Consider the following 144,179-nt stretch of genomic DNA (forward strand, 5'->3'; position numbering starts at 1 on the left):
ATGTTGTTTAGATGTACGTTTTCTTAATATTTTAGGAATTTGTTTTATACCTGTCAACCTCCACGGCTCCATGCCCGTACACACTGTCGTATTTTCCCTTACAAAATACAAAATAATTTTACCCCATATTTTTTTTTTCTAAATGATGAAGATTGGGAAATCCCCAGGCAGCAGATGCATGCGCACAGTAGCATCAAACCGTTTGCATCGAAAAAAACTATACCAAGAAAGAGACTACCGCGGCGAATTTGTTCGTCTTGATTGATTTGCCGTTTCGTGATAGTCGGTGTATACTGGATTGTACCCATATTTGACAAATTTGCGTTTTTCCGTACAGATTTTCTTGTCCGTCGTACACATCTTAATATGCATAATAAACGTACTTAGTACGGCAAAAATGTACAGGTTGACAGAAATGTTGTTTTATGGGTGGAAATACTTACCCTTGTTTCCTATGGGAAAAAAAATTTCGGTACTCAACGAACAACCAGGAACGCATTATGGTTGAGGTCCGAGGTACCACTGTATACATATTTCTATACTCAGTTTGGCGATGTTTCTCATTGACCATTGAAAATGATGACGTGAGGATAAAGTAGCCAGCCTATTGTTGGCGAGAGGAGGTGAGACCAAAGGCTGCCACCCTGGTCATGGAAGGTCAACCGGTGGTAATGCACTGAAATTATGGTGGGAACTTCCTCTCAACTTGAAGAGGAACCTGTGATTGGAGTTAGGTAATTTTCAGTTCCATAAGGTAGGAACTGGGAAGCACTCAAGTCAAGAGTAAATATCCTAAAAAAAGGGAAACTGCTGTGGTATCGTTTTGGCCTTTACAATGGAAACATGCAGAAGCGTCGTCAACATTTGTCCGTGGCCCTACATTGACAGCACCATCTACATTGACCTTTCAAGTCCATCCATCTATCCATCATCTGCACCACTTATCCTAAGTAGGGTCGCGGGGGTGCTGGAGCCCATCCCATCTATCTGGGGGCAGTTGGCAGGGGACACCCTGAACTGGTTGCCAGCCAGTCGCAGGGCACACAGAGACAGATAACTAACTCACTTATTCAGACTTAGGACCAGTCAATTAACATGACATGCATGTTTTTGAAATGTGGGAGAAGGTTCACAGAGGATACCCACGCAAGCATGACCTCAGAACTGTGCCGCGAACGTGCTAACCACTCAGCTCCTGTGCCGGCCTCCTTTCAAGTCATAATTTGAAATTGAGCCTTTAAGCATTTATTCAAATCAGGTAGCAACCATAAAGAAGGTTGTTTTATAGGGGCACTAAAATGGTGCGGTGTGGTCAATTTGAATCTATGTACTTTGTATTCTGCCTTGAGGTTTTTAGTACTTTTTTCGTTGCACTAAAAATAGGGACATCTAGTTGTTAACTGTCAAACAGTGTCCCTTATTGTAATTAAATGAAAAACATCGTAATTATGAAATCGAGAAGGCTTCATTTGTTTGAAAAACTGAAAGCGAATGCGTTTGGTGAAGCCGTGTTGGACCTGCTCAATAACTTGCCATCTGCATCACTAATACAGTACGTGGGTAAATGGTAAATGGTCTGCATTTATATAGCGCTTTTCAAGTCAGTGAAGACCTCCCAAAGCGCTTTACAATGTGCTTCACACTTACCCATTCACACACACTCACACACCAATAGGGTGCCTGTGGAATGCATTAAAAGGGAAAGAGTGTTGAGTTTAGTGCCTCCTAGTGGTAAAAAAAAAAATTCATCAAATAAAAGAAAACGTTGATTTTATAATAATAATAATAATAATAGGGAAAAAATACATGAACTACCGTGCACCCACATTGTGTAAACTTGGATCACCAGATGGCACTGTATTGTCCACTGCAAACAAAAATCAGTGCCAAATGTGCACAGCATAGCAGCAAGATACCAGACAAATATGGCAGCGAATACTAGGTAATAATAATAATAATAATAATAATTTCCTTTGTATTGTCATTCTTTGTAACAATGTACACAGAACGAAATGTCGATACACCTGACCCGTTGTAGCGAGCCGATGCAGCCGCAGCCAACAGAGGGCGCCGCCATTTTTACCAATGTTATAAGTCTTAGGTATGACTCGGCCGAGGCGCGAACCAGCGACCGGTATATGGATAAAAGAAATATCTCAACTTATGAATGTAAATAATAACATTGGTATGATAGTTCATGTATTTTTGCCTATTCAAATCACTGTTGTCTTTTTACTGAATGAAGTTGGGTTTTTTTTACCACTAGGTGGAATTACTGTCATTTTAAGAAAAAGAGGAAGCTTGTGAAAATCCCTGGCTACATGCACACGTCATCCAACATTTTTTTTTCCCTTTCAGCTTTTTGGGGTAAATTCAAATGCTTCCAACCCATATGAAAACAAGTTGACATTTTCTTCAATAAATAAGCTTAATGGAGGGTTGGGTCTCGTAACAAATGAGCCGATTCTGCCTTTATTATGAATACTTTTATTGTTGCTAAGTATTTAACAATGTTCAGTCATGACAATGACTGCAAGAAATACATTCATCATTTTAATATATGTATGTGTCAATCTTATGTCACATAGGAACTGACAATAATTTCCAGGTTATATGTCAACAAATATGAAACCTATACAAACAAGTCATTCTATCAAAAACAAACAGTTTTGTTTACATGACAATGAACTATTGTTTTTTTTTTTTCATTTATCTTTCGAGACCACAGGCAAATGGGTAAACCGAACAATCGTACGGATGCACAAAAGATGTTTTGAATTAACCTTCTTTAATGGTCAAGTGAGTTTCACACAATGAAATTATTTGGATTCAAATGGATCATTAGGGAAGGAAAAATATAGATTTTATGCCAAGATATAAACGTCTGAGATTAAAGATTACCCTGCCAATTTTTCTTCTTTATATATTATCACATCTTTGGAATACGTGACTATTCGACTGAACAAATACCAGGGTGTGGATTATTTGATTTTGTACAAATACAAGAAAATTCAATAATTATCTCACAAATCACGAAAACACCTTTGTTATGACATACCTGGTAATTGTTAGTGTTTTCCCTGTTTTTTTAAATTTCACTATTGTTTTTCGATTATTTCAAATTGTGTACACCGTATTTTAAACTTGTTTTTTGTCAGGCCGATCTCTTATCGCCCATGTTGGCTTTAATCCGGATCGTCTCGGTCTCTGGTAGCAGACAACATCAATGTAGATTCCTAATATTGTAGCAGTATTCTACATAGTCTGTTTTGGTGCAAGTAAATAGGTGCCGCATTGTGTTTATATGGTTTCACTATTGCTTAACAACGGGAACTGCAATAATTAATAAGAGAAGGGGAGCAATAGGCTGAGTTGACAGGTATGTTATGAGATGTGTCGCTTGGAGCGCATCAGGTTGGTTCGGAGCTGAAATAGCGATCCAGTTCCAAAACGAGACCACCCAAAAACTGTATCCTGGTTTGACCGTTAGCATCTTCTCAACACACAGATACACTTTCACTATAAGTTAAAGGTAAGATTGGGCCTAAATAATTCAGACCGACCCGACCCAAGTCGTGGGTAAATAAACCCGAACCCGCTCAAACCCGATGGATTAACTTGCTTCGATAAACGAGCCCGAAATATACCCAAGGCCTAAATTTGCCGCCAAAGTAAACAAGAAGCTTTACTTCGGCCGTGCGTACTTCAGCACTGAACTGTGTGTTTCAACTGAACTATGCAGCTTGGGATTTACTTGGGGCCGAGTCCCTCAAGTCAAATGTGCACTGCAAGTGCAGCGCCTAAATGCACGGTTTGGCGTCAAAGTGTGATGTGCAGCGAACGAAGTGAAACTGAACAAAAATGGCACGTAAAAGAAAATAAAATGTTGCAGATTACAAACTGCAAACAAACCCTGAACTGGTTGCCAGCCAATCGCAGGGCACATGGGGACATACAACTCACTCGCTCATTCACACCTAGGGACAATTTGGACCGGCCAATTCACCTGAAATGCATGTTTTTGGAATGTGGGAGGAACCGGAGTGCCCGGAGGAAACCCACGCAAGCACGGGGAGAACATACACACTCCGCACAGGAAGTCCAGAGCAGGATTTGAACCCACGCAGGAGATTCCCAAGACATCACCGTCCCACACATGCGCTAACCACTGCGCCGCCGTGCTGCCCCGATCCAAATATTAACTTGAGTACAAGTAAGTTCATGCTGTGTAGATCCTCCACGAAGGGGGGCGGGTCCAGGCCCAAGATCTTACCTCTACTATAAGTCATAAAAATGCACCGCAATCATCCAATTTGGAAAATGTAAGACTCGACCCAACCTCATGTGCGTGTATTCAGATGACCAATTGAATCAAATGAATTATTAAAGTCAGAAGTCTACTGGCTCTCAACTACCACAATGAATGTAATCCACCCTACAATCACAAGTTTTTAATCACCACTGAAGAAGGGAAGTTGTGGCGCCCTCTTCTGGACGGTGTCAGGCCTCGTACTGGGCAGAGCGCCTCCGCTGATTCCAGATGTCGTCACGATGTTCCGGGCGACAAAAGAGGCGAGATGAACGCACAAGACGCTCTCGTTGTTCTGCCGACGGAGGCGCACGCAGCGAGGGGCTGGCGTTGCCGTGGGGACTGCTCGATAGCTGACATCCCGCTGATCTGGAAGAACAATCACAAAATTGAAGACATTTACCAACCAAATTACAGCATTTTGACCAGTTTGTGTCAGCGAGGCACAGTCAGATTTCCAGATAAATGAACCTACAGCTTATTCATATTTTGATTGGCTGAGCAAAAAGGGCTATTTAAAAATTGTAGTATATAAAAAAACCTTTGATTTTCTTCTTAAGAAGTTTATTCTCTTTTTAATATTGGACACTGGTAAAACAGATTGCATAGGATCAATGTTCCCTGTAATCCGCAACGGTTCTGAGCGTCCATGCAAAGGTGACCAAATCATTATCAAACATGTCCAAAACTTGAACCAAATTACACTTTGCTGAGTTTCTGGCATTTCTAAATTATTTTTCCCGTTTTAATGAATTGACTAATGTATCTTTGGAAATGGTGTATTGCCTAAAAACGTCAGTTTACATAAGATTTCCATTTTTTAAAAGTATCTTTTGTTCCATAATACTAACATGTTTGATGATTGATTTAGTCATTTGCATAATACCCGGAGATGGCTGGGATGGGCTCCAGCCCCCCCGCGACCCTAATGAGGATAAGCGGTACGGCTGATGAGATGAGGCTGATGAGAACTGTATTTAATCACACCTTTTAGTGGAAGTAAAATGTTGGCAACAAGATTGACTTGATATAGTCGCAAATTATTTGAGTGGAACACAAGACCAAGCAAAGGAACCCCCAAAACCCCTTTTTTTCTGGAATTGTTCTTCATTTTCCCAGTTTTTCTACCTTATTTAGATGCCATTTTTTCTTATTTTGCTTATTTTTCTTAGATTTTACTTATTTTTTCTTGTTTTTCTTTTGGTCTCTATTTTCTTTTTTTCATTTGTTTCTTTCTTTTTTCTGAGCTCGTTGCTTCTGTTCTTGCTTTTTTTTTTCTTATTTTCATCCAGATTTTTACTTATTTTTTTAATTGTTTTCTTCTTATTTTATTGTCTCTAATTTAGGTTTTTTTTCTGAGCTTTTTACTTCTTTTCTCTTTTCCTTTTTTTTCTTTTGTTGCTTTTTCTTAACCCGTACTTATTTTTCATTCAGGTATTTTTTCTGTTTTGCTTTATCCCCCTTTATATTTTGTGTGCATAATGTTACATAACATTTGTGAATACATGGACTAAAGCAACAAAAAGAAATTGAGTCGCTTTGGAGCCGAAAGCTGGCTTTTTGCTAGTGAGCCGAGCTGAAAGAACCGGTTCTCGGTAAACTTTACTCAACTTCGTGCAACTTTGACTTTGACTTCAAAGTACCACATTCAAAACACACCGCCTGTCACGGTTGCCGTGGTGCCCAATTGGCCCGCCCGTCTGTGTCACGGTTGCCATGGTGCCAACAACCCGACCCGTGTGGTGCCAGCTGCTGCTCGTTGAAAGATTGACTTTCCGTTTGTATAAATCCCAGCGCTCTCTTGCTTCAGGGTCTGCCCGTCAAACGAACTTCTGCCCCACAAGACCTGGGTTCTGACTCGATTTTGTTTTCCTGTGGTATCTCCAGTCCGGTATTGTTCCCGTTTATTGTTGTCCTCTTTAATTTCGGGTTCCAGTTTAGTTTCGGTCTGTTTTTGTCCTGTTTATTATTTTCTCCAGTTTTTTGTTCCCGTCTAGTTTATTCTGTTAATTTTTGATATCCTGATCCGTTATCTATCCTGTCTGTCACTTCCTGTCCGGTATCGACCCCATCTGTCCGTTATCAACTCGGGCAATTGGAATCGGTCTCTGGCTTCCGGTGTTTCCACGCCAGACCAGCTACCTAACGTGCATGACTCCCCATTTCCCGTAAAATAAAGGCTTGTGTGAGAATGTCACGCAATTGGGTCCTGTAGCTGTTCTGGTTCTGACGCCGCCAAGGGAACACGTGGTGTTCTATCTGCATGCACTGTAATTTTGGATGAGTTTGCCACTGAATCTGCAAATTCCAGCCCTGATTTTTATACCTTGGATGGATTTTCTTGTTCTCGGATGTGTTCTGGGCAGTGCAAGTATCTTAGAGGGAACATTACATAGGGTGCCAATGTATTTGGACTATTATGCACTGTTTGGATCATTGTCTCTGTCAGCCAATAATGCTGGTGTTTTTTTTTTATTTCTACACCCTTTACGCTGATTTGTTTTTTGTAACCTAGGTGATTTAAAAAAGGAAGTGCTAAAGGGAGGACCTTTTGGAACAGGTTTGAATTTCTTATGAGGGTTGGGTTCTCTCCTTTTCTCCTTGTAGGTTCAAAATCTATTGATGTCTTCTCAACTATAAGCATACCACATAAGTTATAAATTAAGTCTATACACTGCTACTTTTGAATAAAAGCATCAATAATATGTAAGAAAGCCTCCATCATGAAGTCCATTCAAGGAGAAAATAAAATACTAGATGGCTTAACTTTCTGTTAGCTTGCTAATACTATCTCTAGTTCTTTTGTTTGGGCTGAGGTGTGTGCTAAAACAGAATCCTTAGTTTCACTAGCACCATCTACTATGAGACAAGAGTATTAATAGAATCCGACAGCGCTTGTTTTCAGCCAATCAGAACGTGAGGCAGATGACAGTCCGGCCCCTTTTGTATCAAGTCAAGTCATGTTTATTTGTATAGCCCTTAATCACAGAGTCTCAAAGGGCTGCACAGATCAAAGACTTGAAAACTACAGACTATTGTGACACCATCCCCTGATCTAAAACCTACATGAGAGCAAATAATACACATATATTGTCAACATAAAATACAGGTTATTCATATGCTATAGAATAGAAGTGTGTTTTAAGCTATCACAGACAATGCTTGGCATGCTAAAAGCTTAACGATCAACTCAACTTGCAGAGGATGGATGAAAACCAAAACGAGGTTATTTGTTCTACAGTGTTTTATTTCTATTGCCCTATACTTTTGGGTCGGTTAGTTGTCCGTGAGAGAAGTTGGCAAGTTACTGCTGCCGCTTTACTTGCACTTACTCGGAGTACATCACCGCACCCTCGTTAGCATATGACAAAAACAAATACAAGAAAGGTGGTGTTTCGTAATTAAAGTAAAACTTGGATATTCAATTCATGATCAAGTATATCATATGTATAAAGCTCCTGATAAAATTGCCGTATGTTCCTCGCATGGGACTCGAAACAAATGGAAATGACCCCACTCGTTTCATAAATTTGATATACTGTATCAGTCATTGTATATCCTCCTATATAGAATTATCTCTCACAAATCTAAATCCATTTTTATGTTTAGTTGCAGTGTCTGAAACTCATGACAAAAAAGTTACCGGACACAGGGCAGGCAACTTTTCAGAGTTCCATAAAGTTGCCTGCCCCATTTTTCACAACTTAAAACACAATAAGACGACCAAAGTATTAATGATTGATAATCTGAATATATAACAGAACAACACTTTAAAATTAAGTTTATTATAAATCTACTCATAACATTCATTAAATGTATATGACATTGCTGTTTTCCATCTGCCATTAGTATCTACCTGTATTTACTCATATTCATTGATGCGATGTTTGCGTTGTGTCGTCTGCTACAAGCCACGTGAACTCGTCTTTCCACGATGCTTTGAATGTACGTTTACCTGTTGTAGCGTCATACATTTTGTTAGTTTCTTTTGAATCTTTCTTCTGGGGCTGAGGTTTTGGCTTGATTCCTAACTACTTATTAACTTTTCTTGTGTTCTCTGTGCGTCTACTTTGGAAAATGGTATGCAAATGCACGACCTTAAAACGCTCAGGTAAGTCCGGAAGTTATTCGTTGCAGGCTTCTGATTGGCTGCCGAGGATGCAAATTACCAAAGGAACTTAAATTCTGAAATTTCCAAACCAAGAAATGATACGTGTATGCTATAAGGAATAGCGACTAAAGATTCGCCCGCTGTTATTTTGGCCGCCCGATTTATGATACATGGATACCGTAACTATGGTGGGTGTGGCTTAGCGCTCTCTGTCGGATTTACCAATTGCATGCTTCACTCGCCATCTGCTAATTGTATTAATAATATTCATAATATCCTGTGAACATACAGCAAAAAAGAAATGCCCCAAACTGTGAAGTAAAATGCAAAATAACTATATACAAGTATAAATATTTAATACATTTTGAATATTATTTTTCCATAAGGACAGGTGATAACAAAGCCTCACCTGCCTCTCCTAAATGCATGTCACTGGTCACCGCATATAAAGTGATGATTCAATGATTTATTAGTTTATACCCCCCCTTATTATTTATAACTTCTTTCATAATAATTATTTAACGTCTTCTTTATTTAGTTGTAAGTATTTGACCTATTTATTCTTTTTTAATTATTTAGCTCCTGTATTATCTCAGCTGTGTTTTATTTTGTAGCAAAAAAATAGCCTTATACAATATCAGTTCCTGTTAATTTTACATGACTGTATATTTCCATAACTGCACGACCCTCTTTTTGATCTCGCAGATGCTCGAACTTTTAACTTTAGCGAATTTGTCCTAGTTGTCCTGATGAACTGCTGATTGTTGGATTGTGCACTGTTGCAGTCACCTGCTCTTGGTGATTCTTCGAGGTTTGTCACGATTGGTCGCCGGCAACTGCCGCCGCTGAGGAAAAAGAGCGTGCATTGAATTAAGATTGCTGACAGACGGCAAATTGCTGTGAGGGCCGCCATTCGGGTACCTGGTAGTCCTCCAAAAGGGTCTCGGCAAGCGCGATGCGTCTCAGCAGGTTCTCAATGAAGAGCTGGATTCGGACCTTCCCGCTAGTCTCCTGACGAGCTGCTGTATCTAGAAACTTTTGGATGCTCAACACCTGTCTGCCAACACAACCAGGATGAATGCGTTCCAAAAATATTTGATTTGTTACCCGCGTGTGGCAGTCAGTCATAAAATCATAGATCGGGTAACAGTACATTAGATTTTAACCATTTGTTGAAATGATTGTTGAAATATTTCTTACAGTAAATTGCATTGAGGTTCATGTCTGGTGTGGCACAGTCGGATTTTTAAAAATAATTAACCAACGTTATAAAAAATTTGATTGGCAAAAAAAAAACATGTACTGAGGCATATAATTATAGATTTATTGTTTTACCAGGTGGGTTGAAAGTAAAATATTTTATCTTGTAAGTATGTATTAACAATGCCCAACCAAGTTCAAAGAGCCTTTGTTTCCACCACACCTATCTGCTTTTATCTTACTTGTTTGGGGCGGAACAAACCCCCAAAAATAAGAAAAGTTTATTTTAGTACTTCTAAGAAATGCCATGTTATTGCATGTAAATCATGTGTTACCCTGTCACCATCTCCTCGCTTAGTTATGATTGCAGCCTCAAGTTTTCAAATGCCGCACTTCACTTTTAACCTTTACATGTGTCATGATTACTGATGCGAGGCACCTGTGCCCGCTCCTTTGGCGCCAACTGCCTGGGACTCTGATTGGCTCCCTGTCACTATTTAAACCCCCGTCTTTCTGTCACCGGTTGTCAGTCCGTCTGCGAACCTCAGCTTACGCTAGGCAAGCTTTTCGACCCTGACTCACTCCTGTTTTGGCTCCCGTCTGTTTCCCGGCTCCAACTCATTTTCTGATGTCCACCACGTTTTTTGCTCTCCTGTCCCTACTGACCTGTTTTTTCCGCTCCCGACACCGCTCCCCACAGAAGTACCACTTCTGTGTTCAGAGCAACCTGCTCTCCGCGACCAGCGATCACCGGATCGTGTGTGCAATCCTTTCCCTTCTTCCCAATAAAACTGAGAGAACGTACGCAAGTGGGTCCTGTCTCTGTTCTGGTCTTGACAAAATGAAGTATATGTGCTGCTCCTTTTGAGTAGCATTAGCAATAATAGATAACTAATCATGGGAAAAAGGTCCATACTATAAAAAAATATATACTGGACAACTTAATTTGCTGTTAGCTTCCTAATACTATCACTAATTTAATTGTTTGTAGCTGAGGTGTGCACCAAATCAGAACCTTTGGTCTTACTATCGCCCTTTGCCATGAGGCAAGATAATTGCGTGCCTCACTCTGTATCCCCAGATGCTTAGCACAGTAATACATTAGACACTACTCCTTTTGATTTACAGCATAAAAATAAAGATAAATCCCGTGATTAAAAAAGAAATAATGGATTTTCTGTTTCCTTAATAATACGATCACTAATTTAATTATTCGGGGTTATGGTGTGCTCCAAACAGGAATCCTTGTTCTCATTATTACCCACTGCCAAGAGGCAATATAATTATGTGTCCCACTCTGCTTCAACAGAAGCCCAGCACAGTAATACATACAGTAATACTAATTGTATTAATAATATTCAGAATAAACATTTTTAAAAATTCAGCGATTTTGAAAGAGAAAATTCAGATTTTGTGAACCTACTAGAGAAAGAACTTTGAGACTGAATAAATATGACCATTTCATATATTTTTAATTTTCTAAGTCCATGAAAACAGGCGAGGCACAGCCTAGCCAGCCTCCCCGAACTGCACGTCAGATTTCTTAGACTAAAAGTTGTAAGAATATATATATATATATATATATATATATATATATATATGATATTATACCCAGTGATTCCTGCATAGGTTCAAATCCAGCTCCAGACTTCCTGTGCGGAGTTTGTATGTTCTCCCCGTGCTTGCGTGGGTTTCCTCCGGGCACTCCGGTTTCCTCCCACATTCCAAAAACATGCATTTCAGGTGAATTGGCCGGTCCAAATTGTCCCTAGGTGTGAATGAGCGAGTGAGTTGTCTGTCCCCGTGTGCCCTGCGATTGGCTGGCAACCAGTTCAGGGTGTCCCCTGCCCACTGCCCGATGATTGCTGGGATGGGCTCCAGCACCCCCGCGACCCTACTGAGGATAAGCGGTGCAGCTAATGAGATGAGATGAGATACCCAGTGATACCACTTCATACGGAATTAATTTGTTCCAGGATTGTGTCAGTATTTTAAATTGCTCGCGTAACAACTGAATTTTCCTCGTATGAAATCATTGAAAACGTATTTATTCCTGGGTTGCCAACAGCATCCAAGTTAATTCTAAACAGCTATAAAGCAGATCTAACTCGATTCATATTCCTCCACTATAGCTAAGTGGGCCGGCTTTGTGTAGAAAACTCCCGGGCTGTAAAAAGGGCCCATTCTGGCCCTGACTGTATGTATAAGCATTTCTTGATTACCTTTCACGTCGCTCCAGCTCATTTTCAGAGGCGTTGATCTGCTCCTTGAGTGCAGCGATGACCACAACGGCGGCATCCACCTGCCGGCTGAGCGAGCGCTCTTTCTCCGCCACTTCCCGCCTCTCTCGTGACAAATGCTGCGAGTGGGCTCGCTCGCACAGTAGCCGCGTGTCGGCCTGCGCCAGTTCCGTCCTCACCCGTGACAGCCTGTGTTGCAGGACGTCGGCCGTGCCCCACAAAACGCCGCGTCCTGCAGCCAAGGGATGAGCGTGAAATTGTGGGGGCTCACTGATGGTGTGAAAAATTTTGAAGGAGCGTCTTTGGCAGGGGTCAGAAACCTTGTTGCCAAATATTTAGACTTTTTTCTATAGTGGGAGCCACAACATACATTTTAAGACAAAACTCAAGAAATCTGCTAAACCTCATCTCTAGACACAAGCCATTTATTTCTCTGTGTGGCGTTTAATGACTTTGTACAATATATGAAACTATAATCATGTCAGAGCCTGTGTCTCACCAAAAGGAAGGAACTCGGAAGCAATCAGAAAAAAAAACAATATATATATATATATATATATATATATATATATATATATATATATATATATATATATATATATATATATATATACATACACTGGAGCCATATCTCCCTAGTGGGAGGTGGATAGTCTAGAACACATTCACGATTTTGATTCTTTCTAGGAGATTGATATTGAGGAGAGGATTCCCAGCCCCCCTTGCTCAACCCAAATGATGTGTTGCAACATCTAGTTGGGAGTCAGTAGGTGGCCAAAACCCCCTAATGCCGAGCACCAAGCAGGGAGGCAATGGATACCAATGTTTTAAGTGTTAGGTATAACCTGGCCAAGGCTCGAACCAGCAACCTCGCAGGCTCGGCATGGGGAGCAAGGTGGCTTTGTTGCGGTCTTAAGTGCAGTGCAAAAAGCAGAAAAGTCCTCACCAAGCAGATCTGTGTTCCAGTCGGGGTCCATGTGGAGATCCTGGCCCAGTTGTAAACCTCCGTGATGACCTAGTGGCCTGTCCGAATTCAGTTCCTCGTCCGTCTCACTGTCTTTGACGTCCTGGTCCTCGGTCTTGTCATCATGCATTCGCGTTCCCACACTGCGCGTCCTCCTCCTGGAGATCAGGAAGTGCGCGGGGTCCCTGCCATCGCTTAGCGAGCGCCGCATGCCACGAGTCACCAGCAGGGCGGCGTCCTGGGGCGAGCCTGCCGGGAGCTTGCCTGTGATGCTAAAGCCAGCGTACTCTCGAGGATACCCTCCGCGGACATCTGGGCTGCAATAGTTCAGCTGTCGGCAACCGTCATGGAAGGAACTGGAGTCTCCGGAACAAAACTTTTGCTGCATGACTGGCGGCTGCTGGAAGATTGAGAAGTGAGATTAGAGCCTGCTTTTAGATAGATAGATAGATAGATAGATAGATACTTTATTCATCCCCGAAGGGAAATTCTCATTTCCAGCAGCATCCCTGAGCTGAGAACAATACAATAATAAAGCAAAAAGAATACAATACAATACTATTGTACTGGGATTCATACTGTCTTCCCGTTTTAACTATACATAATACATACAGCATAACATGCAAATTGCTTTAAATTGTATTTACATGTTATTTTTACTACTCACTTGATTTTCAAAGTAATGGCAAGTATTTTAGTCATCTTGTTGACATTGTTATACAGTATTAGTGTTTTTGTTACATTGCTACTTTTTTGGTTTGACTCTTTAGATCCTCTTTCTGAATCAGTTGTTTAGTAGAATTTTGTTTTTTGCAGTGTTAAAGTTTTTTTTTTTTTACATTGTATTGTTTACAGTAGTTGCACTACCTGACTTTAGTTTCAAAATAATGTGCTACAGAAGGTATTCTAGTTGTCATGTATGTATATACACACATATATATATATATATATATATATATATATATATATACATATATATATATACATATATATATATATATACATATATATATTGCTCCTTTTTTTGGTTTGAATCATTTGAATTTTATTCTGAAATTGGTGCTTTATGATTATGTTTTATTCTTTTAAAGTTTATGTTATATATTTAATAAAAGATTAAAAAAAATTAGGGCCTAAAGTCTTTATGCTGTGTTTATCGTAATTATAAGTTAATGCCAGATGGGTCAATTAATAAATGATCATGACATTTTAATACCATATTCATTTTGGGATAGAATCGATACTTAAATTCCAAGTATCGCTCACCCCTATGAATCGGACATTCCCTTCCTCTATCACAGAATTTCCAAATCTTGCCGACGTGGGATGTATCAGAGACGGGCAGGAGGAGGAGTACAGGAAATTGATTCAGGACTTTGTCCGATGGAGCGGCGCAAACCACCTGCACCTAAACACCACCAAGACCAGAGAGATGGTGGTGGACTTCAGGAGAACCAGAACTCACCCGGTTCCTGTAACCATCAAGGGACAATGTGTAGAATTTGTCCAGACCTACAAATACCTGGGTGTGCAGCTGGACAACAAACTGGACTGGACTGCCAACACAGAAGCTCTATGTAGGAAAGGGCAAAGCCGACTTTACTTCCTCAGAAGGCTGGCCTCCTTCAACATCTGCAAAAAGCTCCTGAAAATATTCTATGAGACAGTAGTGGCAAGCGCCCTCTTCTATGTGGCAGCGTGTTGGGGAGGCAGCGTCAAGAAGAAGGATACCTCTTGTCTCAATAAACTGGCTAGGAAAGCGAGCTCTGTTGTGGGCAAAGAGCTGGACAGCCTGACAACAGTAGCTGAGAGACGAGCACTGAAAAAGCTGAGGTCAATCATGGACAATCCATCGCATCCACTACACAGCATTATCTCCAGACAGAAGAGCAGTTTCAGCGACAGACTGCTGTCACTGTCTTGTACTACGGACAGACTGAAGAGATCTTTTCTTCCTCATGCCATGAGGCTCTTTAACTCCACCCGGCAGAGTAAAGGCCCACATTAAACCACACCACCTACATTGGATATTACCGAATCTTACTGCAATATGTATTCTGTGTAGCACTATTTAGTTACTCTATATAACACACTACAGTGGGCATTTGCACGTCACACTGGGTATTTGTATATTGCATTCTTTTGGCTTTATTATTGTACTGTTCTCAGCTCAGGGATGCTGCTGGAAATGTGAATTTCCCTTCGGGGATGAATAAAGTATCTATCTATCTATCTATCTATCTATCTATCTAAATCTCTTTAGAGCGAAGAAGACTTTTTTCATTCCAAAAAATCTCAAGGCACACAGCATCGAAAATGTTTGCAACTTAATTCCCGGCACCAGTTTAATTTTTTTAAGGCTAAATTATCATGTTGCCTTGATTAACATTACCTGTGTAGGGATTTTCCTAGCTTTAGTTTTGAAAATCGTTAGGATTGAAACAAATTATTCTTGACTGCAATCAGTAAACTAATTTGCCTCTAGGTGTTGCTGGTGCTCCACTATAAATCTTTTCTTTCTTTGAAGGATGCTAGAATTTCCTACACTAATAGAATTAAATTATGTAATTACTGGAGTTCTTTGAGTTCTGAAATGAATTACTATCTATCTATCTATCTATCTATCTACCTTGGTCATATCCCTCAAGTCTCTGCACCATACAACACAGTCGGCACAATCACACTCTCATACAGTCCCCTCTTAACATTTATACTCATACTCTTGTTGCTCATCACTCTCCTCAGAGCACCCAAAACCTTTCTTCCTTGATTAGCTCTGTGCAATACCTCACACTCCATTCCACCAACTGCAGCCACATCACAACCCAAGTACCTAAAGCTGAAATGAATTACTAATCCCAAGAAAATGGGATCAATGAACGTGGGCAATTGAAATAGCACACACACAATTTATTAACACAGAGAATCAATGATAAAAAAAGGAGGGGGAGGCACCGTAGATTATCGGAGTTTTCGACAGCTGAAAGTAACTAGCACAAAAACAACGATTTCTGCTATAACGCTTGTCAATTTGGGGAGATTCCCTTGAACAGAAAAAACGCTAATTCCCAAGAATAAAGAAACATGGTGTTCAATTTGAAACCGTCCTCTTACTTGCTGTTGCGAAGAGATTTGGTCTTGTGCTCCGGTTGATAACAACGCATGGCACAAGTGCTAAACTCAAAGCCGCAGTGCAGGCCCGCATGGCCATGCCACGCAGCCATCATGCGAGGCAGTAGAAAAGAGAAAGGGCTATCGATCAGTACCTCTTTTTATATTGGCCAGGGACGCTTGAACAGGTCATGACTCTATGGGCGTAGTCTTAGATATCTGATACTCACATTATCGGGTAATGGTTTTGAAGTTGCTAAACTTGTTAGAAAGCCAAAGAAGTGTGAAATTTGCGTGATGTTCTTTACTTGAGAATGCCCCTCCAATCGACATAAATACGTATTGTGAGAACATTGTTTTATTAATACATAGCCTTGGATGTTTTAATTACATTCAAAACTTCATGATTTCAGATTTCATTATGGTACATGGTAAATTGGTACATTCTGGAATTGTCCAAAAGGGGACACAGTCGTTCCATCCATTCCAAAGTTCTGAGTTACTTGGAGGTCAATTTTGTGCTGGGCTTATTTGCTCTACAACAGTAATCCCTTGCTTATCATGAGGTTTATGTTCCAAAAAAGAACTTGTGATAGGTAAAATCCGTGAAGTTGGAACCTTTATTTTTATATTATTGTTATTATTATACATTTAAACACTTTATCACGCATGGAAACAAAATAAGAATAAAGCCCTTTAACAGGCTCAAGCATTTCTTTGACAAATACTGTAAAAAAGTTTTTTAATTTATTCATTTTTTACAAATCACTACCGTACTATCAAAAAATAATAATAGGGGGAGACAGTTTAGCCAATCAAAATGCAGAACACAGTGCACAACGCAAAACCGTGAAGTAGCGAAATCGCAAATGTAAACCACGATACAGCGAGAGATTACTGTATACAGTTTTTCTTATTTGTGTATCTGCCTGTTGAGGTAATACTGTTTAATAGCTTTAGTGAATAAAGTTGCTGTAATTTTGGATTGTGCTATATTTAAACTTGTTTTTCAAGTTATACTTTGTTTTTATCTTGTTTTTTAAAAAAAGTCAAATTAATGTGAGTAGTAGTCGTCATAAAATAAGAATATAATAATTAAAATCAGGAAGAGTTTTTGTCGGGCAACCTTCCTGCCCGAGAGGGTGCCAACTTGGGGGGAGTGGTTGGCTAGCGTCCACCTGCACCTAATTATGTCTTCACACCGGCACTACTTAACTTTTCCAGCTCTGCATATTGGTTGGTCATTTTTAAAGGAGTTGATTTTTTTAATTATTTTTTTTGCAGACGAATCCTAAACAGCTTCTTTGAGCAAAATACGTTATTTAATATATTAGCCTGTACAATTTTATGAGCAGAAAATTTGTATATAAAAAGAAAAAAATGGTAATCTGCTGCCACCTTCTGATTTGGATGAATGTTAAAGTTACTTATATGATCACTGGAAGAAAGCAAAGAAACTGAATAATGGTGTGTTTTTAGCAATGATAAAATTACTCATTTTCCTGTGCAACAGTAGACATGGTCTTGCGGCACACTGGTTAAAAATCCCTGCTGTATTACGCCTGAATCAAATGATCAGTGATCGAGAAGTGGAAGATCTAAGACGAGCTGGCAGTGCTAGAATAGAACACCTCTGTGCTACAAGTCTGCACAATTTCCAAGGCATTGCTCTTCATGTTTTGCTAATACATCAAAAGAGAATACACTACATGGCCTGATAAATTCCAGACAGTCAAATAATAAAAGCCCCAGTGGTTAATATTTGACCATTAGATGGCACTGTAGTGTTTAATGTGAACAAAAACCAGTGCACAGCGTAGGAGCATGTTTCCAACAAACATGGCGGTGACCTTAGGTAGGGATTCCACTATGTAATAGAATATTTTTTTAAAATAACAATTAACATTGGTATGACAGCTCAAGGCAGCGCGGTGGAGCAGTGGTTACCGCGTGTGCATGACAGTTCTGAGGTCATGAGATTGAACATCCTGTGTGGAGTTTGCATGTTCTCCCCGTGCTTGCATGGGTTTCCTCCGGGCACTCCGGTTTCCTCCCACATTCCCAAAAACATGCATGTCAGGTTAATTGGCCAGTCCAAATTGTCCCTAGGTGGGAATGAGCGAGTGAATTGTCCGTCTCTGTGTGCCCTTCGACTGTCTGGCAACCGATTCGGGGTGTCCCCTGCCCACTGCCCGAAGATAGCTGTAATGGGCTCCAGTACCCCCGCGACCCTACTGAGGATAAGCGGTGCAGACAATGGCTGGATGGATGATAGCTCAGGTATTTTTTCTTGGTATTCAAATCAATGTTGTTTTTTTAGTGAAAAAAGTTTTTTGTGCCACTGGGAGGCTCTAAATATTACACACTGTCCCTTTAAATTCAAGGTCCTGCTAAGGTTATTGCAAGACACAAAGAATTCCCTCTTATTCCAACATATACGCGGGCTGTGGAACACTGAGGCTGCATGGTCAGTGATCGACTACTAACTCTGTGTTCTATGTACACAATAATGTGTTCATTTGTACTGGCAATTTTAATCTGACCTTTTCTTATAAAGGAAATGAATTATCGAGGAACACGGAGCTGTGCAGTGCCCAGTTTTTGGAAATTGGAATCTCACCATAGATTTTTTATCACGTGATTGATAAAGTTCAGGTAATTTTATTTCATTTAATTGGTCCCCTATAACCCAGTTACAAAAAAATTAGACCCAATCGTAGAATGCTACAATGTCATCAAACAGATGGCTATCATGTCCTTTTTTGGCTGAATAGAAGGAGATTTGATTTATGCATCCACAAACACTTTTATTTGAATTAGTATCACAAATATTCAACTGATATCATGCAAGGGAAAAAGGCATGCATCCTAAATGTCATTTAACAATACAGCAACAGCTTCGCGTAAACGTGACGTCATAAAATAGATAAATGAATCAAAAAAGGGTCTAAACGACATTCCAGAAAACCGTGCGTAACCGATTATTCTAGTAACAGCTATTACTAACTGGTTCACTAACTCCGATCAGATAATCGCTTATAACGGGGAAAAACTGAGTCGTGCTTACCCTTACCTGCCGCGCACGCGCGCTCGCTCACGTGTCACGACTCGGCGCGTGCCGGCGGAGGTATGAACGCGCTTGAGTCCACGTGATGTCCATCAAGGCGACGGACAACGGTGTGGCGCGATGCTTCCGGCTTTCAAAGTACAAGACTTCCGGTGGGACTCAACTACTGTACGTATTTAAAGGGGGCGGCGGCGTTTGAAAACTCAAGGCTGCAATCGTGACTTTAAGCCAGGCGATGGCGGCAGAGTAACACATGATTTGCGTGCAAGTACTGTACATGTACATGACATTTCTTAGACGCACTCGAAAACTCTTATTTTTTTTCCTTTTTTGGGGGTGTTTGTTCTGCCCCGAACAGGCTTGATAAAAGTAAGATAAAAACAGATATGAGCAATTGAAAATGAAGCACGAGGGCTTCTTGAACTCTGTTGGATATTGTGAACACATACCTATTAGAGATAATATTTAACTTCCAACTTTGTAAGGACAGCTTAAACTACGCGCCCTACCTTAAACTCCTATTTTCAGAAAACCCAACTATTGTACCTCTTTTTATGCTCTGTTATTTGTTGCCTGCCCTGCAGCGGTGAAAGGTACAATTAAATCTAAAAAATTGAGTTTATTCAGTTGGATTTTCCAAGGCAGTGGTTCACAACCTTTTCTATACCAAGGATTGCACACACGATCCGGTGATCGCTGGTCGCGGAGAGCAGGTTGCTCTGAACACAGAAATGGTACTTCTGTGGCGAGCGGTGTCGGGAGCGGAAAAAACAGGTCAGTAGGGACAGGAGAGCAAAAAACGTGGTGGACATCAGAAAATGAGTTGGAGCCGGGAAACAGACGGGAGCCAAAACAGGAGTGAGTCAGGGTCGAAAAGCTTGCCTAGCGTAAGCTGAGGTTCGCAGACGGACTGACAACCGGTGACAGAAAGACAGGGATTTAAATAGTAACAGGGAGCCAATCAGAGTCCGAGGTAGTTGGCGCCAAAGGAGCGGGCACAGGTGCCTCGCATCAGTAATCATGACACATGTAAAGGTTAAAAGTGAAGTGCGGCATTTGAAAACTTGAGGCTGCAATCATAACTAAGCAAGGAGATGGTGACAGGGTAACACATGATTTACATGTAATAAAATGGCATTTCTTAGAAGTGCTAAAATAAACTTTTCATTGTTCATATTTTTGGGGGTTTGTTCCGCCCCAAACAAGTAAGATAAAAGCAGATAGGTGTGGTGGGAACAAAGGCTCTTTGAACTCAGTTGTGCATTGTTAATACATACTTACAAGATAAAATATTTTACTATCAACCCACCAGGTAAAACAATAAATCTATAATTATTTGCCTCAGTACATGTTTTTTTTTTTTGCCAATCAAATTTTTTATAACGTAGGTTAATTATTTTTTTAAATCTGACTGATACACACCAGACATGAACCTAAATGCAATTTACTGTAAGAATTTTTTCAACAATCATTTCAACAAATGGTTAAAATCTAATGTACTGTTACCCGATCTATGATTTTATGACTGACTGCCACACGCGGGTAACAAATCAAATATTTTTGGAACGCATTCATCCTGGTTGTGTTGGCAGACAGGTGCTGAGCATCCAAAAGTTTCTAGATACAGCAGCCCGTCAGGAGACTAGCGGGAAGGTCCGAATCCAGCCCTTCATTGAGAACCTGCTGAGACGCATCGCGCTTGCCGAGACCCTTTTGGAGGACTACCAGGTACCCGAATGGCGGCCCTCACAGCAATTTGCCGTCTGTCAGCAATCTTAATTCAATGCACGCTCTTTTTCCTCAGCGGCGGCAGTTGCCGGCGACCAATCGTGACAAACCTCGAAGAATCACCAAGAGCAGGTGACTGCAACGGTGCACAATCCAACAATCAGCAGTTCATCAGGACAACTAGGACAAATTCGCTAAAGTTAAAAGTTCGAGCATCTGCGAGATCAAAACCAGGGTCGTGCAGTTATGGAAATATAAAGTCATGTAAAATGAACAGGAACTGATATTGTATAAGGTTATTTTTTTGCTACAAAATAAAACACAGCTGAGATAATACAGGAGCTAAATAATTAAAAAAGAATAAATAGGTCAAATACTTACAACTAAATAAAGAAGACGTTAAATAATTATTATGAAAGAAGTTATAAATAATAAGGGGGGTATAAACTAATAAATCATTGAATCATCACTTTATATGCGGTGACCGGTGACATGCATTTAGGAGAGGCAGGTGAGAGCTTGGTTATCACCTGTCCTTATGGAAAAATAATACTCAAAATGTATTAAATATTTATACTTGTATATAGTTATTTTGCATTTGACTTCACAGTTTGGGGCATTTATTTTTGCTGAATGTTCACAGGATATTATAAATATTATTAATACAATTAGCAGATGGCGAGTGAAGCATGCAATTGGTAAATCCGACAGAGAGCGCTAAGCCACACCCACCATAGTTACGGTATCCATGTATCATAAATCGGGCGGCCAAAATAACAGCGAGCGAATCTTTAGTCGCTATTCCTGATAGCATATCCGTATCATTTCTTGGTTTGGAAATTTCTGAATTTAAGTTCGTTTGGTAATTTGCATACTCGGCAGCCAATCAGAAGCCTGCAACGAACAACTTTGTGCTTCCGGACTTTCCTGAGCGTTTTAATGTCGTGCATTTGCATACCATTTTCCAAAGTTTTTTTTTTTTTTTCAGTGTAGAGGCACTGCTCCTCCGCAGTGAGAGGAGACATATGAGGTGGCTCGGAATTGCTTTTTAAATGGAGTAATTGCAGATGTTTTGATCCCTTGCAAAGATTGTGTGGCTAGATTTTTTATTTTAGGAAATTGTTGGGATATTTTTCCGAGGCTCACTCAATTGGCCGTGCGCGTGCGAAGGGAATTCCCTTCCGCGGAGTCCTGCCATGGCCGGGCGTTATGCCAACGGGCGGAGACATAATTGCGTGCGATTCTTATTCAAAGATGTAGGAATGTCAAGACTTGATTTTATGAACAAGTTTCTTGATAAAATTCTGAAGTTTAAAATGGAGGACTTGCATTGCGTCATAAACTTGACTTCTGGCAAGGGCTTTGATGTAAGTTTTGTAACGGCGGCTCTTTATCAAGAGTTTTGGAATCGTTTTGAGGGGGTGAGGCCCCAGTTTTCTGGTTTTATAGTGGAGAAGCTGTCTGATAATGCCAACAAGATAGTTATTGTCAGGATGTTTAATGAAATGGTGAATGCTGAGGACATATGTTTTTTGTTGAGTAGATATTGCTTGATAAAAGGACCGGCTATGAAGGTGAGGGATGAGAAAGGCGTTTGGAATTGTGCCTGGAGGATACCCATCCAGCAATTGCAAGATCCTCAGGGCTTTCAGGGACTGAAACAGCTCCCGTCGACTATATTCCTGGGGGAAAACCGTGGCTTTGTCCACTATCAAGGTCAACCGAAACTCTGTCGCAAATGTGGTGAGCATGGACATCTAGCTGAGGTATGTGATCGAGTTTTTTGTGGAAAGTGCAGGACAATTGGACATTCCTTTGAAGAATGCACCAATAGCAGAAAATGTAATCTCTGTGGAGAAACGAACCACCTCTATAGGAACTGCCAAAAGTCGTTTGCTAACAAGTTGAAAGCTAGGAAGGCAGTTAACAAAGACAACAAAGACAATGAAATGATGTCAGAAGACAATGAAATGATGTCAGAAACCATAGATAATGAAATTAATATATGCAACAAAGACAATGAAATGAAAAAAGACAACAAAAACAATGAAATGACTAAAGTTATGGAAATGCAAAATGAAAATGAACAAGAAATTAATAAATTTATGGAAATACCCAATAAAGATGAACAGAAAATGAATAAAGTTATGGAAATACCTAATGAAGATGAACAAGAAATGCACAAAGAAAATGAACAAGACAAACAAATTGAAAATACACTTCAAACCTCTGTAGGAGAGACCAAAGAATCAAATTTGAGTCAGGAAGGAACTGGAAATTCTAATTCGACTTTTCATCAAATACCTGAATTTGGACAAGACAAACAAATAGAAAAGACAACACATATTAATCAGGAAGGGCCTGGAAGACAGTCCAAAATAACAAAATTTTTTACTACGCCACTACCGGAATTTGAAAAAACAAAAAAATTGAAAAGGTGAACGACTCTCCAAAAACCCCTACAGGCACTGGAAAGAGGGGTAAAAGTAAGACAAAATTGGGGGTGGTGAAAACACCGGAAACAAAGGGAAGAGATTTAGAAGAAAGCCGATTGCCGATAAAAAAGCCCACAAGGGAACTGTATGAAGTTGAGATGGAGGAAGTCGGGGAGGGAAAAAATCTGCCCCTTTGTGGGCAGGGAAGTAAAAGACCCCTTGATAGGTCCTCTGGCTCACCCCCTAACCCAGAAAAAAGGGGAAGACCTGGAACCACCGACAGAGAGTTGGAGGATTCCAGAGTTTTCCCCGGTGAGTCTCCAAATGAAGTACTACTCTTAAGTGATATGTCTGACACAGGTGACACTCTTGATGATCACCAAAGAATGGACTCAGATCCCCCGGTTTTGTCTAACTAGTTTAAATACTTTAACCACAATTATGAACATTACATTCTCTACTATCAATGTGAGAAGTGTGAGATCAAAGATTAAGGCTCACAGTGTTTTATCGTTCTTAAAAACTATCAGAACAGATGTGTTTTTACTACAAGAATGCTGCATCCCCTTTCTAAAAAATTATAAACAGTGGGAAGAGATTTGGCCATATCCTTCATTTTGGAGTGGCTCGAATGAAAACCGTAACGATGGGGTAGCCATTTTAATAAACAACCCTCAACTCATCATAAAGGGGAGTACTGTGATGAGAGAAGGACGCGCAATCTTAGCAAAACTTTCTTATATAGGGAATGATTTTAACCTAATTAACATATACGGCCATGCCGACAGACATCTCAGGTACGAACTTTTAGAGGACATCCAGTCGCATATGCTAGGCCATCAACCACTAATCGTGGGAGGAGATTTTAATTGCATCCTAAGTCGGAAGGATAGAAAGAGGACCGATGAGGAGTTTAAAGTAGATAAAACATCAACTTTATTACAAGACATGTGCCGGACATTTAAACTGGTGGACTGTTTTAAATCCATACATCCAGGAGAAGAGGGCTTCACCTGGTTCAGTAGTGACAATGCCAGAGCCTCTCGAATAGACTACATATTTACAAGGGGTTTAGCACAGAGTGATGCAAGATTAATTCCTGTTTTTTTTTCGGATCACTTGCTATTGTCCTGCTCTCTCTCATTCTCTTCAGGTATGACTGTTGGGAAGGGTTTGTGGAAGTTAAACTGCTCTTTGCTGGAGGATGAGGCTATAGTCACACAATACAGAGAGCTTTACAAAGACTGGCAGACCCTTCAAGACTCGTATGATTCACGAGCAGAATGGTGGGAAGTGACAAAGAAACGAACACAGACCTTTTTTAAAAATGCAGGGAAAAACAAGAAACTTAAAGAGATGAAACGCATGTCGGGTCTACAAAGAAGACTCCAACGCTATTTCATCCTAACAGAAAAGGGGATGGACTTTAATGATGAAATCAAAGAGACCAAACAAGAACTAAACGCTTTGGCGGAAATAAAGAGTAAAGGCATCATAATAAGAAGCAGAGAAAGAGAAATAGAAGAAGGGGAAAAATGTACACGCTACTTTTTAAAAAAAATTATGAGCAAAAATGAGGGGCTTTTTAAACTTCAAAACGAAAACGGGCAAATAACAAAGGAAAGTAGTGAAATAACCAGATTGGTCGAAGACTACTACAAAAAATTATTTGAAAAGAAAGAAACACATGAGAATGAAATGGGGCATGTATTGGATCATATTTCAAGATCAGTGCGTCAAGACCCCTTTTTAACGTCAGACTTTACCCAAGAACAACTGAATGATTGCATAAAAGCTATGAAAAAAGGCAAATCACCTGGGGAGGACGGACTCAACCTCGAATTTTACCGGACTTTTTGGGATATTTTAGCACCAGATCTGATTACGATTTTTAACGAATTTTCCAGTCGAGACAATATGCCAGACAGTTTCAGAATAGGGATAGTTACTCTATTGCACAAAAAAGGAGACAAAATTGACTTAAAAAACTGGCGACCTATAACACTTTTAAATGTGGACTGTAAAATTTTCAGCAAGCTTCTAGCGACACGAATGTCTGTAGTCTTGGGAGACTTGGTTGATCCAGACCAAACCTGTGCCATTGTGGGAAGGAAGATCAACGACAGTCTCATGCTGATCCGTGACACCATTTGTTATGCGAGAGACAGAAACATGCGACTAGCGGTCCTAAACCTAGACTTTGAAAAAGCCTTTGATCGAATCTCGCACCAATACCTCTTCAGGGTATTGCAAAAATGTGGTTTTCCCCAAAAATACATCAAGTGGGTAGGACTGCTATACCGAGACATCTTCAGCAAATTCATGATTAACGGGAATTTATCGGAAGCAATCGAGGTCAACTGCGGTGTACGTCAAGGTTGCCCTATGTCTCCGCTTCTCTATGTTCTTTGCATTGAACCTTTGGCACAAATGTTAAGAAAAGATAGATTTGTCGAAGGGATCAATATCCCAGGAAGTGGGGGACAAATTATCAAGTGTGTTTTGTACATGGATGATTTTAATATTTTATGTACTGACCGCGCATCTGTTGGAAGAGCCCTTGACTTGACTGACCTGTTTGGAAGGGCGTCTGGGTCAAGGCTAAATAGAGAAAAATCACAAGTAAAGTTTTATGGAATGTGGAAAGAGACAGAAAAGGCAGGACTCCCGCTGACGGTATTAAAGACAGACCAGAAAATCCTAGGGATAAAATTCAATGCGGATGGAGGAGGCGAGACCAACTGGGATGACATGACAAGGAAAGTTAAGCAAAGACTTGTTTTTTGGTCACTGAGAAAACTGACAATAGAGGGGAAGGTCCTTATCATCAAAGCGATCATCCTACCAATGCTTTTGTCAATCAGTTTAGTTTTTATGCCCAAAAGAAACGTGCTATTACAACTGGACCGAGCCATCTTTCGCTTTGTCTGGGGATCAAAGTGGGAAAGGATAAAAAGAGATACAATGAAAAAGAAAAAGGAAAAAGGGGGAAAAGGAGTACCTGACCTCCAGCTTTTCCTGGGAAGCAAATATGTCTCTCTCCACTTCCAAAACGCTGTGGGCCCACCCAACAACCCGAAAAGTCAAGCAATGACCCGGTTTTGGATGGGCTCATATTTGCGGAAGCTAAAGCTTGTACCAAACAATCGTTTGATTCCAGTTTCATTTAACTTGCCACCAACACATCTCTTTATTAGGGATTTTTTAAAGAAGTTTGATTTGGAAAAACAAGAATGTCACAATTTACAAAACCACAGGGCCCTTATTGCTATTGTGCAAGAGCGAGCAACAGTAAGCCCTGTGCGGGGGCTTGCGTTTGGCGAACCTACAACGGTTTGGAGAAACGTGAATCATCCTGCCCTCCCAAACAGACTAAGAGACTTGTCATGGATGGTGGCTCATGAAGTTCTCCCAGTCAGAGCCGTAATGCACCACCGAGGTATGTCGGCGACTTCGACGTGCCCTTGACCTGGCTGTGGCGCCCAGGAATCGGTGAGGCACCTTTTTTGTGAGTGCAGCGCTGCCGAGGTCTTGTGGACAATGGCCGACCAACTAGGAAAGTTCCCGGACTTGCCAGCAGGGGAGGTCCCTGATGTACAGTACGTGCTTTACGGGGTGAGTCGGTCGATGAGGTCTCAGAACGACTTTGCCAGGGACTGGCTCACTCTCGCAGCCATCAAGGACGCCATCTGGACCTCCAGAAACCTGTTGGTATGGAGGTGCAGGCAGATCCCCCCCGTGGCTGTGCTACAAATAGCTGCGGATACCATACAATCTGCGAGCGGCGGGGCTAGGACGCAGCCATAAAGAAGACTCGTCTGCACCCACCTAGAGGTGGGAACCGGAACTACACTGTGGGAGTCCCGGCAGCAACGGGAGATATACTGTGGAAGTCCCGGCAGCAACGGCCTGAGAGGACCCACTGTGGGAGTCCCGACAGCAACGGAAGCTACACTGTGGGAGTCCCGGCAGCAACGGCCTGGAGAAGACCCACACAGAGGACTGTAAGAGTGCTGCTTGGGAGGGTGGGATGGCAGAGCTACGCCCTTGCACAATAGTATTGCCTTTTACACGCTGGTTAACTACTGTTAAAAGAAAATAACTCTGAAATTGTTTAATTGATGTCGGTTTTGTTTTTGCTGCTGTTGGTGTCGGTGGATTTTTTCAGACCAAGGACAATCAACTTTGGCCTGGACGGATCTATTGACACTAACAAAGATGTTATATAATGAAATTGTGAATATGCTTGATTGCTATTGAGATTTTCGAGAAAGGTTGTTCAAACCTCACATTGTGTTTGTTGTTAAAATCGTCATATTGGAATATAATATTGTGAATATGCTTGATTGCTGTTGTGTTGGTCATAATTGTTTTCTGTTGTTGGTGATCTATTGACACTAACAAAGATGTCATATAATGAAATTGTGAATATGTTTGATTGCTAATAGGATTTTCGAGAAGGGTTGTTCAAATCCTCACTACAGTATGTGTTTGCTGGTAATAACATCATATTGGAACATAATATTATGAATGTGCTTGATTGCTGTTGTGATTGTCATGATTGTTTTATTTTAATATTAGTGTCAATAAATTTGTTCAAACCAAAAAAATCCAAGGTCATAAAAGATCAAACTATATTTGATCTCTCCTATTGGAATATAATATTGTGAATGTGCTTAATTGCTGTTGAGATTGTCATGATTGTTTTCTGTTATTAGTGTCAATAAATTTGTTCAAACCATTTTCCAAAGTAAGACGCACAGAGTACACAAGAAAAGTGAATAAGTAGTTAGGAATCAAGCCAAAACCTCAGCCCCAGAAGAAAGATTCAAAAGAAACTGACAAAATGTATGACGCTACAACAGGTAAACGTACATTCAAAGCATCGTGGAAAGACGAGTTCACGTGGCTTGTAGCAGACGACACAACGCAAACATCGCATGAATGAATATGAGTAAATACAGGTAGATACTAATGGCAGCTGGAAAACAGCGATGCTATATATATATATATATATATATATATATATATGCATAGATGTTATGAGTAGATTTATAATAAACTTAATTTTAAAGTGTTGTTCTAATTGGACGGTCCAAATTGTCCTTAGGTGTGAATGGGCGAGTGAGTTGTCTGTCCCCGTGTGCCCTGCGATTGGCTGGCAACCAGTTCAGGGTGTCCCCTGCCACTGCCCCATGATTGCTGGGATGGCCTCCAGCACCACCCCCCCCCCAACCCTACTGAGGATAAGCGGTGTAGCTAATGAGATGAGATGTTCTGTTATATATTCAGATTATCAATGATTAATACTTTGTAACCATGTTTTTTTTTTTTTGCGATTCGTCGTCTTATTGTGAAAAATGGGGCAGGCAACTATAGGGAACTCTGAAAAGTTGCCTGCCCTGGTGTCTGGTAACTTTTTGTCATGAGTTTCAGACACTGCAACTACACATAAAAATAGATTTAGATTTGTGAGAGATAATTCTTTATAGAGGATATACAATGACTGATACAGTATATCAAATTTATGAAACGAGTGGGGTCATTTCCATTTGTTTCGAGTCCCTTGCGAGGAACATACGGCAATTTTATCAGGAGCTTTATACATTTGACATACTTGATCATGAATTGAATATCCAAGTTTTACTTTAATTACGAAACACCACCTTTCTTGTATTTGTTTTTGTCATATGCTAACGAGGATGCGGTGATGTACTCTGAGTAAGTGCAAGTAAAGCGGCAGCAGTAACTTGCCAACTTCTCTCACGGACAACTAACCGACCCAAAAGTATAGGGCAATAGAAATAAAACACTGTAGAACAAATAACCTCGTTTTGGTTTTCATCCATCCTCTGCAAGTTGAGTTGATCGTTAAGCTTCTAGCATGCCAAGCATTGTCTGTGAGACCTTAAAACACACTTCTATTCTATAGCATATGAATAACCTGTATTTTATGTTGACAATATATGTGTATTATTTGCTCTCATGTAGGTTTTAGATCAGGGGATGGTGTCACAATAGTCTGTAGTTTTCAAGTCTTTGATCTGTGCAGCCCTTTGAGACTCTGTGATTAAGGGCTATACAAATAAACATGACTTGACTTGATACAAAAGGGGCCGGACTGTCATCTGCCTCACGTTCTGATTGGCTGAAAACAAGCGCTGTCGGATTCTATTAATACTCTTGTCTCATAGTAGATGGTGCTAGTGAAACTAAGGATTCTGTTTTAGCACACACCTCTGCCCAAACAAAAGAACTAGAGGACAGTATTAGCAAGCAAACAGAAAGTTAAGCCATCTAGTATTTTATTTTCTCCTTGAATGGACTTCATGATGGGAGGCTTTCTTATCTATTATTGATGCTTTTATTCAAAAGTAGCAGCGTATAGACTTAATTTATAACTTATGTGATATGCTTATAGTTGAGAAGACATCAATTGATTTTGAATCACCTAGGTTACAAAAAACAAATCAGCGTAAAGGGTGTAGAAATAAAAAAAAAAACACCAGCATTATTGGCCGACAGTGACAGTGATCCAAACAGTGCATAATAGTCCAAATACATTGGCATCCTATGTAATGTTACCTCTAAGATACTTGCACTGCCCAGAACACCTCCGAGAACAAGAAAATCCATCCAAGGTATAAAAATCAGGGCTGGAATTTGCAGATTCAGTGGCAAATTCATCCAAACTTATAGTGAATGCAGATCAAAACACCACGTGTTCCCTTGGCGGTGTCAGAACCAGAACAGATACAGGACCCAATTGCGTGACATTCTCACACAAGCCTTTATTTTACGGGAAATGGGGAGTCATGCACGTTAGGTAGCTGGTCTGGCGTGGAAACACCGGAAGCCAGAGACCGTTTCCAATTGCCCGAGTTGATAACTGACAGATGGGGTCGATACCGGAGAGGAAGTGACAGACAGGATAGATAACGGATCAGGATATCGAAAATTAACAGAATAAACTAGACGGGAACAAAAAACTGGAGAAAATAATAAACAGGACAAAAACAGACGGAAACTAAACTGGAACCCGAAATTAAAGAGGACAACAATAAACGGGAAGAATACCGGACAGGAGATATCACAGGAAAACAGGACCGAGTCAGAACCCACGTCTTGTGGGGTAGAAGTTCGTTTGATGGGCTGACCCTGAAGCAGGAGAACGCTGATCTTTATACAAACAGAAAGTCAATATCTCAACGACCAGCAGCTGGCACCACACGGGCGGGGCCAATTGGGCACCACGGCAACTGTGACAGGCGGTGTGTTTTGAATGTGGTACTTTGAAGTCAATGTCAAAGTTGCACTAAGTTGAGTAAAATTATCGAGAACCGGTTCTTTCAGCTCGGCTCACTAAGAAAAAGCCAGCTCTTTCGGCTACCAAGCGACTGATTGGTTTTGTTGCTTTTATCCATGTATTCACAAATGTTATGTAACATTATGCACAAAATGACTTGGAAAAAAGGGGGGGGGGATAAAGCAAAACTGAAAAAATACCAGAATGAAAAATAAGTAAGGGTTTAGAAAAAGCAACAAAAGAAAAAAAAGAAAAGAGAAAAGAAGTAAAAAGCGCAGAAAAAAAGAAAAAAAGGAAGAAATATATAAAAAAGGAAATTAGAGACAATAGAATAAGAAAAAAAACAAAAAAATAAGTAAAAATTAGGATGAAAAAAAGAAAAAAAGAAGAACAGCAACAAGCTCAGAAAAAAAGAAAGAAACAAATGAAAAAAAAAATAGAGACCAAAAGAAAAACAAGAAAAAATAAGTAAAATCTAAGAAAAATAAGCAAAATAAGAAAAAATGGCATCTAAATAAGGTAGAAAAAAACTGGGAAAATGAAGAACAATTCCAGAAAAAAGGGGTTTTGGGGGTTCCTTTGCTTGGTCTTGTGTTACATTGAAATAATTTGCGACTATATCAAGTCAATCTTGTTGTCAACATTGTACTTCCACTAAAAGGTGTGATTAAATACAGTTCTGTATTATGCAAATGACTAAATCAATCATCAAGCATGTTAGTATTATGGAACAAAAAATACTTTAAAAAATGGAAATCTTATGTAAACTGACGTTTTTAGGCAATACACCAATCCAAAGATACATTAGTCAATTCATTAAAACGGGAAAAATAATTTAGAAATGCCAGAAACTCAGCAAAGTGTAACTGGACGCTCAGACCCATAGCGGATTACAGGGATCATCGATCCTGTGCAATCTGTTTTACCAGTGTCCAATATTAAAAAGAGAATAAACTTCTTAAGACAATCAAAGGTTTTTTTTATATACTACAATTTTTATATTGCTCTTTTGCTCAGCCAATCAAAATATGAATAAGCTGTAGGTTCATTTATCTGTAAATCTGACTGTGCCTCACTGACACAAACTGGTCAAAATGTTGAAATTTGGTTGGTAAATGTCTTCAATTTTGTGATTGTTCTTCCAGATCAGCGGGATATCAGCTATCCCCCCACCGTTTTTCACTTCAATGTAACTTTTTCGGCACTTGATATCCCATCGGAGCATGTCAAGAGGGCCTACAGGAAAGCCGAAGCCGGCTGAGGTGCCGGCTCGGCTGGCGTCCAGGCTGCGTCAGGCCCAGGACGTGAGGGACGAAGACAAGCTGTATCGGCACCAGGGCGTCCTCTACCCACTCCTTCTCTGCCCGCCGGAGCACCTGAGCGCCCTGGGGGCTGTCACAGCCAGGGAGGACGACGTCCTGCTGGTGGCCTATCCCAAATGCGGTGAGGAGCCCGAGGACGCCTCTTGATTATATCCTGTCTTGTACAAATGCTGAGGAGCTCAATTCTGAAGAGTGAGTTGACGCTTTACACTGAAAAACAACGGTGACCAGATGAAGGTGCTGTATCAGAGTCAGATCAGTGCCAACATGTTCTTTAGATGCTACTGGCAAACTTGGTAACCAGTACATTTCTCCCTCGGTTATTGCGGTTAAAGGTGACCAGAACTTCCCCGCATAAAGGGAAAATTCACAAAGTAGCTTTGCACCTTCATAAAGTCCCCCAAGGGTCAGACTTATACCCCAAAATAACATCTTTACCAACTGAGAGTATTCGACTTTAACAAAATAACTATATGTCTACAGATAAAAAGACAAAACACAGACTTGAGGAGAACTAATGATATTTATTCTCATTATACAAAAGCAAAACCAAATTTGAGGGCTTCTCCTTGCAGTTCAAGAAAGCAATTTAAAGGGTGGCTGGCTAACTAGCTACATTCCAGCATCGGTTTTTGAAGCCAGGCCTTCGTGATGATTAAAATACAACTGTTTCAAAATTAATAGTTTTCCATGAGTTGTAGCTCCAGGTCATCCATTTCATGGGTAATGGATCTAGCGTTGGTGATATACAGGTTTGGCAGGGGTAGCTGAAGAGACTTGTAGCCTAGCAGTAGCAGTAGGCCAAACCTGGAACCTAAGTAGCGCCTTCGCTCCCTACGTCGCCACAGTCGCCTCCCAAACCCGTTAACGATCCACAGAGTACTTGTTGGTGATCAGCAATGTTTAGCACTTTTCTGACTCCTCCATAATCCGATTGAATCGATGAATTTATTTTCAAAGTGACGAGACGCTAAAACTAGATGTCGCCATGCTTGGCAGTTTGTTTTGGGTGGCAGACACATTGACATGTGTGCCCGCCTCATTATTTGAATGGCAGCATACACCTGGCTATCACAGTCGCACACACAGACAGTCACGCCTACCTAACAAGCAAAGCCCTCTAACCTGCCTCTGTGAGAGCATTTGTGTGTTGTCTGCACAGAATACAATGCAGGATATGTTGATATCAATGACAATAAGTAATAATTTTAATTCAAAATCCGCAAAGCAGTGAACCAGCGATAACCAAAGAGCAAAGTAGCTAGTGTTCTCCGTACTATCGATTTCATGCGAGGGGAAAAAACCTCTACACAAAATATCGGCATGGAGAGGGATGGGCACTGCCAGGCAGTACTTGCCCAAGACATTAGAAGAAGTAGAGCCCCTCCATTCACTAACAAAAACCTAAATTGATATAATTAATAAGCAAAATACATGAACTATCATATAAACATGCATTTTTAAAAAACTTGTAGGTCAAGAAATGTATTCACTATCCATTATATGAGGCTCAGTTAGTGGGACCTGACATAATTGTCTGCCATCTTGCTGCTACGGGTATCCTCAAAAACCAAAACCCTTGTGAATCGCTGTACAAGTAAGTTAAAAGAAAAATGGTTTGGTGACTTCGAGTCTTAGTACGTTGTTATCTTCCTTGTTCATATCAGATTCTCCCCTACCAAATATCAGGTCGTTTTCTATTTGACGTAGGAAAGACCCCCGCCTCAGATTTGGATTTGGATCAACAGTGTGGCCTCAAAACATGAGTTCAACTCCTTACACCCATAATCAGGGTTGGGTAGGGTTACTTTAACTTGATTACTTTCAATTACTTTTGGATTACTCCAATACCAAATATGCTAATAAAAGACAAAAGAAACTAAATATGAATAAAACAATGACTCACAACACGTGGTAAGCTTTCTCTCCTGGCTTTGATCCCTTTGCTCTCCGGCAAAACTAACATAATATGCGACAAAAACAAAATGAAAATAAATCCAAACAGCTTGCCAACATCATTTTTGCCGTTCCATGTATTCCGTTACTCCCCAAGCCTGCACAAAATTTAGTAATTTTATTCATATTTAGTTTCTTTTGTCTTTTATTAGCATATTTGGTATTGGAGTAATCCAAAAGTAATGGAAAGTAATCAAGTTAAAGTAACCCTACCCAACCCTGCCCGTAATTCAAAGCGCCTGCGAGACAAGCTGCCACCGAACCAACCAGCTTGACGTGTACTTGCCGTCACGGTAACTGACAGTGAATGCAACACATCGATGGGTGCAGGTTTCAACTGGATGGTGGGTTTGCTGAAGAAGATCCTGACGCAGGCGGCGGGAAGGACCGTCGACACGATCATGCCTCCGCTCATGGAGTTCTTCGGACCGGACGTCGCTGAGGTTTTCAATGCGCGGTTATTGGCGCGACACTGAAATAATGACCTGGTCTATTGAAATGAGTCACAGTGAGGCAGATATCACATTTGGAGTTTTGGTATCATTGGAGAGTATATGAAAAGAGCTTTAAAATGATACCATAGTCAAAGCTTTATGATAAACATTTTTGAAGATAAGCGGGTGGTTAGAGCACAGCCCCACGGTGTGGAGGTTGAGGGTTCAAGTCCAGCTACCGCAGCCTCCCCGTGTGGAGTTTGCATGTTCTCCCTGTGCCTGTGTGGATTTCCTCCGGGCACTCCGGTTTCTTCCCACCTTCCCCAAAAAATGCATGTAAGGTGGTTAGCGAGTATGCGGCACAGTTCTGAGGTCATGAGATCAAACCACCTGTGTGGAGTTTGCATGTTCTCCCCATGCTTGCGTGGGTTACGTATGGGCACTCCGGTTTCCTCCCACATTCCAAAAACATGCATGTCTGGATAAGTGGCCGGTCCAAATTGTCCCGAGGTGTGAATAAGCGAGTGATTTGTCAGGCTCTATGTGCCCTGAGACTGGCTGGCAACCAGTTCAGGATGTCCTCTGCCAACTTCCCGAAGATGGCTGGGGATGGGCTCCAGCACACCAGCGACCCTACTGAGGATAACCGGTGCAGATAATGATGTATGGGTGGATGTTTTGATTATATGGCCATGTAAATTATGACCTTCCAGCTGATCCAAAACCTGAGAAAATCACATTTTAAGTTTTCTTTTCCTTGTTTGCTGTGATGTCATTCAAATTTTTTTTACAGTTAAGGGATAGTCTAGTTTAACTTTTGTAAAGGCATTTATACACATATAAAAAGAATTAGACCATACTGATATATGTTAACATACATTTAATTAGTTTTTTGAGTTTGTTACTTACCCCATTTATGTGTATTATGAAATTTGGGGAAAGTCATATATTTTCAAAACATCGAAAATGTAAAAAATGTTTTTTTGTTATGATTTTCCTCGTTTTTTTTCTCAGTTATCGGGCTAGGGCTGTAACTAAAACTAAAACGTTGAGACTTGCGACTCATTTCGGCAGAGTGTCACATATGATAATTTGTTATGTGGTGTATGAGTGTTTGTACCAGCATATTGTGTGCGCTCCATCCAGTTCCCTCTACAATCTCCTGAAAACTTTTAAAACCATGTTCAGCCGTTGGGACTGTAAATCTGTTTTATCAGCCAAGCTAGTGATCGTGATTCATTTAGCGTTAATGAATTGAAACTTATTTAAAAATTTATGAATAAGACGTCAAACATCTGAAATACAACCAAAATAGATATATGAAAGTCTCGACTGGGGTAGTCTGTATATTTTTTTAATTTTTAATTTTTTGAATGCACTGAAAGTTCAGGGCAGAATTTGATTTGTTAGTTTTTCCCAGTAGGTTTTGCTGTGGTTTTTAAGAACAAGGTGTTTTAATTTTGGAGGGAAATGTCTCCACCAAAAATATTTCAAATTGATCACGATTGCGTTAAATGTAAGATAAATTAGAATTAATCCCTATGATTTAATTTGAAAGGGATTAAAGATACCTGTCTTTTCAACAAAAATCTAACTGGGAATTCACATCTGGTCTAATGTTACCTAATTTTTGCCGAGGATAAAGAATACTCTGTCCTAAGAATGCCTTCGACAGTTTCTTGTTTGTCTGAGTTGAAGACCAGCAAAAAATGTTTTGATTAACACAACCAAAATACATGTTAGCATTGAGCTAAGCAGACCTAACCCTAATCTTATGACCTACTTTTTCACTCATTCACTGTGTCTTGTTTATCTTTGTCCTCCCCTTCCACTCCTGTGGTAAGAGCAAGAAAACGTACTTTGTACTTAGCATACCATAACTTGTCACGTAAAATAAGCGACCATTTTTCAGTCCTTTTTTGTGTTGCTTCTTTCATTAAATTTCACGTACCTCAAAACCATAGCATCGGAACTGGTTACAACTATATATCAGAGTGTTTTGTGCTGAAAAAAAAATATGTTGCCCGACTGCTCTACTTTTTTGTTTATTCGTTCTCATCTTCTCCTGCCTCTGAACTTTTCTTGTCTCCCAGTGGCCTGTGTAAAAAATCAAAATCCTTAACACAACACAGGATAAAACATATTGTGAACTGGTTCATTCCTTCCCATAATTGCTTTCAACTAGTTAGCAATGCAGAGGAGGTAGAACAAGGGGGAAGCCAGGGCACCCCCGACCTGACTTTGTGCTCCCTTTAGGTGCTGGAAGAAATGCCGTCCCCCAGACTGCTAGGGACCCACATGCACCCCGACAACATCCCTACCTCCTTCTACACCAAGAACACCAAAGTGGGAGTTTGCCAGATTAGAAAGAAGGCCACCATGCATGTTGCCTCAAAGTGTTTGCCGTCCTTTGTTTTAGATGCTGGTCATCTTCAGAAACCCCAAAGACACGCTGGTGTCTTTCTACCACTTCTGCAACAGCAACCCCTTGCTGCCCTCACAAAGCTCGTGGGACACCTTTTATGATAACTTCTTGTCCGGAGAAGGTCAGCCCCTGACACGCACTCCTATATTTTTAAAAGTATCCACTCACTGAGGTGGCCTTTTTGATACTTCTTGAAACAGTTCCGTGGGGGTCGTATTTTGAGCATGCGTCGGCTTGGGAGCAAAAGATGGTGCTTCCCAACGTGCTGATTGTTACCTATGAGCAACTCAAGCAAGTAACTGCAAACAAAATAAGCTTTGCGTTCATGGTATGGGAGCCGAGCAGCAAAATGCCGCCGGTGGCAAAATGGTAGCCCAGGGAGACGGACAGAAGCGGTGGCATTTCGCAACTTGGTTCCCCAAAACTGTCAATCTTAAAGAAGTGTGCCTCGACGCCGAGCTTGAATGTGAGTAGTCTGACCATGTTGTGTCGCAGGACCTTGCGGAGGGTGTCCGTCACATTTCGGCCTTTCTGGGCGTGAAGCTGAGCGAGGCCCAGGTGCAGTTGGTGTCGAATGGGAGCACCTTTGCCGCCATGAAGGAGAGCGCCGGTGCATCACACGGGAACATGGGAAACATCTTCTTCAGGAAAGGTGCCTACCTGCTTATCTCACGCACCGGTGTAGAGGGGCGCGAAGTACGACTTTTCTGATCTCATTCTGGGTAAACACAATTTTTTCCATGTGTTGTTGTGATTCAATGTTGTGCCTGGATTCCTGTGACACAAGGTGTTTTGGAAAGATCGCATTACCCAAACAACGGACAAAAATATTACCGTTTTTATTTACATTTACCTCCAAGGCTTTGAGGTTTGAATGGAACCAACTAAGTGGAATGAGTCTGATTTGTTCCCTTCCTTGAACACCTAACTTAGTCCGCGAGGCTGCCACGTTGCTTGCTAAGTGATCCTTTTTGCTTTCTACGCTTTCAGATCTAGAACAGGCAATATTTGATTTTTTTAACATTTCAAATTTTTTTCTGTAAGTCTAAAAGTCCATTTTTCAAAATGATTAGCAATCTTGTTAATGTAAGTGAAAAACGATATGGGTTCTATGAAGAAATGTTGCATAGCAATCCTAAATCATTTTCTTTTTCCCCGAGTTCATTTTTTTAACTGTTCTCCTTTGTCACTCAAGCTGTCCTTCCATTGAGAGCCACTGGAGAGAGCCTTGAGAAAACACTGCAAAGCCACATAGGGTTTTATGATTTCAAGGATGTGGCACTTTTTGTACTTGATTGATGTAAACTTGTTTCATGATTTTTGAAGTCGAGGTGTAGGTCCATTCCCATTACTTCCTCTTTCACTTACCCATTACATCCTGTTTGTCTTTCTCCTCCACTTGTTTGAAGCAGGCAAGGGAAGGTTCCCTTTGCGGAATAGTAGAATACTTCTTGCTTACCACTCAATACGAGCTGTGTTTGTTTTGATGTAACACATGACAACTTATTTTTTCTTTCTTTATTTAACTCATCTCAAAACTGTAACATAGGAAACACTTACAACAATAAACTGTGTTGTTTCACTTGCAAAAGAAATAAGTATGCCGCCCAACAATTATTGTGCTTCACTTTTGTTTTCTCTTTCTCGTCTTCCCCACAACTATTTCTCCTGCGTCTGTGCTTTTCTTTTTCGCAGAACCCTTTGTTAGAATATACGGTAAATAACAACATAAACACATAAAGTGAGATCATTCCCTCCAAAAATTGCTTACAGCTGGATAGTAATGCTTAGGGGGTGTGACTTAGGAGACACTTGGATGCTACAGACCTGACTCTGAAACGGAGCTTGTGTCCCACACTCTTCGACCATATTCTATGCTTTATGAATGAATATGACTTTCCGTCCCTCATGATGAACGTTATTTCCTATTGTATGAAGAAATATTGAGAGCAAGTGGGAGTAATTGAAATGAACCTTATTGTCCTAAGAATTCCTTTTCCTTCACTGTTCACATAAAAGAACCTGTAAAGTTGCGTCTTGTCAAGTCCCTTACGCGTAAACGTGTCCTTGTTGTGTTCCCGCCCTAGTTTAGCATTAGCATGCACTAAATTCATGTCTTACACCTGATCATTGCAGGAGAGGTTGGCGACTGGAGGAACCATTTCACTGAGGAGCAGAGTCGCCACATGGACCAGATGTTCAGCAAACATCTAGCCGGAACCGCTCTGGGTCGCCTCCTGCACTATCAACTCCACTGCCAATAGCAAATTCTGGGACTGATCTTTACGGCGGTCGTGGTTGGTGGGCCTACTACTGTTTACAACACAGGTGTGGGGGGCAATGGATAATGTAAGTCAGAAAGATATCACAAAACGAAATCGTTTTTGTTTGAATCCAAATGAGGAATTTTCAATTTAGCACTGATTCATTTCAGTCTCTGTTGTTATTTCTTTATCTGTTATCTCAAAATGAGAAGACATTTGCTTTTGCAGATTTAATGAATTTACTGAATAAATAACAGTGTTTGATTTTGTTATGTGCTCTGTCTCATGAATAATTATTGGAGTCAATTGCAATTTTTGGATGTTTGAATCTGTGTTACTTAAGGATAACGGCCAACAGCCGTATTTCGATAAAAGGACTTGCTCAGGGGAACTTGTAGACAAGACCGCTTTCAAAACGTGATCTCGTCAATGTGCGTTACCTTTTGTAATTCTTTTCAATCACTCAAGTTTGATTGTTGGTTTAGTGTGAACCATCGGATAGCTCTGGCTTTTCTCCAACATCAATCAGTAGGTGAGTGTAGAGAGGTTCTTGCTCTTTGGAGAGAAGTTTGTAGGTGAGCGAGTTGAGGCCGTCCGAGTGCCAGACCACCTTTGTTGTGTACAGGAGATCGGAACTAAAAAATAAAACAAAAATACATTTAAATTGGCTGAAATACCCAAAGTTGACACATCATTGCAAAGAGATTGCTTGTTTACTTGTGTGGATTTTCCTCATTCCCTCGATCTCGCGGGTGTTTGATCATCTTGTAACGGGCAATAGCCAGAGGAGGGCGCATAACTTTCATGCCCGACAAGTACACTCTGGAGAAATTGTGAATAAAGATTCACTCAACAGTTAAGCTTTCAAAAAACAAACTGTCAGTAAAACAGACCCACTATAGACATGCACCAAAAATATTTTGAGTAAGGGAAAAAAGTGGAAGAATGTTCAAAGAAAAAGGGTGACACTTTTTACCTTTTCCTCAAATCATCGTCCTCTCCTCCCCAGCCCCAGTACTGGTTGGAGAAGCCGTTCAACTTTCGGAACTGATCCGGAGTCATTGCAACCACCCCGCCAAAATAGCGCGGATACGGCAGCCTAGTCGAGGACAGACCACACACAAACGCACACATACTTTTTAATTATCGCCTGTTTCTGCGCATATATTTCAGGAATGAAAAGCGCAACAAAGTGTTTCTGTAAAAACATGGGATGTGAAGATGATTGACTTTTCTTCCTCCATGTGGGCAGTTCCCTTGAGGTTTGTATTACAAAACATTCTGGGCGCAGGACACAGCTGTTTGATTTACAATTGGCCAAGCTTTATACTTAGAGGGCGGGTTATGACAAAGTGAAACTTTAGAGGTAGTTTAAAAATCCATACTTTGCACCAGCTCTTTGTCTAGACTGGGTTTGGCAAGTTCTGATAAAACTCAAGGACTTATCCTAACTGAAAACTAAAAACCCCACTTGAAACAATGTAGGGACTGATTAACAACTGGACGAATGGATGTATCAAGAATTATGCCTAATAAGTAAAGGAGTTATAAATCAAATAAATTGTAGCAGAGGTACAGTAAGTCACCTGGGGTCTCAAACCTGGGCAGGGCTCAAAATTCACACCTTAATGTTTGAGATCGATGGACTTACCTTCCGGTTTGACCCATGACAGTGCGTACACATTACAGACTATACTTTTCAACAAATTAACTGATTCAATTAATCATGTTTTGCAAACTAATTGAAAAATATTTTATTTAAATTGAAATCCGGAATGAGGGGCCGCTTGGGTGGTTCAAAGAGATAGTCACTGCTGTTGATCTGAATCTAAAAGGACATTGGATTTATTTTATATGTAACTTTTGACCGTGAGTCTCTGTCTCTTGAAAACCAGATGTCGCCCAACTTCACAAAGACCCTAGTTTCTGTGGTCCCCAAGTAAATTGAGTCTGAGATTCCTTTTATAAACAAATAACTCATACTATCATGACTATAAATAGAGACACATTGCATTATTTAAATAGGTGGCGGGACCAGACAGTGCCTTGTAAACAAAGCAACGCCACGGGGTGTGTGCTCACATGTAACCAAACTTGTTGATGGATACAGCCAGGTGAGTAGGGTTGCAGGTGTCGCAGGCGTACGTATTCCGATCGTCCTCGGCCAGCAGGTCCACGTCATGGATGATGACGCAGTTCCAATCATCATCTCGGAGAACCTCGCGGAGGCCGGCGTTCAGCAGTTTTCCCTTGTTGAAGGTGCCCTGCCCCCACTGATACATGAAAAATGCAAGCACGTGAGCGGCCGGTTTGAAACAGTGTTTCTCAACTGGTGGGTCACTGACCCATTTTCAGTGGGTCTTTGCAAAATAATGCCTGGAAAAAAATGAGGGTCATTTAAACTCCTAAACAGTAGATGGGGATGATGCCCTGCAAATGTGAGTTGACATCCGTCATTTCACACAACAGAAAAAGACCGTGTGTTAACAAATGTTGAGCATGGCCAAATGCAAATACAGCAAAGCTGGGTTGGGTAGGGTTACTTTAACTTGATTACTTTCAATTACTTTTGGTTTACTGAAATACCAAATATGCTAATAAAAGACAAAAGAAACTAAATATGAATAAAATTACTAAATTTTGTGCAGGCTTGGGGAGTAACGGAATGCATAGAACGGCAAAAATGATGTTGGCAAGCTGTTTGGATTTATTTTCTTTTTTTTTCTGTCGCATTTCATGTTAGTTTTGCTGGAGATCAAAGAGATCAAAGCCAGGAGAGAAAGCTTACCACGTGTTGTGAGTCATAATTTTATTCATATTTAGTTTATTTTGTCTTTTATTAGCATATTTGGCTTTGGAGTAATCCAAAAGTAATTGAAAGTAATCAAGTTAACCCAACCCTGCAGCAAAAGAACATATGATGTATGACTTTTATTATACTGAAGACAAAAGTTACTAAAGTGAAGTGTATTTTATTCCATTAAAAACAAATGTGTGTATTTTTGTGCAAACAAAAACGAGTGCTAAAAAGCAGAAGAAAGAATAAAAACTACTGATATTGAAACGGAACATTTTTCTTATTTATTTGCCTTTCACAAGGGGGTTAGTTTTTGGGGTTACCCATAGCAGCTTTTAGAGATATCAGCTCCCTTTAAGTGAGCCTCGTGTCAAATAAATGCAAATTTCTCAAGCTATGAGTATGTAAAAAAAAGCATGTTCATATGTATGACATGCATTTTTGTTTATTATTTAAATACATCTTTTCCCACTAGAAGATGCTCAATAATGCACACTATCTCCTTAAAGAGAATTTTATTATTTGAAATTGTTTTTGTTTTACTGGCCATTATTTTTCGAATAAACGTAAATCTTAACTAATCTAAAACTGCTTTATAAACCCTAACTTGTTCATGTTGTTGTGTGTTTGTATGTGACTTATAGGCTTCGAAATGGCTGAATCGGTTTTGTAAAAATTCACATGGTTGTACTTTAGGCTTCCGCAAGTGTCTTTAGCTAGGTTTTGTGTCAAGGAACCCGCAATAAATACTGACAAATTCGATAAAAATCTGCCTAGGTGCGGTCTGCTTTTGTGGGATTTATAGCACCCTGTGACGGCCAAATCGAATACTGTAGCTCCCAAATACCGACCACTCCAAGCAGCCGAATCCAATCTTCTATCGACCCCGTTTTGCCTCTCTCTATTTGAGTTGCATAAAATCTTCAATACATCTGAGAATGTTTTCCTTGATTTGAATCTTGGCTTTTATGGAGGCTGAGATGGTGGCTCCTCGTCAGACCAGTTGAGAAACACTTGTGTAAAACAAGCCCAAGAAAGAGGAAGTTGGTGAACTCCATCCCGCTCACCTGTTCCACCACAAAAATCCCATAGTCAAGCTGCTGTCTCTGTAGGAAAGGATGCAGGTGGTAGATGAGAGCAAGCAGGTGCGTGTGCCGCGCGCGGTACGGCACCACCACGGCCGTGCGCTGCCGAGCTTTGCAGTCCAGAGGCCGGTAGAGTCCGCCCACCGACAACCTTGCCCACCTTATGCGACTCTCCTCCGAAGTGGGAGTCGGCAAGGAAAGATTGACAGGTTGCAGTCCGACTGACAAAAGGACGGGAAAGGTTATTGAGCGCACGCTGGACACCGTGCGCCCTCTGCGCCAAGGCGGTTGAGTTTCCTCACCCAGCAGTGGGGAGACAATGTGGCAGTGAACAAGCGATTGCGGAGCGTACAATGGCACCCAACGGAAGAAGTAGAACACAATGGTCACCGAGACTATCGACAAGATGAGAGGGCGCTGGGACTTCACAAGACGCCCCCAGCGTTCCATCGGAACAATTGACGCCAGAACTGATGCAGTTCTGCACGTGGCGCGGGCGCTGGGCTGTGTGGAAAAAGCAGATTCACTTAGGCTAATATTCAAATGTTTTGACATTATTAATTTATTTTGATTTGTACCAGTAGTGGAACTAATAAGCTATTATCATAACAATTGTGCACAAACTGAGAAAAGGGTCGAAATGATGCCAGAGCCGATGGACGGGCCCTGGTCCAAAGCCTCTCTGGGAATACATAGTGTAACACCAGCCCCTTCTGTGGGTCTTCCACTAAAATATTTTCAAATTTCAGAGGAACCTCCTGCTTGGGGTCGGACAGCAAGACGACACTCGTCAAAAGGGGATCCCCGATAGCCGACTCGACACTTAAAGGTGGGATCCATTGTATGGGGTGTCTAAAAAGGGTAAAATATTTTATCTACTAAGTATGTGCTGACTTAACCAACATGACCAACTGCGTTCAAGGATCCTTTATGCTTTATCTTCCGCTGCCTCTATCTGCTTTTAACTCACTCTTATCAAAGCTGTTCGGGGCAGAATATGTTAGGTTGGAGGAATGAGGGTGGGGGGAGTGCTAGAGATTGACGTCATGCTTGTCCCTGCAGGTTTTTTTGTTTATATTTAATAATGTAGCATGAAAATGATGAAGGTAAAAAGAGAACAATCCAAACGCCAAACCAAACCCCCAAAGAAAGATGAGTTAAAAAGAGAATTTTCTATACAGGAAAGTCAAATCATATTTATTTGTAAAGCCCTTACTCAAAGAGCTGCATAGAACATCAATTACTTCTAGAGTTGTTGCATTAACCATAATACAAATATGTGAGAGTGACAGTGCAAAACCTATGTGAACTCTATCTTTTTCATTTACTTTGTAAGGTTGAGGCTATTTACAGGATAAAATTAAAAAAAATCACCTAAATCATATAAAAAACGATTGTTTAATTGAAAGATTTTCCTGTTTTTAGTTAATTTACCTAAATCAAACGGTTAATTTTGGAGGAAAATTTGTAATGGCTTAGCATTAAAAATCTTCCTTAAGTCCCCTCCCGTCTGTGCCTTGCCATAATCTCATTTATCTGCTAGTTATTTACTCTTTTGTTTTATTTTAGCCATTGCGTGTGTCTGTGTATTTGGTGTCCTAGGTTTTTGGTCGGGAAAAATGTAGGGAATATTATTTTCATATTAAGGTGCAATTTCTTGCCTGAATGTGCTATACAAATACATTGAGTGATTCATTGATTGAACAGATAAATAGGAATACATCATAATAGTTATTGATTCTGTCTGATTCTTTCATATAAAATCTCAAACGATCAGGTGTTTTCTTGTACTCATTTTATAGAACTGTTGTTTGGGAGTCAAGTCATTTGTATCTGTATAACATTCAATCACAAGAAGTTTAAAAGGGCTGTGCAGACCACAGACTGTTCCAGACTACAGACTATTATTACACTTTATGATATAAAACTTGCATGACGGCAAACTCAAAACCTTAGCATTGGGAAAATAAGAAACCTTGAGAAGGGACAGTTGTAGGGATTAAGCTTTAATTGAATTTAGCTTTAATTTTGAAAATTGTTAGGTTTTTAAACAAATTATTCTTTACTGCGATCAGTAAACGAATTTGCCTCTAGGTGTTACTTGTGCTCCAGCATAAATCGTTTTTACCCTCTGAAAGATGCTAGAATTTCCTACACTGATCAAATTTGTATTGTTATTACTTGAGTTCTTTTAAATTTTGATATGAATTCAAAACCCAAGAAAACTGCATAAATGAACCAGGCTGATGGAAATAATCACACAATTTATGAACACAGAGAATTAAAGATATGAGAGTTTTTTGACCGCTGAAAAGTTACTAGCACAAAAAGAAAGTTTCCTGCTATAATACTAGTTGATTTGATTAGATTTCCTTGTACAAAAAAAAAGCTTATTCCCAAGAACCAGCAAACATGGTGTTAAATTTGAAACCATCCTCCTACTTGTTGTTGCGGAGAGATTTGGTCTCGTGCTCCCGTTGGCCATATCGTATGGCCCATGAGCTGGACTCAGGGCCGCATTTCAGGCCTTCATGGCCCGATCAAGCACCCGCCATGCGGGGCTGAAGACAAGAGTCAGTTTAAAAGAAGTGAACGAACTATCAATCAGTTCTCTTGATATAGGGACCAGGTACGCCTGACCAGACCATGCCTCTATGGGCGGGGTCGAAGATATCTGAACCTCCCAGTATCAGGTAACAGTCTTGAAGTTGCTAAGCTTGATAGAAAGCCAAAGAATTGAGAAATTTGCATAATGTTCTCTACTTGAGAATGCCCCTCCAATCGTCATACTTATGTTCGGTGAGAACATTGTTTTATCGATACATTGCCTTAGATATTTTAATCACAGTACGTTCAAAACTTCATGTTATCAGATTTCATTATGGTACATGGTGAATTGGTATGTTCGGGAACTGCCCAAATGGGGACGCAGTCGTTCCATCCATTCCATTCCAAAGAGTGACTTGAAAGTCAATTTTGTACTGTATTTGCTCTACACAGTACATGGGGTAATCCCCCAATGGATGTTGCAACAGACACAGACGAATGCTTTATTGCGTCCGTCTCACAATTATGTTTCGATTCCAGCGTTTTATTGTATGGCGTGTACGTGTTTTTCATGTAGCTTTTGGTTTATTGTTTGGTTGGATCCCTTAACCACTGGGGTCGTAGGGGCACCATTTCCTGTGTTGTGTCTTAAGCAAGTGCACGCTTGTGGCACCCACCCCTCTCCAGGCCAACATATATCTATACTAGTCCATAGGTAGGGTTTTGAATGGTCCTGTCAGGGTGTGCCCAGCGATTAGCTAGACGACAAAGCCATAATAGATAGAAATATAATTAGACAGGTTTTTAGGAAAACAAAAATATCTGAGTCTACTTTTTAAAAAAATAAGGAAATAATATTCAATTTGTACAACTTTAAATGGTTGACCAGAATTTTAATTGCAGACACAACAAATAACATGATGTAACAGATTACCTAATCCTATTGGATTTTCCTTGCCCTAATGTAGGTTTTAGTTCAGGGGATGGTGTAATAATACTCTATAGTTTGCAATGGTCTGTGGTCTGCACAACCCTTTGAGACGCCTTCTGATAAAGGGCTATACAAAGAAACAAGACTTGAGATACGCTAAGAAACTTGGGTTTTACAGAGCACTTTGAAAAAAGCAAATACAAAAAAATGGAACTCACCTAATGCCAGTTGGGTGAAGTTCTCAAGCGAACTGTCGGTCTGATTAATAATGCCGATAACGACCTGCGTCAAGCGTCGGAGTAGACCGAGCTATCCAGGAGGAAACTTCTTGTCAAACTCCTGAATCCAAGACACAGCCTTTACGCTGGACTCTCCTCTAAAGGTCACTACCTCTAAATGCGTGAGGGACACATTTGTGCCGATGCATGCTGTTCTCTGAGCTTAACTCTCCCCTTTTCACTATTGTCGCCCTTCATTTGCATGTAACCATTTGACCAAGTTGCTTGCTTATTTTTTTCAATATTTACAATGGGTCAGCCTTTCCCCTCTGAGTTGATTTTTCTTCAGGGCAGATATAAAGTTCTATTTGTCTGGGTTTTCCAACAGGAGCCTTTGAAGTGGCTTTGAATATGACGGTTTAATAAGTGATCAAATAGAATAGAATCGTCGTTATCGTCATTGATAACAACGTAGTGTAAAATGTTTAGGACATTAGCCGTGATACTCCTGGATGAACAGTAAAAGACAAACGGGGGAATAACAAGATAAAGAAATAGTACCGTTAGGATCGATAGGCAAAATAAATGAATTGCTTGAAGACTGTTAAGCAGTCGAGCCTTCATGGGGTTCTAAGCAAAATTCAATTTGGGGCCCGCTATGACTTGATCATTTGCATTCCTACTAGAAGTCATTCCATGTTCTAATCCAGGGGTTGGCAACTAGTTGGAGTCGGGGGCCGCATCGGGTACAAAGGTTTTGGCCAAGGGGCAGATCTTGAAATAGATCCATTTTTTTTCATCTGGGAATAAACATACTTGCAGACATTTACATGGTATAGTTCTTTTGAACTAGATTAGTTTCATCATATTGGTTCATTGATTCATTTGATATTTAGTTTTCAAGCGTTACAGTAGTACTTTTTAAAAAGTATTTTTGAGTATTTCTGTAGTCGGATTTAAGTTCAGTATTTTCTTGTAGTATTAATGTAGTTTTATTTTTTCTACTATTTCTGCAACTGTTATTTTGGGTAGTTTTTCCACAGTAGTAAATTCTTAGTATTTCTGTAGTATTTTTGTTGTATTACGATAGTAGATTTTGTTGTTGTCTGTAGTACTGTATTTTTGTAGCATTACAGTACTTTAATGATTTGGGTGTTTTTGTAGAAATCCTCTATTGTTATTTTTTTGTATATTTGTACTATTTCTGTTATATTATGTAGCATTTCCATAGTAGAATTGTTGATGTACATCTATAATATTTCTGTAGTAAAGTATTACTGTGGTTTTGTTTTTGTAGTGTTTTTGTTGTATTTCCATAGCAGAATTTTTGTACTATCACTCTAGTTCTATTTTTGCAGTATTTCTGTTGTAATACTTCTGTAGTAGTATTTCTGTAGTAATATTTTTCTGGTAGTAATTTGTATTATAGTATTATTAAATTGTATTTTTGTAGTATTTCTGTAGACGTATTTTTCATGTATTTCCGAAGCAGTATTTTAGTAATGTTTTTGTAGTATTCCCATATTATATTTTTTTCATATTTCTTTAGAATTTCTATGATATTACTGAACTGTAGTTGTGTTTTTGTAGTAATTGTAGTTTGTAGTAATTCTGGGGTAATATTTCTGTAGAATTTTGCATCATGGTATTTTTGTCGTATTTTTATACTATTTTTACCGATTTAAAGCAAAAAAAAAAATTGTATGGGGTCCCGGTTCTAAGCACTATATTTGATATTTAGTTTTGTAGTGCTTTTGTAATATTTCTGTAGACAAAGTTGGCATAGGGGCAGCACGGCGGCGCAGTGGTTAGCACATGTGCGGCACAGTTCATGTCTTGGGAACCTCCTGCGTGGGTTCAAATCCAGCTCCAGACTTCCTGTGCGGAGTTTGTATGTTCTCCCTGTGCTTGCGTGGGTTTCCTCCGGGCACTCCGGTTTCCTCCCACATTCCAAAGACATGCATTTCAGGTGAATTGGCCAGTCCAAATTGTCCCTAGGTGTGAATGAGCGAGCGAGTTGTCTGTCCCCGTGTGCCCTGCGATTGGCTGGCAACCAGTTCAGGATGTCCCCTGCCCGCTGCCCGATGTTTGCTGGGATGGGCTTCAGCACCCCCACGACCCTACTGAGGACAGGCGGTGTAGCTAATGAAATGAAAAAAAAAGTTGGCATCATAAATGTTAACTGCTCTTTAGGGCCCCCTAGTGGTCGTTGGGCCCTAAGCGCTAAGTAGGCGCTTAGTTTGTTTGCACTTTAGTTGTAAGTGCATTACGAAAAAAGTCCAATGACTTGGCAACAACTTTTGCAAAAATAAAACTAAAGAAATAACATACAAATATACGTTTTACTATACATGGGCAAGATATTTTTTCACAGTCTTGAGTGTTTGTTGAAGGTGGTGATCGCCTCGGGGAAGAAACTTTCTTTGAGCCCGTTTGTCCTTACTTTAAGGGACCTGTAGCATCAGCCAGTCTACGAGGTGGTGCCGGGGTGAGAAGAGTCCTGACTAATGTTGATGGGAGTGTTTGTAAGTAAATAAGATGGGCGAGGCACTCAAGCTGTTAGGTCCGACCTCATTTGAACCCTGGTCTGCAATAATAACCTTCAAATGTTGCATTTCTTGCGGTGTGTTCAATGAGGACAGCAGGACGTTGAATTTGAAGGGACTGTGTGTAATATATAGAGCCTCACAATGGTACAAAAAACTGTAAAAAAAACATTGATTTGAATACTAAGAAAAAATACCTGATCATCCATCCATCCAATATCTGCACCACTTAAACTCAGTAGGGTCGCGGGGGTGCTGGAGCCCATCCCAGCTATCTTCGGGCAGTGGGCAGGGGACACCCTGAACTGGTTGCCAGCCAGTCGCAGGGCACACAGGGACAGACAATTCGCTCGCTCATTCACACCTAGGGAAAATTTGAACTGGCCAATTCACCTTACATGCATGTTTTTGGAATGTGGGAGGAAAACGGAGTGCCCGGAGGAAACCCACACAAGCACAGGGAGAACATGCAAACTCCACACAGGAGGTTCGATCTCATGACTTCAGAACTGTGCCCCACACACGCTAACCACTGCGCTGCTGTGCTGCCCTGAGCTATCATACCAATGTTATTTTTTTATGTAAAGAAAAAAAACATATGTCGAGAATTTATTTATTTTACACAGTGGAATCCCAACCTAAGGTTGCAGCCATGTTCGTCTGGCAACTATCTGCTACGCGGTGCTCTGTAGATTCAAATAAATGAAAAAAATAGAACAAAAAACAGGATTAAGCAGTAGAGCAACCATTAAAATTTATTTTACTTGCTGATGTCATTTTCTGGCTGAAATCATGATTTATTAATTGTATTTATCCGTTATACACACATTATTCCCCCCTTCAAAACAACTCAAGGTTACGATAAAGGGATTTTAGCAATGATGATTGATCAGTCAACATAACACCGACGAATGAATTTGCTCAGCATTGGATGCAACGGGAATTGAGCCCGGATCGTGGAGGAGAAAGTGCTGATCCCTGAATACCAAACCACTGAGGATGTAAATAACATAAGAAATGGCATTAGATTTGATATCATCATCAGAATATTTTTACTCATAGTGCCATGTTGTACAATGTTCTAATGTTCCTGTTTTGGCTCCCGTCTGTTTCCCGGCTCCAACTCATTTTCTGATGTCCACCACGTTTTTTGCTCTCCTGTCCCGGCTACTGGCCTTTTTTTTCCGCTCCCGACACCGCTCGCCACAGATGTACCACTTCTGCGTTCAGAGCAACCTGCTCCCCGCGAACAGCGATCACCGGATCGTGTGTGCAATCCTTTCCCTTCTTCCCAATAAAACTGAAAGAACGAACGCAAATGGGTCCTGTCTCTGTTCTGGTCTTGACAAAATGAAGTATATGTGCTGCTCCTTTTGAGTAGCATTAGCAATAATAGATAACTAATCATGGGAAAAGGGTCCATACTATAAAAAAATATATACTGGACAACTTAATTTGCTGTTAGCTTCCTAATACCATCACTAATTTAATTGTTTGTAGCTGAGGTGTGCACCAAATCAGAACCTATGGTATTACTATCACCCTTTGCCATGAGGCAAGATAATTGTGTGCCTCACTCTGTATCCCCAGATGCTTAGCACAGTAATACATTAGACACTACTCCTTTTGATTTACAGCATAAAAATAAAGATAAATCCCGTGATTAAAAAAGAAATAATGGATTTTCTGTTTCCTTAATAATACGATCACTAATTTAATTATTCGGGGTTATGGTGTGCGCCAAACAGGAATCCTTGTTCTCATTATTACCCACTGCCAAGTGTCACGAGTCGTGGTGGCGTGGAAGGTGACCGGACGAGAACGGAAGCAGGAGGCATGAAGGGAGAACTCAAATGCGTTGACGATCCATAAGTTTTATTTAATAAAATAAAAGTCGCCCAATACTCCGGGGCAAAACAGAACAATACAGAGTTCCTCCGGCACGAACTCAACAGGACAAGGCATAACAGACTAAAACAGGACAAGGCATAACAGACTAAAACAGGACAAGCATAACAGACCGGGATTGTGTATAAGAGTAATGAACCAGCAACCGCAGAACCCACAATGCAGCCTTAAATAGCTGATCCACTATTAGTGGAACTGCTTTCAGCTGTTGCCCAGAGGGCGGGGCAGACTGGTCACCAAGGCGACCGTGACAGAGCCCCCCTCTTAAGGGACAGCTCCCGAGGTCCCAAAAAGAAAAAATTACAACCTCACGCCCCGGAATGTTGACGCTCGCGATTGGGGCAAACCCGCTCCCTCCTCCGAACACGCAGGAACGGGGAGAGGCAGGCGCCATCTGCGTCGGGCGGATCGGAATCGGCGCTCGGCAGGGAGGGGGTCTGGTGGGCAAACTGGACAGGGGATAACAGACCGGCAGAACCGACGAGAACAGGACAGGCAAAATCAGAACAGGTAAAACATGAGAGGGTCAAAATCAAAACAGACCAGGCATGAGAGAGTCAAAATCAGAACCGGCAAAACAGGAGCAGCGGAGTCGGAGTCGCAGGCAGCGGAGTCGGACTGGCAGGCAGCGGAGTCGGACTGGCACGCAGGCAGCGGAGTCGGACTGGCACGCAGGCAGCGGAGTCGGACTGGCACGCAGGCAGCGGAGTCGGACTGGCACGCAAGCAGCGGAGTCGGACTGGCAGGCAGCGGAGTCGGACTGGCACGCAGGCAGCGGAGTCGAACTGGCACGCAGGCAGCGGAGTCGGACTGGCAGGCAGGCAGCGGAGTCGGACTGGCACGCAGGCAGCGGAGTCGGACTGGCAGGCAGGCAGCGGAGTCGGACTGGCAGGCAGCGGAGTCGGACTGGCAGGCAGCGGAGTCGGAGTCGGCCCGGCGGGCAGCGGAGTCGGACTGGCAGGCAGCGGAGTCGGACTGGCAGGCAGCGGAGTCGGACTGGCAGGCAGCGGAGTCGGACTGGCACGCAGGGGAGACTGAATAGCAGGCAGTCGGCACGGGAGTCGGGCAGGCAGGCATCAGAGTCGGCCCGACGGGCAGCGGAGTCGGAGTCGGCCCGACCGGCAGCGGAGTCGGAGTCGGCCTGACGGGCAGCGGAGTCGGAGTCGGACTTGCACGCAGGGAAGAGGGAATAGCAGGCAATCGGCACGGGAGTCGGGCAGGCAGGCGTCAATTCTTCCTGGGACCCCATTCGAGGCACAGCAAGGGCCACGACGGGCGGGGCCGTGGTTCGAACGGGCAGGGAAGGCCAACTCAGTAGGCGCCTGCCGAACTGCGCTCTCCAGCTCTCCCCAAGTCGCGCTGGGATCGTTCGCTGAGTTCTATTTGTTGGCTGGTTCATTCTGTCACGAGTCGTGGTGGCGTGGAAGGTGACCGGACCAGAACGGAAGCAGGAGGCATGAAGGGAGAACTCAAATGCGTTGACGATCCATAAGTTTTATTTAATAAAATAAAAGTCGCCCAATACTCCGGGGCAAAACAGAACAATACAGAGTTCCTCCGGCACGAACTCAACAGGACAAGGCATAACAGACTAAAACAGGACAAGGCATAACAGACTAAAAGAGGACAAGCATAACAGACCGGGATTGTGTATAAGAGTAATGAACCAGCAACCGCAGAACCCACAATGCAGCCTTAAATAGCAGATCCACAATTAGTGGAACTGCTTTCAGCTGTTGCCCAGAGGGCGGGGCAGACTGGTCACCAAGGCGACCGTGACACCAAGAGGCAATATAATTATGTGCCTCACTCTGCTTCAACAGAAGCCCAGCACAGTAATACATACAGTAATACTAATTGTATTAATAATATTCAGAATATAAATTTTTAAAAATTCAGCGATTTTGAAAGAGAAAATTCAGATTTTGTGAACCTAATAGAGAAAGAACTTTGAGACTGAATATATATGACCATTTCATATATTTTTAATTTTCTAAGTCCATGAAAACAGGCGAGGCACAGCACAGCCTAGCCAGCCTCCCCGAACTGCACGTCAGATTTCTTAGACTAAAAGTTGTAAGAATATATATATATATATATATATATATATATATATATATATATATATATATATATATATATATTCTTATATATATATAAAATATGATACCCAGTGATTCCTGCGTAGGTTCAAATCCAGCTCCAGACTTCCTATATGGGGTCCCGGTTCTAAGCACTATATTTGATATTTAGTTTTGTAGTGCTTTTGTAATATTTCTGTAGACAAAGTTGGCATAGGGGCAGCACGGCGGCGCAGTGGTTAGCGCGTGTGCGGCACAGTTCATGTCTTGGGAACCTCCTGCGTGGGTGCAAATCCAGCTCCAGACTTCCTGTGCGGAGTTTGTATGTTCTCCCCGGGCTTGCGTGGGTTTCCTCTGGGCACCCCGGTTTCCTCCCACATTCCAAAAACATGCATTTCAGGTGAATTAGCCGGTCCAAATTGTCCCTAGGTGTGAATGAGCGAGTGAGTTGTCTGTCCCTGTGTGCCCTGCGATTGGCTGGCAACCAGTTCAGGGTGTCCCCTGCTCACTGCCCGATGATTGCTGGGATGGGCTCCAGCACCCCCGCGACCCTACTGAGGATAAGCGGTGCAGCTAATGAGATGAGATGAGATACCCAGTGATACCACTTCATACGAAATTAATTTGTTCCAGGATTGTGTCAGTATTTTAAATTGCTCGCGTAACAACTGAATTTTCCTCGTATGAAATCATTGAAAACGTATTTATTCCTGGGCTGCCAACAGCATCCAAGTTGATTCTAAACAGCTATAAAGCAGATCTAACTCGATTCATATTCCTCCACTATAGCTAAGTGGGCCGGCTTTGTGTAGAAAACTCCCGGGCTGTAAAAAGGGCCCATTCTGGCCCTGACTGTATGTATAAGCATTTCTTGATTACCTTTCACGTCGCTCCAGCTCATTTTCAGAGGCGTTGATCTGCTCCTTGAGTGCAGCGATGACCACAACGGCGGCATCCACCTGCCGGCTGAGCGAGCGCTCTTTCTCCGCCACTTCCCGCCTCTCTCGTGACAAATGCTGCGAGTGGGCTCGCTCGCACAGTAGCCGCGTGTCGGCCTGCGCCAGTTCCGTCCTCACCCGTGACAGCCTGTGTTGCAGGACGTCGGCCGTGCCCCACAAAACGCCGCGTCCTGCAGCCAAGGGATGAGCGTGAAATTGTGGGGGCTCACTGATGGTGTGAAAATTTTTGAAGGAGCGTCTTTGGCAGGGGTCAGAAACCTTGTTGCCAAATATTTAGACTTTTTTCTATAGAGGGAGCCACAACATACTGTACATTTTAAGACAAATTTCAAGAAATCTGCTAAACCTCATCTCTAGACACAAGCCATTTATTTCTCTGTGTGGCGTTTAATGATTTTGTACAATATATGAAACTATAATCATGTCAGAGCCTGTGTCTCACCAAAAGGAAGGAACTTGGAAGCAATAAGAAAAAAAAATATATATATATACATACACTGGAGCCATATCCCCCTAGTGGGAGGTGGATGGTCAAGAACAAATTCACGATTTTGATTCTTTCTAGGAGATTGATATTGAGGAGAGGATTCCCAGCCCCCTTGCTCAACCCAAATGATGTGTTGCAACATCTAGTTGGGAGTCAGTAGGTGGCCAAAACCCCCTAATGCAGAGCACCAAGCAGGGAGGCAATGGATACCAATGTTGTAAGTGTTAGGTATAACCTGGCCGAGGCTCGAACCAGCAACCTCGCAGGCTCGGCATGGGAAGCAAGGTGGCTTTGTTGCGGTCTTAAGTGCAGTGCAAAAAGCAGAAAAGTCCTCACCAAGCAGATCTGTGTTCCAGTCGGGGTCCATGTGGAGATCCTGGCCCAGTTGTAAACCTCCGTGATGACCTAGTGGCCTGTCCGAAGTCAGTTCCTCGTCCGTCTCACCGTCTTTGACGTCCTCCTCCTCGGTCTCGTCATCATGCATTCGCGTTCCCACACTGCGCGTCCTCCTCCTGGAGATCAGGAAGTGCGCGGGGTCCCTGCCATCGCTTAGCGAGCGCCGCATGCCACGAGTGACCAGCAGGGCGGCGTCCTGGGGCGAGCCTGCCGGGAGCTTGCCTGTGATGCTGAAGCCAGCGTACTCTCGAGGATACCCTCCGCGGACATCTGGGCTGCAATAGTTCAGCTGTCGGCTACCGTCATGGAAGGAACTGGAGTCTCCGGAACAAAACTTTTGCTGCATGACTGGCGGCTGCTGGAAGATTGAGAAGTGAGATTAGAGCCTGCTTTTGGGCAACTCAGCAAATACAACGCAGTTTGTCATGCTACTATAACACACGGTCCTTATGGACGTTCGCTTGTCCAGCCTGACTCTGTAACAGTGGGTCGTCGATCTAAAATTTCATAACTGAGCAAGTATTTGGATTGGATCGATACTATTGTACTGGGATTCACACTGTCTTCCCGTTTTAACTACAATACATACAGCATAACATGCAAATCTATCTATCTATCTATCTATCTATCTATCTATCTATCTATCTATCTATCTATCTATCTATCTATCTATCTATCTATCTATCTATCTATCTATCTATCTATCTATCTATCTATCTATCTATCCATCCATCCATCCATCCATCCATCCATCCATCCATCCATCCATCCATCCATCCATCCATCCATCCATCCATCCATCCATCCATCCATCTATCTATCTATCTATCTATCTATCTATCTATCTATCTATCTATCTATCTATCTATCTATCTATCCATCCATCCATCCATCCATCCATCCATCCATCCATCCATCCATCCATCCATCCATCCATCTATCTATCTATCTATCTATCTATCTATCTATCTATCTATCTATCTATCTATCTATCTATCTATCTATCTATCTATCTAGCTAGCTAGCTAGCTAGCTAGCTAGCTATCTACCTTGGTCATATCCCTCATGTCTCTGCACCATACAACACAGTCGGCACAATCACACTCTCATACAGTCCCCTCTTAACATTTATACTCATACTCTTGTTGCTCTCACTCTCCTCAGAGCACCCAAAACCTTGCTTCCTTGTTTTCTCCCACATTCCCAAAAACATGCACGTCAGGTTAATTGGCCGGACCAAATTGTCCCTAGGTGGGAATGAGCGAGTGAATTGTCCGTCTCTGTGTGCCCTTCGACTGTCTGGCAACCGATTCGGGGTGTCGCCTGCCCACTGCCCGAAGATAGCTGTAATGGGCTCCAGTACCCCCGCGACCCTACTGAGGATAAGCGGTGCAGATAATGGCTGGATGGATGATAGCTCAGGTATTTTTTCTTGGTATTCAAATCAATGTTGTTTTTTTAGTGAAAACATTTTTTTGTGCCACTGGGAGGCTCTAAATATTACACACTGTCCCTTTAAATTCAAGGTCCTGCTAAGGTTATTGCAAGACACAAAGAATTCCCTCTTATTCCAACATATACCCGGGCTGTGGAACACTGAGGCTGCATGGTCAGTGATCGACTACTAACTCTGTGTTCTATATACACAATAATGTGTTCCTTTGTACGGGCAATTTTAATCAGACCTTTTCTTATAAAGGAAACGAATTATCGAGGAACACGAATCTGTGCAGTGCCCAGTTTTTGGAAAATGGAATCTCACCATAGATTTTTTATCACGTGATTGATATAGTTCAGGTAATTTTATTTCATTTAATTGGTCCCCTATAACCCAGTTACAAAAGGATTAGACCCAATCGTAGAATGCTACAATGTCATCAAACAGATGGCAATCATGTCCTTTTTTTGGCTGAATAGGAGATTTGATTTATGCATCCACAAACATTTTTATTTGAATTAGTATCACAAATATTCAAATGATACATGCAAGGGAAAAAGGCATGCATCCTAAATGTCAGTTAACAATACAGCAACAGCTTCGCGTATGCGTGACGTCATAAAATAGATAAATGAATCAAAAAAGGGTTTAAACGACATTCCAGAAAACCGTGCGTAACCGATTATTCTCGTAACAGCTATTACTAACTGGTTCACTAACTCCGATCAGTTAATCGCTTATAACAGGGAAAAACTGAGTCGTGCTTGCCCTTACCTGCCGCGCACGCGCGCTCGCTCAAGTGTCACGACTCGGCGCGTGCCGGCGGTGGTATGAACGCGCTTGAGTCCACGTGATGTCCGTCAAGGCGACGGACAAACGGTGTGGCGCGATGCTTCCGGCTTTCAAAGTACAAGACTTCCGGTGGGACTCAACAACTGTAGCTATTTAAAGGGGGGCGGAGGCGTTTGAAAACTTAAGGCTGCAATCGTGACTTTAAGCCAGGCGATGGCGGCAGAGTAACACATGATTTGCGTGCAAGTACTGTACATGTACATTACATTTCTTAGACCCACTCGAAACTGTGGGGGTCAGATGCATCGACATTTCGTTCTGTATACACGTGTACTAGAATGACAATAAAGTAGATCTGAATCTGAATCTGAATCTGAATCTGAAAACTCTTATTTTTTTCCTTTTTTGGGGGTGTTTGTTCTGCCCCGAACAGGCTTGATAAAAGTAAGATAAAAACAGATATGAGCAATTGAAAATGAAGCACGAGGGCTTCTTGAACTCTGTTGGATATTGGGAACACATACCTATTAGAGATAATATTTAACTTCCAACTTTGTAAGGACAGCTTAAACTACGCGCCCTACCTTAAACTCCTATTTTCAGAAAACCCAACTATTGTACCTCTTTTTATGCTCTGTTATTTGTTGCCTGCCCTGCAGCGGTGAAAGGTACAATTAAATCTAAAAAATGGAGTTTATTCATTTGGATTTTCCAAGGCAGTGGTTCACAACCTTTTCTATACCATCTACAATCTTTTTTATACCACAGATCAGATTAATGTCTGACAAGATTCTCAAAGCCCGGCCCAATAATAATGTTAGTGATAACAGCAACGATATTATTAATAATGACCCTAATTATAGGGATTGACATTACACAGGAAAAATCATTGGATTTATGTCATCATCACACTATTATTACTCACGTTGTACAACGTTGTTTTGGCTGAACTCTTTCCCATGACGCTCAATTAGAACATTGTACAACATGGCACTATGAGTAAAAATAGTCTGATGATGATATCAAATCTAATGCCATTTCTCATGTTATTTACATCCTCAGTGGTCAGGTATTCAGGGATCAGCACTTTCTCCTCCACGATCCGGGCTCAATTCCCGTTGCATCCAATGCTGAGCAAATTCATTCGTCGGTGTTATGTTGACTGATCAATCATCATTGCTAAAATCCCTTTATCGTAACCTTGAGTTGTTTTGAAGGGGGGAATAATGTGTGTATAACAGATAAATACAATTAATAAATCATGATTTCAGCCAGAAAATGACATCAGCAAGTAAAATAATTTGTAAAGGTTGCACTACTGCTTAATCCTGTTTTTTGTTCTATTTTTTTCATTTATTTTAATCTACAGAGCACCGCATAGCAGATAGTTGCCAGACGAACATGGCTGCAACCTTAGGTTGGAATTCCACTGTGTAAAATAAATACATTCTCGACATATGTTTTTTTTCTTTACATAAAAAAATAACATTGGTAAGATAGCTCAGGGCTGAGGACATAGAAGCATGCCACCAATTATCAAGAGGTGACAACCGACCCAAGGCGACCATCGTAAGGTTTGTCAACAGAAAACGGAAACATGAAATCCTTAAGCAAGGAAAAAAACTAAAAGGGACTAATGTTTATTTAAATGAACACTTAAGCAAAAAAAACTCTGACATTGCAAGACAGGCTCCATTTTTGAGGAAAACGAACAAAATACAAGGAACATGGACTTCAAACTGCAGAGTATACATAAAGTTAAACGGCACTCCGGAACAAGCAAAAATATTATGGGTTCGAGAAATGCAGGAGCTGGACAGATTTGCCTGAAGTGTAACAATGGCATCCTGGACTGACAATATGGACACCTTTATTACAGATCACAATAAAAAAATCCATCATAAAATATTAGGCCATGATTTACCGGAACTGAGCATTGTTAATCACACTGACTCCAATAATTCAAGATTAGATGACTTCGATCCTGACCACAAATTCATATCAGCTAGCTCAGACAATTGCAAATATTATACTGGAAATGAATACAATACCTTTGTTAAATCTGAAGACAAATTCTCAATAATACACTTTAACAGTAGAAGTATGTACACAAATTTTGATGACATCACTGAATACTTACAACAATTTGAGAACCTGTTTAGTGTTATTGCAGTTTCTGAAACGTGGTTCAGTGAAGGAAGGGGTGTAAATTTTGAATTAAACAACTATAATCTGAACTATGTAAATAGAACTAACAAAATAGGAGGTGGAGTAGCTATATATGTGCACAAAAGATTAAAATCGAAAATATTACAAAACATGTCATTTGTCATTGACGATTTACTTGAATGTATTACAATAGAAATTATAAATGAAACAAGGAAAAATATTATAGTCAGTTGTGTGTATAGAACACCCAGCTCAAATCTGGAAACTTTCACAAAACTGGGCTGAAAAAACATATTCAACAATAAGCGCCAAAACACTATTCATTTGTGGAGATTTCAACATCGATCTAATGAATCCAAACAAACATAAAAACATTGATGACTATATTAATATGATGTACAGTATGAGTTTGTACCCAACTATATTAAGGCCTAGTAGATTCACTTCACACAGTGCAACACTCATTGACAATATATTTACAAATAATATGAAATTTACAAACGTCAGCGGGTTACTGGTTTGTGATATTTCTGATCACCTACCAGTATTTACAGTGTATGATGAAAAGGTTACTAGACAAGAATCAATTAAGGATTATGTTTACAAACGAGTTAGAACTGAAGCGACTATTATATCACTGTATGATGACTTAGTTAAAAAAAACTGGAATGCTATATATGGTACAGATGATGTGGATGGTGCGTTTGACATATTTTTGGAAATATTCACCAACAAGTACAACAAAAATTGCCCAATGAGACAAATGAATATTAAGAATAAATCTGTAAACCATCCATGGATAACTAAGGGTTTACGTAATGCTTGTAAGAAAAAAAACTACTTATATAGAAAATTTACTAAACTAAGAACTAAGGAAGCCGAAACCCGGTATAAAACGTATAAAAACAAATTGACAGGAATATTAAGAGCAAGCAAGAAATTATACTATACCAATTTATTACATCATAACAAAAGTAATATCAAAGGTATTTGGGATATATTAAATAGTATAATAAAAGGAAAGAATGTAAGCAATGCATATCCAAACTATTTTATTGATAAGAACAGTGAAAATTATAATTTAAATCAAGTTGTGGAGAATTTCAATAGTTATTTTGTAAATGTTGGACCAGAGCTCGCTGCAAATATCCCAGAGTGCAGTGGTAAACAATTTGAGTCACTAATAAAAATGAACTCCAAGACCATGTTTTTATCTGGGGTTACGGAATCAGAAATCTTAGACGTGGTTAACAACTGTAAAAACAAAACGTCTATGGATTGTTTTGACATCGATATGGTACTAATTAAGCAAATTATAAACAGCATTGTGAAACCATTGACCTACATCTGTAATCTATCATTTCTAACAGGCACATTTCCAAATCAAATGAAAATAGCAAAAGTTATACCAATATACAAAAAATGGGAACAAGCACATTTTTACAAACTATAGACCGGTATCTCTGCTTCCTCAGTTCTCTAAAATATTAGAGAGACTTTACAATAATAGACTAGAACAATTTGTAGATAAACATAAATTGATTAATGAAAGTCAATATGGTTTTAGAGCAAACAGATCAGCAACAATGGCAATTATTGATGCAGTAGAAGAAATCACCCACAGTATAGAAAAGAAGAGATACGCAGTCGGGGTATTTATTGACTTAAAAAAAGCATTTGATACCATTAATCATAATATACTATTAAAAAAACTGGAAAGATATGGCATCAGGGGAGTGGCTTTGAAATGGATTCAAAGTTATTTGACGGGGAGGAAGCAATATGTAAAAATGGGAGAGTTTTCATCTGAATATTTGGACATCTGTTTTGGAGTACCACAGGGTTCTATCCTGGGACCAAAGCTATTTAATTTATATATTAACGATATTTTTAATGTTTCAAAACTATTGAAAATAGTAGTATTTGCAGACGACACTAACATTTTCTATTCAAATGATAACTATATGGATTTGGTAACCTGTATTAATCGTGAACTAATTAACCTAAAAATATGGATGGATATAAATAAATTATCTTTAAATTTAAATAAAACCAAAGTAATATTCTTTGGTAATCGTAAGGCAAATCAAGATTTAGAAGTAAAAATGGATGGTGTCACAATAGACATTGTATCAGAAATTAAGTTTTTAGGGGTCATAATAGACAATAAATTAAGTTGGAAAACACACATCAGACACATACAAACAAAGGTATCTAAAAGCATTTCAATAATTAATAAAACCAAAGTTCTTTTACATTATAATGCATTGTATTTATTATATTGTTCTCTCATTCTGCCATATTTAACATATGGTGCAGAAGTCTGGGGCAATAATTACAAAAGTTCACTACAGCCCCTTTTTATCCTTCAAAAACGTGCAATAAGAACCATACACAGGGTAGGATATCGGGATCATACCAATATTTTATTCATGCAGTCCAATTTATTGAAATTGGATGATTTAATAAAATTTTTCACTTCACAACTGTTATTTAAGGTCAACAAAAACATAGTGCCAGAAAACATACAAAGATTATTCACTCGGAAAGAGGGAAATTATAACTTGAGGGGCTGTGGTGAATTCAAAATCCCAAAGGTGAGAACCACCAGGAGAAGTATGTGTGTGTCTGTGTGTGGAGTCAGACTTTGGAATAATTTGCAAAATGAAATCAAACAATGTCCAAATATCCATGTGTTCAAATTTAAATACAAAAAAGCATTACTGGCGAAATACAGAGATGAAGAAAATGGGATATGACGGAGACTGGAAATACTGCACTTCAAACTATGGCTAACTTGTTGTTATTGTGCTATTATCACATCAGAACTGTTATAAGTATTGTGTTTATTTTTATTGATATTATCACTGGTGCCGCAGTGACATTATGCGCATTATGACGTTGAGGGATGGGTATTGCGAAGATTAGTGTATAAAATATGTGATTATTGTAACTATTATAATTATTGATATCTGACCTATGTAATAAGTATATCCATGAGATTTTGTTGTATTGGACACAAGAGGAGCTATCTATAAAATGTATTTAATAGGGAAGATAAAGGGGTAGGAAAAATAAGCATCTGCTTCTGACTACCCCTTTTCGAACATGTTGTGTGACATTATTTCGTTGTTGACTCATTGTTTTTGTCCTGTTTTTATTTTTATGTTCGAAATAAAGTTTTCATTCATTCATTCATTCAGGGCAGCACAGCAGCGCAGTGGTTAGCGTGTGTGGGGCACAGTTCTGAAGTCATGAGATCGAACCTCCTGTGTGGAGTTTGCATGTTCTCCCTGTGCTTGCGTGGGTTTCCTCCGGGCACTCCGGTTTCCTCCCACATTCCAAAAACATGCATGTAAGGTTAATTGGCCAGTTTATATTGTCCCTAGGTGTGAATGAGCGAGCGAATTGTCTGTCCCTGTGTGCCCTGCGACTGGCTGGCAACCAGTTCAGGGTGTCCCCTGCCCACTGCCCGAAGATAGCTGGGATGGGCTCCAGCACCCCCGCGACCCTACTGAGGATAAGTGGTGCAGAAAATGGATGGATGGATGATAGCTCAGGTATTTTTTCTTAGTATTCAAATCAATGTTTTTTTTTTTTTACCGAATGAAAGTTTTTTGTACCACTGTGAGGCTCTATATATTACACACAGTCCCTTCAAATTCAACGTCCTGCTGTCCTCATTGAACACACCGCAAGAAATGCAACATTTGAAGGTTATTATTGCAGACCAGGGTTCAAATGAGGTCGGACCTAACAGCTTGAGTGCCTCGCCCATCTTATTTACTTACAAACACTCCCATCAACATTAGTCAGGACTCTTCTCACCCCGGCACTACCTCGTAGACTTGCTACCCCCTGGCTGATGCTACAGGTCCCTTAAAGTAAGGACAAACGGGCTCAAAGAAAGTTAGAACCGGGACCCCATACAATTTTTTTTTGCTTTAAATCGGTAAAAATAGTATAAAAATACGACAAAAATACCATGATGCAAAATTCTACAGAAATATTACCCCAGAATTACTACAAAAACACAACTACAGTTCAGTAATATCATAGAAATACTAAAGAAATATGAAAAAAACTATAATATGGGAATACTACAAAATAATTACAAAAACATTACTAAAATACTGCTTCGGAAATACATGAAAAATACGTCTGCAGAAATACTACAAAAATACAATTTAATAATACTATAATACAAATTACTACCAGAAAAATATTATTACAGAAATACTACTACAGAAGTATTACAACAGAAATACTGCAAAAATACAACTAGAGCAATAGTACAAAAATTCTGCTATGGAAATACAACAAAAACACTACAAAAACAAAACCACAGTAATACTTTACTACAGAAATACTATACTGTAGATGTACATCAACAATTCTACTATGGAAATGCTACAAAATACAACAGAAATAGTACAAAAATACAAAAAAATAACAATAGAGGATTTCTACAAAAACACCCAAATCATTAAAGTACTGTAATGCTACAAAAATACAGTACTACGGACAACAACAAAATCTACTATCGTAATACAACAAAAATACTACAGAAATACTAAGAATTTACTACTGTGGAAAAACTACCCAAAATAACAACTGCAGAAATAGTAAAAAAAATGAAACTAGATTAATATTACAAAGAAAATACTGAACTTAAATCCGACTACAGAAATACTCAAAAATACTTTTAAAAAAGTACTACTGTAACGCTTGAAAAGTAAATATCAGATGAATCAATGAACCAATTTGATGAAACTAATCTAGTTCAAAAGAACTATACCATGTAAATGTCTGCATGTATGTTTATTCTCAGATGAAAAAAAATAGATCTATTTCAAGATCTGCCCCTTGGCCAAAACCTTTGTACCCGATGCGGCCCCCGACTCCAAATAGTTGCCAACCCCTGGATTAGAACATGGAATGAGTTCTAGTAGGAATGCAAATGATCAAGTCATAGCGGGCCCCAAATCGAATTTTTCTTAGAACCCCATTAAGGCTCGACTGCTTAACAGTCTTTAAGCAATTCATTTATTTTGCCTATCGATCCTAACAGTACTATTTTTTTATCTTGTTATTCCCCCGTTTGTCTTTTACTGTTCATCCAGGAGTATAACGGCTAATGTCCTAAACATTGTACACTACGTTGTTATCAATGACGATAACGACGATTATATTCTATTTCAGGGGTCGGGAACCTATGGCTCGCGAGCCATATATGGCTCTTTCTATGAGTATCTGTGGCTCAGAGACCAATTTGATTGCATGCAAAATTTCTCCATCTTGTTCAAAACCGGAGTTGTCTATCCTATCCAAGTACACGTAAAGCCAAACCAAAGCTAAACACGAGGACAACACTTCGCAGTATATATAGGGCACGTGTTTCACTACAATTTACAGTCAAGGTGTCACACAAAAAAAGGGGGGAAAAAACTCGTTTTGGCTGTACAACGCTAAAGAATCCTTTATTTAAAAGTTCACTATATAATCTGTGTTCAGTGTTCAGATACTTTATGATGAATCCACAGAACTGTAAATACGCCATAACACCGGAAGAGAACTTAGTCATTTGATTGGGTGAGTGGGAGGGATGGGTGGAGCTATGCAAAAAGTACAAGCATTCCCTCCCATCTCTCACCAAAGGTAAGCACATAAGGCTCCCTATTCTCAGAATGTTGTGACGTTTTTACAAAATAAATGCTTGCATCTGGTTTTGAAACCAATATGTATGAAAAAAAAGGGTCAAAAGGAGTTTAACCGATCTTGAGTAATTGCAAGAAAGAGACAAGTTTAAAGTGGTATGTTTGTTGAATTTGGGACAGGGGCTCTGGCATTGTTCTCTTTTCATCATTTTTATCAAATCATCAAAAATAAATGTGCTGAAGACTAAGCTTTTGTCTGGGGCGCCGGTTTAGCAATTTAGTAAATTTGTCTCATAATATATGGTGTGGCTCTTTCCCAAAATAAAATTAATATTTTTTGCTTTTATGGCTCTTTGAGTCAAAAAGGTTCCCGACCCCTGTTCTATTTGATCACTTATTAAACCGTCATATTCAAAGCCACTTCAAAGGCTTCTGTTGGAAAACCCAGACAAATAGAACTTGATATCTGCCCTGAAGAAAAATCAACTCAGAGGGGGAAGGCTGACGCATTGTAAATATTAACAAAAATTAACAAGCAACTTAGTCAAATGGTTACATGCAAATGAAGGGCGACAATAGTGAAAAGGGGAGCGTTACACTCAGAGAACAGCATGCATCGGCACAAATGTGTCCCTCACGAATTTAGAGGTAGTGACGTTTAGAGGAGAGTCCAGCGTAGAGGCTGTGTCTTGGATTCAGGAGTTTGACAAGAAGTTTCCTCCTGGATAGCTCGGTCTACTCCGACGCTTGACGCAGGTCGTTATCGGCATTATTAATCAGACCGACAGTTCGCTTGAGAACTTCACCCAACTGGCACGAGGTGAGTTCCATTTTTTTGTATTTGCTTTTTTCAAAGTGCTCTGTAAAACCCAAGTTTCTTAGCGTATCTCAAGTCTTGTTTCTTCTTGTTTATTTGTATAGCCCTTTATCAGAAGGCGCCTCAAAGGGCTGTGCAGACCACAGACCATTGCAAAAAAGTATTATTACACCATCCCCTGAACTAAAACCTGCATTAGGGCAAGGAAAATCCAATAGGATTAGGTAATCTGTTACATCATGTTATTTGTTGTGTCTGCAATTAAAATTCTGGTCAACCATTTAAAGTTGTACAAATTGAATTTTATTTCCTTATTTTTTTAAAAAGTAGACTCAGATATTTTTGTTTTCCTAAAAACCTGTCTAATTATATTTCTATCTATTCTGGCTTCATCACTAGCTAATCGCTGGGCACACACTGACAGGACCATTCAAAACCCTACCTATGGACTAGTATAGATATATGTTGGCCTGGAGAGGGGTGGGTGCCAGCAGGGTGCACTTGCTTAAGACACAACACAGGAAATGGTGCCCCTACGACCCCAGTGGTTAAGGGATCCAACCAAACAATAAACCATAAGCTACATGACAAACACGTACACGCCATACAATAAAACGCTGGAATCGAAACATAATTGTGAGATGGACGCAATAAACCATTCGTCTGTGTCTGTTGCAACATCCATTGGGGGATTACCCCATGTACTGTGTAGAGCAAATACAGTACAAAATTGACTTTCAAGTCACTCAGAACTTTGGAATGGATGGAACGACTGCGTCCCCTTTTGGGCAGTTCCCGAACATACCAATTCACCATGTACCATAATGAAATCTGATAACATGGAGTTTTGAACGTACTGTAATTAAAATATCTAAGGCAATGTATCAATAAAATAATGTTCTCACCGAACATAAGTATGACGATTGGAGGGGCATTCTCAAGTAGAGAACATTATGCAAATTTCTCAATTCTTTGGCTTCCTAACAAGCTTAGCAACTTCAAGACTGTTACCTGATACTGGGAGGTTCAGATATCTTCGACCCCGCCCATAGAGGCATGGTCTGGTCAGGCGTACCTGGTCCCTATATCAAGAGAACTGATTGATAGTTCGTTCACTTCTTTTAAACTGACTCTTGTCTTCAGCCCTGCATGGCGGGTGCTTGATCGGGCCATGAAGGCCTGCACTGTGGCCCTGAGTCCAGCTCATGGGCCATACGATACGGCCAACGGGAGCACGAGACCAAATCTCTCTGCAACAAGTAAGAGGATGGTTTCAAATTTAACACCATGTTTGCTGGTTCTTGGGAAAAAGCTTTTTTTGTACAAGGAAATCTAATCAAATCGACTAGGATTATAGCGGGAAACTTTCTTTTCATGCTAGTAACTTTCAGCGGTCAAAAAACTCATATCTTTAATTCTCTGTGTTAATAAATTGTGTGATTATTTCCATCGGCCTGGTTCATTTATGCAGTTTTCTTGGGATTTGAATTCATATTAAAATTTAAAAGAACTCAAGTAATAACAATTCAAATTTGATCAGTGTAGGAAATTCTAGCATCTTTCAGAGGGTTAAAACGATTTATGGTGGAGCACAAGTAACACCTAGAGGCAAATTCGTTTACTGATTGCAGTAAAGAATAATTTGTTTAAATCCTAACAATTTTCAAAATTAAAGCTAAATTCAATTAAAGCTAAATCCCTACAACTGTCCCTTCTCAAGGTTTCTTATTTTCCCCATGCTAAGGTTTTGAGTTTGCCCTCATGCAAGTTTTATATCATAAAGTGTAATAATAGTCTGTAGTCTGGAACAGTCTGTGGTCTGCACAGCCCTTTGAGACTTCTTGTGATTGAATGTTATACAAATACAAATGACTTGACTTGACTCCCAAACAACAGTTCTATAAAATGAGTACAAGAAAACACCTGATCGTTTGAGATTTTATATGAAAGAATCAGACAGAATCAATAACTATCATGATGTATTCCTATTTATCCGTTCAATCAATGAATCACTCAATGTATTTGTATAGCACATTCAGGCAAGAAATTGCACCTTAATATGAAAATAATATTCCCTACATTTTTCCCGACCAAAAACCTAGGACACCAAATACACAGACACACGCAATGGCTAAAATAAAACAAAAGAGTAAATAACTAGCAAATAAATGAGATTATGGCAAGGCACAGACGGGAGGGGACTTAAGGAAGATTTTTAATGCTAAGCCATTACAAATTTTCCTCCAAAATTAACTGTTTGATTTAGGTAAATTAACTAAAAACAGGAAAATCTTTCAATTAAACAATCAATTTTTATATGATTTAGGTGATTTTTTTTTAATGTTATCCAGTAAATAGCCTCAACCTTACAAAGTAAATGAAAAAGATAGAGTTCACATAGGTTTTACACTGTCACTCTCACATATTTGTATTATGGTTAATGCAACAACTCTAGAAGTAATTGATGGTCTATGCAGCTCTTTGACTAAGGGCTTTACAAATAAATATGATTTGACTTTCCTGTATAGAAAATTCTCTTTTTACAAGAGAAACTCCTGAAAGTGTAGCAAATAAAAGTTGAAAATAAATGAATCTTGAAAGCTCCGCCCACTTTCTTCCTGGCCCCCTTGAAAATGCAAGTAGATTTTCCATAGAGGAACTATTGAAACCTGTTATTTACACTAAACAATCTGCTTTACATTTTCTTATGCTGAGGCTTTTATTTCTTGCGCATTACGGTTTGTTTCAATACAACAAAAGGTTACTATGAAATGTAGCAGAACGTACTACAAGGTTTCGACAAGCACTTTAATTTACTGGAACCGCCTTTGAAGAGGTGAAGGTTTTCACGTAAGGGTTATTTGCGAGGACGCAAGGTCATTTACGGTCAAACACAGATGATCATGGTCGAAGAAAGGAACTCTCTGATGTCTGGAATATTGCTCACCCAAATAAAAGACATAGAGTGCAGTTAAGGCATCGGTCCCCAACGTGGTGCCCACGAGCACGAGGGTGCCACCTGAGTCTGAGGACAGTTGGGGTGCCAGCAGACCTGTTCTGAAAGTGCTCACCAGTGCTGGGTCATTGAGATTTTCTACTTTTTTAATGGTTAACTGAGTCTATTTAACCTTATTTTAAATAATCAACCTGGTAATAACAAAGTAACAACATAGTAATAACATAGTATGTTGTTACTTGAAAATTTTGATCATTAAATTCCAGTTCATTGACTTCATGGACAAAAAAAAACGGATTGAAGTATTAATAATTGTCTTTAAGCAACTAATTAAGAGTATGGAGTGAGAATCTATTCATGTATTAAGCACTTTTATTTTTTCATCTTTTTTAAAATGTATTTTACAGGAAACACAAAAAACAAAATTCCAATTTATGTGCAAATATGTGTATATTCTTAGCTATCTATCTGGCTACCTTTTAGCTTTTGGCTAGCTATCCTTCTATATCTTTAGCTATTTAGCAAGCTATCCCTCTAGCATGTTACGTTTTTTGCAGGCTATCTAGTTGACATTTTACCTTTTTTTGACAGTTATGAAGATAAATGTTGGCCTCTTTTCTATCTAGCTATCTACTGTGTAGCTTTGTTTTTAGCTTTACATCCGAATATTTTGATGGATTGTACTCTTATCTAACTATCTGGCTCCCATTTAGTTTTTTTTGTAGCTAACTATCAAACTACCGTTTAAGCCATTTAGAAAGTACTCTGGCTGAGTTGCTATATCATAATTTTATATCAAATGGGTGCCCTTAGCGCTAATTAATAACAAAAAGTAGCTTGACACTTGAAAATGGTTGGCGACCCATCATTCTCAAATGTATCATCATAGTACTGCATTTAAAAAAGTAGTAAATACTCAAAAGCCAGACCATGTTACGCCACAAGCTAAGTTGTTGATAGTTTTCTAAAATGTCGTATTCTCAATACTGTGACAGATAGCAAATGCTGGGCAAATGCCCTCTGGAAGAAAATCAGACACAGTGGCTGCAGAGGAAAAAAGCATCATTGACTCATCTCAAGTGAGTTGGAAAGAGATTTTATGTAGATTCAAAATGACATAGAGCCAATTGACAAACATCTCAGAAATGTAGCACGGGCCCTGGTCCAAAACCTCTCCTGGAATACGTAGTGATAACACTAGCCTGATCATGGTGCGTGAGCAAGTACGTATATTTCTTAGACGCCCTCAAAATAACTCATCTTTTTTCATCTTTCTTTGGGGGTTTGGTTTGGCGTTTGGATTGTTCTCTTTTTACCTTCATCATTTTCATGCTACATTATTAAATATAAACAAAAAAACCTGCAGGGACAAGCATGACGTCAATCTCTAGCACTCCCCCCATCCTCATTCCTCCAACCTAACATGTTCCGCCCCGAACAGCTTTGATAAGAGTGAGTTAAAAGCAGATAGAGGCAGCGGAAGATAAAGCACAAAGGATCCTTGAAAGCAGTTGGTCATGTTGGTTAAGTCAGCACATACTTAGTAGATAAAATATTTTACTCTTTTTAGACACCCCATACAATGGATCCCACCTTTAAGTGTCGAGTGGCCTATCGGGGATCCCCTTTTGACGAGTGTCGTCTTGCTGTCCGACCCCAAGCAGGAGGTTCCTCTGAAATTTGAAAATATTTTAGTGGAAGACCCACAGAAGGGGCTGGTGTTACACTATGTATTCCCAGAGAGGCTTTGGACCAGGGCCCATCCATCGGCTCTGGCATCATTTCGACCCTTTTCTCAGTTTGTGCACAATTGTTATGATAATAGCTTATCAGTTCCACTACTGGTACAAATCAAAATAAATTAATAATGTCAAAACATTTGAATATTAGCCTAAGCGAATGTGCTTTTTCCACACAGCCCAGCGCCCGCGCCACGTGCAGAACTGCATCAGTTCTGGCGTCAATTGTTCCGATGGAAGGCTGGGGGCGTCTTGTGAAGTCCCAGCGCCCTCTCATCTTGTCGATAGTCTCGGTGACCATTGTGTTCTACCTCTTCCGTTGGGTGCCATTGTACGCTCCGCAATCGCTTGTTCACTGCCACATTGTCTCCCCGCTGCTGGGTGAGGAAACTCAACCGCCTTGGCGCAGAGGGTGCACGGTGTCCAGCGTGCGCTCAATAACCTTTCCTGTCCTTTCGGCAGTCGGACTGCAACCTGTCAATCTTTCCTTGCCGACTCCCACTTTGGAGGAGAGTCGCATAAGGTGGGCAAGGGTGTCGGTGGGCGGACTCTACCGGCCTCTGGACTGCAAAGCTCGGCAGCGCACGGCCGTGGTGGTGCCGTACCGCGCGCGGCACACGCACCTGCTTGCTCTCATCTACCACCTGCATCCTTTCCTACAGAGACAGCAGCTTGACTATGGGATTTTTGTGGTGGAGCAGGTGAGCGGGATGGAGTTCACCAACTTCCTCTTTCTTGGGCTTGTTTTACACAAGTGTTTCTCAACTGGTCTGACTTAGGAGCCACCATCTCAGCCTCCATAAAAGCCAAGACTCAAATCAAGGAAAACATTCTCAGATGTATTGAAGATTTTATGCAACTCAAATAGAGAGAGGCAAAGCGGGGTCGATAGAAGATTGGATTCGGCTGCTTGGAGTGGTCGGTATTTGGGAGCTGCAGTATTCGATTTGGCTGTCACAGGGTGTTATAAATCCCACAAAAGCAGACCGCACGAAGGCAGATTTTTATCGAATTTGTCAGTATTTATTGCGGGTTCCTTGACACAAAACCTAGCTAAAGACACTTGCGGAAGCCTAAAGTACAACCATGTGAATTTTTACAAAACCGATTCAGCCATTTCGAAGCCTATAAGTCACATACAAACACACAACAACATGAACAAGTTAGGGTTTATAAAGCAGTTTTAGATTAGTTAAGATTTACGTTTATTTGAAAAACAATGGCCAGTAAAACAAAAACAATTTCGAATAATAAAATTCTCTTTAAGGAGATAGTGTGTATTATTAAGCACCTTCTAGTGGGAAAAGATGTATTTAAATAATAAACAAAAAATGCATGTCATACATATGAACATGCTTTTTTTTACATACTCATAGCTTGAGAAATTTGCATTTATTTGACACGAGGCTCACTTAAAGGAAGCTGATATCTCTAAAAGCTGCTATGGGTAACCCCAAAAACTAACCGCCTTGTGAAAGGCAAATAAATAAGAAAAATGTTTCGTTTCAATATCAGTAGTTTTTATTCTTTATCTCTGCTTTTTAGCACTCGTTTTTGTTTGCACAAAAATACACACATTTGTTTTTAATGGAATAAAATACACTTCACTTTAGTAACTTTTGTCTTCAGTATAATAAAAGTCATATATCATATGTTCTTTGCTGCAGGGTTGGGTAGGGTTACTTTAACTTGATTACTTTCAATTACTTTTGGATTACTCCAATGCCAAAGATGTTAATAAAAGACAAAAGAAACTAAATATGAATAAAATTATGACTCACAACACGTGGTAAGCTTTCTCTCCTGGCTTTGATCTCTTTGATCTCCAGCAAAACTAACATGAAATGCGACAGAAAAAAATGAAAATAAATCCAAACAGCTTGCCAACATCATTTTTGCCGTTCTATGCATTCCGTTACTCCCCAAGCCTGCACAAAATTTAGTAATTTTATTCATATTTAGTTTCTTTTGTCTTTTATTAGCATATTTGGTATTTAAGTAATCCAAAAGTAATTGAAAGTTATCAAGTTAAAGTAACCCTACCCAACCCTGCTTTGCTGTATTTGCGTTTGGCCATGCTCAACATTTGTTAACATACGGTCTTTTTCTGTTGTGTGAAATGACGGGTGTCAACTCACATTTGCAGGGCATTATCCCCATCTACTGTTTAGAGTTTAAATGACCCTCATTTTTTTCTTTTCCAGGCATTATTTTGCAAAGACCCACTGAAAATGGGTCAGTGACCCACCAGTTGAGAAACACTGTTTCAAACCGGCCGCTCACGTGCTTGCATTTTTCATGTATCAGTGGGGGCAGGGCACCTTCAACAAGGGAAAACTGCTGAACGCCGGCCTCCGCGAGGTTCTCCGAGATGATGATTGGAACTGCGTCATCATCCATGACGTGGACCTGCTGGCCGAGGACGATCGGAACACGTACGCCTGCGACACCTGCAACCCTACTCACCTGGCTGTATCCATCAACAAGTTTGGTTACATGTGAGCACACACCCCGTGGCGTTGCTTTGTTTACAAGGCACTGTCTGGTCCCGCCACCTATTTAAATAATGCAATGTGTCTCGATTTATAGTCATGATAGTATGAGTTATTCGTTTATAAAAGGAATCTCAGACTCAATTTACTTGGGAACCACAGGAACTAGGGTCTTTGTGAAGTTGGGCGACATCTGGTTTTCAAGAGACAGAGACTCACGGTCAAAAGTTACATGTAAAATAAATCCAATGTCCTTTTAGATTCAGATCAACAGCGGTGACTATCTCTTTGAACCACGCCAGCGGCCCCTCATTCCGCATTTCAATTTAAATAAAATATTTTTCAATTAGTTTGCAAAACATGATTAATTGAATCAGTTAATTTGTTGAAAAGTATAGTCTGTAATGTGTACGCACTGTCATGGGTCAAACCGGAAGGTAAGTCCATCGATCTCAAACATTAAGGTGTGAATTTTGAGCCCTGCCCAACTATTTTAGTTTCCATTTTCAACCACTTGCTAGGCACATTTTTTGAATATTATGACAGTGGACCCAAACTATCATCTTGAGGGCTGCTTGAAGTCTGCGGGCTTCAGGTTTGAGACCCCAGGTGACTTACTGTACCTCTGCTACAATTTATTTGATTTATAACTCCTTTACTTATTAGGCATAATTCTTGATACATCCATTCGTCCAGTTGTTAATCAGTCTCTACATTGTTTCAAGTGGGGTTTTTAGTTTTCAGTTAGAATAAGTCCTTGAGTTTTATCAGAACTTGCCAAACCCAGTCTAGACAAAGAGCTGGTGCAAAGTATGGATTTTTAAACTAAATCTAAAGTTTCACTTTGTCATAACTCGCCCTCTAAGTATAAAGCTTGGCCAATTGTAAATCAAACAGCTGTGTCCTGCGCCCAGAATTTTTTGTAATAAAAACCTCAAGGGAACTGCCCACATGGAGGAAGAAAAGTCAATCATCTTCACATCCCATGTTTTCACAGAAACACCTTGTTGCGCTTTTCATTCCTGAAATATAGGCACAGAAACAGGCGATAATTAAAAAGTATGTGTGCGTTTGTGTGTGGTCTGTCCTCGTCTAGGCTGCCGTATCCGCGCTATTTTGGCGGGGTGGTTGCAATGACTCCGGATCAGTTCCGAAAGTTGAACGGCTTCTCCAACCAGTACTGGGGCTGGGGAAGAGAAGACGATGATTTGAGGAAAAGGTAAAAAGTGTCACCCTTTTTCTTTGAACCTTCTTCCACTTTTTTCCCTTACTCAAAATATTTTTGGCGCATGTCTGTAGTGGGTCTGTTTTACTGACAGTTTGTTTTTTGAAAGCTTAACTGTTGAGTGAATCTTTATTCACAATTTCTCCAGAGTGGACTTGTCGGGCATGAAAGTTATGCGCCCTCCTCTGGCTATTGCCCGTTACAAGATGATCAAACACCCGCGAGATCGAGGGAATGAGGAAAATCCACACAAGTAAACAAGCAATCTCTTTGCAATGATGTGTCAACTTTGGGTATTTCAGCCAATTTAAATGTATTTTTGTTTTATTTTTTAGCTTCGATCTTCTGAACACAACAGAGGTGGTCTGGCACTCGGACGGCCTCAACTCGCTCACCTACAAACTTCTCTCCAAAGAGCAAGAACCTCTCTACACTCACCTACTGATTGATGTTGGAGAAAAGCCAGAGCTATCCGATGGTTCACACTAAACCAACAATCAAACTTGAGTGATTGAAAATAATTACAAAAGGTAACGCACATTGACGAGATCACGTTTTGAAAGCGGTCTCGTCTACAAGTTCCCCTGAGCAAGTCCTTTTATCGAAATATGGCTGTTGGCCGTTATCCTTAAGTAACACAGATTCAAACATCCAAAAATTGCAATTGACTCCAATAATTATTCATGAGACAGAGCACACAACAAAATCAAACACTGTTATTTATTCAGTAAATTCATTAAATCTGCAAAAGCAAATGTCTTCTCATTTTGAGATAACAGATAAAGAAATAACAACAGAGACTGAAATGAATCAGTGCTAGATTGAAAATTCCTCATTTGGATTCAAACAAAAACTATTCTGTTTTGTGATATCTTTCTGACTTACATTATCCATTGACCCCCCACACTCGTGTTGTAAACAGTAGTAGGCCCACCAACCACGACCGCCGCAGAGATCAGTCCCAGAATTTGCTATTGGCAGTGGAGTTGATAGTGCAGGAGGCGACCCAGAGCGGTTCCGGCTAGATGTTTGCTGAACATCTGGTCCATGAGGCGACTCTGCTCCTCAGTGAAATGGTTCCTCCAGTCGCCAACCTCTCCTGCAATGATCAGGTGTAAGACATGAATTTAGTGCATGCTAATGCTAAACTAGGGCGGGAACACAACAAGGACATGTTTACGCGTAAGGGACTTGACTAGACGCAACTTCTCAGGTTGTTTTATGTGAACCGTGAAGGAAAAGGAATTCTTAGGACAATAAGGTCCATTTCAATTACTCCCACTTGCTCTCAATATTTCTTCATACAATAGGAAATAACGTTCATCATGAGGCACGGAAAGTCATATTCTTTCATAAAGCATAGAATATGGTCGAAGAGTGTGGGACACAAGCTCCGTTTCAGAGTCAGGTCTGTAGCATCCAAGTGTCTCCTAAGTCACACCCCCTAAGCACTACTATCCAGCTGTAAGCAATTTTTGGAGGGAATGATCTCACTTTATGTGTTTATGTTGTTATTTACCGTAAATTCTAACAAAGGGTTCTGCGAAAAAGAAAAGCACAGACGCAGGAGAAATAGTTGTGGGGAAGACGAGAAAGAGAAAACAAAAGTGAAGCACAATAATTGTTGGGCGGCATACTTATTTCTTGTGCAAGTGAAACACCAGTTTATTGTTGTAAGCGTTTCCTATGTTACAGTTTTGAGATGAGTAAAATAAAGAAAGAAAAAATAAGTTGTCATGTGTTAGATCAAAACAAACACAGCTCGTATTGAGTGGTAAGCAAGAAGTATATTACTATTCCGCAAAGGGAACCTTCCCTTGCCTGCTTCAAACAAGTGGAGGAGTTAAGGAGAAAGACAAACAGGATGTAATGGGTAAGTGAAAGAGGAAGTAATGGGAATGGACCTACACCTCGACTTCAAAAATCATGAAGTCTTGACAATTACACTAAACAAGTACAAAAAGTGCCACGTCCTGTAACTTGAAATCATAAAACCCTATGTGGCTTTGCAGTGTTTTCTCAAGGCTCTCCCCAGTGGCTCTCAATGGAAGGACAGCTTGAGTGACAAAGGAGAACAGTTAAAAAAATGAACTCGGGGAAATGTTAAAAAAAATCAAATATTTCCTGTTCCTGATCTGAAAGGGTAGAAAGCAAAAAGGATCACTTAAGGCCCGGTCACACAGCCTTTCACGGGCGTATCGAGGCTGAATCACGGCCAGAAATTTCTGCCTGTGAAGCAGACGCGGTGGAAAATGTGCAAAATTGGCTAAACCCGCCGTTTACCCGTGGTATGCCCGCGAAACAGACGGCGACTATTCCGCGTCCTTATCGCGGGTAACCGCGGCTGCATCGCGTTTGACCGTGCTTACACGCGGTACACACGCTAATGCACGTGGTCTAAAGTTTTGAGCAGCGCAAAACTTTTTCGCGGCCGCGTGTGAATTTCTTGCCGCGTGTAAAGCACTGCTGTATCTCGTCTGTATCGCGATCTCATAGCGTCCAATAGCGTCTGCTTCACGGGCAGAAATTTCTGGCCGTGATTCAGCCTCGATACGCCCGTGAAAGGCTGTGTGACCGGGCCTTTAGCAAGCAACGTGGCAGTTTCGCGGGCTAAGTTAGGCGATCAAGGAAGGGAACAAATCAGACTCATTCCACTTAGTTGGTTCCATTCAAACCTCAAAGCCTTGGAGGTAAATGTAAATAAAAACGGTAGTATTTTTGTCCGTTGTTTGGGTAATGCGATCTTTCCAAAACACCTTGTGTCACAGGAATCTAGGCACAACATTGAATCACAACAACACATGGAAAAAATTGTGTTTACCCAGAATGAGATCAGAAAAGTCGTACTTCGCGCCCCTCTACACCGGTGCGTGAGATAAGCAGGTAGGCACCTTTCCTGAAGAAGATGTTTCCCATGTTCCCGTGTGATGCACCGGCGCTCTCCTTCATGGCGGCAAAGGTGCTCCCATTCGACACCAACTGCACCTGGGCCTCGCTCAGCTTCACGCCCAGAAAGGCCGAAATGTGACGGACACCCTCCGCAAGGTCCTGCGACACAACATGGTCAGACTACTCACATTCAAGCTCGGCGTCGAGGCACACTTCTTTAAGATTGACAGTTTTGGGGAACCAAGTTGCGAAATGCCACCGCTTCTGTCCGTCTCCCTGGGCTACCATTTTACCACCGGCGGCATTTTGCTGCTCGGCTCCCATACCATGAACGCAAAGCTTATTTTGTTTGCAGTTACTTGCTTGAGTTGCTCATAGGTAACAATCAGCACGTTGGGAAGCACCATCTTTTGCTCCCAAGCCGACGCATGCTCAAAATACGACCCCCACGGAACTGTTTCAAGAAGTATCAAAAAGGCCACCTCAGTGAGTGGATACTTTTAAAAATTTAGGAGTGCGTGTCAGGGGCTGACCTTCTCCGGACAAGAAGTTATCATAAAAGGTGTCCCACGAGCTTTGTGAGGGCAGCAAGGGGTTGCTGTTGCAGAAGTGGTAGAAAGACACCAGCGTGTCTTTGGGGTTTCTGAAGATGACCAGCATCTAAAACAAAGGACGGCAAACACTTTGAGGCAACATGCATGGTGGCCTTCTTTCTAATCTGGCAAACTCCCACTTTGGTGTTCTTGGTGTAGAAGGAGGTAGGGATGTTGTCGGGGTGCATGTGGGTCCCTAGCAGTCTGGGGGACGGCATTTCTTCCAGCACCTAAAGGGAGCACAAAGTCAGGTCGGGGGTGCCCTGGCTTCCCCCTTGTTCTACCTCCTCTGCATTGCTAACCAGTTGAAAGCAATTATGGGAAGGAATGAACCAGTTCACAATATGTTTTATCCTGTGTTGTGTTAAGGATTTTGATTTTTTACACAGGCCACTGCGAGACAAGAAAAGTTCAGAGGCAGGAGAAGATGAGAACGAATAAACAAAAAAGTAGAGCAGTCGGGCAACATATTTTTTTTTCAGCACAAAACACTAATATATAGTGGTAACCAGTTCCGATGCTATGGTTTTGAGGTATGTGAAATTTAATGAAAGAAGCAACACAAAAAAGGAGTGAAAAATGGTCGCTTATTTTACGTGACAAGTTATGGTATGCTAAGTACAAAGTACGTTTTCTTGCTCTTACCACAGGAGTGGAAGGGGAGGACAAAGATAAACAAGACACAGTGAATGAGTGAAAAAGTAGGTCATAAGATTAGGGTTAGGTCTGCTTAGCTCAATGCTAACATGTATTTTGGTTGTGTTAATCAAAAAAAAATTTGCTGGTCTTCAACTCAGACTAACAAGAAACTGTCGAAGGCATTCTTAGGACAGAGTATTCTTTATCCTCGGCAAAAATGAGGTAACATTAGACCAGATGTGAATTCCCAGTTAGATTTTTGTTGAAAAGACAGGTATCTTTTAATCCCTTTCAAATTAAATCATAGGGATTAATTCTAATTTATCTTACATTTAACGCAATCGTGATCAATTTGAAATATTTTTGGTGGAGACATTTCCCTCCAAAATTAAAACACCTTGTTCTTAAAAACCACAGCAGAACCTACTGGGAAAAACTAACCAATCAAATTCCGCCCTGAACTTTCAGTGCATTCAAAAAATTCAAAATTCAAAAAAATATACAGACTACCCCAGTCGAAACTTTCATATATCTATTTCGGTTGTATTTCAGATGTTTGACGTCTTATTCATAAATTTTTAAATAAGTTTCAATTCATTAACGCTAAATGAATCACGATCACTAGTTTGGCTGATAAAACAGATTTACAGTCCCAACGGCTGAACATGGTTTTAAAGGTATTCAGGAGATTGTAGAGGGAGCTGGTTGGAGCGCACACAATATGCTGGTACACACACTCAAACACCACATAAACAATTTATCATATGTGACACACTCTGCCGAAATGAGTCGCAAGTCTCAACGTTTTAGTTTTAGCTACAGCCCTAGCCCGATAACTGAGAAAAAAAAAAAAACAAGGAAAATCATAACAAAAAAACATTTTTTACATTTTTCGATGTTTTGAAAATATATGACATTCAGATACACTTACCCCAAATTTCATATTCCACATAAATGGGGAAAGTAACAAACTCAAAAAACAAACTAAATTTATGTTAACATATATCAGTATGGTCTAATTCTTTTTATATGTGTATAAATGCCTTTACAAAAGTTAAACTAGACTATCCCTTAACTGTAAAAAAAATTTGAATGACATCACAGCAAACAAGGAAAAGAAAACTTAAAACGTGATTTTCTCAGGTTTTGGATCAGCTGGAAGGTCATAATTTACATGGCCATGTAATCAAAACATCCACCCATACATCATTATCTGCACCGGTTATCCTCAGTAGGGTCGCTGGTGTGCTGGAGCCCATCCCCAGCCATCTTCGGGAAGTTGGCAGAGGACATCCTGAACTGGTTGCCAGCCAGTCTCAGGGCACATAGAGCCTGACAAATCACTCGCTTATTCACACCTCGGGACAATTTGGACCGGCCAATTATCCAGACATGCATGTTTTTGGAATGTGGGAGGAAACCGGAGTGCCCATACGTAACCCACGCAAGCATGGGGAGAACATGCAAACTCCACACAGGTGGTTTGATCTCATGACCTCAGAACTGTGCCGCATACTCGCTAACCACCTTACATGCATTTTTTGGGGAGGGTGGGAGGAAACCGGAGTGTCCGGAGGAAATCCACACAGGCACGGGGAGAACATGCAAACTCCACACGGGGAGGCTGCGGTAGCTGGACTTGAACCCTCAACCTCCACACCGTGGGGCTGTGCGCTAACCACCCGCTTATCTTCAAAAATGTTTATCATAAAGCTTTGACTATGGTATCATTTTAAAGCTCTTTGCATATACTCTCCAATGATACCAAAACTCCAAATGTGATATCTGCCTCACTGTGACTCATTTCGGTAGACCAGGTCATTATTATTTCAGTGTCGCGCCAATAACCGCGCATTGAAAACCTCAGCGACGTCCGGTCCGAAGAACTCCATGAGCGGAGGCATGATCGTGTCGACGGTCCTTCCCGCCGCCTGCGAGAGGATCTTCTTCAGCAAACCCACCATCCAGTTGAAACCTGCACCCATCGATGTGTTGCATTCACTGTCAGTTACCGTGACGGCAAGCTGGTTGGTTCGGTGGCAGCTTGTCTCGCAGGCGCTTTGAATTACGGGCAGGGTTGGGTAGGGTTACTTTAACTTGATTACTTTCCATTACTTTTGGATTACTCCAATAGCAAATATGCTAATAAAAGACAAAAGAAACTAAATATGAATAAAATTACTAAATTTTGTGCAGGCTTGGGAGTAACAGAATACATAGAACGGCAAAAATGATGTTGGCAAGCTGTTTAGATTTATTTTCATTTTGTTTCTGTCGCATTTTATTTTAGTTTTGCCGGAGATCAAAGAGATCAAAGCCAGGAGAGAAAGTTTACCACGTGTTGTGAGTCACAATTTTATTCATATTTAGTTTCTTTTTGTAAAGTAATTGAAAGTAATCAAGTTAAAGTAACCCTACCCAACCCTGATTACGGGTGTAACGAGTTGAACTCATGTTTTGAGGCCACACTGTGGATCCAAATCCAAATCTGAGGCGGGGGTCTTTCAAATAGAAAACGATCTGATATTTGGTAGGGGAGAATCTGATATGCACAAGGAAGATAACAACCTACGAAGACTCGAAGTCACTAAACCATTTTTCTTTTAACTTACTTGTACAGCGATTCACAAGGGTTTTGGTTTTTGAGGATACCCGTAATTATTATTATTATTATTATTAGCAGCAAGATGGCAGACAATTATGTCAGGTCCCACTAACTGAGCCTCATATAATGCAAAGTGAATACATTTCTTGACCTACAAGTTTTTTAAAAATGCATGTTTATATGATAGTTCGTGTATTTTGCTTATAATTCATATCAATTTAGGTTGTTTTTTTAGTGAATGGAGGGGCGCTACTTCTTCTAGTGTGTCTTGGGCAAGTACTGCCTGGCAGTGCCCATCCCTCTCCATGCCAATGTTTTGGGTAGAGGTTTTTTCCCCCCTCGCATGAAATCTATAGTACGGAGACAACTAGCTACTTTGCTCTTCGGTTATCGCTGGTTCACTGCTTTGCGGATTTTGAATTAAAATTATTACTTATTGTCATTGATATCAACATATCCTGCATTGTATTCTGTGCAGACAACACACAACAAATGCTCTCACAGAGGCAGGTTAGAGGGCTTTGCTTGTTAGGTAGGCATGACTGTCTGTGTGTGCGACTGTGATAGCCAGGTGTATGCTGCCATTCAAATAATGAGGCGGGCACACATGTCAATGTGTCTGCCACCCAAAACAAACTGCAAAGCATGGCGACATCTAGTTTTAGCGTCTCGTCACTTTGAAAATAAATTCATCGATTCAATCGGATTATGGAGGAGTCAGAAAAGTGCTAAACATTGCTGATCACCAACAAGTACTCTGTGGATCGTTAACGGGTTTGGGAGGCGACTGTGGCGACGTAGGGAGCGAAGGCGCTACTTAGGTTCCAGGTTTGGCCTACAGCTACTGCTAGGCTACAAGTCTCTTCAGCTACCCCTGCCAAACCTGTATATCACCAACGCTAGATCCATTACCCATGAAATGGATGACCTGGAGCTACAACTCATGGGAAACTATTAATTTTGAAACAGTTGTATTGTAATCATCACGAAGGCCTGGCTTCAAAAACCGATGCTGGAATGTAGTTAGTTAGCCAGCCACCCTTTAAATTGCTTTCTTGTACTGCAAGGAGAAGCCCTCCAATTTGGTTTTGCTTTTGTATAATGAGAATAAATATCATTCGTTCTCCTCAAGTCTGTGTTCTGTCTTTTTATCTGTAGACATATAGTTATTTTGTTAAAGTCGAATACTCTGAGTTGGTAAAGATGTTATTTTGGGGTATAAGTCTGACCCTTGGGGGACTTTATGAAGGTGCAAAGCTACTTTGTGAATTTTCCCTTTATGCGGGGAAGTTCTGGTCGCCTTTAACCGCAATAACCGAGGGAGAAATGTACTGGTTACCAAGTTTGCCAGTAGCATCTAAAGAACATGTTGGCACTGATCTGACTCTGATACAGCACCTTCATCTGGTCACCGTTGTTTTTCAGTGTAAAGCGTCAACTCACTCTTCAGATTTGAGCTCCTCAGCATTTGTACAAGACAGGATATAATCAAGAGGCGTCCTCGGGCTCCTCACCGCATTTGGGATAGGCCACCAGCAGGACGTCGTCCTCCCTGGCTGTGACAGCCCCCAGGGCGCTCAGGTGCTCCGGCGGGCAGAGAAGGAGTGGGTAGAGGACGCCCTGGTGCCGATACAGCTTGTCTTCGTCCCTCACGTCCTGGGCCTGACGCAGCCTGGACGCCAGCCGAGCCGGCACCTCAGCCGGCTTCGGCTTTCCTGTAGGCCCTCTTGACATGCTCCGATGGGATATCAAGTGCCGAAAAAGTTACATTGAAGTGAAAAACGGTGGGGGACTGAGAAAGCGAGCGACTGAATATGAGGGAAGTCCGCAATTAAGAACCTGGACAGACCCCGCCTCCCATGTGCACATGCAACGCCACAAATTATCAGGAAAAGAAACAGTGCTGATGAAAAAAGTGCATAGCGCTTTTGCGCAAGCACAACTTCAGTTTAAAAATTGTGTTTAAATTGTGATGTGATCACGCTAAATTTAAGGTGACATTTTTTTCCATGTTGTAAAGTCGACAACAACGTGCACTTTGCTGCTTTTCGTGTTTCCCAAGGCATGCTTTTTCAACTGTTGTCAGCTTTTTTAGTTTCCCTCCCTCTCTCCCTTCTTACAGTTTGTTTACGCAAAGGAGCCCCCCGTATGACCATGGACCACCCACTCTAAGGCGGCCAAAGGCACCTTCACACGTTGCTCAGCAAGCACAAGAGTATCTCTCTCTTTCACTCTCTCTCGCTCTCTCTCTCCCTCTCTCTTTCTCTCTCTCCCTCTCCCGCGAAAACGTAGTAAATAGAATAATAGTGCAAAAGTCAGGTTAACTGTATGACGCTGAGGCAGGCTCGCCCTCATTAGGCTTGTAATTGTTTTGAATAAAACTTGACCAATAAAATATGCATGTTGGGTGCACATTTAATTTTGACCTCACATTTACCTCTGTAAAGGTCTAACATTCAATATTTGTTATTTTAAGTCAAGGTTATTCTAACATACTCAAACCATATGCTCCTATCCGAAGAAAAAGGATGGTTTCAGGGATGGGAGGCGCACCACACAACAGATTTGTAATCCGTGCATCCAGCGAAATTTCTGTCGTGTCTTTGTGGATTTCAAGAAGGTGTTTGACTGGTTATGGGAAGTAGCCTTAAGGACCACCAACATGGGCCTGAAACTACAGTAGTTCAGACCATTCTCCAACGTTGTTCAAAAAGTAAAAATCTTGGGAAAAAAGAAAAAACAAATAAACGGGAAAAAAACGACAATAGAGAACAAAAGATGAAAAAACAAGGAAAAAAAGAAGTAAAAATCCAGGGGAAAAAATAAGCAAAATGAGAAAAAAAAATAAGGACAAGGGGGAAATAAAAAGTAGAAGAAGAAGAAGACCAGGAAATATATAGAGAAAAAGCCAGTTTTTGGTGGGTCTCTTCAATTGGTCTTGTGTTGCACTCAAATAATTTCCAAATGTTTTGAGTCAATCTTGTTGCCATCATTGTACTTCCGTTAAAAATTGTGGTTAAATACAATTTTGTATGGGGTAACTGACCAAATGAATAATCAAAAATGTTAGCATTATGTGACAAAAGATGCTTTTTAAAAAAATGGCAATATCATGTTAAAGTTGTTGCAAAAAAAATTGACCTTTGTGGGGCGTACAACCTTTCCAATAGTACATTAGTCAATTCATTAAAATGTGAAAAATAATTCAGCATTGCCGGAAACACAGCAAAGTGTAACTTGGTTCAGGTTTTGGACATGTTTGACAATGATTTGGTTGTCACACACAGGATTGATGTTGCTTATCGTTAATCCAAGTGACGCTCACAGACTTTGTGTGAACACTCAGAACCGTGGAGGATTAAAGAGAAGATTGATCATAACCTAAGCCATGGACTAACATGAAGGTATAGTTGGGGGACATAACGTCACCTATTTTTTTCTGATTGCCAGGCTGGTTGGAGAAGAACAAGAACTCAGAGATCTGGTCAATTGCCTGGACAGAGCATACACCCAGTATGGGATGGAAATCAGCACAGAAAACAAAAACAAAAGTAGTGACCCCAAGGTATCAGCACACCACCATCAACCACCAAGAGCATTAACCCGTCCCCAAATTTAAATATTGTGGAGTTGTCAGCAATACGATCGCAGTTTTTTGCTGGATATGCGATCATCCAGAAACCAAGCGCTCTGTGCTACGACTACTCGGGAGTGTTTACTTAGCCTCGGAGTGCTACATCAACAAGACCCAGCGGCCTACAAAGCAGCGAAGCAGAGTGGCAAGAGAGCGGTGTGACCGGAGGAGGAAGCGAGGTTGTCGGGCCGGGCTAACCGCTAGGCTAAAGGCTAAAGCCTTCAAAACGCCTCTCCCATCCATTTTCCTCTCCAACGTTGGCTCTCTGGACAATAAACCGGACCATTTTCAACTGGAACTAACATCGAACCGTGATATGACGATCTGCTGCGCTATAATTCTGACGAAAACATGGTTAAACTTATCTATCCTGGCTGACGCTTAAGGAAACTGTGCGGGTCAGATGTATCGACATTTCGTTCTGTATACACTTGTACATGAATGACAATAAAGTAAATCTGAATCTGAATCTGAATCTAAATCTGAATAAAATATGGTAAGGATAGCTCAAACCACAGCCACACTTGGCAGACTTAAACCAATCTGGAGGGACAAGAACATAGCAGTGAAATCGAAGATCAGACTCATGTAAGCGCTGGTTACATCCATCTTCCACCATGCTTGCGATATATGGTCTATCACGGCAAAGCTGGAAAAGAAAATCCTGGCCATGAAGATGTGCTGCAATAGGAAACATCTCGGCATCAGCTATTTAGCACATGTCACGACCCAGAATGGAATCTCGGATTCAATTGCGTTTGTTTTAAAGGAATCTTTATTGGATTTGGAAGCTGATGGTTGTCGGTCGCTTGCAGCGTTGGACTGAACGGCAGTTCCATGACAGGTAGGCAGAATCAATACGTCTTAGCGGGCAGGTCGATGGCCAGGGCAGGAGAGTAGATCGTAACGCGTGGCAGAAACAGGTCGGAACCGAAGGCAGGAATCAAAACAGGAGAGTAGTCTTTGGTACTTGGTAATCTGACGAAACACACAGGAACACAGAAGTACGCTCTGACGTCCTGGTCTGGACGCTGACTGCTTAACAAGAGAACAACAGCCAATCAGAGAGCGCGCTCCAGCGCGCCAAACGATTGCCACAGGTGTCTTCACTTTGGCAATCATGACAGCACATGTGACAGAAAAAACAGTTCGCAACACCATCAGAGGGGATATTGGACATTACAAAGAACTTTTGTAAACTGTGCACGGACAAAAACTTCAGTGGTATGGTTACAACTGGCCAAGATCGTTCTCCAGGGTACAGATCAAGGGGGCAGAAGAAGATGAAGACAGAAAAAGAACCGACCAACAACATCAGGGAAAGGACTGGTGCCAACTTTGCCACAACCCACTCAGGCCAGGAATCATCAGCAGTGGAGAGAGCTGTCCAGAGTTACATCCTGAGAGGTAGCCAACAAGCCAGATGGTTAATGGAGTCGTGAACCATGAACCTATCAAATTAGTGTTTAGTTGTTGTCATCCTCACCATTTGCATGTGAAACACTTGGTTAAGACAAGAAAACAGATCTTCAGGGGGGTTTTTATGTTGGAAAAGGAGAAGTGAACATGTTCAGTGACAAACACAGGAGACCGTTACATTTCTTCAACTTCCTTTGTGTGCTGCTAATGTCAGCACAATTGGGGTGTCGTTGGGTGTGCACTTTGTGTTGATGTGGAGTTGAAAGGTCATGCAACTGCTAACTCGAAGCATTTCTTGTCCAGTTTCATCTTCCTCAGAATAAGTAGTCCCGTATTTAGAAGTTGAGTTTTCGAGGAATGCACTTTGCCCCGTAATACAGTGTGAAAAAAATACCTGCAACATAACAATGGAAATTGATGATTAAAAGTGATTTTTATTCATGATAACATTTCAAGGAGCTCCAATAGCCAAGTACACGTGTGTCAAACTCAAGACCAGCGGGCCAGATATGGCTATGGCATTTTAAGTGGCCAGCGAGAGCTTATAGGTCCTGAGTGTCTACAAAAAATACCCCAAAAGAAATGAAGAAAATGCTTTGACCAAAAACTAATTTTCCCACAATGCCTTTCAACTTCAATCGCCGCGACCGTGTTTCTACACCGATGATAACATGTAGGATGGATTTTAATAATGATCCCAAAGTGGGGGCAGCACGGCAGTGCAGTGTTAGCGCGTGTGCGGCACAGTTCTGAGGTCGTGAGATCAAACCTTCCTGTGTGGAGTTTGCATGTTCTCCCCGTGCTTGCGTGGGTTTCCTCCGGGCACTCCCGTTTCTTCCCACATTTCAAAAACATGGATGTCAGGTTAATTGGCAAGTCCTAATTGTCCCTAGGTGTGAATGAGCGGGCGAATTGTCTGTCCCTGTGTGCCCTGCGACTGGCTGGCAAACAGTTCAGGGTGTCTCCTGCCCACTGCCCGAAGATGGCTGGGATGGGCTCCAGCACCCCAGTGAACCTACTGAGGATAAGCGGTGCAAATAATGGATAAAGGGATTGATGGATCCCGAAGTTTCCAGAGAGAGAAAAGTTCATGCAGACGGAAGACTTTTTCTAGAAAGATGGGAAGGCAATAATTGTTTGTGCTTCAAGAAGGAAGACCGGTATTTTTTGTTTTACAAAGCAATGTCAGTTTGCAAAGAGATTTATTTGCGTTAACATTTTGACACCAAACATGAAGCTAAGTACACTAAAGCTACCCTTCAAGAGAAGCAACAAGTTGCAAAAGGATTAAAAGGCAAACTACAGTTGCAGCAGAGTTTCTTAACAAAATGCGACAACAGCTGTAGACTATCTTCGAATTTTTAATGACTATATGTAAACCGCGGTGTACCCGTCCCACCAAAGATCCACATTCACGCTGGACTGGATGATGAGGTTTTTATTATAGTTGCTGCAAATGAATGAGTCACAACACAACACGTGGTAAGCTTCTCTGCTGGCTTTGATCTCTATGGGGGGAATTAGCATTTTAGCACAACATGCAACATCCGGCAAAACTATGTGAAATGAAATGAAATGATCTGCATTTATATAGCGCTTTTCAAGTCAATGACTTCCCAAAGCGCTTTACAATGTGCTCCACATTTCCCAATAGCGGCCTTGCAGCCATGTAAGGCGCTAACCTGCTTATTGGGGGTATCAGGGGTTTAGTGTCTTACCCAAGGACACTTCGACATGTAACACGGACGAGCCGGGATTCGAACTGGGATCCCTTGATCCCAAGACGAGCACTCTACCTCCTGAACTACTGCCGCCCCTTAAAAGGTTACAGAAACAAAACGAAAATAAATCCGAACAGCTTGACAACATCAATCACATTACTGTGCATGTTGAGAGATTTGTCAGCTGTGGTTTTAATGTTTAAAATTAACTTTTTGCGGAGCACCAAAAGATCGTGTCTTACCGTTGACGGCACGTAGTTAGACTGCCAACAAACCCCACCTTCCGGTCACAAGTCAAAAGCCAAAACCAAACCTTACCCCAAACTAGCAGGTGGCACTGTTGGACTCATCATTGCAGGACACTTCCACAAAAACTATACAACATATTTTAGCAGGAATTTCAATAAAACAAAAGTTATTATTACACCCTTTACATATATTTTGAAAACTTACCGTATTTATATATTGAAATCAAAGACAAAACAAATGTTTCACATCAATGAACATTTCAGTTGTGTCTCACCACAATGTTTCTTTATTTCCTTGGACAAGCTGATAATTAATGGAGTTATGTGGTTTTTCATAAGCTATATGTAAGCTCGGTTATATATAAAATGATTTATTTTAGAGCAACAAGTAAACATGTTTCTTTGCAACTGTAATTGTTCATTGAACAAGTTATTATAAATAATGAGTTATTTAACAATAAGGAGTCGTTTCATGACATTTGATCACATTTAGTTATATTTGTGAGTTATCTCTGGCCCGTTGAAGGCAGCCATAATGCTGATGTGACCCTCGGTGAAACTAAGTTTGACACCCCTGGCCAAGCAGTTCTATTTCACCTGTAGGAGGCAGTATAAAATATTCTACAGGTCTGCTGACGAGGAGATCTTAAATTAAATAAACGAAGAAGAAGAAACGGAAGCTTCCAGTGATGGACGCAATGCTGTCGTCCACGTCGTCCGCGGCGGCTCAGTCCTACCACAATGTGGCGGACTTTTACCCCAGAAAGTTGGGGCCCAAACCCGACGTCGTCCCGTCCGGCGTTACCGAGCGGAAAGTGGGCCCGCTGGACAAACTGGACATGGTTGCGGTAGATGTCATCAATGTCAGCGAACATGGTTTGTTATGCTAACAGGCTACATGCTAACTCGCAGACTTCGATGACTGATGCTTTTCGGGAATTTGGCTCGACTCTCTTTGCGATTAGCAAAGAAAATAAGGCCAGCATATTTTTGTCTATAGCATACTCAACATTACAATTTCAATTATATTAAATGTACACATAGTCAAAATTTAACGATATACAATAAAATTGTGTTCATGTCAAACTTAAAATCTATGAACTCACCACTGCTGTATGTGCTCAGCTAAGTTTACTGTCAGAAACAAGCGTCTCATTCAAATAATTAAACAATCTTATTTAAGGAAAGGTTGTAAAACACCTCCAAACATTTGTACGCTGAAACGATGCAGTGCTAAATCCTAAAAAAAAAATTAAAAAAAATCAATTTTCGGCTGCGTTATGCGACTTCGGCGTTATGTTGTACTTCGCCTACGCGCACGAAGTATGTTACCAAACAAGTATGATGTTAGGTCGCATGCATTGGCCTGCACAATTTAAAATGATTAAAATGATTAATTTACATCTATTTTATCAGATCAGTGGTTTATTTTTTATTTTTTTCAGTTGTAAATGGTAAATGGATCAAACGGGCTGCAACTGACGATTATTGTGATAATCGATTAAATTGATGATTATTTGTTTGATTCATTGCCAAATCGGATAGAGAATATATGATTAATTCCCTTTTTCATATTTCTAAATTTGGGTGAATTCGAAAATAGTGCATAAAATGGATTACCATACAAAAGTAAACTGTAAAAAATGTCAGTGTTTGTTAAATAACTTAACAGTAAACAAAAATACATACAAATTATTGGTATACATCTGCAAATGTATAACATAGTCTTATAAAAAGTGCAATAAAAGGGCATTTTTGTCGTTTAAAGGGACATAAGCTTTTGCAACAAGAAATAAATGCAAATGTGAAAACCGAGTAACATGATTTTCAACATTCATAAGAAAAAGTAACCACTGTCCCCTTTGTTCAGTAACTCACTCATGCTTCTTTTTTTTGTGAACTTTGCATTGCAATACAAAAATGTGAGCACGTCAATGAGGACCTCCAGTAATGACAGCTCCTTGCTGTGACTTTCATGATGTCTCTCTCTCTTCATGAAAATTGTCATTGTTTGCTGTTTTCTATTGAGATAAGAACGTATAGTATTATTATTATCATGGAACAATTTACAGAGACACAACAATCACTTAGACTTTTGCAGACTTTGGTTGAATTCTTTTTTCTGTGTCAGTCATGTTCCATGAGTTAAATTTAGCGTAGCATTTCAAATAGTGCCTTAATTTGCACTTCGACTCGCTCTCATACCCGCAGACTTGCGTTGCGTGTGATGTCACTGGCTCAGCGACATGCTGAGTGACGCTTAAATCACACGATACAACGAATCGATGAACTAATTTAATGCCAACGCTTTTAATCTTCGATTTTATTGATTCATTGTTGCAGCTCTAAATGAAACACTTCCAACTTGATCATAAATAACCATTTTAAAGGAATACTGTATATTAAAGTGATAAGTTCAATTCTAGCTCCCTGCCTCCTAATGTGGAGTTTGCTTGTTCACACCGTACATATAGATTTTCTCCGGGCACTCTAAAAACTTGCAAAAACTTGGGTCGTTGGCAATTCCAAATTGTTTCTAGGCATAAAAGTGTGTCTGTGTTGGCTCAGCAATTTGCTGTCAATTAGACTTTAGTGTCCCTTTCACACTGTCTGAAGTCAGCTGGGGTGGGCTTCGGTACCCATCCACCCGTCCATTATCTGCAGCCCATCCTAGCTATGTTCGGGCAGTGGGCAGGGACCCCCTGAACTGGTTGCCAGTCAATCGCAAGGCACACAGACAGAACACTTACTCATTTACAACCAGGGACAGTTTGGAACTGCCAATTGAAATGGAACGGGAGCGCCCGTAATAAATCCTCACAAGCACAGGGAAAACATGCAAACTGCACATGAAGCTGGTAGCTGGATTTGAAGCCATGACCTCAGAACTGTGCCGTGGAAGTGCTAACCACTCACTCACCATGCTGTCCGGCTTCAGTGCCCATGCAACCCTTTTAAGTATAAGCAGTTGAATTATGAATGAACGTTGAAGTAGGAGTTTTTTTTAATTCTATTTTGCTGTAATCAACCGTAGTTCTTATTGCCTCTAAATATTCCATTTGTTTTCTCTTCATGATGGTTCTTTAACAGGAGCGTTGTTTGCCCAACCAGAGCATCGTCAATTAAAAACAACAGCAGAGCTAGACTGTAATCTATGCTGGAGCTTTGCAAGGGCATCGTCAAATCTGCAATTTAGCAAACCTTCATCACAGCAGAATTTGGACTTGTTGTTGTTATCAAATTCACAGCAAAATTGTGCCGGATAATGTTTTTACGATCACTCACAATAATGGCATTGTGTCTGTTTTTGTCCTCAGAGATGCCACAGTTGCACAAGAAGAAGCACGACACATACGTCCTAGTGAGTAATTGTTTTTCATTTTTCTTATATTTTGTTGTCATCCTTAACCCAACTTTTGGTCAAAGTCTGTTAGAAGTAAATATCCCTATGGGCAAGAAGCTTTGGGCCTAACCCCGGATTTTTTGTGCACTCAATAAGCTGCCTGTGCGTGTTTTCATCCACAATCAATGTTACTTCTTCAGGTGATTTATTTTGTGATAGTTTTTTTCCTATGTTTTTCATTGGCCACGGTGGTCTTTGGGAATGTTGTGTTTTCCTGGCGCCATATTTTGAATAGATGCGCATCGATCACAGGTTTTTTTTTCCGGGCCAATTATTGCCCTCAAAAAATGTGTCTTGTTCCTACTGGGCTATTTTTTTCCTACCTATTGGGGTACTGAAATTGATGGGCCGTGTTGAGTAGAGCCAAGTCAACAAATCTATGGAATTGAGAAGCATTAAGAAGAGCACAATTGATTAGCATTTGGTAAAATAGTCAGTGGCCTAAGTGTCCAGGCCAGCTACGCAAGTGTGGGTCTCTACTGCGCTCAAGGTGTCGATCGAAAGATGTTTCATCACAAAATATTCATGCTCCGCAGTGGAGACAGGAATAGAATGGCCTATTCTAAGGAATGTTCCTTAAAGGTTCCTCTCGTATCTTGCGACCCAGACTGCAAAAACTGGCCGTATTGCTCTTGGCTGTCCCGGGACCAATATGGGATCCCACTGCAAAGTTTAACAGCTTCAGGTGATGGAAAACTCATTGAGGCTTATCTATTTTTTTATTTGCCAATTTATATCCAATATTATTCCTGGCAATATCGTGCCATGTTTTTCCAACTTGTAACAACTTTCCTTTAACTTTCTCTTCAATAGAGTTTTCTGCTTATATTGCCAATCTTTTGTGGCCACACTTCCAAAACACGCCTGTAGGTGGCATTGCTGGGCAAGTCATGTTTCCTGGTGTTTTAATCGACCTCTTTTAATTTGAAATCGAGAAATGCTTTTCAAAATTTGATGTGTTAAATAATCGCTTGCATGCTTATTTTGTACAGGGCACAATTCATCCTTTCAGGAAAACCCACCGATCCTTCCCTGGAAAACTGTTACAAGAATTCCAATTAGTCACTTCTGACAGACGGGTGAGTGTTTATCTTTGGTCTGTGCGCGTGAATAAGATTATAATAAAACGTACTTCCGGTTATATTTGACTAGAAAATGTGGTTGAACGTTTTCAATAATATTTCATCTTAATTGGCAGCCAAATCTTGTGACTGGTGATAGACAGCCCAAGGAGTTAGTTTTTTTGCCTTTACGCCTACATTTCTGATTCAGGTTTTTAATAAGGCGTCCTGATGTCAAATATTCAAATGTGAAGCAATTGTGAATGTGTTTGTTTTCTTCATATTTTTGTCTTCTTTTCAGATTTTTCTCACTGCATTAATATTGCTGAGTCAACATTGCTATTTGGCTTTTAGACTTAAATTTACAAACAACGCAAAAATTGATTAGATATGGGGTTTTTGGGTCACCAAATATTTTTATTCACTGTCATGTTGATAAGAAATATTCTTGTAATGGAAACTACATGTACGATTTCGCGTAAAGCCCCACCGCAGACTGACGAAGCAAAATAGACCTGACCAGAAGGCGGCGGCACATTGCCATGGGGGCCAGCCTGGAAAGAAAGGGGGAGGGGACTGTTTGCACTGGAATTGCCACTCTGTTTGCCCACATACGTGCGCGCACACTAACAGAATCTCACGTATTGTGTGTGTGAGTATGCGCATGCATGTGTCTGGCTAGTGCTGTCAGCAAACGCCTCAGCGCTGTCATAACACTAGGCATAGTGTAATTGTGGATTTTACAGCACAACAGCGCATGAAGCACATTTCATCTGACAGGTGCACACACACACACACACACACACAAATGCATGGACACAGGTTTTTGTGGTGCATCTAACACCGAAAAGCACTTAGGGGTTGTGCTGTGTCTTGTGTGTCCTTGTGCTTTCTTGTATTGAAGATACGGCAGATTTGGCAGCAATTGTCCTTTTTGTGTCTTTAACGTATGCAGATTCGGACTTCCTTGTAGTACAACATTTTACCACATCATGCCACCATAAGGACTGTTTTATTTTTCAAACAGATAAAGATTTCCACAATGCATTCACAATTAACTATTTTGTGCGCCTAGTTTAGGATTTTACACATTACTAATTTTATTTCATACGAATGCTGCAAACAGCAAAAACTGTATCCGAGCTAAGTTGGACATGTCACTGTTATCCTCTACAATTTAGATTTGAATTCAATTCTTGAATATGTTATTGTTGAATTGAACGTGACCTGATCAAAACTACCTCATCTCCTGTAATATAAGGCACACCGTAGTACTAGGCGCATCCCCAAAACATAGTCTTTGTCCTATATTTTTCATATATAAGGCACATGGACTTAAAACTAAAGTAAGAGTGACAATATTTGTTAATAATAATAATAATAATAATCATTATTCATTCATCTACAGTGGTACCGTTGTGTATGAAACGGGAACCTGGGTCACGACAGTGAGTGCGCCAAAACTTCACTAGACAACCAACTGTACAAATGACCTACAAAAAGGCATTACATTTTATCTCATCACACATTTATTACTAATGGTGCCAGAGACAAATGGTAAAGAATGGCGAAAAAAAAAACAGTCTGACTAAAAGATACAATTGTGGTCAAAGGTTTACATACACATGTGAAGAACATAATGTCATGGCTCTCTTGAGTTTCCAGTTATTTCTACAACTCTGATAACATGGACAAAAATAAGACTTTCTGGAGGAAAGTTCTGTGATGAGACGAAACAAAAGAGAAAAGGGAAGGTCTTTAACCCCAAATACACCATGCTTACCGTCAAGCACGATGGTGGTAGTCTTATGCTGTGGTGTTGTTTTGCTGCCTATGGAACTGGTGATTTACAGAGAGTAAATGGGATAATGAAGAAGGACGATTACCCTTAATTTCTTTAAGATGATTTAAAGTCATCAGCCCGAAGATTGGGTCTTGGGTGCAGTTTGGTGTTCCAACAGGACAATGAACCCAAATACACATAAAAATTGGTAATGGAATGGCTAAATCAGGCTAGAATTGGGGTTTTAGAATGTCCTGACTTAAACCCCATCGAGAACTTGTGGACAATGCTGAAGAAACAAGTCCATGTCAGAAAGCCATCAAATTTAACTGAACTGCACCAATTCTGTCAAGAGGTGTGGTCAAAGATTCAACCTGAAGTTTGCCATAAGCTTGTGGATGGCTACCAAAAGCGCCTAATTGGAGTGAAAATGGCCAAGTGACATTTTACCAAATATTAGCGCTGCTGTATGTATATTTTAGACCCAGCAGATTTGATCACTTTTTCCGCTAACCCATATTAGTCATAAAAGAACCAAACCTCATGAATATTTTTTGTGACAAAGAGTGATTGGAATAGATAGTTCTATCAGAGTTGTAGAAATAACTGGAAACTCAAGAGAGCCATGGCATTATGTTCTTCACAAGTGTATGTAAACTTTTGACCACAACTGTACACATAACCACAAACAAGCAGGACAAAGGAAACAACTTTTTGGTGTATCTGATGATAAATCAGTCTTTGCGTTTATTAATATCCTTCAGGATGAATTACTGTTTTCTCCATTCTCTAACATTTGTGTCTGATACCGTGAGTACAAATAATTTGATAATGAGATAAAAGTTTTCGTGTATTATTATTATTGTAGGTTTCAAATCGGGGGATGATGTAATGGTAGTATTTGCAGCCCTTTGAGATTATTTGTGATAAAGGGCTTTACAAATAAACATGACTTAACTATTATACATATCACTGTTGGTGTAGGGGGCTAGGGTTCGGGGATATCGCAACTGCAACCTGGGTTCCGTTCCCATTGCATACAATGTTTTCTAGTAGTAACGCACATAAATACTGTATGCATTTCCAATTCTATCCACAAGTATTTACCGGTATGTATGTCGCACCTGGTTGTAAGGAACACTTTCGAATTACTGGCCAATTTTGGGTATCTAGGTGCGCCTTATTGTCGGGAAAACACTGTAAAAATAATTGTGTATCAAATACATCTAGGGTCGTCTTTTGTTTTGTGTTGCAGTCATGGAGGATCCTGCTGTTTGGTGTCCTCAACCTGCTTTGCACTGCCTTTCTCCTCGTTTGGTGCAGCTCCACCAACAGCATGGGTATGCACACACTAAAATACTAGGACACAAGAATATGTGCATACACGTGGACTCTCACACATGTCACTTTAACCCATTCTCTCAAACCCTTACGCACCAACCTGATGTGTCACACAATCACATTGTCTCTTTCACACATTCACCTACTCGTCCAAGTACATACTAAACACACTATCTCTTGCACCATACCTTAAGCACCTGCACTCCTAGTACTCTCACTCACACATTTACTTGTGCAGACAAGCACACTGGATTAAGTATTGATTGACATATCGAAAGACTGCCATTCACTCACAAACTCTGATCTCGTATTCTGCATGTGTCAAAGTGCTGCCCAGGCAGAGATGTTGTGTTTGCATTGTCGCTGAAACACAAGCTGCTGATGACGCTGCAAAACTGTATGTGGGCAGGAGTCTGTATCTATACGCTTGTGTGTGTTGGTCAGTGATCCCGTATCAAATTGTGCAGTCACCAACGAGATCATCTTTCAGTCTTTTACAGGACTGCAGCTTTTTGTCTGCAGACACGCACATGCTTATACTTATGTCCTTGTGAGGACACCAGTTAACCTAATTAATTTCCTAGCCCCTTTCTCTATTCTTCGCAACTGATTGCCTCAATGCTTCATTTTACTTTACCTTACTTCAACCAAAATGCAATTCAAACTTTAAAACCCAGTTTTGACCTTCTTAATAAATCCTGAATTTGTGAGGACTGGCCAGTGTTATTCAAGATTCGAAGTGTTTATTGTCATATGCACAGTAAAAAATCGCGATTCCCCGCACAATGAAATTCTTTCTTTGCTGTCCACACAGTTGCAAGAGTAATAGAGGAATATTATGAATATCGAACGGATAAAAATACAAGATTACCCCAAGATGAGTTAAGGCAATACGATAAAAGAAAGATAAAACACAGTTTAAAGTAAAAGTGTACTGGTCTGTATGGTCCAGTTTAAAGTGTCTATGAGGTGCATCATTCCATATTGCTTCAAGTAGCAGATCTGGCCCCCCACAGTCTGATCATGTATTCATTGTCCCAAAATGTTATCACTCTGGTGGTAAAACACTCACACCAGTCCCTACAATGTTGTTAAATACAAGAAATACTCACACAAAAGCTTGTAAGCAAGTAAGCAGTTTAGGCACGATTTTGTCCATCGAGTCATGATTGTGTCCAGTTAGTCCTCACTGACAAATAGTGACAATAGCCTCTTTGTGTCACTTACACCTCCCGTGTGTGTTGTGTGGTTGTACGTGTGTCATGTACACTTTCGTGTGCAAGTGACACAAACACATCTCAGTGGTTAGAAAGTGTGTGCGTAAGTAAGTGATGTCCGTGTGTTCTGTCTGTCACCTATGTCGGTCCACCAAACATTTCTTGACACAGACATCTCACACAACCAAGACAAAGTATCCCAACTCATTGCCATTACTTCTAGCGTGAGCACGGCAACACACATTTGAGTAAGTTACAAGTACTTGCTTGTGTTAAACTTTTTGATGACATTTAATGATTAAATAAGGAAGATTCAGAAATCACACAATTGCCTATTTTTTTAAACCGTTTTGTATTAACTTTGTTTTCAAAATATTTTATTAATGAGTTCAAAAAAGGTGTCATGTATCGCTTGAGGTGCTGTTGGATACTCTTGAATAAAACTTTTCTGTATTCATTTTTCTTGGTTTGAGTTGTTGTTTGGACTGTACTTGAAGCAGGCGTTTTCTTACTTTCACTACTTTATGTCACATTAATAAATAGGAACAGAAAAAAAGTTGGGACGAGCATGAAATCACGCTACACCCCACAGCCGTCACCCACATTCCTCCTCCCTAATGTGTTCATCCCCGAACAGCTTTGCTGAAAGACAAAAGAGCTAGGTGTTATAGAAAAAAATATGTAATGTAACTCAGTTGGACATTGTTAACACATACTTAATAGAGAAAATATTTCACTTTTAACACCTCAAACGAGGCACCCGTCCTTTAAGAAATCATCAGAAATGAACCCGATAGCATCACCATCATTTTTAAATGTAATTATGTTATCGCGTTCATTACTCGCAATAATCTATTGAGCTGGTAAAAGTGTACTGATCTTACACTAGTTATGATTTTTACTGAAGTATAAAATTTAAATGATGCATCAATCATACAGTAGTCCTGATTTGAAATGGAAAAGCTCAAGGCTAGCCTAAGAGTGAGTTCAGTGAGTTGTTGCAAATAGTGTTCAGTTTCTGAGTTGCACTTTGCACAGGCCATGTGGGTCCTGTTGCCTAATATCAGAGAGCTTCGTCCTAATATTCAAACTCTGCAGGAATGTTTGTGTTATGCATTGGTCCATCTATTATCACGGTTGCTTGAATTTCCTCAACACACTCATGATCTGGCTTCTATGTGTTTCCATGCGCATGCATGTCCTTAGGCTTTGTGTGTTCCTGTATGCCACAACACAGCTGGTCAAACCTTCCATGGTCCTGCACACACATTGTTATTTTTTATTCCTATTCACCAGCACATGGTAAAATGGCCTTTTCCATACAGGGAAGAAACAGATGGGAATTGCTACTGTACTCATATTTTAATAACACAATATTAATCTGAAATCCATGTCACCATTGCAAAAATATTTTACCTAACTTTTTTTATTTGTTGAATGAAATTAACCCTTGAAACAAATATGTAACGGGGAGTCCACATCAGAAAAAGGAGGCCCTTTTGAGTGTTAATTCTCAAAGCCCCGAAGACAAATGCATGTCTGTTAGTTAAGCTCCCCCTCAACAAACCATTGCAAGCTCTTTTGTCGGTCTGATCAAGTTTCATTGATTTGATATCAACGCGGGTTTAACGTGTCTCCACCAGCTGCCGCTCAAATCCCACAGCGGAGATTCGAGATGCTAAAGGGACGCTTTCTTATCGACAGCGTTGCCGCACTCGCTATGTTTTCTCTTCTGATCGGAATGCTACCAGACCAAGCGCCACCAATGTGTGGGTGTGGCTTTTTTGTGCGTTTGTGTGCGAGAGAGATCATATCTCAAACTTAATGGTGTTAAATGCACAATTTCTTGCTGGATAGGACATTGTAAGGTCCAAGCGATGTTGGTTGTCAAATAGCAATGATAAGAGACTTGGTGGCTAAGCAACGCAGTCAGTCATGTCAGGTCAGCGGCTGGTTGGTGTGGGCCGCACTTTGATTGAAGCTTTTACTTTACGTCTGCAAAGTACACCAGGCTGCTTGGGTGCGCAGTCTCAGTTTACTGTTTACCGGAACCAGTGACACTAAGCACTTATTGCTTGCGGTTAGCTCATCCTCCACTCTGTGTGTGTGTGTGCATGTGTATGCGCATCTTTCCAGGATTTTAGTTGGCGACTGTTTTGAGGTTGTCAACTTAGTTTTTGTTTCCCAATGAGGCCTTGAAATACAAGTGGCCTTTGCACATATATATTTTGGGGTCTATTAGAACAAAATGGCTACACTAGCGCAGCACAGTGTTTCTGAATTTGACTAATTTTGATGATAAAAACGTAAACAACGATAGTTGCCACATAGCATTTGCTTAATGCTAACTCACAATAATCAATGACTGGCTAAGAAGTAGCATTCATTGTGGTAGCCTTAACGCATTGGTATACGTTGTCAGGATACATACCAACACTCAAGATAATTTTTGTTCTCCAAGGGATGCACCAAATTAAAATGCAATTCATTGGATTATTTTTTATTAATAAATTAGTCTTTTTTTTCTATTTTTTTTCAAAGCACTTTTTACCCATATTTTTTTTCAAACACTTGACATAATTTCAAATAGTGTTGACAATCTACAGTCATGAACCTAGAGGATTCTTTCACGGATTCTGTCCCAAAATTCCTTCAGAAAATTTGCAACAAGCATTTTTTTCCCGGCAAAATATTATGTTTGCATTATTTTTTTCAGGCACTATCTTGAGTGGCTGAAACACCCAATATCTTGCAAATATTTACTTCACCAATTTAAGTAGGAAATGGCTGCGTATAAAAGTTGTATGAGAAATAACATCAGGTCAAACGAAATACGACAAAATTATGTTTGTATAATCAAAACTTAGGTAAATAGGTTTTTCAAATAAACTATGATAAAAGAATATAATGAGAAACAATGAAATGAATAGGTGTTTGTAAATTTCCTAAAGCCAAATCTATGCAACGGGTCCGTCTCCGTATCCGTCTTTTCCTTACAACATTTGACACAAATGCTTTATACAAACACTTTAACTTATTTTTTCCTGACAATCTTGGTGGCTGCCTTTTGAATCAAAATCGAATTGGAATTCTGATTTTCATTTCAAAAGATGTCATTGCACTGAATCCACTCAGTAATTGCACTTTGAAATTTTCCTTAATGGGCAAGCATATCTATTATGTGTGCAATTGACTTTTAATTGGCAAGACGCACATGCCTCCTAACAGTTGGCAAATGATGCTGAGATCCCTTTGTCCTGCGATGAGTCAGAGGACCAAATTGACTTGGACCGGAAAAAATAATCCAATAGTATTTCTAAACAATTTGTTGGAGTGGAACTACGATCAGTGTGCGTATCTATGCATGCATGCATGTCTGTGTGTGTGTTTGAAAGAGAGAGAAAACGATATAGGTGCTTGTGTGGACACATCATTAAATATTCATCCTCTAGCTCCTATTTCCCAACCATCATCCAGCCGTCCATCCATAGCTCTTTCTTTTTTTCTGTATTACTTTCCCTTCAGCCTACTTGTTTTCCTTCCTTCACTTATTCTATCGTTTTTATCATCTTTTGACTTCCATTGTATGCAATCTATGTGTGTGTGTGTGTGTGTGTGTGTGTGTGTGTGTGTGTGTGTGTGTGTGTGTGTGTGTGTGTGTGTGTGTGTGTGTGTGTGTGTGTGTGTGTGTGTGTGTGTGTGTGTGTGTGTGTGTGTGTGTGTGTGTGTGTGTGTGTGTGTGTGTGTGTGTGTGTGTGTGTGTGTGTGTGTGTGTGTGTGTTTGCGCCTTTTTTGTGTGTTCTGTCCTCTGGGTGTCACTGCAGGTCTGTCTGTCTTTCTCTGACTGTCCTCCATCAGATTGGCGTCTGCCTCCATCTGTCTAGCTCTCTTGCGCTTAAGCTCTTGCAGCTCTGTCGCTGCATCTCATTCACCCTGCTAGCCAGCTTGTCCGGCCGCTCGTCCCACTGTCCGTCGTTCCGTCTGTGAGTGATTGAGGGGTCTCAGTGGGTCTTGCTCTGTCAGGATTACGCACCGTCAGGTTGGCCAACACAGACGCTGGCGCTGGGGAAACAAAATGTTCCTCTCTGCACAAAGCCGCTCTAATCTGTGTATTTCATCTCAACGCTGCGTCCGATTACTGCAAGCTGCCAGTAAGGGTGGGCATGCAGGAAGACATGCAGACAGACAGGTTAAAGGGGGACAGCAGAAAGGCAAATTAGACAAGCACACTATAATACAAACAGGCAGAAGGATCGATCGGAAAGTAGTTAGACAGGCAGTATGTTGGACAGGCAAAAAGAAAGGAAGTAGAGACAGACTAGTGGACGAGTATGACTGCATATAAGATGGTGAGCAAGTCAAGAGACTGGCAGATAAACAAGTAGACGGGCACTTGTGAGTGGCTAGAATAGATAATCTTTGATGAGGAAAAGCTTTGTTATTGCTTGCTAGTCAGACTGTTGAAGTAATGTCATTGAGATGACAGAGTCAAGTCATATTTATTTGTATAGACCTCAATCACAAAAATGCTTAAAGGGCTGCTCAGACCACCATTACAACATCCCCTGATCTGAAACCAACATGAAGGAAAAGGAAAAAAACTCAAGATGAGGAAAATGAAAAAACCATGAGAAGGGCCACACATGAAGTAATTCCACCTCCAGGATGTTTATAAGTGTGAACTGGACGTGTATAATACGCATTATTCTCGGGATGACAAATGACAAATCTAGTGCTTGTTCACTCACACCAGGGAGTTGATATGAGTGGAACTTTTGCGGTAGCAACGTTTATTATTTAAAACGTTTAACTTAAATTATAAATCAGCGCCACGGTTTGATTGTGGGTGGGTGGTTTTGGCTGGTTGGGTGTGTGTGTGTGTGTGTGTGGGGGGGGGGGGGGGGTGATTTGGCAGATGGGTAGTGATACTGTTATTTTAAATTAATACAAAACATGTATTGTGTTCCAGCTCTTACAGCCTACACCTACCTGACCATCTTTGAGCTCTTCAGGTGAGTGTTATAACGACATAATTATTAGCATTTTCTGGATATAAAAATTGGTGGTGCCGTGTTTGTGCAAGGCAGGCTTTGTTCTTATTTGGCTTTTCCTCTTTTACGCCAAAGATACATTAAAAAAGGTGGCGCAGAAGTGTGTATCACATGACTAACCTCAGTTTTCTGGGTAGATTTTTCTCTTTGTGGTGGTCATTCTCTACTTGTGTGTTGCAGCTTGGTCACGTGTCTTATCAGCTCCTGGGTGAGCATGAAGAAGCCCAGCCAGGTCTTTTCCTTTGGGTGAGTTGTAATCGCGCAATGAAGACATCAACTGCAAAAAATTGAGCTGCAAGTAATAGTTAGAAAAAAAAATCCACTGTTTGGACAAGTGAGCTTTCAAATTAGTTGATAAATGTAGAACATTTTTAAATGGTCTATCCAATTAGTGGCCCTTGAAGAAAATATGATCCAGATCTAACGCTCAAAAGTCCTAGACACCCGTACCTTGTAAATTTTAAACATCAAATCAACATGAAATGCATCCATTTTACTCTCAAAACGGGGCGGCAGTAGCTCAGGAGGCAGAGCGATCGATTTAGGATTAAGGGATCCCAGTTCGAATTCCGGCTTGTCGGTGTTACATGCCGAAGTGTCCTTGGGTAAGACACTGAACCCCCAATACCCCCAATAAGCAGGTTAGCACCTTACATGGCTGCACAGATCACGGCCGCTATTGGGAAATGTGAACCACAATGTAAAGCGCTTTGGGAAGTCATTGACTTGAAAAGCACTATATAAATGCAGATCATTTCATTTCATTTCAAACAATCGCAGGGTTTGGAAATTTTTCATGACTGGCTTTTTACTGTGTGACTATTTTATTTGGTGGTGATTTATAGGGACTGCAATGTTTTGATGGAATATTTCCATCATGTAAATGAAAATTGGCCCCTGATATATAATGTGTGTGTGTGTGTGTGTGTGTGTGTGTGTAAACATGGTCATTGGTCTGGCAATTAAGTGTGTTTGTGCGTGTGTGTGTGCATACGCGCTCGCTCTTTCAGAGCTTTGTGTGAATACTGACAAATGAACTTGAGGTGAGGAAGAGAGGCGCTCAAGTGAAAATCTGCTTTTCAGCTTCATTTGACTTGTCTATACATACATGCATCCATATGTGCGTGTTTTAGTGTACATTGGTTTCGACTTGTTTGTCTTTTGATGCATGTTCACTGAAGCACTTAATCAGTTCATGGTTTCAACGACACCTTCATACTGCATAAAAAACATTCACAATACACTGTGTATTGTTGTATTTCTTATTGTGTTGGTGTTTTCTCAACCTGGATTAGAGACAGCTCTCACTTGAGAGCGACATCGCCACCCGCCAACATGACTACGAATGGGGCCAAACAGCGGTCACTACATGTGCGATACAAAAATCACTGACAACCTATTAACCTGCAAGTGTTGCCTAATCTGCCTATTGTTTGACTAGAAAGCTGTGCATTATGATATACCTATGCAAACACGCTGAAAATGTCCAGTCCATCCTTGGATTGCATGGAATTCTGCCCATAGTGCAGTAACTCATTTTGTGGTTAACATCCTTGTTTACATTTCGGACATATCAAATCAGTTGTTATGAGTTGTACTGTGATTCCAATTTAGGTGAGAAAAAAAATTAAGACTTTGCATGAGTTTCAAAGATGGATTTTTAAAATAATGTGATTTTAATTTGACAAATGAATGAACTACGCAGTCAATCATCCATCCATACATTTTCTGCACTGCTTATACTCACTGGAATCACAGACACACACAGTCAATCAATCGTCAAAACTTCTTTAACTAGTTTGAATTCAAGTCGTCCAAAAGCTGAATATTTCACGGCCCCAACCCTTATCTTTTGAACTTTTCATCAGGGCTAATTTTTTGCCATTCAAAAACTGTTTTTCGGCTTCAGCATTTCGAAGCACCCAATGTTGTATGTTGAGAAACAGAAATTAGAGCCTAATCAAACAAAGACGCCTTGTTGTATGTCCAAAATATGTTCTGTGAGAGGCCCACACGGACAATGGATGAAGGGGAAGGTTACAGGGTCGCCAACAGCAGTCACCGTGACTACTTTTTTGTGTGGGCTTCTGCTTTTGAGTTTGTGTGTGTTTTTGTTTCTGTCTGCTTGGACGTCTCCATTTGTGGCCCACCTATTGTCTTGAGCGTTAGTGTGTGTGTGAATTTTTTTGCACGTATGTGCATGTGTGCCATCCGTGCTGCTTTTGACAGTGTGACCTGCTTGTGTTCAGGTTTGACCGTTTGGAGGTTTTGGCCGTTTTTGCCTCCACTGTGCTGGTCCAGCTGGGAGCCTTGTTCATCCTCAAAGAGAGGTGTGTATGCAGCACACAACACACACACACACACACAAGAAAAACAGCAATATCTTGAGGCGTTTGCTATGATTTGAAGTCGCTCACACATCTTTGTTCATCTCTCGGTCACTCTTGTCTTCCTTCATTAAAATTTCAATTATTTTTTATTTCCACAACAACACCAAACATTTGTCCAACTGTCCCCTTCCATTATTTCCCTTCCACAAGGTGCCCCCCAATGCGTCCCCCCAATTTAGCACCCGGACAGAAGAATTGGACCCCGTATTAACTGGGTACCATTGCTCTTGAGCACAACTGTGCATACTTGACACACTCATGCAACTTTTTACTTCGCTGCTCAAGTGTCCGCCTGGTTGCAAGGGAGTTTTTTTGCTGGCCTACGTGTTGGCTCAAACAAGAGGGCGCTATTAGGTCCAACCTTTAATGTGAAAACAGAGCCTCTTTTATGCATATGAGTGTGCGCCAACAGACATAGGGACCCACATTTGAATGTGCAAGTCACAGCCTCACTTAAGTCACTCTGGGCTTTGGTGGTCCTGGATTTACTGCCATGTTTGTAGAGTCCCTGTGTGATGTTGTTTTTCAATCAAAGGAATAAATCGAGCCAACTGGAGGATCCTCTACCATCCAGAATGTAGGACTGAGTGGCCGTTTCTCATAGAAACAGCCTGGCGTCGATTAACCTGACCTTAACATGACCTTACCCCACCCCTTCAGTCTTAACTGTAGACACAGTGTACTGTTCCCCACTGAGACTCTTTAAAGTTGTCATCTTTGTTTGGCTGCTTTCTAAGTGGTTGGACAGGCGTAGGGGGGTGGCAGCACATTCAGCATCAAATTAAAACCAAAAAGTCGGCTTTAGTGACTAGAGAAGCTCAAGAAAGACATGTGTGCAAGTGTCCCTCCCTCCCCGACTGCTTTGTTTGGCTATCATGTGTCCACCCAGTAACATTCTGCCCCCTGCTGGTTTGGAGTCTGCAATGTGACGCTTGGCCAGATGGTTCATCATCTTTACCAACAATGGAATAGGTGTCAATCGATATGTTTACAGATAGGGGCAGAGGTATTGTTCAGTCCAAGGTCTGATTGCAAGGAGTAGTCGTGGTAATAACTGAAAACATTACAGAGTCCTGAAAGATAAGGTTGTGAAAACTCTGGTTTGGTATTTTGGGTTGTTTAATGTTTGAGTGCCACAAACACACTTCAGATGATGGTGTGCACTAACATAGCCTCGCTTCCGCGGAATTGAAAATTTACACAAGAGCTTATAAGGCTTGCGAGTCCACATTTTTCAAAGCCCCAGACCATACCAGATACATTGTCACTTGGGCTTGAAACCTGGACTGCCAATTGTTAGAAAGGGTTGTTGTCTCTGGGTTATTTTCGCGCTCATAATTGAAATGCATTCATAAAAATCCTATTCCCCAAAAAAACAAAACAGCTCGTTCAATTAATAGTGATCCACGCCTTAATTTTCTTTTGCCCACAAGGCTAAGCAAATTGTTTATTTCGCAGCATTTCGTGTGAAGATTTTTTTTACCTGCGCCCCTCGAAATTATTTACAAACCCATGAGGTAGAATCTGGGCAGAATCGATGAGGTGAAAAAAGACATTTTTTTTTTTCAATTTTCCATGTTCATTCTGTCACAGACAATATAAAAATCTTTATCCCTTTATGGGAAAAAGTAAACTGCCTACTTACATGGTGACGAAAATGCTGCTACTATATTGCTAGTATAACCCGTAAAGTACTTAGGAGGCATGTCCCGAACAGGATCTTGTTCTTGCAGTTTTGTAGTCTTGCTCCTAAATAAGAAACGACATAGTAGAGCTCGACAGCTTTCGTGTCTTGATTCAAAACATTGACTCGAACCATGCTCAACTCAAATACACCTTTCTCCCTTTTTCTCACGCTCGGGCCATTCACAACAAACATGCACAAAAGGAAAGTAAAGTAGACCTCAAACTAACAACACCCAACGATTTGAACGCAACTCAATGTAAATAATGCCAATGAATATACAAATTGTAAACAAATGCGCAGCACAAAGTTACGACATACTGGTTGAAATGTCATCAAACCAGTCACACACACAAACTGTCGTGCCCTTTCTATTAGTACAAAATTTATTTGAGTGTAAAATTAGATCATTTCGCAGATCAATATAAGTCACATTGGGCAGACCTTTGGGTTAAGCAAGAAAAGTATTGATGACCTCCAATGGTCCCTCTAATCTTACACGGGTCTGAACGTTCTCACAAAGTCTGTGATCGTCACTTGGAGGAACGATGAGCAACATCAGTCCCCAAGTGTCGCAACCAACTCATTACCAAACATGTCCGAAACCTAAACAAGGTTACACTTCTCTGTGTTTTCGCCATTGGTAAATAATTTTTCACATTTGAATCAATTGATTAATGTACTACGTAAGATTTCCTTTTTTTAAAGTATCGTTTGTTTCATCATCTAACATTTTGGGGGATTTATTTGGTCGGTCGAACAATACAGAACTGTGTTTATTCATACTTTTTAGTGGAAGTACAATGATGGCAACAGGATTGACTTAATATATTTGGAAATTATTTGAACACAAGACCAATCAAAGATATCTCCAAAAACTGTGTTTTTCTCTCCCTTTGTTTCTGGACGTTTTCTTTTTGTTTGTTTTTTTATCTTTTTTCCCATCTTTAATTTTTTTCCCTTTTAGTCTTTTTTTGTCATTTTGCTTATTTTTTCTAGATTTTTACTTCTTTTTTTCCAAGCTTTTAAATTTTTGTCTTGCTTTTTCCCTTCTCTCTTTTTGCTTTTTTGGTTAGTCACAAACTCTTTTTTGATGATTTTGTATCACTTGTACTTAATGGAAATGCTGTTTGTGGATTTTGGCCCGTCAGGAATCTTCACAAACGGGTCTCAGTTACGTGAAGTGTGTGACACTTCCATCCCATGCATAGTGTTTGTAATTGTCTTGTTTCTTTTTGTTTTGTCTTTTTCTAGCGTTGAACGCTTTATGGAGCAACCGGAAGTTCACACGTGAGTATTTCTCGGCATTGTTGCGCTTCCACAATAAAGAGCGGGTGGGGCTGAGGCATCATCCTACTAGATAGATATGGATTTGGTCATAAAAGAGAGTTCAAGTTTTATTTGGAGGGCTTAGTGGCTTCTGACAGGGATGTCTGTGTGTGTGTGTGTGCACACATATTCTTGCTGATAAAAGTGCCCACTCTGCTCCACTAATCACAAGGAACAATCCAGTTACGGGCCTAAAACTTCAGCTCCAATCTCTCACACACACACATTCTCACACACACATGCACAAAGCCCAGTACGAAGAGATTAAAGTGCAGCAACGAAGGAGAATGTTTGTTTTTCCACTTGGACACCTGTCCATCTCTCACATCATCCAATCACGATGGCTTGGGTAGGGCGGGAGGGCGAAACAAAGGCGTGTGCGCCTCAGGACTGGGTGGGACGGAGGTTGTAATCTGGTCACCGGAGACAGGTTTAAGGCTCGCTGAGTTTTAGCATCTCAAAGCCGCTGCTAATCTTTTGTAGCGCAGCGGGCAACCGCAAGTTGACGGCTAGGCCAACTTGTGTATTCATTGCGGCACGGTAGCGCACCACAGTGGTGATTTTGGCAGTTGCCGAAAATACAGGCGAAACAAGGCCTCACACAGAGGTCCAGTTTGTTTTTTTAAAAACACCCACCTGTCACACAAGACGTGATATTCCAACTCACAATGTTCGGGCATCACCTAAGAATTAAAGATGGAATATTTGCGATAGTTCACCAAGAAGCTCACTGAAACTCTGACACTGACTAACAAGTAGGCAATAAGATGAAAGACAAAAGGCAGTACCATTATAATTTTTTTAAATTACTTTTCTTCTTCTTGGAAAAATAAAAATATTGGTTCCAACTATGTGGAACATAACAAATTGAAGTGTTCATAAATTCAACATAATGAAAATTGCCCTCAAACTGCATGTATGGCTTTGGCCTGGAGAGGGACTGGCACCACCAGGCTATACTTGCTCAAGACACAACACAGGAAATGGTGCATCTACGACTCTAGTGCTTAAGGGATGGACTAACTCACCCATTTGATTTTAGGAAAACTATCAGTTACTGTCCCCTGCTTGAATGTGTTTGTGTTTTTTTTGTATTGTAGCGGTCGGCTGCTGGTAGGCACGTTTGTTGCCCTGATCTTTAACCTGCTGACTCTAATGTCTATACGCAACAAACCCTTTGCCTGTGTCTCACAAGGTAAGTGGACATTCTTTGTGGACGCATGTCACACCATAACAATAATAAGCCTCTTCCTCGCAAGGGAAACAAAAAAATTCAGATTTCTGATTATGTGTCGGATTATTCTCATGGTGATAATGACGACGATAAAATTAAACATGTCACTGTTGCTCAAAGGTCAGGGCATCATAATAATGTAATGTCAACAAATCTTGAGTCTTGAGCCCTCCTTATGCAAGACAATTGTTCCGTTTCAACCTTCTTACCCCTATGTTACGCTGATCGTTGGCTTTATATTTGCTGGCTTACTCCGCATTATCATCTCTTAATTTTGTACCCCTTCTCCTTTTTTGTGGACATGGTCTATGTTAAAACCAAAACAAAACAAAAAACAATTAAGCATTAAAAATGCATCCGGCTGGCAGGACAGCTTGAGAAGTGAGCACCTCATCGTAGCAGCAGGGAAAAGCCCTGCTACAACCCACTGGGAGATTTGCCAGCCACCGGAGGCTTACTGTCTAGCGTATATGTTATATGTTTGTGTCGTTTAAAATCGTGCTCGGAAATCCTTGATGAAACTTTAGCATTTTGTTGTAGTGGTATTTGATGGGCAGTTGGGGGCGTGGCTGCACCACGTTCGGTAGACGCGGTTCGACTGCTTGACAGTGAAAACAAACTGACTTCATTTTTTTTACTTTTTCCAATTTGTTAGTATATTCTCAAGAACATTGTTTAAACTTTGCACTGTGTGGTGTGTTTTACAACTACAATATTCAAATATCACATAACAGTGGTATAATCATAGGGGTGATTAAAAATAATGTACAAAAATACATTTGGCTTAAGGTAGACATTTTGCCTCTACAATGTATTTTCATTTATTTTAATGCCACAGAAATGTACGGTCTCTCCTAAGACAATTCTAGAATACGACCACTGCGAATTCAAAGTTGCTATAATGGCATGATTTCACGGTTAGTCCTCAGGAAGGTTTTTTTGCACTCTGGCAAGCTTTGGCTGCAAAGCTAACATGGCTAATGCGAATGAGGGATACAACCCCAGAAACCTGAAATGAAGTCTGAATATTTGCTGCGAGGAGGAGTAGCTTGCATTCAGTAATATAAATATTTCAAGTCTAAGAACCTTGCATATAACATTTGCATCTGTATCACAACTCCCATCTTATCTATCAATTTCACTGCAGTGGGACGTTTTTGATCCAACATACTGGTACCTGAGACAAGACTTTTTGTCATACATGAAAATTGGGATAGGTCAAGGCCAAATAGTCCTTGGGTGGACAAATTCGATAAAGGAAAACTGACATGCCTTTGTATTTCACACCCTTCGTTCTTTCTGACTTGAGATTTGCTTGGTAAAAGCTACCATTCATCCATATTCACTTATGTTTCATCAGTTCATGAATATTGGGCCTTATTTATGATTCTTTGGCATTCTTACTACGACGTTATTCCTTGTAGTTTCCTTGCTCTCTATGGAGTCATGATGAGCATGTACTGATGAATGAGGTCAGCGTGTGCGCGCGCGCGTGTGTGTGTGTGTGTGTCTCAGCTGCCTACACTATCCTTGTAAGCATGCAGTCTCAACATCACTTAACATCTGACATTTAGGGATGGGAGGGGCATGAAACCCCTCTCTCCCTTATTCTCTCTGATGGAGCAAGACTAAAAGTGTGTTACGCAACACTGTTCCAGACAGTGGTGATGTTTTGTGCCGGGGGGGGTGATAGTAGGTTGAGTGGGCCATGGTGGGCGAGCGAGCTGAAGGGACACGCCAACACACACTGGGCCAGAACTCTCCTTGTTCGCACACATCATAAATAAGTCACTCCATTCAAATGTTTGTTTAGACTTACTCATTCTGGCAAACCAAATATGACCGCCCCCCAACCTGCTCACCCCCGACTAAACACGGTAAGGAAGCGGATGAGAGTCTAGGGGGCTTTTGATACGGTGAAAGGTGAATCTCATTGTGAATCTGTTCAGTCGTGAAAAACCTGCTGCTGCTCACTGTATCATTGCCTCTGATTTTTCATTTTGGCTTGCTAATCAAGAAGGTCAGTTGCGTATTTTTTCAAGGAAACGGGGTGGGAAGCCTCTTTGAACCAAGAGAAGTTTACCTATTGTTTTCTCTAATTGATGTTTACTATGGTTTGTGCACTGACACCCAATGATAAATCTCTTGCACCCTGTTCATCTTGGAAGGGGGATTACCACTTGTGAGGCCCCGTCTTAAGTTTTCTTTTTTCCTTGTGCTGAGGTTTTGAGTTTTTCCTTGCCCGCATGTTGGTTTAAAATCAGGGCATGGTGTAGTTGTAACCTGTGCTGTCCTTTGAGACATTTTGTTATTAAGGGCTGAACAAATAAATCTGAATTGACTTGACTTGAATCTTTTGCACTCTGCATCAGCCATCGTTGGCCTCAAAGTACTGACAATGCTCTTATGTCAAAAGGATGGGGGACCCAAATCCTAGCTCATCATTGTCAGTCTGCTGAAAAATTAAGGAAGTTTGTCTGTGCCGATCCGTTTTATGACGTTTATCCCGTCATTTTGTATTCAGTTTAAGTTTTCCGTAGAATGACTTTCACCGTTGCCAAAAACATAAAATCCTTTTGGACAGCTTGTCTTGTCTTTCCGCCACCTTTTTTAAGCACTTCTTTTCCGAGGTAAAATTAAATATCCAAGGACCCAAATAGCTGAAAAAATTACCAAGCTTGATTGTTTTTTTTGTTTTTGTTTTTTCCCCTTGGGAATTTTGGAAAAGCACTTATGGCTTGCATGGACAAAAAAGGAACGAGTGGGCTGAGGCAAGATTCATTTCATTTTTGACACTCAACCAAGCAGAAATCGTCCATGACTGGTGAAAGCAGTTTTCAAGACAGTGCGACATACGTTTAAAGCGGTAAAATGCCCATGTGCTAGGACTTACCTCGGGGGAGTGTAGTTTCCAACGTGGGAATTGAAAAAATCGTCTTTGTGCACTTGTGTTTTGCAGCCGCCAGTAGCAGTTGGCTTCAGGAACACGTTGCAGACCTGAGCAGAAGGTGAGCACTCGACTTTGACATGCTCCTTAGCTTTCCCATCCTCTTCTTCACTTTTGTCACTGGAAAAAGCTCCACTCATCTTCATCAACATCAGTCTAAACTTAATCACTAGCCACTATTTAACCAATATGTTAAGTATTTTTTAGTTTTAGTTAAGGAGGACCCCCTGTAAAACGAGATGGTATATCTCAAGGGGAGCACTTTTTTAAAATTGTATACGGGTCATTGGTTGACCAAACACCCCCAATTCCAACCTTCAATGCTAAATGCCTAGCAGAGAGTCAATGGGGTACCATTTTTGTCCTTGGTGTATAACTCAATCTCTGACTGAACCCCTGACCTCCAGGTTTTGGGACAGACACTTACCAACCTTGTTTTCACTCTATCATGGTTTATTAGTTTTATCTTGGCTATCTCACTACCTCACACTCCTTTATTTGTACACCATCATCATTTATCCTTCCACTTTCAAAGAGTGGATAAATTAGGAATGGACGAACTGGTTTTGTATCATCAACTTTGAGCAGGTTCATATTGTCTTTTCTTTGAACATATTCCTGTCTACTTCCTTCATGTATTCACTCAGTTGCCGGCAGCAGTGTTAGCGTTCCCCTTCCCTTGTGTACAATGACATACAAGAATACACACTGAGCAGTTTAAATGGCACAAGTGGCAATGATTGGCTGAGTGAGGCCAAGTGAACAGGACATTCCAGCCTACTTTCTGCACTGCGTGTTTGTGCACGTGTGTAATATGTCATGTGCTGCAATGTCTTTAAAGGTCTGGCAAGGTGATTTAAGCACAACACTATTGCGAGGCTAAGATCACTATTTCACAAACCAAATTTTTGTGTGTAATGGTCTGCCCCCTAAATCACCTCTTCGGTGTCTGGGGACTGTCTGAGTTACATAGATAGATAGATAGATAGATAGATACTTTATTCATCCTCGAAGGGAAATTCACCTTTCCAGCAGCATCCCTGAGCTGAGAACAATACAATAATAAAGCAAAAAGAATACAATATACAAATACTCAGTGTGACGTGCAAATGCCTACTGTAGCGTGTTATATAGAATATCTAAATAGTGCTACACAGAATACATATTGCAATAAGATTCGGTAATATGCAATGTAGGTGGTGTGGTTTACTGTGGGCTTTTACTCTGCCGGGTAGAGTTAAAGAGCCTCATGGCATGAGGAAGAAAAGATCTCTTCAGTCTGTCCGTAGTACAAGACAGTGACAGCAGTCTGTCGCTGAAACTGCTCTTCTGTCTGGAGATAATGCTGTGTAGTCGATGCGATGGATTGTCCATGATTGACCGCAGCTTTCTTCGCCGCTAGCCGCTTAGCCTTGACCTTAGCACCGGCTCTGCAACCCCGGTAGGGACACTTAGCCTTTACCTTAGCACCGGCTCTGCAACCCCGGTAGGGTCGCCTCACCTCGTTAGGTAAAAGGGGGACCGCGCCGGCTCGAGAATTCTTCAGGTCGAGGAGTAGATTTCTTGAATATACGTATTTTTGCGCGTTAAAACCCATACCCATAGGATAGAAAGTAATCCAAAGTGCTACAAGTGTTGCAAGGCACTGAAAAAGTAAGCAAAAAAACAAATCACAAAAGTAGCGAAAATAACACGGGAGCTGCTGGAGTGGCTGCCATTCGTGACGGAGCCGGAAGTTGAGTTACATAAACCATGCCAGTGTGACACACACTCGCACACACAAGCTGTCTGCTTTTGTATGTTGGCGTGAGTATGTAGTTGAACCTCTGTTTAATTGTACTTCAACTAATGAATGAAATTCTTGTTACAAAATTGCCTTCAGTCACAAGCTGTTTTTCTATGAAATAAAGGATTCCAAAGCGGTGGCTGAAACTCATTAGATTGTCAGACCAATCCGCTTACATTAAAGCAGCGATCTGTAGCTGGTCACTCCCACTTGTGTCGATGAAGCATAGGGGGAGGAAACAAGGAGGTAGGGAAAATACATTTGAGTCCCATCCCACTATAATAGGAAGGTGGAGTTTTCCATCATGTGCAAATCGTTTTGCAACCCAAAATTGTCTTTGCTATTTTCTTTTTGGTCTCTTTAGTCTTTTTTTGTCCATATCATATCGTTTGAGTCACTACAAGAGACGATTGAGTTATCTTTATTCAAAGGATACAAAACCAGTTCCATTGAAATTGGGAGCTTGCATTGAAGACAATTGCAGACAGTAATTTGTTCGAAAAGACATATCCTGCTCGAGTTGATATACTAGATTGTTTTTAGCAAATCATCATTAACTTGGAGTTTAATGTCTGCAACAGGTTCCCAGAATGTTGAGAGAAGGCCATTAAATATTGCTCATCAAACACTTTATCAGAACATGCCTCGGGCTAGCATTGTACGTTAGCAGCCTTTTTGTACTTCTTTCATCCTGCAATTATTCAGCAGTCAAATTGACAACCTAAAGAAATAATCAGTCAAACTAACCAAGTGAGAATTAGAATTGTCTTTATTGTCATGTATAAATCATACAGAACATCATATGCAACACAATTTGACATAGAGATCCAGGGTAGACACCAAATAAAGACTAAAGAGAAGAATGATATGTCAGAATAAATACTAAAGAGAAGAAGAATATGTCAGGATAAACAGGCAAAAATATTGACAATTATTGGTGACTGGCCCAAGTTGCAAAAATACTGCAATGAAAAGTAGTGCAATAAAATATAGCAGCCACAAAAAAATCCCAGATAAGTCTATACATAAGATATGAGAACCCTTTTTTCTATGTTACTAGCAAGATATATATTTTTCACAGTCTTGGTGATAAGTTCTCCCTAATGTGTCCCACGGATGTCATTGAAAATGAATTGACAAAAGTTGATAATTGTGTTGGTGTGTGTGTGTGTGTGTGTGTGCAGTTTGTGCGGGGTTATTCCAGGTTTGAGCAGCGTATTGCTGCCCCGCATGAATCCATTTGTCCTGATCAACCTGGCGGGAGCACTCGCCCTCTTCATCACCTACATGCTCATCGAGATAAAGTAGGATGCTGCCTTGCTTCTCAGTGTGGATACTGTATTACATTGTTTAACATGGATTTTGTGTATGTGGGTGTAGCGACTATAACAGCGTGGACACAGCATCAGCGGTGACCATCGCTCTCATGACCTTTGGGACCATGTATCCCATGAGCGTTTACAGTGGGAAAGTGCTGCTCCAGGTAACATTCACTGACTTGCTATCTCTTTGAATTTTTGCTTGAAAAAAGATTAAACAATCCTCTTTACATTTGTATGATTATTTTTATTTATGAGAAATGTTACAATAATGCTTTTAAACCTCACAATTCCTCTTTTATGAGTCTACCTGAGTGTTTTGTTGCTGTATTAAAGCATTGTTTGCCACCTACTTTTCCTTGTACTTGATTGTATAACTTCTTCCCCGCAGACCACACCTTCCCACATCATTGGTCAGTTAGACAAGCTGCTCCGAGAGGTCAGTCACATTTCTATAAGAATTTGACGGCTATATTACACTGTCACTGCGGCTGACTATTGACTGTATTTTGTGGACTGTAAGGCGACCTGTATTACAAGGCTGTTAAAATTCTGTCAAATTTTCATTTTTTTATGCGTGCTTTTTAGTCGAAAAAATATAGTAAATATCTTCCAATGATCTTAGTGAAATAAGGACCAAGTGTCTTTGTGAGGTTTAAACTTCAGTAGACATTTAAAATAAACGGAGAAGAGATCAATGGATTTAACATGCAAGGAGGACAGGGAGAAAAGCATTCAGATGAGGAATTCCAATCCATTTTAGACGTCCTCTTCTGAGCACTCTTTTTTTTTATAAGATCCTAGGTTGTAAAAGCAGATCCGCCCTAAGTGTGTGAAAATTGAACATGATTGGCCGATATCAATAAATTATGTAATAGTCACAACAAAGACCAATAGTGCGCAATAATAGTCAGAAAGAGGAACTGGCATCCTACAAAAACTCCTTTGCAGGTGTCCAATATTAAAAACAGAATAAACTTAACAGTTTGGAAAATGAGGGCATTGTTTATCACTCAATGGTTAGCACCATCGCCTGAAACACAAAAGGTCCCCGGTTCAAGACCAGTTGGAAACATGTTGGCCAGGAGAGGGATGGGCGCCACCAGCCTGTACTTGCCCAAGAAACACCACAGGAAATATTGCCCCTACAAACCTTGTGGTTAAGGGATCCAACCAACCAACCAAAGCAGAGATTATCACACCATTATGGGAATTTGTTGAGGTGATATAGGTTGATTTTGTATTTCCAATTTCATGATTCTATTTTTAAATTTAATGAACCTACTGTATTTTACAGACTTTAAGGCCCACTGGATGATTAGAAGCGTTTTCTATATCTGGCAAATTTTCTGTTTGTAGGTTCGCCTCATAGCCTGGAAAATGTAAGGTTTTGGGTTGTTTTTTCTTTCTACGCTGCAACCATACATACAGTATTAAGTTTTGAAACTCTGACCCCTTCATGGTGTCGTGAGAGCATATCTAAGAACTAATTTTTACTTTGAAAGTCAACCCAGAAGAGGTGTCTCAATCTTTTAAAATACGACAGAATCATATTTTGATGGGATTTGTCATCCAAATAGCTTTTGTTTGATTGTGATGGTACTTACAGAGAACCTTTTTGTTGCGTTCAAATATATTGTGTACAATTTGGGGGGGAAATGTGCTTGCAGCCCTTGTACCAGATCAGGTGCTATTTTTGTGCCACATTTTTGCCTCAAAGACCGAAAATTCCACGGAAATGTCACATAGAAATTAATGTATTGAAATTAGGCTTTTCACAAGTGGTTTCCATTGTCCCAAACCTAGGAGCGATTCATTTTCATCCATTCATGAAGAAATACATTCAATTTGGCTCACTGCTTGTGTTTGCATTCAATCAGGTGTCCACACTTGACGGTGTACTGGAAGTCCGCAACGAACATTTCTGGACGCTCGGATTTGGATCACTGGTATGTTTTGCTTTTTTGGGTTGTGTTATGGTTTCTTGTTCCAGCGCAGACATTTTTCCCTGTTTAAATGCTTCTTTTTTGCAAACATTGGCTTGGAATTGAAAAAAAAAAAACTTGCTTCTGATGTATAGTTTCCTCTCTCAATATGAAATTAATTTGTTCCCATATCGAGCTTGTATCTACATTTTCTCATATCTTAAACTATTTTTTCTTGTAGAAAATAACTGAAAACAAATCTGTTCCCGGCCTCCCAAAATCATCCAAGTTATCCCTACAAAGCTTTAAAACACATTCAAATAGTAATTAAAGATAAAAAGACAATGATACAAAAAAATAGGATATTAACAAAATAAAATGTGAGTTTATTCTGAGCACTTACCATGGAGGAAGTTGGCAGTTGCTAATATAGGTCTATACATCGTGATGAGCGAGAGAAGCCATATAAAAACACAAGACACAGCGTGGGATCAGGTCTGTATGCTGGGTAATGCGAAAAGTACGAACTGTGATGAGCTGATGATGGATATTCTTGTGATTTAAATTTTCTCTCGTAAATCAGGCAACATTTTTGCCCGTATTCCACCTTGTATTTCAAATTTCTCTCAACTAGTGTAACTCGTATGTATTGATGCTACTGTATTAGGTGAAATTTTTGGAGCTAGTAATATTGGGGAGCGCTGCCCTGTGGCTTGTCGTCATAGCAACAGGGGACAAACCCAGATGCCCACTTATGTGATGTCGCACAACAACATCTGTCGGTGAAAATATTTTTTCTGCACTACACATGTGCATTGACATGTGAAGTATAAGTATTCCTGCAGCTCCATTGCTTCATTTTGGGTATTTCTGATGCCCTGCAGGTGGCGCACTTCATGGTGTGTGCATGTTTGTTGGAAATTGGTGTGTGTACACAAACTGTTGCTTGTTGGCGGACTGCTAACAGAGCATCTGTCCAAATTCGTTTAACCCCTGAGTGAGTGCCTGATGCCCCCCAGGGACTGGACTTTGTGTGTATGTTTATGTGTGTCTGTATGTGTTTGTGCCAGGCAAAGGTTCAATGCTTTTGGTTGGGTTGATTTGAAAAACAGATGATTTAAAAAAAAAAAAAGATTTAAAAAAAAATATTGAAAAGTTTAGCATCTGTAGTTATCCTGGCAACCACACGAGTTAGCTTGGTATGTCCATTAAAATTTGGTGTCTAGGGCGACAACAATTAGTCGACACTATCGACATAATAATAATAATAATAATTTCCTTTGTATTGTCATTCTTTGTAACAATGTACACAGAACGAAATGTCGATACACCTGACCCGTTGTAGCGAGCCGATGCAGCCGCAGCCAACAGAGGGCGCCGCCATTTTACCAATGTTATAAGTCTTAGGTATGACTCGGCCGAGGCGCGAACCAGCGACCTCCCAGTCTCAAAGCGGGCGCCCTACCATCTAGGCACAAACCAATAACTGAAATGCTTGACATTGAATTCCATCGTGGACTGTTACGGCCGGACACGTTTTTCCAACAGATGCGTTATTTTATGATAATAATCTCTGCCGAGACTCGCTTATGCATGGAGCGAATCTGTCTTGAGCGGTAACATACAAAAACAGTGGCATAAAAATTAAGTGCGCATACCAAAACGTGTAAAGTTAAGGAGCATTTTAGCCTGGATACAGCCAATCAAGTCTTAGTCAAAGTTTACAAAGCAAGACCTTGTGTATCATGGCACTACCCCGGTGATGCACAAACATTTCTGGAGAAAGCATGTCTTACCGTTGAAGGCAGAGGAGTTTGACTCGCCTTAGTAAGATTCAAGTAACGTTCAATCCCATATGTTTTTGATGACATGCCTTGTACATTTTATGCACATCTATTTTACTGTAAAAGCAAGCATGTTCATTATGCCAGACTGTGCTTGACAAACATATTTGAAATGAATGCATGCAGTCCAAAGTTCAAACATCAGCTGTTAGAACGTTAAAAAGGACAAACGTCAGTTGTGAAAAGTATTTGATTACAAACTGTTAATAATTGTTAAGTTATTTTGTTACAATATGCAGTTGACCACTGAATTTACCTCACAAAATTCACATATTTATTTAATGTACTTTTCTACCATTTCTCATGAGCCTGTTTTTGGTTCACATGGATTAAAAAATGTTCACGTGATTTTAATTTATTATTTATTTGCCTGAAAATTCACTCAGGTTTATTTATGGATTTATGTCTCTTGAGTGAGCGTTGTACCTAATTGGTTTTAGAGAGGGCATTTTTTTACTATTATTTTTTTTATGTTCAATAAATGATTGCTGTGCCAGAAACACTGATTTGCATGGTGTAGTCTCACCACTTTTTCACCACTTGCTCATTAACCTTTTGGTTAATATCTATACGTGCATAAAAGAGCTTGATCAGCATTTTGTTGAAAGATTTTTTTTTTTCTGTTCCTGTCTTTCACAATGTTATCGACAAACAACTGAGGTGAATTGGAGAGACTGTTTAAGCAATCAGAATGCACTATGCAAATCTGTGTTTCTAGGTGAGTAAACATGGTTCTAATACCTTTTCGTATTCATCTGTACAACTGGAAGTCCAATGTTAAAGTGTGAGTGCTCTTAATGCCACAACTCTTATGCACCGTATGGTCGCAGGGGTGCAGGAGCCCATCGCAGCCATTTTTGGCCAGTGGGCAGGTGACACCCTAAACTGGTTGCCGGCCAGTCGCAGGGCACACAGGGACAGACAACTGACTCGCTCATTCACACCTAGCAACAATATGGAAACCTCGTGTAGTAATCCACACCTATAAATAGTGCAAAGATTCACCATTTTCTGCGGTTAATAAGGCACACTGGGTTTAAAGGTGCACTTTCAAATTTCTGGCTAATTTGGGGCCTAATAGTCTTGAAAATACAATAATGATTAGCCGATTATTCAATTAATCCTTTCAATAGTCTGTGACTAGTAGACTATCAAAATAGTTGTTAGTTGCAGGCCTAGTGTCGTGTGACTAATTTTATGCTGCCGCTGTTTTTTCAGGCAGGCTCAGCCCATGTTCGCATCCGCCGCGACGCCAACGAGCAGCTAGTGTTGGCGCACGTGACCAATCGTCTGCTTCCTCTGGTATCTACGCTGACCGTGCAGATTTTCAAGGACGACTGGACGCGGCCGCTGCTCACGGGGTCGCTCTCTCCCCCGACTGGCCCCGCCATGGGTTTAGCCCCCGAGGCATACGCTAGCCTTTCCTCTCTGGCCCGAGCCCCGCTCGACCTGGACCCGCTGACGTCGACGCCCTTCAAACCCAGCACCCCGCCGCCCGAGTTCGCCTTCGACACGCCCGGTCGGAACGTTCCACCCGTGCTTCTTGCAGCTCACCAGCACGCTCACGGGCCCTACCGAGGACTGTTCCACCCTGGAGCACCGGGCTTCACGCGACCTGGCAGTGCCCCACGTGGTTTCCACAGTGCAGGGCTCGGCAGCCGATCCGGACTTGGGGCGGGCGACTACAGAATGTTGGGGAGCTCTGCTTCTCATTACAGACATTACAGCCCTAAATGATCGAACCGACGGCTTATGTCAAAAAAACACACCTGATGGACCATTTGGAACTCTCATCCTCTGCAGCAACTGCAGCAGAAGGTTTTTTTTTTTTTTAATGATATTTTGGGGTGAAATCATTGTAAGTATTTTGTAAGTACATAACATTCCCTGCAAGAGGCAATAAACATTATTTAATGCTTTATTTAATTCAGTTTCTTTATTTCACGGCGGCAGTTTCAGTCTTGTCCCTTTTAGCCTTTCATCGTACCGTCCGTGTCTTGTCTGCCTGTTTGGTAGCAGGGATAAAAAAATTATAAAATAATAAAATATTGAGCAGAGCCTGATGTGGGATTCGTGCTGCCCTTTTTTTAATCATCATTGTTCTTTTTTTTTTCTCTCTGCCCCCCTAAGTGCTTCGCTAGTAACGTACTGCTGCTATGGTTTATGGTCCAAATTTTAACCCATGTAAATGACGGACGGCTTTAAAATTTTCCCGTCAACTCATAAAGAAATCCATTAATGATGGAAAATTGGCGGCTAAAGTAACTTCATCTAAAAGACGTAAATGTATTTACAGTCTTGTTTAACTATAAGTTTGTTGCAAAAGACAGGTTTTAATTTGTGATCATAAATAGCCTCTACTCTCGAGTCCAGGAAATTTCGGGTTTGCTTTGGGCTCGGTGCTGCAAATCAAGTTAGATGGTCGGGTTGGGTCAGGCTACAATATCCATGGACCTAGGTTGGGTGGAGCTTTTTTTTTGGCCCCATCTTACCTGATTCAACAGCAAATATCTATGGTGGCTTGTTTGTTTGCACCAATGTTGCCTTGACTGTCAAATAATTTACTAACGGCTTTGTATTGTGGTTCATAAAATACATTACCAAACTTCAAAATATTCCTTTGAGATATTTTTTAATGTATAGGCCCATGAAATTAAATCTACAGTAATGGGCGGCAGTAGCTCAGGAGGTAGAGCGCTCGTCTTGGGATCAAGGGATCCTATTTCGAATCCCGGCTCGTCCGTGTTACATGTCCAAGTGTCCTTGGGTAAGACACTGAACCCCTAATACCCCCAATAAGCAGGTTAGCGTCTTACATGGCTGCAAGGCCGCTATTGAGATATGTGGAGCACATTGTAAAGCGCTTTGGGAAGTCATTGACTTGAAAAGCGCTGTATAAATGCAGATCATTTTCATTTAATTTCATAGCAAGGGTTGCCCTGATAAAACTTATTTCATAGGACATAAACATTTGGAAATCTGGTTTCTCAATAAATGAACTTGATTTATTCATAAATGGTTAACAGGCATTTCATTATAATTATGAACTGAGAGATTTATATTTTTTTAGGTTACGCCTTTTAACGGCTGCATCGGCTCGCTACAACGGGTCAGGTGTATCGACATTTCGTTCTACAAAGAATGACAATACAAAGGAAATTATTATTATTATTATAGTCCGGAGGATTTGGTATTTATATTTAAGTCAGAGCTGCAGCAAGCAATTACTCTTGAATACAACATACAGTGTAGTCTTCCTGAGTGGAATTGAAAGGTAAAAACGCTCAATTGCCAAGGAAAAGATTTTTTGACGTTATCCTGCTTATCTCAAATGGTCATGTAATACTCTGCCGGGAGGGGGCGCCAGAATACATTTCAGTCACTCTTCAACTTTATTTTTAGACCCGTAATTTGAAAGTGTTTACAACAACAGGACAACCTAGTTAGTGTAACATTCATGTGATGAATTAGTGTTTTTCTGGCGGCATGACAAGTGGCAGTTGCCTGAACCCAATGTAAATTGTGTGTAACTTTAGGCCTATCTTACTAGTTTGATCTCAACAAATGAAAATATTCAGTTGCAACACAACTTTTTATTCTCCCGAACATTTTCAAGCATTGCAGTGGGGTTTGGGTTGCGCCTGCAGGCTACAGCACTGAAGCGGTCCGGGTCAGGCTGGGTCACAAATCTCAGCAGACCACAACCGCTTCATCTCCATTCATTTTCGAGGACCAAACTTCAGCTTTTGATGTAATTGACCATTGCAACATCTCTCTCAGAGGAAGATCGCAACCATCTGGACCACAAAATTCATACGCTAGAGCTTTTTCTTTAAATGTTTAAAAGTTCCGACTACCCGAGTCGTCTTTGAACACAACTGATTACATTGCCCATCACAGGGCATGGTTTTTTGTCCACAGAATGGCATTTTTAATCATGAATGGCCTTACTATTGTGTAAAAGCCACAAGATAATATATATTAAAACTCAGTTTAGTAAGATATGTTTTAAAATAACAAAACATATCCTTAGATTGTTGCAGTCTCGATAGGTCTAGCGAACCAATTGATCGCTTGTTCAAAGCATTTTATGACAATCAAGCACAAAAAAAGTGGTCGAAGTCTGGCTGCCGCAAAAAACAAACATTCCGCAGAAAGCGGGGAAAAAAGAGACACAAAATTAGTCAAGAAAGCCGCGAACAACAGAACAGAACAGAACAAAGAATGAATTTCCGATGTGAGAGAATGAGAAGGTACAGCCACTCTTTGAAATCATATGATTGGTTTTTTTTTTGCCATAAAAATAGATCACGGGTAGTAAAAACCATTTTAGCTTATTCCTAGTTTGGCTAGTCTTTGCAATGTTATCAAATGTAACTTCAGAGGATTTTAGTAACTTCTTAGGTATGGTAGCCAAAGAATGCCAAAAAATGTAATGAATATAAACGGCCATCCGAGATAAAACACCCTCCCATCCATTTTCTGCATCATTTATCCTCAGTAGGGCCGCGGGGGAGTCGGTTCCCATCCCAGCTATCAGTGGGCAGGGGACACCCTGAACTGGGTGTGAAATAAAAAACAATTTTGCTAATATGTAATATTGATTACATGTTAAAAGTATGGATTATATCAGTATGAAATATGCACATGATATTCCTGAATATCATAATTTAAAAACATACTTTTCATAAAAAACATTTTAATTTCATTTCTATTCTTTTACTTAACTTGTTGAAAAGTATGTTCTTTTTTTATTCTAAAACGTTGTTTTCTACAAAAGGGGTTGATAAAATGTATAGACAATAAAACATCTATTGATTAAAAAGCGAAAATGAACAATCACATAAACTTGCATTTAAAAAAAAAACATAGTTGTAAATGTTTCCTTTTATTTTACATACACTGAGCCTTACCTACAATGGCTTCACATAATTTTCTGACATCTCGCTACTATGGGTCCATTAAAAACTAAATCTTGAAATACTCGGTCAAAAATGAGAAAAAAAATTGGGTAGTTTGGTCTCGTTGAGTCACTGTAGTTTGTATTCTTTCTTGTGCTTTTTAGCACTCATTTTGGTTGCAGGTTACAGTGACATTGAATGGTCAAATAATAGACAATGTTCCTTTAAAGATAAAAGCATTTTTTTTAAAAGACAATGTTCCCAGATAAGTGCTTAAAGACTGGCCTATGTCATAATATCGTGCAATGACATTTAACAGCAACATTGTGCAAAAATTAGAGTAAAGAAATAAAATATTAGTATAGATTTTCTCATACATAGGAAGATAGTCCTTCAGTCGTATGTCCTTATTTAGCCATGTGGAAAAATATATTTCCCACGTATTGAAAAATGTGTATTCATATTCTATTCTTTATTATTTTTTGACTTTTTAGACCGCTAAATATTATTGCACTATTTTATCGCACTATTTCATAATGCACTAACAACTTAGGACGGACTACAAGCAATTCCTTTTACCGGTAAATACTTCTTATCCATCCTTGAATTATCTGCAATAACAGATTTCAAATTTAATTTCCCCTTATGTTCTGGTCTGGAGCCTTCGCTCTGAAAATGCTGGTCTTCTAGAGCAGTGATTTTCAACCAGTGTGCCGGGGCACACTAGTGTGTCGTGAGCCCTTGTCTAATGTGCTGCTGGAATTTGCCCAATTTTATCTTTCCCAAAAAAATCAGGCCATTTTTCAGTATTTTTGCTATCTTCAGACGGGGAACTGTAATAGTCATCCATATCAGTAGGTGGCAGTCGATTTTTATATACTAATTTTCGGCTCATGAGGTAGCACAGTACATTTAATAACACAATTTGTTTAACAATGCGGTTTAAGATTGCACTGTAAAACATAAAAACATAAATGAAGCACATCATTCTTTATTTTAAGTGGTATTTTCTTCCTTTTATGTACTAATTGTCTGATTATGAGGTAGTACAGTGAAATGATTGACATAAGTTCATTTTAAAACATTTTCGACGGACAATGTGCCTCGGAGCTTTTTTATAATTGAAAGTTTACCTTGGTTCAAAAATGGTTGAAAAACTCTGTACTAGTGATCCCAAGAGCCAAGAAGAGATCCACAGGTTCGAGGGCATTCTCCATTCGGGCCCTGGTGCTGTGGAATGCTCTTCCCCCTGAGATTCGATCTGCAACTTCACTGGAACTGTTTACGTCTAAGCTTAAAACACACTTATTTTTTTTATATCTCAGGAATGTCCTATATTTTTATTTTGTAACAATGACAATAAAGGTATATTCTATTCTATTCTATTCTATTTCATGTTGACAATGTATGTGTATTTTTGTAAATGCTACATCCATTGCATAGATTTTATTTTGTATTATATTTTAATTATTTTTCTTTTTATTATTATTGTTTGTTAATGCAACATCCGTTGCAGCCTGGTCATCCTGGAAGGGGGATTACCTAATGTGCGGTCCCTTCTCAAGGTTTCTTCATTTTCCTCATGTCGAGTTTTTTTGAGTTTTTCCTTGCCCTCATGTAGGTTTTAGATCAGGGGATGGTGTCATAATAATCTGCAGTTTGCAATAATCTGTGGTCTGTGCAGCCCTTTGATGAAGGGCTATATAAATAAACATGACTTGACTTATATTTCTATAGTCTTGTATTGCATGTTTATCCTGGAATGCCACTTCTAATCTTGTGAATAATCAACGACAATAAGATAAATCAATTCAACGATCAATTAATTTTCCTGGGCATTGCTCATATTAACTTTGAAGTTATTATACTGTAAAATAATGGATTTTTAATTCAAAGGTTAATTGTTATCAATTTCATTTTGGCACCCTTACTTAGGCTTCCATTTAAAAAAAAAAGAAAAAACAGACAGTCGCCTGGACCCCATCTGTCACTGAACGGTGACAATAACACTCACGGGGTCCCTCGGGGTTTGTTTTTTTGGACCACGCCCCTTTCCACCTCACGTGACGTCTCACCTCATCGCCATCGGCTGGCTTGTCCATCACACTCGCCTCCTCCAGACCCGAGGTTGATTCTCAACATCTTCCATGGAAACAGAGCGCTCAAAAAGCATCTTGTGCGCGTGTATGAGCTTGTGACTGCAACAAGGCGGCGCCATTGAGCTCAATTTGAACTTGTCTCGCTTTGACGTTGACGTTGTTTGACACCTCCACGCCTCTTCGTTTAACAGCCAAGTGTGTGTCCGTTCTTATGAGACGCTGCGAGTGTGTTTTCCATGTGTGTTTGTGTCACGTCCGCTTTAACAAGTCTTGTTGATAGCCATTCGTCCTTAGAAATACAAACATGCATTGATTGGTGTGCTATCATGCTATTAGCGTACGCTATTTCGAGTCATTTTTTTTAGCCGAGTGAGCGTGTGTGCGCGTGCGTGTGTTGAACAGGCCGTAAGCGCGGAGGACTCAAAGGGCTTCGGAGGTGACGCATGTTTCCATACATACAGAAGAGCCTGCAGGGGTGCAGAGGCTGGGCTGGTGCAGGGGGGCAAAGGGTCGTGTGTGTGAGTGTGTGTGTGTGTGTGTGTGTGTAGCCAATGAAAACAGCCTGCAGGTGTCATGTGACACAAGATGGCTGCTGACTCGGAAAGGAAGTCCTAAAAAAATACTTTCTTGATGGTAAATGGTCTGCATTTATATAGCACTTTTCAAGTCAATGAAGACCTGATAAAGCGCTTTACAATGTGCTTCACACTTACCCATTCACACACACACATACTCACACACCAATAGGGAGTCACCCATGCAAGGCACCTACCTGCTTATTGGGGGCATCAGGGATTCAGTGTCTTGCCCAATGACACTTCGACATATAACACGGAGGAGCCCGGAATCGAACCTGTGAGCTCTTGATCCCAAGACGAGCGCTCTCAAATATTCTTAGCTTGTAGTCACAATATTGATGAAGTTTCAGATAAAATGTCTTCCTTTCACGCCCAGACCATCCTTTCTTGGTCTCATATTTTGAAACAATTCTCTCCTCAAAATATGGCGGACCTGCCATATGTAAAAATACATGTACAGCCACTCCCCTACTTACGACCATTCGACTTACAAAAAAACGGTAGATATGAAATTTTTTTCCGGGATGTCAAAAAATATCCGGAGATTGCTGTATATTAGATTTTCTATTGGGTGCACCTTGTTTATAGGACAGCACTGTAGTGCTTCTGGTTGCTGGCTGTGAGAGGTCAACCAGCATCCACCCCGAAGTCAAAATCTGCTTCCGCTTCCTAGTTCTATGGTTGGTGTAAAGAGAGGCGAGCCGTTTCATTTGAAATGAAAGTGGAAAAAGAAGGCTTGATGCGGTTGAGAAATGGTTGGATTGGTTTTTTTCAGCCACTTTCTACCACGGAGGAGGAAGTCGCCTAACTCTTGAAGCTAATCTCATTATCTCATCTCATTAGCTGCACCGCTTATCCTCAGTAGGGTCGCAGGGGTGCTGGACACCCTCCCAGCAATCATCAGGCAGTGGGCAGGGGACACCCTGAACTGGTTGCCAGCCAATCGCAGGGCACACAGGGACAGACAAATCGCTCGCTCATTCACACCTATGGACAATTCGGACCAGCCAATCCACCTGAAATGCATGTCTCTGGAATGTGGGAGGATACCGGAGTGCCCGGAGGAAACCCACGCAAGCACGGGGAGAACATAAAAACTCCGCACAGGAAGTCCGGTAGCTGGATTTTGAACCCACACAGGAGTTCCCAAGACCTTAGAACTGTGCCGCACACGCCCTAACCACTGTGCCACCGTCCTGGCCACTCTTGAAGCTCATCTTCTGAAATTAAGTTAAAATTAACTTTATTAATCTTTATAGAGCATATTATTTTATGAAATGCTTATTCTTTAGCACAAAACAATACAATACGTATACAAGCCTTAAGCATAATTATATAAACCCTAAACATACAAAATATAGCACCAAACCAACTTACAAACAAATTCAACTTATATACAATCTCATTTGTAAGTAGGGCAGCGTCTTAGGTGAATCCCTGAATATTTTACAGTGGTAAAGGTGTTGTATCCAAGTCAGATCATTTCTTCTTTTCCTGATACTGGTAAACATGGAAACCGTTACTATGTGTTTCATGTGGGGGAGCATACCCTACCCCAAAAAATAGCCTGGAGAGGGATGAGCACCATTAGGCTGTACTTGCCAAGGCCACACCACAGGAAATGGTGCCCCTATGACCCTAGTGGTTAAGGGATCCACTCACCCACCCACATCTAGAAAAATATGCCGGATAAAAAAATAAATCATATAATACCTCAACACATGACTTGAATGCAATCTATTTATTTTTTTACATGTATTTTGTTGCGTATGTTGTACTTTGTCACAACAAAATGTTATTCAAATGAGGAGGTTGCCCAGTAGCAAGAGTTTTTCACCTATTGGTTGATCAGTAATGAACAAATCCGCTCCAGTAATCCCTTGTTTTTCGCGAAGGTTGAGTTCCAAAAATAGACGCACCAAGTGGAAACATTTATTCATTTATCAAATACTCTCTTATACATTAAAACTTAACCACAAGCTTTATGTACAGGGTCAAGCTTTTGTTCAACATATGGTACCATATCAGCATGTGTTTTGTTTTTTATTTTACAGATAACTTCTCTGCTGTCAAATTATAATTTAATAAATTATCTTGCTACTATACTGTATGTCGCTATATTGTTGGAAAATATTGCAGGACACAATTCCTACATCAGATGATGTTTTGTCACCCTCAGATGGATGTTATTGGGAGAACACAGATGTAACATAAAAAAGCTTCTACCTTCCCTCAGCAAGTCGAGCAGTCCAATTTATCAGCAATAGAAAGCATCTTCCTCTGCTTTTTAGTACTTTTGTTGATCCAGAGCATTTTGTTGACATGAGGGCTTTTTCCTGTATGTATTGTCGGTTCGTCAAGTTATTTGTGCGCAACTTAAAAAGTGACATTTTTGACGAACAGGCAGACGCAGGCGGAAAAGGGGTGGCGTGACTGTTTAGCGAATCAGAATGCAGAACATAATGAAAGATAAAAAATTTCAAAGCAGCAAAACAGCAAAACAGCAAAAAATAAAGCCTGATACAGCAAGGAGTTACTGTATATGCGTTAACTGTGAGCTTTGGATGTTCTTTTCCGATACTATAAAGATTTTTTGTCATAATTTCCGTTGATTGAAAACAAAATTTGGGGACGAAAATCAAATCAAAATTGAAGTCATACCATGGTATGCAAACAATAATTAAATCAGTAGTTCATCTGATCAATGAATAAATAGGGAAAATGTCTTCAATTGAATTTTTGATATTTCAATAATTGATGTTTTTTTAGAATTTTTACAAGCAAAATGGCCCGGCATTGTCGAACCGTCAAAGATTGGGTCTGGCTGCTTGGAGTGGTTGATGATCGGGAGCTGCAGCACCCAACTTGGCTGCCAGAGGGCGTTAGAGGCCCCATGAAAGCAGACCACACAAAAGCAAATGTTTATTAATTTTAGGGGTATTTATTTGCGCAACTTGACACAAAACCTTGCCAAAGACACTCACGGAGGCCTAGAGTACAACTCTGTACATTTTCACGAAGATCGGTTTGACCATTTCGGAGCCTATCAGTCACATACAAACACACGTACAGCGCCACATACACAGATACACAAATCAGGATTTATAAAGTCGTTTGTATAGATCATTCATGTTTAGTTTATTGTTTTCTGTATTTCATCTTAGTTTATACATTTTATTTTTAAGGCACTTTTGAATTTAATTTTTTATATGACACATTACAGTATATACATTTTACATATTTAATCTAGTACATTTTATATTAGATATTGATTGCTACCAAAAAATAAATTTTCCATAGTTTTCTACACCATTTTAGAGAGAACTACAGAATACACATTTTCTATGAAAAATACAAAAATCCCCAAAAATAAAAACCAAGCAATGCTCATTTTTGTTTTGTCAATGTTCCTTGATTATTTATGGTGCAATAGGTTTTAGTTATATATATATATAACTGAAAGAGTATATATATATATATATATATATATATATATATATATATATATATATATATATATATATATATATATATATATATATATATATATATATATATATATATATATATATATATATATATATATATATATATATATATATATATATATATATATATATATATATATATATAAATATATAATATATAAATATAAATATAATAATAATAATAATAATAATATATATAATAATAATATATATATAAATATATAAATTTATATATATATATATATATATATATAAATATATATATATATTTATATATATATATATATATATATATATATATATATATATATATCTATATATATATATATATATATATATAGCACGGCGGCGCAGTGGTTAGCGCTTGTGCGGCACAGTTCATGTCATGGGAACCTGTCGTGGGTTCAAATCCAGCTTCAGACTTCCTGTGTGGAGTTTGTATGTTCTCCCCGTGCTTGGGTGGGTTTCCTCCGGGCACTCCGGTTTCCTCCCACGTTCCAAAAAAACATGCATTTCAGGTGAATTGGCCGGTCCAAATTGTCCATAGGTGTGAATGAGTTGTCTGTCCCTGTGTGCCCTGCGATTGGCTGGCAACCAGTTCAGGGTGCCCAGAGATGGCTGGGATGGGCTCCGCCCCCCCCGCGACCCTAATGAGGATAAGCGGTACGGCTGATGAGATGAGATATATATATATAATACAATGTATGTATTTGTTTGTTTGTGTAGAAAGTTTCAGTAATCATTGATATAGAATGAATAAAACGCGTTCCACTTTAAAAGTAGTTTAATGTCAGTTAAGCATTCCACGCTCCACTCAAAATTACATACAAGAATTCCTTTGTTTTATGATTTAATCTGCGCCAATGCTGTTTTTATCTTTTTATATATGTACACAACTTATATCTTCATATTTGACTGATTAATGAGACGAAATAGTACAAATTACACATACACCACCTACACATCCATGCAAACACGAGAACACACACTCACGCATACTCACACAATCCCCATTATTATTTGTGTTGACGTATTTTGCAATCTTGCTTTATCTTAACTCAACTGATTTTTACAATCCCTTTAAATGTAAAATAAAATAATATCTGGAACATATGTGCTGGACATAAAAAAGTGTCCAAATCGCTTTGAGGAATATTCTTCAAATGGTTGCAGTCCAAAATGCAAACAAATATTTTAAAAATGACTTCCAAAGTGATAGACTTGATGATGATGACACTGTTTATTGACAACAATAATATTAATAACACAAATAATTCAAACCAGAAAAATAACAACAATTAAAGTCATAACTGTCTGAGAATAGTCGCATCATTTAAGATTCAAAGATTCAAAGTGTTTATTGTTGTATGCCCGGTAAAGAACCACGATTCCCTGCACAATAACATTTTTACTTTGTTGTCCACACAGTTGCCACAGTAATAGAACTAAGAAACTACTGTATATACATCACTGTATACATAAAAGATTATTACGAATATTAGAAAAATAGAAATACAAGATGAACTCAAGATGAGTTCGGGCAATAAGAAAAAAGATCGGAAAGAGGGAAATTATAACTTAAGGGGCTGTAGTAAATTCAAAATCCTAATGGTGAGAACCACCAGGAAAAGTATGTGTGTGTGTGTCTGTGACTGCGGAGTCAAACTCTGGAACAATTTACAAGACGAAATCAAACAATGTCCAAATATTCACCTGTTCAAATCCAGATACAAAAAACAACAATATTGGCAGAATACAGAGATGAAGAAAATGGGGTATAAGTGTTTACAACTATAGTTCACTTTGTTGTTCTTGTTACTGTTAATATATCATAACTGTTATTATTGCTATTGTTGTTATTATCATTTGTGTCACAATGATATTTAGTGACTAGTAGCATTATAATGTTAATAGATGGGTACTATGATGATTAGTGTATAAAATAGGTGATCATTGTTGCTATTATAATTATTGATATCTGACCTATGTAATATGTATATCCGTGAGATTTTGTTATATTCAGACACAAAAGAGGAGTAAGCTGTAAAATTAATTAATAGGGAAGATGAAAGGTTTGGGAAAAAAAATCGTCTGCTTCTTACTACCCCTTTTCGAACATTTTTGTTGTTGAGTCATTGTTTTTGTCCTGTTTTTATTTTATAATGTTCGAAATAAATATTTCATTCATTCGTTCATTCAAGATAAAACACAATTGAAACTGTCATGCAATATAATACATGATAAAAAAAGTATTATTAATTATTGTGTAGGAGTTGGTCTGTTTTCTTTTATTTTTTTACATTTTCCTTAACGTGAGCGGCTGCTATGTCCTAAATCTTTGCTATTATCGAAATTGTTTCATCCTGTTTCCTTCCTGCAAGAGCTTGTTTCATGAAACAGATTATAAAATACCGGCACATCAGACAACATAAACAATTTATAAGCTGTTGAAAAAAAGGTATATATGTTCTCCTTTATTAAAACTAATTAAGACACTTGCTGTAGAGTGCAGATAATGTCTCTAATTTATTGAGAAAGAGAAAATCTTTACAGAGCAAAAGGGACATTGGCTATTTTAATTATCATAAATATTTGGCCAAATGTGTTCAATTAGTAAATTTCGTCAAGTTAAACAAGGAACAAAATAATAACAATTATAATATTAAAAAAAATAATAATAATTATAATCACAAGAGTAAAACAATGATAACAGTCACATAAATTATGAAAGTATTATAATAATGAGATTACTAATTAAAACAACAAACAATCCCGTGAATGAGTCATTAAAATGCAAATTTAACGATACATAAATTTAATGCGGCCTTTCAACGTGCCCAATAGGGATTCAATTCAAATTTCATTTTTCTATTTCTATTCTAATCATGATTGTAAATAAAATGCAGCGAATATTTAGACGATTCAAGTTTGCAAAAAACGCCTTTTGAATGTTGTACATAGTTGTACATAGTATTCAAAGTGTCTCAATAGTGTAAAACTACCAACTCCCCAAATAGAAATAATATAAACAAATTACAATTTTTGCTCCATCACTTCATTTCTGTACTCTAATCGAGAGACCCTGAAACTGATTTCAAATGTTAATTTTATCTGTTGCCACCCTGCAACCAGCCAATGAGCTGCTCAATTTTTTTTCAATTCCATCTCTTATTTTAGTCAACACGCTCATCAAGATCATGAGCATATAAAAATACACGGTATTCCCCTAAAAAAAAACTATAATCACTTTGACTTGAAATAGCTAATAGACCGTTTTATTTACATCAGATTTGAATTTCGAGTTACAATGGCCAATAATGTACCCACGTTTGTACAAAAATATTCTGGAAATATGAAAGTAAATCTTAAGTGCAAAGACGTGTTGGGTTCATCTGTGTGTGGGACTCTGCACGACAGCTTTATATTCAGATTTTTAGAATGTTTTCAAAATATTTTTATGCACCAACGTATCCGCTATTCTTACTCTCAAATCTAATCTGATAAAAAAAGCTTTATTGGCTATTTTTCGGGACACCCTGTATATTTGCGTATTTTAATGCCTCGTCTTCTTGTCAATTAGCTTGAACATGTTGCTTTAATTTGACGATTGTTATTGTGATCGAAGTGTTAAAGTTATTTCACATTTTACTCATTTTGTCCTTTTTTGTATTTATTCTTGGTGTAAAAAGATGCTGTTTTGATATACGTGCACATACCTGTCAAACATAGACAATTACTCATTGAATAATGATTGCAATTCACCTTAGTAAAGGATAAACCTTACAAACACAACACTGCACCTATACTCCTAATAAGATAAACTATGTAGAATAAAAAAAAAAAAATCCGTTTCAACATGGTTTTTATTTAACAAATAAACCATACAAACAGTTCTTCCCCCAGTTTCAGTAAATTTAGTGTTGCTTATTATACATAACAGTGCAGAATTTAGCAGATTTCAACTAATCTACACATGGTTTATTTCTGTAAAAAAAACTGTCACAATTTAGTTAAATTTGCAACATAGAGTCTCAGTTTTGATTGTCTTTCTAAACTCTGTATGTATTTCTTTCCTAACATGGCAAAAAACTCTCTCCCTGTCAACCTCAGATTGATAAAGGCAGACCAGAACTTTGTATATCGATGGAAAGCGATCCTGCACAAATGAACTTCTTAATTAAAATATGTGTGGCCAACGAGAATCTGGATGAATGAATCTTACATATTGGCTTTTCGGAGGGATGAGAGCATCAGGTAGCAGTTGATAGTCTTCCCATTCATCTAATAATTATTATTTTTTTCTTTTTTCCATACCGATTGTTACACAGTGTACGGAATTTAAAACAATTAAACAATGTATAAAAGACGTAGAAATGTACACATTGACAGGTATGCGTACATTAGGTTGCCAAAAACCCAAACACCAGTGCGGATGATGCTCATGCTAAGCCAGCACCGGGGATATGTTGTATGCTAAAGCGTTAAAAAGAAAAACAGACATACACTTGCCTTGAAAAAGAAACCGGCGTTCCGCATCCAAAACAAAGAACCGAGGAGCACAAAGTGGAGGTGGAGTCACGCCGTGTCGCCATGACGACCTCTCCCAGCCGCCATTTTGTCTGCTCAGAGTGCTTTTCGAACATTGCCGCCGCTCGCTTCGTCAAACGCTTTTTCACTGTCGCCTAAAACATCTTCTACGCACGGATGTGTGAGTGTGCGAGCGTGCGAGAGTGATCGTGTGTGCTGTTCTTTTGTTCTTTTAATTTTTTTCACCAGCTTGCGCACACGCGCACACACACAAACACACACCCTGACCTCACTTTCTGCCGCCATTTTGTTTCATTAAACTGTGTGTGTGCGTTTGCTATTGTGTCGGGCCGTCGGGAAGGATTAGCAGAGCTGTGAGTGTGTCGGGGCGACACTTTTTCGATTGGGCCAACCCTGGCAAGCACAGTCGGGACATTCCAAAAAGAAAGTCTGGGGGGAAAAAAAACATTTTTCTCTGCTTTTTTGTGCAATGTCTACAAGTGTGCAAACAGATTGTATACCAATCAGTGGTGGCCCCTAAGGGTCGCCCTGTGACGAACCTTGCCTCCAGCCACCGCTTAGAAGAAGCGCTTGTAATCACCTATGAAAAGCGAGTTAGAAATAAATAAAATAACGGATAATTCGCCATTTATTTGGGTATAATTCTTTTTTATCTGAAATAGAACTCAGAGTGTGCATTATACATGAGGTCTTACCGTAATTGCGCAGAGATTGATGAATAACCACAAAACATTGAATGAAACCACATCTCTTGACCAACAAGACATCTACAGTCTATTTTACTAACAATTTACCAATCATTTGCGTGAATGTTTTACAATAAACACGGTCATTCACAATGCACCGAGGAGAGGTGCCTCTTTATTTCTTTCCTCGCCTCGCCCACCCTGAAATGTGAGACTCTTTACGTTCTGACAGCCCGCCGGACTATTGATAAACAAATACGTGTCTGTAAGATGTCACCAGTCACTAAAATTCATAAATACATCATGCCACATATCCAGGGGGTAGGCCTCGTTTTCAGTCCACGGGTTTTCTACCCAAAACCGGCCCACTTAGCAATGAAGGATGAGTTTGAATAGTTAGAATAGCAGCGAGCTCTAATAAGGCATTTTCATTGGGAAGAAATTCAGGTATATGATGAAGTTAACAGAAAACACTTTAACATTTTAATATATAGATAATATATACAGATTCTTAGACAGATGAAAACATATTAACCTATGTGCATTATCAGTCATTTGAAATTAAAATTGCATTTACCTTCCCAACATATTCTTAGGCTTTACACTAAACTCTTAGAACTCTTAGGAAGTAGCTTCACTACACACAGTTTTAGTAGGTTACTTAAAACATCAATTTTCTCCTAAACAAAGCATTGGTCTATGCAACTTTGTTGATGACAATGTCATTGTCTATAATGAGAATTTCCTTTTTAATGTACATCAGCATCAAAGCCTCCAAAAGTTCCTGAGACAACACACATTTTATAGCGGAGAAGTTCCACTCACATGCAACCTGGGTACAGGAAAGGGTGAACAGAAGCTTATAGGCCAGCTTCTAAGCATCTGTGAGTAGGTTATATTGTGAGAGGACCTACTTTTTATTATTTTTCATTTCTTTGTTTCTTTTTTTTCTTTTCTTTCTTTTCTTTCACAGAAACATCACAATCAGTCTGGAACAAATCACCTGAGAACAATATAGCTCACCAAATGCATCCCCTACCAGTCATCAAATGAGTTGGATGTATGCAAACATGGAGTTGTTAGTTCCAGGGCCGTCGAGTGAATCAAACAGTGTAAAATATGTTTTCCAAAACACCTGATAATGCAGACAGATTAAAAAAAAAGCATTTGGATGTTCTTTGTTGTAATCCGTTCGTGTCACCGCATAACGTCTGTTTACGAATGGACAGACTCGTAAAACGATTCCCATCGTGGCTGTTAGCCTCTGTCCGTTTGAATGACACCACTCTCAGCTGATTGTAGGCTTTTTTTCACAGTCCACAGCTCTTATTAGCCTATAAGGGCCTTTATTGATAAAAACAAGATAGCATTTTTTCATCTTAGATTATCTTTAGCCAGTAGTAACGGAATGAAATGATGATTGACAGATTGGTTAGCCAATGTAAATACCAACAAAAATGTATACAATTGTTTGATATGTTTTCAAATCAAATTATTATGCTAAGTGTGCACAATCATTGATTGACTTCTAAAGACATGTCAAACATTTGCAACTCTTTCAAAATGTCGAAAAAATAGGACAAAGTTAAATACACATTTGCAACAGTTTTAGTGCTGAAAACTGGTTGTCTCAAAATTGCCACTTTTGGAAACGCACAGACCTACCATTAGAAAATTGTGTAAAATACGATGTTTAGTTTTTCAGGTTGTGATCAAATTTTACAAGGTACTAGGTAAGGCTTCACTCATCTGCAGGCCTTTGATTGCAAAAATAAATTCAGGCGAGAATGAAAACCTTCTATTTCTGTGTGTTCCAACTCAGATTACGTAATGTTTGCAATTATTTCAGTTTCGGACAAAACATCAGCGTATTACCTTTCAAAGTAGACCAAAACAGTTCATATACTCTAAACAGTTTAAGAACAGCATTAAATTTACTTTGGGTACGTCTTGGATTGGGATTTAAGGCGAATTTACAGAAAAGTTTAGGGGTTAAGCATTGCTGTTTTGCGCTATTACCAATATTTGCAGTTATAGTGACATAACAACTCAGGATGAAAAAGGAATTGTTCTGCATATGATGCCTCTTTTGAGCTTGAAGATGCAGATTATGTTGAAATTCACAGAAATCTGACAATTTAGTGTGCCAGAGACTCATGTTAGAGAATGGAAAAAACAAAAAGTCTTCATGAAAGATAAATAAAACGAAAAAAGCACAACAAGGGTAATCTTGAAAGATGAATAAAATAAACAAAAAACACACAGCATGGGAAATAACCCTTGTATGTATCTGATGATGAAACGAACTTAGAGGACATTAAGTAAATATTGTAAATTTTATTTTGGTATTGTGTTAATTGGTATATTACATTGTCAATGAATAGTTTTTATCATGGCCATGTGTATTTTACACCTTTCTTACTTACAAAGCTTAGTTTGAGCCAAGGAGGATTGTGATCAAAATTTAGGGAAGCGCTTTATATGTGAGGTATGTTATACACAAATAAACACGGTAAAGTAAATATAATAAAAATTGATAGGAAACACATTGTAGTGAATACAAGGATCTAATTAGTCTTAGAGCTCCACATCAAGGTGGAGGTAGGAATTTGATTATTCCTTTTCTCTTGACTGTGGACTGCTGAACTTTGAGAACCAGCGTGTGCTTATAGCACATACCAATGGATTTGCGATTTCCTAAACTGGAGAACATCAAAATTGTGTTTTCTTTGCTTATTTGATGAACCTTCTTGTCTTTCATTTGAATTTTCATTGATATTCAAAAAGGATTATTGTGTGACTCTAAATACCGGTACAAAAATAGATATTGGTTGCTTATAAAATCCCATCAGTGCACATGAAAGTACATTTTGCAATTAATAATAGGGTCATCAACCGAAATTGGAATAGATTCCGGTCATTGAACTAAATTAGATAGATTGAACTGAGTTATCAAACCAAGATAAAAAAACGTGGATTTTTTTTTTACTATAATTTATTTGTCTATTTTCTTGTTCATTGTTTATTAAATCGCCGTTTTTTGTTTGAATTAATTTAGACTCTGGTGTTTCCTCTATTTATTTTACCACTCAATAAATATGGACCTAGTTCAGTAACGTTTTCTTCCCTCTGCTCAATCAAATAGGTGCCACACTCCCATGTAATAAAAATCCAGAGCTTAAGTTGGCATCCGAGCAAGTTACGTGGCGTTGTTCGAATCTCTACTGGCGCCCATCCGACGGCAGCAGCAGGAAGCCATTCAGCTTCCAAACAGACCATCAAGGGAAGTGCCTCTATGCAAATAGAAACATGTGCTTCTCATCCCAAATCACCTGATGAGGTCATAAAGCACCTAATGCTAATGTTAATGCTACTGCTAATTTGCTTGTGTGCTTTGATTTTCAACTCTGAAGGTTGAACATTAAAGCGAATCCTGAAATTTGGCCAACACTGGGACAAGTTTATTGATTGTTCACTGTCGTACAATGTGGAATCCTTTAGTGCCCTTAACCTTGGGTGACCTTGGGGCCCAGATTTTTTTGTCCCGAAAATTTAGCCAGTCCGAAAAGAGGGTAAATTCCGGCTCATTATTGTCAAATTTAGAGGGCAGATTAGTTTGGAAATCAGTCGAAAAGAAGGTTTTAATTCGGAAGACCTGCTGTGATGATCAAGAGCACGGGTCTCCAACGTGGTGCCCGTGAGCACAAAGTAGCCCCCTTCGAACACTTGAGTAGCCCGTTGCATTGGTTCGAAAAAAAGCTCACCATTGATGGGTCATTGCGACTTTCAGGGAAATTTCTGACTGGCACGAGAAATCACTGACGTTGTCAGCGTCTTTAAATACATGATTGATTTTTCCAAATTTTTTTTTTTTTGCGTAAAATTTATACATATAAATGACTCAGTGTCCTTGTGCAATACATATGTATTAGTGGTTGACTGATCCTATTTCTAATTCTACTTCTAATAACATATTGATAATAACATAATGATAACATTTTAACTACATAGCAATAACACGATAAGCTATTTTTTAAAAATAAATACATTTCAAACTTTCAGCCATTCACTGTTATCAAGAACAAGGAAGTAGCTCTCAGCTTAAAAAAGGTTTTCAACCTCTGATCTAGAGACTTTACTTTGCTATGAGTGTGTTGCTGATACTGAAACCTCAAAATGTCTCAGTGCATGTATGAAGTAAAAGGGCCTGCTTATTATTTTGTGACAGAACTACATTGAGTCGTTACTGCATATATAGTGTCATGGTTGCTTTCGGCTGTAATAGTTTTATTATTATAGTTATTTAGTGGTAATAAATGGACCTTGGCCTGGAGTGGGATTGGTGCCACCAGGGTAAACTTGCCCAACACACACCACAATAAATAGCGCCCCTATAACCCTAGTGGTTAAGGAATCCAACCAACCAACCATGATTCCATATATCCATAAATTTGAATGTATTTATTTACCTCTTGTTTTGTTCACTTGGTAGCTTAATGTCTCCATTTATCTAGTTGCTATTCATCCTCTACTATGCTTTAAGTGGTGTTCTGATTTATTATTGGAGGAGTCATGGTTTGAGTCTTATGAAACCACCTATAGCAGGGGTGTCAAACTCGTTTTAACTCCGGGGCCACACGATAGAAAAAACATTCTCTCGGGGGCCGGACTGGTAGATTACAGAGAAAGAAAATGAGAGAGAGAGTGAAAGAAAGAAATAGAAAAAAGAGAAAAAAAAAAGAGGAAAAAAGGAAGAGAGAGCAAAAGAAGGTAAAAAGACACAGAACGAAAGAGACAAAGAGGAAAAAAGAAAGACAGAGAGAATGAAAGAGACAGAGATATAGAGTGAGAGAAAACGGAGGCAGAAAGAGAGAGAGAGAGAGAGAGAGAGAGAGAGGGCGAGAGAGAGAGAAAAATACAGAGTTGTCTCGCGGGCCAGACTAAATCCCTTAGCGGCCCTAGTTTGGCCTGTGGGCCACCTGTTTGACACCCCTGACCAATAGGATACCGCCTGGATAAAGCACTGGCATTAATTTGGGGCTTGGGTAAGTTTCCACTGACTTTTCTTAAATTTTTTTCAAAGCCCGCTGTGTTCCAACCCCCTGGTAGATAACTGATCATCAACCATTTTGAAAGCGCGCTTGTCCAACCACACAAGTTTGTTCCGTACTCAGGAGCCCAGAATATTCAGTTGTATGTGTTTTTATTGTAATTAAAACCTTAAAGAAACTGCTTAACTCCAGCGTTTGTTTTACTGTAAAGTCTCACAACCCAGATGTTAAACAAACACGTGGAGGAAGCAAAGTCTGTCCTCCTTCAGATGTCAGCCCATTATGCAATATCATAGCATGACTTTCGTCTGTTCTCCAGTGTGACTCCGGGAAAATTGTGCTGGGTTTTACTAACAGACCAAAGGCAAAATGCCAAACATACGTCTCAAAACAAAAGAAGCGCGTCCCAGGTTGGCACCGGCAGTTGAATAAACGAGCTGGATGAGGTAAGCCCGGGGGAAACGCACTGGCCGAACGCCAGAAAGACCATTAGCAACGTTAGCCTCGTTAGCGTAGCGTATCGTCACGCGCCTTCTGACTGCATTCCAGCCCCTCAGACTTTGATGTTACACATCAAAACATGAGGGTCTGATGGGTACATCCGCAAGCGTCACCTAAAATCAGACAAGACCACCAAAAACCAACAGGGCCCCTATAATTGTCTTGCTTTTTCAGCGCCTGTCGCATGCTCGCATCAAACCTGAGAAAAAAACAAGTCCAAACATGACATCTTGAAACAACCAATCAGTGTGAAAGCTCACGAGCTTAGCTAACACTCTATGTACAACAGTAGTTTCTTTTATTTGTTTGTTAGCATCTATGTTTGTTGGACTTATTTTTAAACAGTGATGTGCAGGGATGTTTGTGTACAGTGAGGCACAGTCAGATATCCAAATAAATAAACCTACATCTAATTTATCATAGAGCAAGAACGCAATATATGAACTGTAGCATAGGAAAAAACATTATCTTGAACACTAGAATAGCCTGCTGGGCTTATTTATTGATTATTAGTGATATGTGTTTAAGGAGTTCTTCTGTGAATAACAAAAGCTGAAGAAGATAATCTCCTAACTGAAACGATTAGGCAGAAAAAATGATGAGTACAAATTTCAAAGGCAAGAAGACGAGTACAAATAAACTACTCTGAACATGACTGTCGGCACCTGGAGAAATGTTTTAACTACACACCGACCTAGTAAGGCACAGACACAGATGGGGTGTCGTACCCCTCCATACCACTTGGTGGAAGCAAACCCCTCTTCCTTGTAATAGAAAAAGCTCAACAAAACGCTTTTCATTGGCCCCGAGCTTTCAAACGATAAACAAACAGAGTTTTTTGTGTTCAACGTCGACCAGTGAGCAAGTAAGCCCCGGCGTTCACCACTAGAAGTTTTGAAAATGCCTAGAACACCTACAAAGCTTCTCGACAGTTTCAAAGTCACAGCGCTCATTGAATTGATCTGGACTTTGTTCAGACTTTTGTTGTCTTAACATTCAGAGCCAATTGGGTCACAGACAATCAGTGTAAAGGGATGAAATCCTGTGATTTTAAGCTCTTTCGCAATCAACTACAAGCTATGAATGATTTTTATCAACCAGCTCGGTGGCCTTACGGTTAAGCGTCCGTCATGGGAGTGGGAGGTCAGAGGTTACCTAAGACTTACACCATTGGTCCAATAGCCCCACGTCTCCCAATAAATGAAGACACTTGGCGAGTCCGAATTTTCAATCACTTCAAGTCTAGTGGGTTTTTTAGGATTATGTTCCAGATTTTTGACATCTACAACTTCTCATCTCTCATTAGCCGTACCGCTTATCCTCATTAGGGTCGCGGGGGTGCTGGAGCCCATCCCAGCCATCTCCGGGCAGTGGGCAGGGGACACCCTGAACTGGTTGCCAGCCAATCGCAAGGCACACGGGGACAGACAACTCACTCGCCCATTCACACCTAGGGACAATTTGGACCGACCAATTCACCTGAAATGCATGTTTTTGGAATGTGGGAGGAAACCGGAGTGCCCGGAGGAAACCCACGCAAGCACGGGGAGAACATACAAACTCCGCACAGGAAGTCTGGAGCTGGATTTGAACCCACGCAGGAGGTTCCCATGACATGAACTGTGCCGCACAAGCGCTAACCACTGCGCCGCCGTGCTGCCCCATCTAGTCAAGTCAAGTCAAGTCATTTTTATTTGTATAGCCCTAAATCACGAAGAGTCTCAAAGGGCTTCACAGATTGTTACACTATATTACACAAACTATTTTCAACCGACAAGAGGAGTAGGTTATTCGTATGCAATGGAGTAGAAGTGAGTTTTAAGTTTAGATTTAAACATTTCCACTGAGGTTGCAGATCGAATCTCAGGGGGAAGAGCATTCCACAGCACCGGTGCCCGAATGGAGAACGCTCTCGAACCAGCCGAGGACTTCTTTGCTCTCGGGATCATCAGAAGACCAGCACTCTCAGATCGTAGGCTTCGGACCGGGACATAGTGGCAGATCAGATCTGAAAGATAAGAGGGAGCAAGTCCATGTATGATTTTGTACAATACTAAGAGAACTTTGAAGTCACATCTTTGGCTAACTGGGAGCCAATGCAGGTTAGCCATAATCGGTGTTATGTGATCGTACTTTTTTGTCCTAGTTAAAAGCCTCGCTGCGGCATTTTGTACTAGCTGAAGAGACTTGATTCTGGACTTCGGGAGACCGGAGAGTAGTGCATTGCAGTAATCGAGACGGGAGGTAACAAATGCATGAATTATTGTTTCCGCATCAGACTGAGACAGTATTGAACGGATTTTAGCAATGTTGCGAAGATGGAAGAAGGCAGTTCTAGTAATTTGCTTTACATGCATCTCAAAGGATAGATCAGGGTCAAATATGACACCTAAATTTTTAACTGAGTCACTCTGTGTGATGTGACATTTGTCAATGTTCACAGCAGTTTTTGCGAATAAGTCCCGGCATTTAGAAGGACCAATGACTAACATTTCGGTCTTTTCAGAGTTAAGACGCAAGAAATTGAGTGACATCCACTCTTTTATCTCAGTGAGACAGGCCTCCAAATTTCCACAGTTTAGTGTGGAAGATTCCTCCAACGGAAGATACAGTTGAGTGTCGTCTGCGTAGCAGTGGAAGCTGATATTGTACTTGCGAATAATATCACCTAATGGAAGCATGTAAATGTTGAAAAGTAGGGGGCCGAGCACTGAACCCTGCGGAACACCGCAGGTAACATTAAAGGGCTCAGATGTCGTTTCACCATATTTAACACAGTGCGTCCTATCTGAGAGGTAAGATTTGAACCACGAGAGGACGGCTCCTGAGAGACCAATCCATTTTTCCAACCGTTCTAGTAGGATATTGTGGCGCACTGTGTCAAAAGCAGCACTAAGATCCAGCAGCAGCAAAAGTGATGAAGCGCCAGAATCTATTGACATTAGGAGATCATTTGTTACCTTGATCAGAGCTGTCTCAGTAGAGTGGTTAGCCCTGAATCCTGATTGCATGGATTCAAAAAGGTTATTCTCCGATATGAAAGCATTCAGCTGCTGTGCCACTACTCTTTCGAGTACTTTAGAGAGGAAAGGTAGGTTTGACACAGGTCTGTAATTACTTAATATTTCTGGATCAAGGTTGGGTCGTTTCAGTGTGGGTTTAATAACGGCGGACTTAAAAGCTGCTGGAACTACACCTGAGGAGAGTGATGTATTTATAATATTTAGAACTGAAGGCCCAAGGACGCTAAAAAGACTTTTAATAAGTGAACCTGGGAGAGGGTCGAACTGGCAAGTTGTCGGTTTGGCCGCATTCACCACTTGTTTGAGATCATCAAGTGACAGTTCACTAAAACCGGCCATTTTCCCAGGGCAGCCACCCTGTCGTGCATCTGTAAATTTCAGTCCTTTAATACGTGTGGTACTAACAATATCTTTTGCAATTTCTTCCTGTATGCATTGAATCTTCTTAGTGAAGAAGACCATTAAGTCCTGAGCAGAGTGTGTCGAACTGTCTGCGATAGCCTGTTGCCTTGTAAGCGATGCTACAGTGTCAAAAAGGGCTTTGGGGTTGTTCTTTTGAGAAGCAATCACCTTCGAAAGGTAGGCCGATTTAGCAGAGGCAAGGGCCGCTTTATACTTTAACAAGCTGTCACACCAGGTTTGATGGAAAACCTCAAGCTTGGTAGCGCGCCATTTTCTCTCCCATTTCCTGCATTCTTTTTTAAGGGCTCTAGTTTCATCAGTAAACCAAGGTGTGCGTCTTTTAGGACGTGATTTTAGTTTTATGGGCGCTATTGAATCCAGCACACTAGTCAGGGTGGTATTGAACTCATTCATGAGTGAGTCAATCGAGCCATTGTATTTAGGAAAGGACGCAACTGCTCCAGGAAGGAGTTCAAAGAGCTCAGAAACTGTGCCAGTGCTTATATTGCGTCCGCTAAATCCCACAGCTTTATTAAGTCTACATTTAGTTAGCACCTCAAATGTCACTAAATAATGATCAGAGATAACAGTAGTACACGGTAGAACCATAATGTTTGAGGTTAAAACTCCTCGAGTCAGAATCAAGTCTAGCGTGTTCCCATTTTTATGGGTTGGCAAGTCAACCAGTTGAGTAAAACCAAATGCATCAATTAGAGAACTAAACGCAA

General features: G+C 40.2%; 6 protein-coding genes and 1 long non-coding RNA gene across 12 annotated transcripts; 3 read left to right on the forward strand and 4 right to left on the reverse strand.

Moving 5' to 3' along the window:
- Positions 1–2,476: 2,476 nt before the first annotated feature.
- Positions 2,477–19,133, reverse strand: znf365 (zinc finger protein 365). Of its 4 annotated transcripts, none has more exons than XM_088351759.1 (6): positions 19,003–19,133; positions 12,807–13,224; positions 11,843–12,092; positions 9,342–9,477; positions 9,210–9,265; positions 2,477–4,678 (listed from the first exon to the last, which is right to left on the reverse strand). In XM_088351759.1, exons 2-6 carry the CDS (start codon positions 13,210–13,212, stop codon positions 4,501–4,503), a joined length of 1,026 nt encoding a protein of 341 aa, XP_088207885.1. In that variant the 5' UTR covers positions 13,213–13,224; positions 19,003–19,133; the 3' UTR covers positions 2,477–4,500. The 4 variants fall into 4 exon arrangements, with proteins under 4 accessions (XP_088207885.1, XP_088207887.1, XP_088207886.1 ...); XM_088351761.1 differs by having other exon boundaries at positions 12,807–13,221; positions 19,003–19,125; XM_088351760.1 differs by having other exon boundaries at positions 19,009–19,109.
- Positions 19,134–31,643: 12,510 nt separating this feature from the next.
- On the forward strand, positions 31,644–39,144 carry LOC148353933 (sulfotransferase 6B1-like). Its single transcript, XM_088351206.1, has 7 exons — positions 31,644–31,914; positions 34,080–34,192; positions 36,440–36,529; positions 36,603–36,729; positions 36,809–36,903; positions 37,104–37,260; positions 38,745–39,144. Exons 1-7 carry the CDS (start codon positions 31,695–31,697, stop codon positions 38,870–38,872), a joined length of 930 nt encoding a protein of 309 aa, XP_088207332.1. The 5' UTR covers positions 31,644–31,694; the 3' UTR covers positions 38,873–39,144.
- Positions 38,146–57,092, reverse strand: LOC148353934 (beta-1,4-galactosyltransferase 3-like). 3 transcript variants are annotated; one of them, XM_088351205.1, is made up of 7 exons: positions 53,865–54,011; positions 43,057–43,258; positions 42,737–42,975; positions 40,955–41,145; positions 39,849–39,971; positions 39,590–39,694; positions 38,146–39,507 (listed from the first exon to the last, which is right to left on the reverse strand). In XM_088351205.1, exons 2-7 carry the CDS (start codon positions 43,202–43,204, stop codon positions 39,354–39,356), a joined length of 960 nt encoding a protein of 319 aa, XP_088207331.1. In that variant the 5' UTR covers positions 43,205–43,258; positions 53,865–54,011; the 3' UTR covers positions 38,146–39,353. The 3 variants fall into 3 exon arrangements, with proteins under 3 accessions (XP_088207331.1, XP_088207329.1, XP_088207330.1); XM_088351203.1 differs by lacking the exons at positions 40,955–41,145; positions 42,737–42,975; positions 43,057–43,258 and adding exons at positions 54,768–55,185; positions 57,040–57,092 and having other exon boundaries at positions 53,865–54,114; XM_088351204.1 differs by lacking the exons at positions 40,955–41,145; positions 42,737–42,975; positions 43,057–43,258 and adding exons at positions 54,768–55,182; positions 57,040–57,071 and having other exon boundaries at positions 53,865–54,114.
- Positions 57,093–69,864: 12,772 nt separating this feature from the next.
- On the forward strand, positions 69,865–75,556 carry LOC148353935 (beta-1,4-galactosyltransferase 3-like). The gene is made up of 7 exons (XM_088352002.1): positions 69,865–69,879; positions 70,575–70,776; positions 70,858–71,096; positions 72,703–72,893; positions 73,984–74,106; positions 74,261–74,365; positions 74,448–75,556. The coding sequence occupies exons 1-7, from the start codon at positions 69,865–69,867 to the stop codon at positions 74,599–74,601; spliced, it is 1,029 nt and encodes a 342-aa protein (XP_088208128.1). The 3' UTR covers positions 74,602–75,556.
- Positions 74,819–83,217, reverse strand: LOC148353936 (sulfotransferase 6B1-like). Its single transcript, XM_088351290.1, has 7 exons — positions 82,353–83,217; positions 80,096–80,208; positions 77,735–77,824; positions 77,535–77,661; positions 77,361–77,455; positions 77,004–77,160; positions 74,819–75,211 (listed from the first exon to the last, which is right to left on the reverse strand). The coding sequence occupies exons 1-7, from the start codon at positions 82,570–82,572 to the stop codon at positions 75,084–75,086; spliced, it is 930 nt and encodes a 309-aa protein (XP_088207416.1). The 5' UTR covers positions 82,573–83,217; the 3' UTR covers positions 74,819–75,083.
- A 2,000-nt stretch (positions 83,218–85,217) lies between these two features.
- LOC148353937 (uncharacterized) lies at positions 85,218–96,653 on the reverse strand. Its single transcript, XR_015852417.1, has 3 exons — positions 96,561–96,653; positions 85,959–86,285; positions 85,218–85,872 (listed from the first exon to the last, which is right to left on the reverse strand). It is a non-coding gene; the product is annotated as an uncharacterized LOC148353937 (long non-coding RNA).
- On the forward strand, positions 88,512–120,237 carry slc30a6 (solute carrier family 30 member 6). Its single transcript, XM_088351044.1, has 15 exons — positions 88,512–88,736; positions 91,178–91,221; positions 92,256–92,342; positions 95,363–95,447; positions 101,635–101,677; positions 101,897–101,962; positions 103,966–104,046; positions 107,045–107,080; positions 108,220–108,314; positions 111,313–111,361; positions 114,271–114,390; positions 114,467–114,569; positions 114,797–114,844; positions 116,286–116,354; positions 119,393–120,237. The coding sequence occupies exons 1-15, from the start codon at positions 88,550–88,552 to the stop codon at positions 119,909–119,911; spliced, it is 1,632 nt and encodes a 543-aa protein (XP_088207170.1). The 5' UTR covers positions 88,512–88,549; the 3' UTR covers positions 119,912–120,237.
- The last annotated feature ends 23,942 nt before the right edge of the window (positions 120,238–144,179 follow it).

This window comes from Urocampus carinirostris, chromosome 13 (assembly GCF_059441175.1).
Source record: "Urocampus carinirostris isolate Australia breed hairy pipefish chromosome 13, RoL_Ucar_1.0, whole genome shotgun sequence".
Taxonomy (NCBI): domain Eukaryota; kingdom Metazoa; phylum Chordata; class Actinopteri; order Syngnathiformes; family Syngnathidae; genus Urocampus; species Urocampus carinirostris.

Coding starts and splice junctions, on each gene's coding strand:
- znf365 (XM_088351759.1), bottom strand. CDS start 13,212: ATGCAGCAAAAGTTTTGTTCCGGAGACTCCAGTTCCTTCCATGACGGT. Junction 12,093..12,806: donor CTGGAACACAGATCTGCTTG/GTGAGGACTTTT, acceptor CCTTGGCTGCAG/GACGCGGCGTTTTGTGGGGC. Junction 9,478..11,842: donor GAGCTGGAGCGACGTGAAAG/GTAATCAAGAAA, acceptor TTGTGTTGGCAG/ACAGGTGTTGAGCATCCAAA.
- LOC148353933 (XM_088351206.1), top strand. CDS start 31,695: ATGTCAAGAGGGCCTACAGGAAAGCCGAAGCCGGCTGAGGTGCCGGCT. Junction 31,915..34,079: donor GGTGGCCTATCCCAAATGCG/GTGAGGAGCCCG, acceptor CGATGGGTGCAG/GTTTCAACTGGATGGTGGGT. Junction 36,730..36,808: donor TAACTTCTTGTCCGGAGAAG/GTCAGCCCCTGA, acceptor TTCTTGAAACAG/TTCCGTGGGGGTCGTATTTT.
- LOC148353934 (XM_088351203.1), bottom strand. CDS start 55,173: ATGCAGCAAAAGTTTTGTTCCGGAGACTCCAGTTCCTTCCATGACGGT. Junction 54,115..54,767: donor CTGGAACACAGATCTGCTTG/GTGAGGACTTTT, acceptor CCTTGGCTGCAG/GACGCGGCGTTTTGTGGGGC. Junction 39,695..39,848: donor GACGATGATTTGAGGAAAAG/GTAAAAAGTGTC, acceptor CAATTTCTCCAG/AGTGTACTTGTCGGGCATGA.
- LOC148353935 (XM_088352002.1), top strand. Junction 70,777..70,857: donor CATTGTCTCCCCGCTGCTGG/GTGAGGAAACTC, acceptor TCCTTTCGGCAG/TCGGACTGCAACCTGTCAAT. Junction 74,107..74,260: donor GACGATGATTTGAGGAAAAG/GTAAAAAGTGTC, acceptor CAATTTCTCCAG/AGTGGACTTGTCGGGCATGA.
- LOC148353936 (XM_088351290.1), bottom strand. CDS start 82,572: ATGTCAAGAGGGCCTACAGGAAAGCCGAAGCCGGCTGAGGTGCCGGCT. Junction 80,209..82,352: donor GGTGGCCTATCCCAAATGCG/GTGAGGAGCCCG, acceptor CGATGGGTGCAG/GTTTCAACTGGATGGTGGGT. Junction 77,825..80,095: donor TCGGACCGGACGTCGCTGAG/GTTTTCAATGCG, acceptor TGCTCCCTTTAG/GTGCTGGAAGAAATGCCGTC.
- slc30a6 (XM_088351044.1), top strand. CDS start 88,550: ATGGACGCAATGCTGTCGTCCACGTCGTCCGCGGCGGCTCAGTCCTAC. Junction 95,448..101,634: donor CAGCTCCACCAACAGCATGG/GTATGCACACAC, acceptor ATTGTGTTCCAG/CTCTTACAGCCTACACCTAC. Junction 114,570..114,796: donor GTGGGAAAGTGCTGCTCCAG/GTAACATTCACT, acceptor TCTTCCCCGCAG/ACCACACCTTCCCACATCAT.